General features: G+C 41.1%; 5 protein-coding genes across 15 annotated transcripts in view; 3 read left to right on the forward strand and 2 right to left on the reverse strand.

The window, feature by feature from the left end:
• The window catches only part of LOC136838096 (uncharacterized), a 33477-nt gene extending 31036 nt beyond the window's left edge, over window positions 1-2441 (forward strand). For all 7 annotated transcript variants that reach the window (XM_067102940.1, XM_067102936.1, XM_067102941.1 and 4 more), the window contains 2 exons: window positions 1-50; window positions 1307-2441. The exon at window positions 1-50 is cut by the window's left edge and continues 114 nt beyond it. In XM_067102940.1, coding sequence (XP_066959041.1) covers window positions 1-50; window positions 1307-1448 — 192 coding nt within the window. In that variant the 3' untranslated portion in view covers window positions 1449-2441. The remainder of the gene's footprint in view (window positions 51-1306) is intronic.
• Window positions 2442-6274: 3833 nt separating this feature from the next.
• On the forward strand, window positions 6275-28091 carry DCTN4-p62 (dynactin subunit 4). 2 transcript variants are annotated; one of them, XM_067102977.1, is made up of 9 exons: window positions 6275-6485; window positions 16018-16088; window positions 17690-17868; window positions 18944-19167; window positions 19587-19689; window positions 20072-20255; window positions 23658-23815; window positions 24972-25176; window positions 26294-28091. In XM_067102977.1, the coding sequence occupies exons 1-9, from the start codon at window positions 6357-6359 to the stop codon at window positions 26487-26489; spliced, it is 1449 nt and encodes a 482-aa protein (XP_066959078.1). In that variant the 5' UTR covers window positions 6275-6356; the 3' UTR covers window positions 26490-28091. The 2 variants fall into 2 exon arrangements, with proteins under 2 accessions (XP_066959078.1, XP_066959079.1); XM_067102978.1 differs by having other exon boundaries at window positions 6441-6605.
• Window positions 28092-38714: 10623 nt separating this feature from the next.
• ssh (Protein phosphatase Slingshot) lies at window positions 38715-91759 on the reverse strand. 2 transcript variants are annotated; one of them, XM_067102975.1, is made up of 12 exons: window positions 91579-91759; window positions 84908-84960; window positions 84565-84593; window positions 81237-81370; window positions 79234-79418; window positions 65943-66008; window positions 48442-48636; window positions 47491-47748; window positions 44610-44756; window positions 43865-44048; window positions 42817-43168; window positions 38715-41451 (listed from the first exon to the last, which is right to left on the reverse strand). In XM_067102975.1, the coding sequence occupies exons 1-12, from the start codon at window positions 91633-91635 to the stop codon at window positions 38855-38857; spliced, it is 4257 nt and encodes a 1418-aa protein (XP_066959076.1). In that variant the 5' UTR covers window positions 91636-91759; the 3' UTR covers window positions 38715-38854. The 2 variants fall into 2 exon arrangements, with proteins under 2 accessions (XP_066959076.1, XP_066959077.1); XM_067102976.1 differs by lacking the exons at window positions 65943-66008; window positions 79234-79418; window positions 81237-81370; ... (1 more) ...; window positions 84908-84960; window positions 91579-91759 and adding an exon at window positions 52251-53559.
• A 2085-nt stretch (window positions 91760-93844) lies between these two features.
• Window positions 93845-121597, forward strand: Tmx3 (Thioredoxin-related transmembrane protein 3). 3 transcript variants are annotated; one of them, XM_067102932.1, is made up of 14 exons: window positions 93845-93923; window positions 97039-97127; window positions 97830-97993; window positions 98416-98599; window positions 99537-99614; window positions 100213-100294; window positions 104585-104712; window positions 106655-106725; window positions 106847-106870; window positions 108388-108417; window positions 108868-108921; window positions 115124-115316; window positions 116879-117068; window positions 118486-121597. In XM_067102932.1, exons 1-14 carry the CDS (start codon window positions 93887-93889, stop codon window positions 118512-118514), a joined length of 1353 nt encoding a protein of 450 aa, XP_066959033.1. In that variant the 5' UTR covers window positions 93845-93886; the 3' UTR covers window positions 118515-121597. The 3 variants fall into 3 exon arrangements, with proteins under 3 accessions (XP_066959033.1, XP_066959034.1, XP_066959035.1); XM_067102933.1 differs by lacking the exon at window positions 108388-108417; XM_067102934.1 differs by lacking the exons at window positions 106847-106870; window positions 108388-108417 and having other exon boundaries at window positions 93846-93923.
• A 5343-nt stretch (window positions 121598-126940) lies between these two features.
• Window positions 126941-129901, reverse strand: part of Dbp80 (putative ATP-dependent RNA helicase Dbp80) — a 39374-nt gene continuing 36413 nt past the window's right edge. Inside the window, exon 12 of the mRNA XM_067102985.1 lies at window positions 126941-129165. Coding sequence (XP_066959086.1) covers window positions 129101-129165 — 65 coding nt within the window. The 3' untranslated portion in view covers window positions 126941-129100. The remainder of the gene's footprint in view (window positions 129166-129901) is intronic.

The raw sequence follows: 129901 nt of genomic DNA on the forward strand, positions 1-129901 counted from the left end.
AGCCATCCGCCAGAAGAACTCCTTTGGCGCACCATGACCGCCCTCTGTAGGTACGTAACAATGTATGTGTGCTTTTTCGTTGGTGGGAAGCTAGGCTTTGTTTGTACGTAATGTCTTACCGACCTTGTCGGTAGGCTTTTCAGTCAAGTAACAACGTACAGGGTTTGTCATAGGTGGGTAGATAGGCTTTGTTTGTACGTAACGTCTTACCGACCTTGTCGATAGGCTTTTCATTCACGTAACGACGTATGCGTGCCTTTTCGTAGGTGGGTAGCTAGGCTTTGTTTGTACGTAACGTCTTACTGACCTTGTCGATAGGCGTTTTAGTGACGTAACAATGTGCAGACCATACTGATACGCTTTGTGGTTAGCTACAAAAACAGTGGGAGAAGGTAGGCCATCCCAAGTCACACGTGATCGTAGGCCTGGTGGCGATAGGATTTTGTTTTCTCAGGATGAATCAGACAGCCAACGAAAGCTGTGCAAACAAAGACTCCATATATGAAAGCGTGGGTTCGTATGTTAGGAAAAGTACGAAGTTCTTTCCGATGCCTTATTGTCTTATTTTTATTGATAGGCTTCATAGGTATGTAACTGTGTACAGAATTATATTGGTAGTCTTTGTTGGTACACAGCAGTGTACAGACTTTTATTAAAAGGCTCTGTAGGTATATAATGACGCACAGACTTTCTTGATAAGCCTTGTAGGTGCTTATGTATGACATCACAGGCCTTTGTTTACCCCTGACCATATTTATCTCCTTTTGTTCATGTTACTTAGTAAGAACTTCTATTACATGGCCCCAAGTACCTGTCTCTGAGGGATTGTAAGATTCTCAGTGATTACTTGAATCTACCATGCCAAATTTACACGCTTTTCTTTATATTACCGTATGATCTTTCATTCAGTTTAAGTTCTCTGGTTTTAAAGGGTTAAAAACAAATTATGGTTGAAGTACAGACCCCACCATACTTACAAACAATCAACTTACGAACATTCAGAGATACAAATTTTGTTCTGCATGCCTATTCTGCTTAGTTACAGTGCTGTATGTACAGTACAGTGTATTGTGTTCTAGGATGAGAAAATGTACAGTACTGTATTGATTTTATAACTGACTGTCCTTAAATAGGCATGAAGAGTACAGTAAGTGACTTACGAACAATTCAACGTACGAATGGCCATCCAGAACGTAACTCATTTGTAAGTAGGGTGGTGTCTTGTATGATAATTATCAGCTAGGAAGCTGTATTTATACTTGAAACAACTTTATTATTTTTTAAGAATTCCACACATCACTTTCAGATTCTGCTACTCGTCCACCGAGGTGCCGGCGCTCATCAAGATGATCGGCCCTGAGCCCTCGGTCTTCAAGGGCGTGAGCGAGCGCATTGACAACGTCATCGAGGAAATCGACGCCAAGCTCAGCCGCGTTCGACTCTTCTGATTCTCTCTCTCGGACCCCCGGAATCAATCCTTTTTTTTTCTTACTGTATATATAACAAGTGTAGAAGAAGTTTTATATATGTTCTGTTGTATTCAGATGTTAATGTTGAAATGTTAAAAAATTCTGTTACGGTGTTTGTCGAGAGGGTTTTCGAGTCAAGCGAGGCCGAAACTTGCCCGTGGAGGAATGCGAAGGTGAATTAGATGCTTAATCCTAACAGAGATTTGTATAGACTTTTTACGACTAATACAGTAGGTACAGGGAGAAGCTTGAGAGGCTACAACAGCGGCAACAGTGGCTTCGGATCGTAACCGACTAACGTCCCGGAGATTTCAGGGTTTGCGTTGCCGTGATCCGAGAGAGGGAGGAGGTTCGTCGCTGCTGTCTGCTGACGCCGTTCATGGGCGAAGAGAGATCTGTCTAGTGCTTATTTTTCCTGCTATTTTGTGATATTCGAAGGTGCCCGAGTCGTCGTTCATAACAAATGCGTAGGTTTAATTCTTCCCGATAACAGCTTATAACGTAGCGGGCTCGTCTGGGCGCTGCTACGAGATGAGGAGTAGTGTGCCTTTATCGCGAGTGCCTGCTCAGTAACTTTTAAGTTTTTTATACTTTCCTTTTTACGCAGAAGAGGTTTTTCCTGGCGAGTGGTGTACGTGTGCTCTTTCGCGCTTTGTGTACCGCAAGAGTCAATCCAGGTGCGTTTGCGAGTGACTGAGTGAATGAAGAAGTGCATTTTTATATGAGTGAAAATCAGTAGATAATTTTTATAACAAACTTGAATCTTTGGTCTTCGTGTCTGTGTGCGCGAACGAGACGGGTGGATGTTGTGCGTGTGCATGCGTACGTGTGTGTGTGTGTGTGTGTGCGGCACATATGTGGGTATACTGGTTGGGTAATATAGTTTATATATTTGGTTTTGTATTTTTAGCTTAGCTCATGGAAATTTTTTGTATACATTCTGTATGGATAGACATTAAATTGAATACATTGTTTGTTGTCGTCACTGCCCTTCGAAGATGCATCTCTGAGAGATTTTTTGCATAGACATGGATTTTTTTAAATGTTCCAGAACAGTGGTTCTTAACCAGGGGTGCTTATATTCCTAGGGAGTGCAAAGCCGGTTCCTAAAGGGTGCGAGGATGCCTATGAATAATTAAAGCAAAATATATTTTTATATACATGTTATCTTTCTCTGCAAAAAGGGAATATAAAATAAAAGATAATATAAATAATACGTATTAATTATTATTATTGTTATTACTATTATTATTATTATTATTATTATTATTATTATTATTATTATTATTATTATTATTATTTCAGCAATTCAGGTATTTGAAAGGGATACATACATTGAAAAAGGTTAAGAACCACTGATCCAGAAACTTTACCCATGGCCTGGTGGTGGCCTATCCTATACCGTTGCCAGAAGCATGATTATGGCTAACCTTAGCCTTAAATAAAATAAAAACTACTGAGGCTACATGGCTCCAATTGGTATGTTTGATGACTGGAGGGTGGATGATCAACATACCAGTTTGCAGCCCTCTAGCTGCTAAAACCCCTTCCATTCCTTTGACTGTACCTCCGCTGATATTCTCTCTCTTCCATCAACCCTCTCCTGACAGTTTCACATTGCTTCACCCGCAAAAGGTTTTTCTGTTACGCCTTTCAAACACTTCTCTTCCTCCTGTTATGCCTTTCAAACCTTTCTATTCCTCCTGTTACACCTTCCAAGCCTTTCAGTTCCTCCTGTTACACCTTTCTATTCCTCCCATTATGCCTTTCAAACCTTTCTATTCCTCCTGTTATGCCTTTCAAACCTTTCTATTCCTCCTGTTACACCTTTCAAACCTTTCTGTTCCTCCTGTTACACCTTTCAACCCTTTCTCTTCCTCCTGTTATGCCTTTCAAACCTTTCTCTTCCTCCTGTTATGCCTTTCAAACCTTTCTATTCCTCCTGTTACACCTTCCAAGCCTTTCAGTTCGTCCTGTTACACTTTTCAACCCTTTCTATTCCTCCCGTTATGCCTTTCAAACCTTTCTATTCCTCCTGTTATGCCTTTCAAACCTTTCTGTTCCTCCTGTTACACCTTTCTATTCCTCCTGTTACACCTTTCAAACCTTTCTGTTCCTCCTGTTATGCCTTTCAAACCTTTCTATTGATCCTGTTATGCCTTTCAAACCTTTCCATTCCTCCTGTTATGCCTTTCAAACCTTTCTATTCCTTCTGTTACACCTTCCAAGCCTTTCAGTTCCTCCTGTTACACCTTTCAACCCTTTCTATTCCTCCCGTTATGCCTTTCAAACCTTTCTATTCCTCCTGTTATGCCTTTCAAACCTTTCTGTTCCTCCTGTTACACCTTTCTATTCCTCCTGTTACACCTTTCAAACCTTTCTGTTCCTCCTGTTATGCCTTTCAAACCTTTCTATTGATCCTGTTACGCCTTTCAAACCTTTCCATTCCTCCTGTTATGCCTTTCAAACCTTTCTATTCCTACTGTTACACCTTTCAGACCATTCTATTCCTCCTGTTACGCCTTTCAAACCTTTCTATTCCTCCACTTACGCCTTTCAAACCTTTCTATTCCTCTTGTTATGCCATTCAAACCTTTCTGTTCCTCCTGTTATGCCTTTCAGACCTTTCTATTCTTCCAGTTATGCCTTTCAAACCTTTCTATTACTCCTGTTACACCTTTCAAACCTTTCTCTTCCTCCTGTTATGCCTTGCAAACCTTTCTATTCATTCTGTTACACCTTTCAACCCTTTCTATTCCTCCCGGGTACACCTTTCAATCCTTTCAGTTCCTCCTGTTACGCCTTTCAAACCTTTCTTTTCCTCCTGTTACACCTTTCAAACCTTTCTATTCCTCCTGTTACACCTTTCAAACCCTTTTAGTCCTCCTGTTACACCTTTCAAGCCCCTCTATTCCTCCTGTTACACCTTTCAAACCCTTCTAGTTCTCCTGTTGCGCCTTTAAAACCTTTCTATTCCTCCAGTTACGCCTTTCAAACCTTTCTATTCATCCTGTTACACCTTTCAAACCTTTCTATTCCTCCTGTTACACCTTTCAGTTCCTCCTGTTACACCTTTCAAACCTTTCTATTCCTCCTGTTACACCTTTCAGTTCCTCCTGTTACACCTTTCAAACCTTTCTTTTCCTCCTGTTACACCTTTCAAACCTTTCTATTCCTCCTGTTACACCTTTCAGTTCCTCCTGTTACACCTTTCAAACCTTTCTTTTCCTCCTGTTACACCTTTCAAACCTTTCTGTTCCTCCTGTTACACCTTGGTGATGAAGCGAATCTTATTACTGATCATTTGATCATTACCGATGATCTATTACTGATCACTTGATTGACAATGAATGATCAATTATCACTTAATATAAAAATATTTATATACAAAGTTTTCTCGTTTTTTTAAAACTGACGGTTAATATCCGCAGCTGACATTGCTAAAAACCCAATCAACCAATCAGAAGACAGATACAGAGGCTTTGAATCTCTAACCACGGCCCACTGGTGGCCTGGCCTATATTGCTTCTAGAAGCACAATTATGACTAACTTTAACCTTAAATTAAATCAAAATTACCGAGGAGGAGGCTAGAAGGCTGCAATTTGGTATGTCTGATGATTGGAGGGTGGATGATCAACATACCAATTTACAGCCCTCTAGCCTCAATGGTTTTCAAGATCTGAGGGTGGACAGAAACAGTGCAGACAGAATAAAGTGTGGACAGAAAAAGTGCAGACAGAATAAAGTGTGGACAGAAAAAGTGCGGACAGGGTAAAAAAAAAAACTGATTTTAGTAGAACAATATACTGTCGAGGATTACCCTTCCAAGGAGTGACCAGAGTACATGGTTATAATATTTAAGCAGTTAAAAGGAAATAACCAGAAAGGAAATAATGGTAATTATGGCATTGAATCGTTAATAGTTCTAAGAATAAGAAAAAACTTCATATTATATAACTGTTAGACTTTTGATATTCTCCATTATTTAATCTGTTTATTGTAATATATAAATTATTATTTTTGAGACGTCAATCCACAAATAAGTCTAGAGGTCCCACGTGAATGTACAAAATTCTTTTACTTGTTGATTTATTGGATATGATTAAGACTTTTCATTTTAAATTCAAATTCAAATTTTAATACGTAAATGAATACATAAATAAATAAAAAATTAAATGTTCAAGAAATGAGTCATATTGAATCACCGTCTTATCTAAGTAGAAGAAGAAGAATACTTTACGTACCAAATACTTCTGCTTGCCGATTCATTGTTTATTTTATTACTCAACGAACATTTCAATAATTATATAAATTAATTTAATAAGTAAAGTCAATAAATCAATAAAAAATGGAAGAAATGAGTCGAAATGAGTCACTCAGACTCACCGTCTCCTATCAAAACAAGAAGAAGGGTCCCCCCTCATGACGTCATAACTTAAACATACTTGCTGATTTGTTGTTTATTTTATCATCAAACGTTTGAATTTTAATTTAGATTAAAATTTTAATACGTAAATTAATAAACAGATAAATTAAAAGGTTAGAATATGGAAGAAGAGAGTGAAAATGAGTCCATTTGACTCACCGTCTTCTTTTCGTCGAAGAGAGAGAGAAGAAGAAGCTCATCCTCCCTCCACCCCGATGATGACGTCACAACGTAAACATACTTGCTGATTTGTTGTTTATTTTATCATCAAACGTTTGAATATTAATGTAAATTAACAGTTAAATATATAAATTAATAAAAAAGTAAAAAGGGTAAATATGGAAGAAGTGGGTCAAAATGAGTCCATTTGACTCACCGTCTTGTTCTCGAAGAGAGAGAAGAAGAAGCTCTTCCTCCCCCTCCCCCCCCGACGATGACGTCACCACGTAAACAACAAAGATGGCGCACCTCTTCCAGGTTGACCGCGTCCGCCTCCTGTGTTCGTGCGGCCTTTTGAAGCCCATCACCGCCATCTACTTCTGCAGGCACTGCCTCAAATTGAGGTGCGGCAACTGCGTGTCCCATGAGGTGAGGAGCGGGCCAGATTTTCGGGGGTTTAGGGGGTCAAATGGGGTCTTCTTGAGTTGTGGGTCGCCGCCGTAGGCAGCCTACGGTATGCTATTGGACGGGAGGAGACGCCCACGTCAGGTATGAGTTATTTATCCTATCTTTAATATTTATGTGGATATAAGACATCCAATATGGCCGTAATTAATCGTATTTACCCATAATTAATATTCTGGTAATTAAATGTTTATGGGGCACATTGCCCCAGGAGAGGGTACGAAGGTGAGAAGGCCTGTTTAGGGCATGACATGACATACTACGTTTGCCCATTTTTATATGTTTATTGAATTCCTGAATATATATGATTTATTACGAGGTGGTTTGGACATGCGGTCAAACTGGGAGATCCTCTGGGTTGGCTGGGCATTTGGATGGGGGCCATGGGGATACTGAAGATGGTGTAGAGGAATGGAAGTCTGACTGTGAAGACAGGCCAAACCTTTCTTAGAATGCTGTTCCCTGACCTAGCCAGGGGACTTTGCCCCCCCCCTCCCCCGGATCCCCCTGTATAACACTTAACATGAAGCTGTTGTTACTTAGTAAAGGTTACTTTTCTTGGAACACTTGTCGGAAATTAATGAGGCTAGTTACTTAGCGGCTAGTACCTTTTATATTATTCCATCATTTATGTCGTTTAAGTAGTTGCTGTTAAACCTTGTGACTGCTACCCACCCTACCCATGGGTAGCGTAGGCTGTACCCTAAGGTAGGCCATGCTAGAACCTATGTTCTAACCTTCACTACATTTCAGGACGTCCAGGTCGAGACTTTTACTCGAGAGGGGGAAAATATATTTAATGAGTGATCGTCATTTTAGAGCCAATACATCCTAACCTGGCCTGCCTTTACCTAACTTACCTCGGATGCCCTGCCCTTACCTAGTCGAGGGGTAAAATCCTCCCAAGCAAGTCGTAACTGGAGCACATACATACGACTGTAGGCTACAATATAGAAACTTCCTTTACAGAATCCCAGACAAGGTTAGGTAAAGATAGGCCTGGTTAGGTCATATTCCCCCAGAAAATGCTTAGTATGGTTAGGGGTGGCCTAGACCGGAACACTTGACCCCTTTCCTCACGTTGATCCCAATAGATTTTATAAACGTCGATATTTATGCTCTGATGCCACGAATAGAGCAGGCTTCTGCTTCTCAGCGCAGTCCCATTCCTACATGGTGTCGCTGTTTTGGATGGGCCACTTCCATCTACCACTGTGGTGCTCTTCTGCTTTGTCCAGTGCCCCTTCTCTCACAAGTCTTCCCTCACACATCTCTCCATCTCTTTCGTGGCCCTCCTTATCTTCTCTCTTGCACTTCCACCTCCATAGCATTGCTGTGTGCCTTCCCCTTCCAGTATGTCAGCGATCGCCAAGAATTGAGTCGTCCATTGAAATACCACAGTGAAAACTGATGTAGAGCTTGCTGGAAATTTTGAGATTCGACAAAAGCCTGCTGGAGATCCAGTTTCAGTCACAGTGTTCAATTGTGGGTTTGGTAGGACACAGCCCCCCAGGAGGAGTTAGGCTAGGCTGGGATTGGATTAGTTACCTAGTGGGCAGGGTTTGAGTTAAGCTGCGCCATAAGTGATTGACGAAATGAGTTGAGGTCTCGTCAGCTTAAAAAAATATTTAGTCGAGTCTTCGTTGTTCTTGCAATAAGTGGAGAGGACCCATTTCACATCTAACCAGTTAGAGAGAAAATCCACGGTAAAACGTTAACGATAAAGTGATTCTTCATTTTAAAAGGGGAAAGGAAGTTTTGCCATTGGAAACCTTTTAATACAGGATAAGGTACAGCAAAAACAAATGGTTTTACATTGGCTCTTCCCTTTTCATATGTGAAAAAAGGTTCTCTCTATTCTCTCTCTCTCCTCAGTGTTGTTCTCTTTCTGCCTGAACTCTCACAAACTCTTGTCCTTTGCCATGATTTTGTGGCTTACTTAAGGTTCTTTTATTCCTTTTACTGCACCTCCTCCTCCTCCTCCTCCTCCTCCTCCTCCTCCTCCTCTGTTCCTATCCTCTCTTTTCCATCATACTTTCCTCAACCCTCTCCTGGCAAATGTTGCAAAGTGTAACTGCAAAGTTTCCTCTTCTTACACCTTAAAAAACATTTTTATGGTCAATTTCCTTTTCAGCGCTGAATAACCACATAGATCCCAGCGCTTGGCCTTTGGCTTAAATTTTACATTCCTTTCCATGATTTGGTGGCGTTAAAAAACACTTGCTCATGATTTAGGTGGTTTAAGGATAACCTCCTCTACACTTATTTTGGCCATGATGCTTTTTCTCATGACTGCTTAAATTGGCTTTTACAAATTATAAGTGTTATGCAGATTGAATTTGCATCAAACAAACTCTACTGTAGGAACTGTGTGTCTACTCTGCAGTGGGGGGCAAGTGCCATTGATGCACCTCATGCGGTGCACTGTCAGCATTACTTTAGGTTCTTTGCAGCATCCATTCCATGGCCCCTAGCTGCAACCCCTTTCATTCCTTTTATTGTACCTCCTTTCATATTCGCTTTCTTCCACCTCACTTTCCACCCTCTCCTAACAGTTGATTCATAGTGCTTCAACTGCTTTGAGGTTTTTCTCCTGTTATGCCTTTCAAGCCTTTTGCTGTCAATTTCCGTTTTAGCGCTGAATGGCCTCATAGGTCCCAGTGCTTGGCCTTTGGCCTAAATTCTATATTTAGTTCAGTTTGGAACTGTTTCTAGAATTAAAAGATCGTTTGTTCCAACACGATATGCAAACCCTCAGTCCTTTACATTAGGGAATTACTCTCAGCGTAGGCTGGAAATGGCCGTTAAACTCTTGAGCAAGGTGGTTAGGCAGTAAATTCCGCCAGGTAGGCGGGAATACCCGCCTGCCCGGATGTAAACATTCCAGTTTGCTTCGGCCGTCGTGCGTTGCAGAATGTATTTTTCTGTATATATTATGTGTGTTTGATGGTTATTATTACAAACCCACGATTTGTGATAACCTTGCATAGCCGTCGTTCCCCTGCACTGTGTCTTGGGTTGACGGCCAAGGCGTATTGAAAGGAGCGTAACCGAGTGGCAGTGCTTCTCTCCAGTAGGCCTTCATTTAGATACTGAAGGCGTTCTCCCGTACAATCAGAAATATTAGATTGGGACGTAATATCTTCGCTCCCCTACATTGATCGGGACGTAAGAGTTCGCTTCCCCTCTTGGGCTTCCGCCCTCCGTGTACAAGGGCATGACTACTTCCTTCCTGCATGTGCTGAGTGTTGTTTTCGCCACCTGTGCTTAGAGAGTTGCGGGGCAGATGGGAGGTTGCGGGCGTCGTCTGTAAGTTACGCTTCTACGGCTCCCTTGGTGGCCTCCCCTCTGTCCTTTTCTCTCCCCTCCGTCCTTTTCTCCCCCCCTGTAGGTTCTTCCTTTCTCTCCTTCAGTAGAGATCTCTCTCCTTCTCCTTCTTCGCTCACTCGTCGGGTGAAGACCACGAAGGGGGAGGTGAGCGTCGGGCGACCTCTTCTTGGGTACCTGCTCTTGCTGCATAGGGCAATTCCCTTCATAGCGAGAGGAGTTTCCCTCTCTAATCATCTTTGCTTTTTCTTTCAGGTTGACAGTGAGCATCACAGACACAGCAGTAATTGGCTGGATATCTCAGGGGATATCTCGCACGAAGGAGTCCCGACGTTCATTAGTGTTGCTTCGGGATCGACCACAATACCTGGCTGATGACATGATTCCATGTTGGGATCGTTCCGACTCTGTTCCCGCTGATGTGGATCAATCGCTGTCATTGCTGGGCTTAATGTATGCTGTGGCAATGTCTCTGGCATATCTGTGGTCCATCTGCTCCTGCTGTTCCCTGTGTTATGCTCCTGTTAACTCGACGACAGTCTGTGGGTGGCCCTTCCTGGTCTCCTGCTGCAGCCGTCCTGATTTATCCTGTCGCTGCTGGTGACTTTCATGTGACGTTCCTGGCCATTGCAGTAGCTCCTGCCTTCCAAACCACTTCCGTAGCTCCTGCATTGGCTGTCCTGATCATGCCTGCTGCTTCTCCTGGTGGTCGTGCCCGGGGCCGCTTCCATTGTGTTCCTGCCAGCTGCCCTGGAGGTTACGATGTCCGCCATCCTGTAGAAGATGTCGGCGTAAAGGTGAAGGAAGTCGCCTTGTGGAAGTGACGTTCCTGGCTGTTGCAGTAGCTCCTGCCTTCCAAACCGCTGCCGTAGCTCCTGCATCTGTCCAAACCTGCCGCGTCTCCTGGTGGTCTTCCTGCCAGCTGCCCTGGGTGTATGTCTGCTATCCTGCATCCTGAAGATGTCCGTGAAGGTGAAACATCGCCCTGTGGAAAGTGACGTTCCTGGCTGTTGCAGTAGCTCCTGCCTTCCAAACCGCTGCCGTAGCTCCTGCATCGGGTGTCCTGATCATGCCTGCTGCGTCTCCTGGTGGTCGTGCCCGGGGCCACTTCTGTTGTGTTCCTGCCAGCTGCCCTGGAGTGTACGATGTCTGCTATCCTGTAGAAGATGTCGGCGTGAAGGTGAACGAAGTCGCCCTGTGGAAAGTGACGTTCCTGGCCATTGCAGTAGCTCCTGCCTTCCGAACCGCTGCTAGTAGCTCTTGCATCAGCTGTCCTGATCATGCCTGCTGGTTCTTCTGGTGGTGGTTTCCTGGGCCGCTTCTGTTGTGTTCCTACCTGACTGCCCTGGAGGTTACCATGTTTCGTGTCCACCATCCTGTAGGTGATGTCGGGAGTGGAGGTGAAGGAAGCTGGCCTGTGGAAGTAGCCGCCGTTGTCTTCATCTTATCTTTGATTTCGACTTCTGCTATGTCTTCCCTTCCTCTCCCAAGGTCCAAGGGGGTCCCGGATATCATACATACCCCTGTCGGCCGAAGGAGAGGAAGGCTGCTTCTTCCCCTTAGTGCCCTTGGACGTGTAGGGGCTGCCTCCTTCCGAGGAGGCAGTGGGTCTCTTGTTGGTTCTTCCTGACCTTCGGGTTAGGAACAGATTCGCATAGCCCTGGGTTTTGTGTTTCGGGAGCCGCGGGCACGCAGACCTCGGTCGCGATCCTGTTCCCAGTTCTAGAGGTTCCGCCTCTAAGACGGGGGCTGCTTCGGGGACTCGTTCGTGAACCACTCCGAGTGCTCGAGATTCTATGGAATATCGAGTATCCTGATCTGGTCTGGAGAATATTTCCTGGGCCCAGTTCGGGAGCAGTGCGAGAGAAAGGGCCAAGGCACCCAGGTGTCTCAGCCCTTCCCGCCAGCACCACAAGCACTCTGAGTGCTTGCCAGTGCTCGGTTGGGTTCCCAGCCTGGTGTCTCAATCCTGTCGGTTTGAACACCAGAAGAAGCAGGGAAGAGATTCCCTTCTGGAGTCCTGCAGGACTTCTAAGGGACTGACTCTCTTTCGGGAGACAAGTTTCACTCGTTGGCTCTTGAGCCGATTCGCATTCTCCAGTGGGGTCTGGCGTTTCGTGGGTTGTGAGAGCACGGCCTCTTGAGGCCGCGCCGTCGTTGCCAGTCTTGGAAGTCTGCGTCTAAGACTGGTTCTGTGCCTGGCTCTTTCGATCTCTTAGGAAACTGAAAGCAGCTGCTCCCGATTTTTGGGAGTCTCGTGGGTAGCTCGAATTCTATGAATCACGCGTGCTCTCCTGACGAGAGGCACATGACGAGAGAAAGTGCCAAGACACCCAGGTGTCTGGGTGCCAAAACGCCAGATGTCTGGAAGCTGAGACGCCAGGTGTCTCGATACTGCCCGCCAGCTACTTCGGTTGCTTGGCCGGTTTCATTCTTGTGTCTTGAACCTTAGGGTTCGAGCATGCAGGGTAGCAGACACAGAATTCCCCTTTGAACCTTCTTCTCGAGGGGCCTCAGCCTCGGAGTTTAGAGTACGGGAAACTAGCAATAGTTCACGGCAGACGAGTTCTGCCCTGTCCAGTTCCGATTGTGTTCGTTCGATCGGCTCGGCTTGGCCCCTGGTCGCACTTACGAGACTGGCTCGGCTTGCTTGCCCCGCCCAGCCCTTGGTCGTGCTTGCGAGACTGGCCCAGCTCAGCTTGGCTCGCCCTGCCTGCCTCCCGATCCACCGCATACCTCCCAGTCTGAATCGCGTTCGTGCGATTGACTCAGCTCGGCCCCATATGTTTTTTCCGAATCAGGTTCTCAGCTCTGTTTGAATGAACTTTCTTGCTCTTCCCAGGAAAGTGCTTTGCCACGGCACAAGCGCTCTTCTTCCCTCGTGTAGCAGTAATCTCCGGTTGATTATCGTTCATGGTCCGCCTCTCCTGCTGGTTTTACTGGCAGGACAGGTAGGGGTACTCTTTCTCCTCACCTGTTCTCTTTTCCTCTCGGTTGTTCCGAGAGGCATGAGACGGACAGAGAGCTCTTCAGAGTTCGGCTTCATAGTGTGCTTTGGGTGTCGGTCCCCCGATTGTCTCGTAGTACAACCAGGTAGCCGAGGAGGGTTTCATGGGATGTGTCAAGGCTCCCTCCAAGGGCAGAGGCACAAGTTTCATGCTTCGGAAGCAGCGAGGGTCTTTCAAGTTGCAATGGCCCTCGGTTTTCGGAGAACTTCGCTCCGGTTCGTCAGCGCAAGGATCCCTGGGACAAGACTGCGACTCCCCCAATGAATAATTGTCATCACTCACAACCATTGCAGTTCCTGAGGGGCCAAGAGTGTCGGTGGCCGCCACGGTCCTTGCTTCCAAGAGTGTTCTCGACCGGATGAACTCTCTTCTTGGGAGAAGGAGTTCATTCAGGTCGAGACACCAAGCTTCTCCCCTACCTTGACAGAATACGAATTCTTCTCTTATCTTGCTCCGGCCTTGGCGTAGAAGATGGAAGAATAGGTGAAGGGGAGCAATACCTCGACTCCTCGGATGTTGTAGGTGGACTCCGAATCCTTCGGCATCTATTGTCGTGTTCGAGTTGTCCTTGTTTCCCTCCTCCTTGGACTTTGTATCGATGATCCAGATCATTCATTACTTTGTCCTTTTGGCAGCTGTGGTACTTTCCGAAAAGGCTCGACACTCCTAACCTGCATGTCGTCGACATCTTCGTTAGTACTCTCTCTCCCAAGGATGAAATGCCTAAGGACACATCTTCCTCCTGACTTCGTGAAGTGATCGAAGGAGGTACTCGGCAGCTGACGATGACGATACTGGTACCTTCCACCCAAGAGCTCACGAAGCCGATGGCGTGGTCCATCCCTCGCATTCCGGAAGTTTCTGTCGGGCTGGAAGCAAGACGTGGTCTCATAGACCACACACTTGTCTTCCTAAGGTCTTGCCCACAGGCCCTTGGAACCTTTTTTCCTTGGCCCTGTGGTGGCTGCTGAACAAGTGTTGCCTTACCCAGCTCCTTCATGAGGATGAGTAGCATCTCGCATAAGGTGTTGGTTCTGGAAGTGAGAAGGATACTGAGAGTGACTGGCCTCTCCTCCTCCTTCCCCGTCATTTCTACTTCTCCTCCTTCGGGATGAGAATAGGACTCGAACCAACACGTGCTGGACCTGGCGCTGATGCGGTAAGATTACACATTGAGCACCCATTCTATTTTTCTCCTAGAATCACAGAAGCAATTCCGTTCCTTCCTCTAGCAAGGGGAGGAAGGAGAGCCTGGCAATAAGGGAAACCCTATCTCAGCTTTTCCTTACTGCCTCCGACTCTAAGATTCTTCCAGCCTTTTTCGTATAAGTCACGTTTCCTCACTCATGCAAAAAGGTCCAGTATCTGACGTTTAATCTTGCAGTTCCTACACTCCGATCAACATGTCTGAGGCTCGGGTACTCCTCCTTGCTCTTTCGACCAGGAGGAGTAACCCAGGTGTGTAGAACTCCAGTCAGTTCAGGAGACTCACTCAGATTCCTCCCTCCAACCAGTGAGTCTTCCTAATGTAAAGGACCGATGGTTTGTATATCGTGTTGGAACAAATCACAGTTTTTGAAAGTAAGTTGTGTTTTTCCTAACTATACAAACCTGATGTCCTTTACATTACATATTATGCCCACCTCATGCCACCCCTCAATCTGAACCTGGACCGAAAGGCAAACTGGAATGTTTACATGCGGGCAGGCAGGTATTCTCGCCTACCTGGCGGTAGTTAACACCTGACCACCTTGCTCAAGAGTTTTAACGGTCGTTTCCAGCCTACGCTGAAAGTAATTCCTAATGTAAAGGACCCCAGGTTTGCATGGTTAGGAAAAATACAATTTACTTTCAAAAATTGTGATTTCAATTCCATGATTTGGTGGCGTTAAAAAACGCTTGCTCATGATTTAGGTGGTTTAAGGATAACCTCCACTACCCTTATTTTGGCCATGATGCTTTTTCTCATGACTGCTTAAATTGGCTTTTACAAATTATGTGTTATGCAAATTGAATTTGCATAACACAAACTCTCTTCCATCTTACTTTCCTCAGCCTGCTCTGCGACTGCGAGGTTTTACTCCTGTTACGTGTCTGTAACCTTTTACTCTCAGTTGTCCTTTCGGAACTTAGTGACCTGATAGGTCCCAGCACTTGGCCTTTGGCACAAATCCTATTGTATTATTATTATTATATTCCTCCTGTAGCAGTGTGCTGCTTAATTCTAGGTCGTTGAGTTTGTTCAGAGGATTCTGCCCTAAGGGAATTGATGTTGCTTTCTCGCCAAACGCCTGTCGAACGATGTTCGTGAGTGCCTGCGTTTTAAGGTGTCCCTAAAATGAGAGGTAGCTTTGTCATTTAGCAGGTACATTACACAGTCTGTTACATACTAATGAACTTGGGACGTTTTGGTGCCCTTTTTGTGTCCCGCAGTTGGAACTTCTTCTTCAGAAGTTCAAGCGAAGGCACAGTGCATTACTACCCTGATACTATTCTTCTTGCATTTTATTATGTTTTTATCTATTTATTGATTTATTTCTTTTTTTTTTAATAAGTGGTATATATATATCTCCTCTTTCTGTACTTCCCCTCACTTCTTCCTCGTGAGCACCTCAATAATATTCTTTGGAAGCTTCAGTTTCAAGTCAGTGGCTCCTTTGGTGGGATTCTTCTTGTTCCATATTGATAGGATTCAGCGACTGAATAATAATAATAATAATATAGAAATACTGCGCAGCATTTGTGCAGCAATGTAGAAACACTGCGCAGCATTTGTGCAGCAATGTAGAAATACTGCGCAGCATTTGTGCAGCAATATAGAAATACTGCGCAGCATTTGCAGCAATGTAGAAATTCTGCACAGCATTTGTATGTAGAAATTCAGTGCAGCATTTGTGCAGCAATGTAGAAATACTGCAGCATTTATGTAGTAATGTAGAAATTCTGCACAGCATTTGTACAGTGATGTAGAAATTCAGTGCAGCATGCAGAAATTCAATGCAGCTTTTATGCAGCAATGTAGAAATACTGTTCAGTATTTATGCAGCGATGTAGAAATACTGTGCAGCATTTATACAGTGATGTAGAAATTCAGTGCAGCATTCATGCAGCGACACGGAAATACTGCACAGCATTTATACATTTATCGTTTTCAATTCCAGGTCGATACCCTCTTCTGCCCCAACTGCCTGGAGAACATGCCCTCGACTGAGGCTCGCCTGAAGAAAAATAGGTGGGTACTTTGACTGTACCTCCTTTCATATTCTCTCTCTCTCTCTCTCTCTCTCTCTCTCTCTCTCTCTCTCTCTCTCTCTCTCTCTCTCTCTCTCTCTCTCTCTCTCTCTCTCTCTCTTCCATCTCAACTTCCTGGGTTGTTTTGTAGTGCGTCAACTTCTAAAGGCTCTCCTCATCCTCTTACTTACGCCTTTCGAACCTTTCTGTTCCTCCTGTTAACCTTTCAGACTTTTCTGTTCCTCCTTGTATGCCTTTCAAACCTTTCTCTTCCTCCTTTAATGCCCTTCAAACCTTTTTCTTCCTCCTTTTATGCCCTTCAAACCTTTCTGTTCCTCCTTTTACACCTTTCCAACCTTTCTATTCCTCCTTTTACACCTTTCAAACCTTTCTGTTCCTCCTTTTATGCCTTTCAAACCTTTCTATTCCTCTGAGTTTTCCCTTTTGCCGTGAATGACCTTTTGTTAAACATTTTGCCTTGGCTGCAAAATCCAGATCACAAGATTGCGGGAAAACGGAAGCAGTGGAGAGAATTGCAAAGCTAGCAAGGTAGACGAGTTTTCTGTACAGCTTATAATCAAGGCCACCAAAAATACATCTGCCTTTCAGTGGTCTCGGTATGCTGCTGTATGAGCCACGGCCCAGTGGTGGCCTGGCCTATATCTTTGCCAGACATACTGAGGAGGCGGAGGAGGCTAGAGGGCTGCAATTTGGTATGTTTGATGACTGGAGGGTGGATGATCAACATACCAATTTGCAGCCCTCTAGCCTCTGTAGTTTTCATTTTATTTAAGGTTAAAGTTAGCCATAATTGTGCGTCTGGCAATGATACAAGGCAGACCACCACCGGGCCGTGGTTAAATGTTTCTAGACCACCAAAAGATATTTACTCATTTATTTTATATTCTTTTTAATCTATATTTACTAAATATTCTTCTTTCTTTAAAGCATTATAATGAACATTACTTTCAATAATTCAGTTTATCTTAATTGCAAAATCATTGAAACTATTTTTTACCCTAATTGCAAAATCTTAAGCTGTTTTTGTCATGGCTGAAAAATCGTATAAACTGTTTTTGGCAGAATTGCAGTTCCCCAAGCTGTTTTTAGCCTTACAGATTCATCATAATTGCAATTTCTTTCTTAAGCTGTTTTCATCATACAGTAATTGTAACTTCTTGCACTTTTTTTTTTTTATCGTACAATAATTGTAATTCCTTAAGCTGTTTTTACCATAATTGCAATTGTTTTCATCATACAGCAATTGCAGTTCCTTAAGCTGTTTTTATCGCACAACAGTTGCAGTCTCTTGAGCTGTTTTTACCATAATTACAATTTCTTTCTTAAGCTGTTTTCATCATGCGATAATTGCAATTTCTTATGCTGTTTTTGTCGTAATTGCAGTTTCTTGAGCTGTTTTTATCGTACAATAATTGCAATCTCTTGAGCTGTTTTTACCATAATTGCAATTTCTTTCTTAAGCTGTTTTCATCATACAATAACTGCAATTCCTTAAGCCGTTTCTATCGTACAATAATTGCGATTTTTTTAGCTGTTTTTACCATAATTGCAATTTTCCTTAATCTGTTTTCAACCTCACAGATGCGCCAACTGCTTCGACTGCCCGAGCTGCGGCCACACCCTCTCCACTCGGGCCACGAGCATCCAGGCGCCCAATCCAGACGACTCGAGCAAGACCGTGGCGAGGAAGGTGTATTACCTGGCTTGCACAGGCTGCCGATGGACCTCGAGGGACGTCGGTCTCAACGACCAGACCGTCGGTAAGTTTGGGGAGGAGGAGGCCTCAGATCCGACTTCTTAGTTTACGCTTAATTTACTGGAAAATCATTTTATGCCGCAGAGGTACCCAGGAGAACACTGCCCTAAAATGCAAAAATGCAAAACTGAGAAGAATGGTATTTACTCCCTTACCTTACTACTGATTTTGCAGACACTGCAGATGGGACCCCCTGAATACTCGTTGAAAGCTTTGAAGAGTCATTCTGTAACTGCAATAAGTTTTGTATTAGTGTTTCACGAGCCCAGTGGGTGGCATATCTCAATTTCGACAATTTTGCAGATTCTGCAGTTTTCCATTTTAAGGCAAAATTAAAGCATAGGGACCATTTTCTTCTAGATATCAAAACTTTTCTGTGTTAAAGTCAGTTTCAGAACTCTCCAGAATTTCAGGTGCTTGGGCATCCTTGTAATACCATTACATTACTCCTGTCCAGTAAATCTCGTGTGTGCTCATGATAAAATCATAAATATTATTTTATCGAGCTGGAATCTTTGTGGAATCTGCTGAGACATTACTTTTGAACTGTTTACATTGATCAAGGCCTGTGTAACGCATTCATAATGTAATGTATACATTTGTATAAGTGTAGCTCTTTTAGTCAGATGTATTTTTAATTTTAAGATGTCTTTCTTGAGTAAGAAAAATCACTGGAGAATATTTTTATAAAATAGCTGAACAAAGCTATTTTTTTTTAATGTTCAGAAGCCGAGAGAACAGACGACCTTGTGCGCCATGGTCTAGTCTAGGCCCAGAGAAAGTAAGAAAAAGGGAGAGAGTGAGAGATATTTTATAGAATTATACATTTATGGAGTGTCTGAAACTTTATGCTGAGATAGAGAGAGAGAGATTCTTTGTGGACTAATGCATTTATGGAGTGTATGACAGGAGAGAGAGAGAGTATGGCGATAAAAATCAAAAGCAATCAACTCTGGGGTCATTTGCTAGGCCAGATAGTAGTCGATTTCTGCATAGGCGTCAACTTTTAGAGGTTTGTGGCACTGTCATGGACTTATTGTGCCATTACGGCGATAATTGACATCGTCTCTCTCTTCCAGCCACCGGAGGCTGGGCCGAACAGGACAACGAACACTACAAGTACCTCCAGAGCCTCCTCGAACACTATCGCTCGGTCGCGCAGCGCGAGAAGGTGGAGAGGGAGAGAAAGCGGTCCTCCTACCGCAAGTCTTCGTACCTGAGCCTGTCTGAGAAGTACAGCCTGTCTCCCTCTTCGATGATTGGTCGAAAGTCTCTCTCGTCATTCTCGTCCCTGTCGTCGAAGGTGAGAAACAGTCTCTCTCTCTCTCTCTCTCTCTCTCTCTCTCTCTCTCTCTCTCTCTCTCTCTCTCTCTCTCTCTCTCTCTCTCTCTCTCTCTCTCGTAGTTCCTAACCTTTTGCCTCTATGAAAATGGAAGGCATATTAGAAATATTCATTAATATCCTTTGCCTCAAATTGTGTAAAAGGTACTAAAGATTACTTCTCTTCCGGGTTAGCTGTCTAGCTCCTCAAACTTAGCCTCACCACAGTTTTCACGATGTCATATCGGCCCTGAGAATCTAGAAAAGTAACTGCTTGGTCAGTCAGAGTTAGCTCTCATGCAACAGAGAAGTAACTGCTTGGTCTGAGTTAACTTTCGTGACAACAGAACAGCCATAAATTCATAAATTTCGGTAACTAAGACGCGTCTTTCATATCTGCAGGGTGACCCCGGGCTCACGTCTGAGCTGACGCCCTGTGAAGCTGAGGAAGAAGTGGACGGCCTCCCTGACAACATATTCACGGAGGACATCATCCTCTCGGCAGGTTAGTTGGCCCATTATTGCAGTTAGCGGGCTCGATTCCCTGCAACACATTAACGTGACTTCAGGAATCCAAGACTCTAAAACAAACGTTTAATCTACAAAAAATCTCAGGAATGCAAGATTCTAAAATATAAAGGTTTAATCTACAGACACAAACAGGTTTAATCTCTGTCGACTCGATGTAGAAAGAGTTTCGCCTCAATTTGAGAAACATTTGGTCCCTTTTGCATGACTCTGACAAGTGAAGAGGCTCAGTGTATGTCAGAGGATGTGATTAGGTCAGGAGAGGTCAGGATTAGATCAGGATAAGTAACTTTGGGGCTTGACGACTCCCCGGACAAGCTGCTGGTCCGCGTGATGTTTTAATATCTTCCGATTTTCAGTGACGACGATGGATCAGCGCATGGCATCTCCCGAGTGGCAGCCCGAAGAGACGAAGGCCCTGTATCCCCTTCACAAGCACATCCTGGTCAAGCGTTCGCTGAGATGCCGCTACTGCGAGCACAACCTGTCGAAGCCGGAGTATAATCCGTCCTCCGTGAAGTTTAAGATCCAGCTCAGTGCATTGTAAGGATGTTTTTACGTTTGTTGATGTTTCTTGCTATATAAAAATTATGGAGGAGTTTAATACGCCTGAAGGAAGTTCTTGAAATGCTAGGAATGTTTCCATCAGTGCATCTCATGCAGTGCACCGTGGACATGGCTCGAGGTTCTTTGCACACTGTCCCTTCCATGGTCCCCGGCTGCTGCAACCCCTTCCATTCCTTTGGCTGTACCTCCTCCTCTCCTAACAATTGTTTCATTGTGCTTCAACTGCAGAAGGTTGTCCTCCCCGTTTGCCTTTCAAACCTTTCTATTCCCCCTCGGTTTCCCTTTCAGCTCTGAACAACCTCATTATTATTATTATTCTAGCTCCTAGCTCTTCAGCCTTTTTGTAGCCAAACTTTTTCTATATTCCTCTCCCTCTTGCTATGTCAGCAGGAAAGGACAAGTTGGTCATACATTTCTCAATGAAATTCCCATTCTTGTGTAGAGATGACTTTGTCTTTGCTAGAAAAAAAGTGGGATGACGTTGCAGGAAAAACATTATTATTATTATTATTATTATTATTATTATTATTATTATTATTATTATTGAGAAGATGAAGAAGAACCCTGTTCATACAGAACAAGAAGCCCACAAAAGGGGCCATTGCCTTAAAATTCGAGAACCTTCCACAGAATATTACAGCATTCATTTGAAAGAAGTGACAGAAGGTAACAGAAAATGCAGAACGACGAGATATCAGTTATTCGAAAATAAAAAGATAAATTAACAAATGAATAATTAAAAAGATAAAGATGGAAGTAAATGATTAAAAATACAGAAAGGTGTTTGAAGTAATGCCAAATTGGTATTTGGTACCCAACTTGGGCACATATCAGTGAGAATTACATGGATTGTCATTCATTTAATGCACTGTATGCATTACTAAAGGTTCTTTGCAGCGTCCCTTCGGCCCCTAGTTGCAACCCATCACTCCTTTTACTATACCTTCATTCATAGTTTTATCTTTTACCATCTTGCTATCCTTAACCCTCTCCTAACAGTTATTTCATATTGCAATTGCAAGGGTTTCCTCCTGTTACACCTTTCGAACCTACCTTCTCACAATATCCTTTCCAGCGCTGAATAACCTCATAGGTCCCAGTGCTTGGCCTTTGGCCTAAACTCGATGATCCATTCCAAACTATTTAACAGATTTTATTTGTAGCCAGAATAAAACTCCAAGCAAACTGAGTATAGTATTAAACCTGATGTTAGAAAAAGACACACTACTTGCAAAATCAGCTACATAGGTCAGGTAAAGAAGACCGCTGAGGATGTTTGTTGCCGTATTTTTATGCAGTGAGCATAATAAACTCGCATTTCACCTGCGCCAAAAATTATTGAAATGCGGAAGGCTGACCAGCAATTACTTGACACAGTCCAGACTTTGTACCATTCTCATTTTCATACTTGCAAGCCCTACAAGTTGCCAAAGCAACAAAAATATCCTACTTTTCACTGCAATATTATCCTATGCCACCTGTCCTTCCATTGCTCTCCTTATGCATCCAGAGTATCAGACATCCTCATCTAATACAGGCAGTCCCTGGATTACGAAGGGCTTGGTTTACGACGTTCTTCAAATACATTCATCAGCAAAATTTGAAGTTTTTTTGTTATGAAAAACTCAATAAAATGCAGGTTACATCGTTTTCAAGACACCCTAAGGCTTACGACGCAGTGTCGGAACAGAACCCCTGTCTTAACCGAGGACTGCCTGTATTCTCGTGCGACACCGACCATTATATTCGACACATAGTCCTGCATTTTCATGCACAACAGCTCCCGAACCACTGCGTTCCCGGCTGGACCTTCTGTTAAGCTTCCTTTCTTCGTAGACTTCCAAGTGATGCTAGAGATTAATAGCTCTTTGCAGCATCCCAGCTACATTGATACCTTATTCAACTGTTCCTTCTCTCTCTTCCTCCTCATCTGTTGAACTTCTGTAACGTTGCTTGCGGGCGGACCATATGAAACCAGACATGATAATTGGTCGACACATTCAACTACTTTTTAATAACTAAGACTTCCTTTCACCCAGTCATTAAACCATGCATCATGAGTTTGGGAGATATCTTGAACCCTACCACTGCCAGGGCATGGAAGAAAGATGAGAAGTAATGGAGAGCGATTAGGGTCAGCAAGGTTAGAAGCGCTTGCTCGACACAGACATCAGGAAGACCCCATCTTTGTCAAATGGTTCCTAGGAAGAAGGGAATCTTAGCTTTTCAGACCTTTATGCAGTCAAAGATTATTATTATTATTATTATTATTATTATTATTATTATTATTATTATTATTATTGTTATTATTATTATTATTATTATTATTATTATTATTATTTCTGTATTATTATTATTCATAAGATGAAACCTATTCATGTGGAACAAGCTCACAGGGGCCACTGACTTGAAATTGGAGCTTCAAAGAATATGGTGCTCTTGAGGAAGGACATAGTAAGAGCAGGTAAAGGGAACTACATAAAGAAGAGATCCCACTCGTTAAAGAGACAAAATAAATCCTCCGGGAGTCTCTTCCACAGTCCAATGGTGCGAGGAACGAAGGACCTGTGGAACTGAGAAGTTTGACATTTACTGCGTACTGGTGCTTTTGCTGTTCAGCGAATCTCGTTGCTTATTTCCGCAAGAAGTTTATTGGCAAAGCCGTCGTTTTGGGAAAATATATTTGCGGATTAGGTAAACCCATTTCACTGTTCTCCTTGCATTTGAATACATTTTTAGCCATTTATTAATTAAATTTTATAATTGAGAGCTCTTTCTTTCTTTCTGTATTTCATTTTACCTCCTCTTACTTCTGAAAATAGAAATAAGGGGGATATGGAATATGCCAGTGGAAATTGTACCCATAATCTTTGGAACACTAGGCACTATCCCAAGAGCCTGAGAAGGAATCTGGAAAAACTAGGTGCCGAAGTAGCTCCAGGACTCTTGCAGAAGAGTGCGCTACTAGAAACAGTGCACGTAGTGAGAAAAGTGATGGACTCCTAAGGAGGCAGGATGCAACCCAGAACCCCACTATAAATACCACCCAGTCGAATAGGATGACTGAAATAGAAAAAAAAATAGAAATGATAATAATAAAAATCACTTGGTTCAGCAGACAAAATGAATTATGTGATGCTCTGTGGCCCCTACCTGCAACCTCTTCCATTCCTTTTACTGTACCTCAGTTCATATTCTCGTCTTCCATCTTGCTATCCACCCTTTCCTAAAAATTATTTCATAGTGTTACTGCTTTGAGGTTTTCTTCCTGTTACTCCTTTCATCCCTCGCTTTCAGTCCCCCTTCCAGCGCCGAATGACCTCGTCATGGGTCCCAGCACTTGGTCTTTGGCCTAAATTTTACATTGTTCAATTCCAGCTATCACGTGCCGGAAGTTCGCATGGTCAGGCAGGTTGAGCTGAAGATTGAAAAGGAGACCAACGTCCAAATCTCGCTCTGCAATCCCACGCCCCACGACATGACCGTCGCTCTACTGCCTTTCGTCCCGGAGGCTTACATTGCCGCTCTGCAGAAAGGTAATATATTTGTGTTCTTAGGTGAATTTGAAAGCTTCATTAATGTGAATTTGAAAGCTTAATCGAGGTGCATTTCACAGCTTAATCAATGTAAATTTCAAAGCTTAATCAAGGTGAATTTGAAAGCTTAATCAAAGTGCATTTCAAAGCTTATTCAAGGTGAATTTTAAAGCTTAGAGAGCAGATGCAGGGTAGGAAGACGGGTAGGTTTGAGAAATCCTAACCCAACTTAGGACACCCCCCAAGGAGACACACACATTACCCAAGCTTAGTAACGTACGCTAACTTTGTACTTCAATAACTTTTTTTCTTACATCTGTGATCTACGTTTCAGCTTTTTATTATTTGCAGATTCTTGTACCTTCCAGAAACTGATTAGGCAAACTGATAAGCTCTCTCTTATTGTCTGTTAGTGTATCGGATTTTTGGAGCACGTGGCCTTCAGATCAGCAACAGATTCTATGAGTACAGTTGAATATATCTGCCTATTTTGATAATTCAAACAACAAGAATCCCCTCTAAAAATGCCTGTACCTGAGTATTGTAATAGTTTTATCACAAGAGTCACAAAAATATGAAAATACGGTAATTAGTGAATATTTCTCAGTGAAAAATACCACGAATAGGCGAATCGTGTGGTTGTAGTTTATTTAGAAATAAGTGCAGGCTGTAATGTATAGTCTTTGTTGCATCAGGTAACAATGACTAATCATTTGCCACTTATCAGAGAGCCAGACCCTGTAAGTATCTCTTAAATCGAGGTGCTACTCATAGTCTAAACTCTTAGGTACAAGGTATTCCATATAGTTTTTAGCCTTCAGTCCCAAGTTGCAACCCCTTTCTGTACCACCTCTGTTTATATTCTCTTTCTTCCATCTTACTTTCCTTAACCCTCTCCTGACAATTGTTTCGTAGCGCAACTGTGAGGTTTTCCTCCTGTTACACTTTTCAAACCTCCTTTACTCTCAATTTCCCTTGCAGCGCTGAATGGCCTCAGAGGCCCCAGTGTTTGTCCTTTTTGGACAAAATTTTATAGTCCAATACCAATCAGCCCTGTGAGACTTACGAACGTCAGATTACTGGTCTAGTCAAACTATTTATTTGTGATAATAGTAATAATAATAATGATAATAATAATGATAATGAATATTTACAGGCGAAGAGCAGGCAGCGGAAGCGGCAGCAAGCAGCCTGAACACGAGCAGTCTGGTCCGAGTCGTGGAGATTCCCAGGGAGGAGGACGACCTGGTCCTCACCGCGGACGTTGCCTTACCCCAGGGCCAGTTCGTCCTGTCGGCCCGAGACGATACGGCCGAATACGACGACCAGGACTCGAATTCTAACTACAAGGACGACCCCCAGTGAGTCTGCGAGTAAAAAAAGAACAACAGGTCTCGGAAGGGGCGGAGAGGTCCTGTTTCCTTTTGGGAAGGGATTGGTAGGCCACTGGTATACAAAACTACCCTGACAGTAAGACGAAGCATAGTTATGATATGTACGGTGGAGAGATCATATGAAGTTTTCACTAAAACAGCCCCGTAAGGGGATAGTGCCACCAGTGCACGTCTCGTGGTGCACTGTAGGCATTACTAAAGGTCCTTTGCAGCGTCCCTTCCTCGGCGTGTAGTTGCTATAATATTCTCTTCCATCTTATTTTCCTCAATCCTCTCCTCCTGACAGTTGATTCATAGTACTGTCAGTTTCACTTTCCTGTTTCTGTGCAGATATGCTGTTGTTGTAGTGTAGGCCTCTTATTCTGAATGGGGATTGGCAAGGACATCTTTCTTTACATATTTTGTCTGGTTTATTGATTGATTTACGGTGACTGAAACTGGCGTCACAACTGGAAGATAGGCTGGTGTCTTAGAGATTAAAAGATTTTTTAGATATTTTACGAGACAGATTCAGGAAATCATGAAAAATGTCTATAGGTGGGACTTGGACATGTTGAGAGAGGGAGAGAAACTCATTTCACCTTAAATGTCTTTTAAGTTAGATCATTATATAGAAATTTTCTGACAACAATGACCTCTTTACAATTTTTCGAATGTCCTACATTAAAATAAACCTGTCCATCCTCAAGATGGAGCTAAAACTAACGTAATACCACGAAACGTAAATTCACATTGAACGATGCAGGAAAATCATTGCTCTATTTATTAATTTATTTTCTCTTTTTAATGAGTGAGATCTCTTCTTTCAGTGTTTCTCTTTACCTCTTCTTACTTCCTCCTAATGAACACCATAATATTCTTTGGAAGCTTGAATTTCAAGTCAATGGCCCCTTTAGTGGGCTTGTTCCATATGGATAGGATTCTTCATCATCTGAATAATAATAATAATGATAATAATAGATACGACTCCAAAACTCTCAGACGGTTAAGGAAACGAAAGAGTTTTGGGGTATTTTGATTAATCGTAAGGAAACAAATGACTGTGGATTGTTTTAACTCAGAAATATTTCTCGTATCTTTCCAGAGTGGTGGCGTGGCGCAGAGCGAACAAAGTCGGCGTCAACCTCCTAGTGACGCCGAAGAAGGACACCGAGCGAGCGGTCGTGGGATTCATCCTGCGATACGACTACACAAACACCGTGGCAACGGCCACGGAGTCGCGAACGGTCACCCTGAATATGCCTGTCGTTGTAGATGTGGGTCCTGTGGACAAGGAGTAGTTCGTAGACCGTAATTTATCTCGTTTCATCATTGATAATTGTTTCCAGTTCGTTAACATGGAGATTTAGCTCACGAAAGGCGTAACTTTGCACTTGTCTTTTGGACGTGAGAGGCGAGCTTCTGGGTAATGCTCGTGGAATAGGTGCTTCTGGATTTGCTGTTACGGAGACGGATTGTCTTTGCCTTAGTGAATATCCACTTCTCATGTTTCTTTACGATAGAATCACAGGTCTGTTTGCAATCTTATTCCTGTAGGAATTATCAACGCACACTCGGAAGTGGCTCTCCTTACGAATACCCAGGTCTGCTTACGCGTTACAGACTTCTAGAAGAATTTTTAAACAGAGAAGACTTCTAGAATGTTATCTAGCACATTATATGTCTTCTTAGTTTACTTGTAATACTGTGAATACATTTTTACATTTTCATTAACTGTGGATGTTGTTTGAGCTGCACACACTTCATTTCGTAATGTTGCCTCTTCAAATATAATTTAAGGGACTCGTAGCTTTTAGAAATTGCCGTATGTGATATTTAGACGTAAAAACTTCTATTTAATCAGTGTGCGAGCTTTGAATGTGGGCATATTTTCCAGGTAACTTACTGAACTTGAGAAATTCAGTAAAAATTTTGGGATTGTAAGCTTTTATATGAGATGTGGTACAGCATTTTAAAGCCTTTTGAATTGTGTCCCTCACATAGTCTTGATTAGGACTTTGCTTTTTCAGTCTCGTCAAAAACAGATTCGGTCGTAGATTTTCCAGTCGTCACCTTCGTCCGACTTCAGTTTTAAACTTGTTCACAGCCTCATTCTCAACCAGTGAGACATATTTCTTGATACGTCCTGCTCGTTCTTAGCCTTTGATCTTAAATCATAGCCGGGGAAAAGTTGTAGGAACTTGGTCAGGTAGAGGAAGGATCCATAATGTACTATCTGTCGTTATATCCATCTCCTTTTGATTAAATTTTTGAAGTTGGGCAGATTAGTCTAATTGTCATTTTGCGCAAACTTAACATTATTACCAATTTCGGTCAAAATACGTTTTACCTGTTATTGAGATATTATGTTAGCAGACAGAGTCAAGTTGAAAAAATGATCTCCTGCGTCATTGAGAGATACAGGGAGACAGAAAAGCTAAAGTAAGTCGGTGTTTCGCCGTTATCGGCGCTCACAGCACTGTAGCTTGATGTTGCATCAACTTACAGATCCATTACCGTGATGCCTATTCTTGCCGTTAGTGCCGTCAGCGGTGCTTATGGCACTGTAGCTTAATGCAACATCAAGTTAACGTGCTGGAAAAGTGCCGTGAGATCGAATCCACCCAAGTCGGTGACGCACTGCATATGTTGACTGCTCTTGCGATGTTGTGGAGTAAGGTATCGAAATGAGTCTAGCCTCATACTGCCTGTCTTTGAATGCAGCTTCAAAATTTGTGCAACTTTTAGGGAAATATTGGTATTCTACCTTAAGTAACTTACAAATTACTTCCTGCTGTGTAATTGACAGTTGTTTCAGAGCTAGATGCTTGACTTAATATAAGGGATTCATATCAAATTATAAAGTTATATATCTATATATATATATAAATATGGAATCTTAATGCAAAGGTTTTTCATTCTCCCACAATATTAAACGGACAGATGACGTCGTCGTGATGTTTGCAACAAACATCTTCCAATGTGAGGGTGTTTTAAATCCTCCCATTGCCAAACGTTACAGACACCACCCTACTTTCCAACACTGAACTTACAAACATTCAGAGATACAAACAAACAGGATTGCTAATTAAAATTGTGTCCAGAGCGCTCCCCTTTGCCACCCGTAAGTTCAGATTTTGTTTTGTGCACCTATCCTGTACATCAGTTGCTGTGCGTACGGTGTATTGTTTAAGGATGAAAAAACGTACGGTACTGCATTGATTTTATATCATACTGTACTTAAATAGGCATGAAGAGTACAGTAACCAGTTTACAAACAATGCAACATACAAACGGCCGTCTGAAACGTAACTCTTCTTTTAAGTAGGGTGGTGTCTATGTAGTTTACTGCCCCAGGTTTTAGTACAAAACACCTACACCCTTTGATTATCGTAGTTCGCCCTCATCTTTAACACTTGTATGTCTGTCCCTCGCCTTTGTGAAGATGCAAATGGCTGTCCATCAAATCCTTTTAGTTAAAATGTTAATCGATACGAACTAGAGCCATACACCTATACTAATGGATGGGTGCTGCGGTGTGAATATAATAAAAAACTGATTATTTGCAGGTTGCAGATTACTTTGTAGCACTAATAATCCAGCTTCTGGAACTGTCATGGTTTGAGTTATATTTATTGTATGGAAAAAGCTCATGGAAATTATAGGACTAAGTACGCTTAGTCCTACGTATACTGTTGGAATACTCGTATGGTTTGTGTGAAAATCTTATTTTCTGTTGTCAGATTTTATCTATAATTTGTCTTTTTTTATTATTATTAATAATGTTTTCATTATGTCAGCTCGAGTCAATATGTGACGCAGGGTTGCATTTTACTCTCGGCACATTGCAAGATGCTAATGTCAAGTTCTTTATGTCCAAAATCTTATTTATTTATTTCCGCAGTCAATGGTCTCCGGTTAGCCATCTTCGCTTACGGAGTCCGAAAGACGACAGGTACCTTTATCGGAGTAGTCTTACAGTTCCCTGGTGAATCTATCAATTGTCTGGTGTCCCTTAAGATTCTCAACAGAGAAGGACACTGCCCTGCATCCATGCTGGCTGTGGGAGACGCACGGGGGGTGATAAGTAAACGAGTGTGTCTGGAAGGCGTTACTATACTGTATAAGGTTCTTCACAGCGTCCCTTCCATGGCTTCTAGCTGCCGCAACACCTTCCATTCCTTCAAACCTTTCTATTCCTGTTATGTCTTTAAAAGCTTTCTATTCCTCCTGTTTCACCCTTCTAACCTTTCTATGCCTCCTGTTACAACTTTCGACCTTTCTGTTCCTGTTACACCTTTCAAACCTTTCTATTCCTCATGTTACACCTTTCAAACGTTTCTGTTCCTCCTGTTACACCTTTCTAACCTTTCCATCCCTCCTGTTGTGCCTTTCAAACCTTGCTGTTCCTCCTGTTACACCTGTCAAACCTTTCTGTTCCTGTTATGTCTTTAAAACCTTTCTGTTCCTGTTTCACCTTTCTAACCTTTCTATTCCTCCTGTTACACCTTTCAAACCTTTCTGTTCCTGTTACGTCTTTAAAACCTTTCTATTCCTCCTGTTATGTCTTTCAAACCTTTCTATCCCTCCTGTTACACCTTTCAAACCTTTCTATCCCACCTGTTACACCTTTCAAACCTTTCTGTTCCTCACAGTATCCTTTTCAAACCTTTCTATTCCTCTTGTTTTCCTTTCAGCACCGAACAACCTCATCTTAGGTCCTACCATGATTTCTTTGTGTCACACTTAAGTTAATTCTAGTTTGTTCTGGTTTCTTAACTGTCACTGTTAGCCATGATCATTAGAGGAAGAGAGAATGTCCTGTCCTCATGAGTTAAATGTCATCAGTTGTAGTTGAAAGAGATTCTAATTTGCAGTAATATATTCCTGAATTTGTTTAAAAATGATTAATGAAGTTAACTGAATGGTTTACTTACTGGCAAATCAGTTGTGTCGAGCACTTTTATTTTTTAAGTAAACATCAGCTAATGGGCTAACGTTTACGGTTAACTTTGACTCCTGTGGTGTTCATTATTATTATTATTATTGTTATTATTATTAAATTTGTTGGGTATCGAAGACTGTACAAAACCGATCTAATTTCTTGTTGTGCAAACAACATTCGATAGGAGTTTTATCTTGGCTACGACTAAAATGTAGAATACTCTTCCTAGTGCAGTTGTGGAGTCTTCTGATCTCCAAATGTTTAAGCTAGGAGCACATTCTTTCCTGCTCTCTCTCTCTCTCTCTCTCTCTTCTGTTAATTTTACTCTTCTTTCTGTATTTCCCTTTACCTCCTCTTACTTCTTCCTCTTAATGAACACCGTATTCTTTGGAAGCCTGAATTTCAAGTCGATGACCCTTTGGAGGGCTTGTTCCATATGAATGGGGTTCTTCATCTTCTGAATAATGAATAATAATAATAATAATAATAGTTCTCCTGTTCACAACAGATCCTGTGTTTGGGTTTACTGACGTCATGTAGGCAGCTTGTGGAATCTACCGCAAGAGCTATATTCTGCAAATCTTTTATATATTTTTCTTGACGCTTAAGGAACTTAGTCTTCTAAGCTCTCAGTATTTTGCATACGTCTTGTTGATGTTTGTAAGCAAATATTTCAGCGTGAAGCCAGGAAAGAGAATATATCTTTCGCCGTGTACACGTGAAGGCGGCCTTGCGGTTCCTTAACATGAAAATGAGGCAGAACGTTAGCGTTTCAAAATGATTTTCACTTGTAAATTCAGTGAAAGGTATAAGCCTGTCGTAGGCCTGGGTGGCTGAACCATCTTGAATGAGTTTAGACTCGTAGCCTGGCAATTATAATGCAGGATTTCTTTATTGTAAATTGCTGTTTTAAAACTTTTTTACAGAATTTATTTTGACCTGATGTTGATGAGGTATGCAAAGACAATTCTATGATTTTACAATCATAAATTGTTTTACATTCTGTGTTAATTTTATGCACAAAACTTATGTTGTTATGTTTACACTTCACTGAACTGAGGAGTGTATTGTCTAGACTAGTTATGAAATGTTATGAATTTCTATGTAGTTTAAGTGTAGTTTACAAAAGTGAAGTGTTTATTATTAAAATAACATCAAATCCAGTATTTTGTTTCGACTTGTAACGTAAGAGGCCAGCCTAAGCTTGCTTATCCAAATTTTCCAGGTATGAGACACTCAGCTCTTAACCCTGAGGCATTTGGTGAAAAGGGATTTGAATTCACCCCACGGGGTGAGCAGATTTTGTACGAAGGCAACTGCTATTATTATTATTATTATTATTATTCATAAGATGAACCCTATTCATATGGAACAAGCTCATTAAAAGGGTCTTTGGCTTGAAATTCAAGCTTCCAAAGAATATGTACTCATATAGTGGCCACTTATGTGTATGAAAATTGAGTCTTAGGTTATTTCAAGTTTGCCTTTGTTCCATAACATCTACAGGTGTGTTTCCTCGTCTGTCGAGAGCCATTTCACTGGCTTAATGCCGAGAGACTGAAAAAAAGGAATCTGTTGCTCTTACATAAGTCATTTGAAAACCTGTAATTGGTTGGAATCGTTTGCGTAAGTCATTTGAAAACCTGTTATTGGTGTTATGTTACCAGCCATTGCCCGAAAAAATTAAGTTAATAAATAGCATTTGGGAATCAACAGTTTTTCCCGACAGCGTATAAAAGATAACTTTTAAAATCTTAGCGTTTTTATTGCCTGTGGTTTATTTAGACTTGTAAATTTTTATTGCTTGCAGTATATGAGTAGTTTTTAGTGACAGTTAAATCATTTTTCCGCACACCTGTGTGACTTTTTTGTGTAAAAAAATAAAATTTACAGTTTGAGCAGAAATATTTTTATGCGACTCCAAACTTCCCAGTACCAGAAGTTTTGATAGAGGTAACTGTTTATGTTTGACTATATTTATCTTTTATACATTTTGTAACTTTTGCTTTTTATCCTGAAGTAGTTTATGAACTATTTGGCGTGTTCTCACAAACTCCTGTTCTTATCAAATAACAACATTGACTTGAAAATGTTTCACGTTTTATCGATATTTCTGAACAAACTCTACTCTTGAATTTTTACCCAGAATTTTCTCAAACAATGGAAAGCATGATTGGGGCTTATTGTCAGATAATTCTAAGTATTATTTAGTATTTTGTCAGCAAATAGGAAAAAATGCTCTCCAATTTAATTCTTCAGTAAGAGGAAGTGTTGCAAAGATTAAGGAGAAATATATTGTATGCATGTATCCCTTATCTCCTCCCATTTTGAGAGGAATGGTTTTGGCATTTGTAATTTTACCTTTCTCCTTCGAAGAATCAAGGGCTGAAGAGACTTTATTACGTAAACGAAATCTAGAAAATATTCAAGCGCAGGCTGCAACAGAGGATCTTCGTTACTTATCAGAAAGCCAGACCCCAAAGGTATCGGTTAATTTGAGGTATTCAAGCAGTGTGTCAGGTCTGCATCCTCCGCATAATTGCTAACCGTCCTCTTAGTGGAAGTAACAGCGGATTGATTTGCGGATGAGGACTGGTCATAGTTGTGAAGGATCCTTTTTGAACCTAGTTTCCCGAAGGGGTGACAAGAGCATGCAGTTTTCATAGTAGAGACAAATGCTGTAGGCTCCCCTTTGATTTGTTTTATTCCTAGTTGATAGCCAGGTCTCGTAGGGCAGGATTCTAGTGTGTTTTCAGCATAGCCGTGACTCAAACTGAACTTTAAGTTCCTGCCAGTTGTTCCTTTGTTACTGATATGCTATTGTTAGTCATTTAACCCCTTACTGGCCAGTGCATGTTGAAAATATTGAAACATTTCTTTCATTTTTCTGAGCCGAGTTTGAACTCCATTATGTTATTCTTATAAACACCAGTCGTTGTTTTATAAGCAGTTCCTTTCCAAAATACACTGTATATGGGTAAAGTTTACCGATTCAGAACTGCCACTGATCTAAAAATTAACGTCGTCAATATATTTCCTCATTCTATGCTGGCTTTAAGGCCTCCTTGTGACTTGTTGCCTCTTACGCCAAGATGTTAAACTCTGTAACGAGATTCGGTAGACAGTTTCTTATTTCAGTGAGACGGGCATTAGTCCAACTCTCTGGCCTCAGGACTCCAATTCTACGACTGGTGTTATTCAGAAGATGAAGAACCCTATTCATGTGGAACAAGCCCACAGGGACCATTGGCTTGAAGTTCAAGATCCGAATTGTAGGCCTGGTATGGGGGCCTGACTCCAATTCTTGTCCCCTGACAGACTAATCTTCTTGACGTTAGATTTTCTGGCCAAAGGAGGACTTAAATTGACATCGTCCGCAGCAGACGAATGTGCGAGATGCTTAATATCCTGATTATTTTTAGTCTCCTCTTTTAAAATCTTCAAATCTTCGGGTATCTGTGTCATTGTTTGCCGTCGGGTGGAGAAATGGTGCAAAACATTTCAAGAACAGCTCTTCATCACCTGTTTCTGTCCAACAGGTGCTTCCATTGCAGTCTCCGTGACTTTGGCAATCACTGTCCTGTTATTTCCATCTCTAGGACTTTCCTGAATGTCCTTTTTTTGTGAGGTATGTCCTATTATGTCTGGAAAATTTTTTTGGAATTTTTAAAACTTTTTTCCAGTTCAGACAAGAACCCTTCCACTTCCTCTTCTTTACAGATGAAACTTTGGAGTCATCCCTACTAATCCTCACCATCTTTGCTGTTTTGAGAAGACTTTGCCACCTTGACATTACGGAAAGAGGTCAAGGAAAAAGGAAATAAAAAAAGACGTTGGGTAATATGTGTGATCGCGTCAAAAATTCAATGCAACACTCATCAATCAGTCTTAGTTTTGACTCCAGTTTTCACCAAATTATGTCCATTCTGTCAAAATTTTCTTTATCTGGTTATTAAAAAAAAGTGTTGCAATATATCAAGATTAGATGTAGTTAGGAATGTTAAGTCACTGGTCTGATTAATAATAATACTTCAGTTTAACCAGACCAGCGACTTAACATTCTTAACTATATCTAATCTTGATATATTGCAACACTTTTTTTTTAATAATTGCATAAAAAAGAAAATTTTGACAGAATGGACATAATTTGGTGAAAACTTGAGTTCACAAAAACTACGACCAATTGAGAGAGTTGCTCGGAATTTTCGACACGCTCATGCATATTACCCGTCTTTTCTCCTTCACCTCTTTCTGCAACGTCAAGGTGGCAAAGTCTTCCCAAAACAGCAAAGATAGTAAGGATTAGTAGGCATGACTCTGAAGTTTCATCTGTAAACAAGAGGACGTGGAAGGGTTCTCGTCTGAATTGGAAACAAGTAGTCATAAAGAGTCCATAAAAAATTGTCATTTACAATGTATGTCCTCACAAAAAAGGACGTCCAGGAAAGTCTTAGACGTGGAAATAGCGGGACAATAATAAACAGGTTTTGACGTAGGAAAAACCTGTTTTTGGTAGTCGCTGTCGAGTCCTCGAGGTGCTACCTTGCATGGTGACCAAACTAATACCAAAGAATTCTCCTCTAGTTGGTCTTTTGGCCAGGTATTGTGTCGTAATGATTAACATTATAACACGTGATGGAGTACATAATGGACTCGAAGATAAGAGGGCACTTTCCCTCTCCTTCAGCGAAGCTGAACCCAGTTTCTCCAACGTCAAAAGAACCTGCTAGAAAGAGAAGTGACTATTGCGCATGCGCATCCGCCCTACAGAGGTGATTTGGCACGTGCCAGAGATATACTTTGACGTTTAACTTCTTTTCTGTATTTTCAAACTCATGGTAGGAGCAGAATTTAAATATTTATGTTGCTTTAGGATTCTCTGTATCATTCTCAAGGCTTCCTAAAGGGAATAGAGGAAGTTCCTGTAAGAAAAGAATTCAAGAAATTTGCCCGTGATGAGAGTATGTCTTTATTATTTTTATCCCTTCAATTATTATGCTTTTCTCTCTTAATGAACTTGTTTGGTGTTCGGAAGAAGTCTAACGTGTGATGAGTTCTTGTGAATGTCTCTTAAGTTCTTCTTTACTCATTCTGTTGTATTTTCAACAGTTTGTCCCAAGTTCGAACATGAAGATGTCGCCTGGATTTGGCAATGACAAATATAAAACCTTGATAACAATTTTGATCGTAATCCAGACCAGGAATGACCTAAATTCTTTGCTGCGGGAATTAAACGAAGGATAAAAAGGTCGCAGTTATAGGAAGAAGACCTATAGGATGATGTCCATAATCTTTTAGGGGTTTGAAGAACTTCAGCATTTACTGTATAGGATTCAGATTAGCTGTGGAAACTGTGATCGTTTCTGTCGAAATAAAATCTAGGGTTTACAGGCTATGAATTCTACAGTTTACAGGTTACCGACCTGTAACCAGGACGATGTAGTGGTAAGTGATATGTGTCTGAAGTCTGAATATTTAAATGGCATTCCTTCAGGAGCTTACAGTTAACAGATTACTGGTTTCAGGTCATGAATTCTACAGTTTACAGGTTATACCGATCTGTAACCAGGACGACATAATGGTAAGTAATGGTCGTTTGAAGTCTGACCATTCCATGGTTCCAACGTCATTCCTTCATGAGTTCAGATTCAATTGTGCAACAATTGACGAGATCGAATCTCGCAAAGCCTTTGTGATCTGGTAGGGACCATTACAGTGGAGGGTAACACCACAACCGAACACTGCCCTAAAATAGGAAACTGCAGCATCTGCAAAATTTTTGAAATTGAGATATGCCACCTACTGGGCTCGTGAAAACATGACTACACAAGTTACTACAGTTACAGAATGATTCTTCAATGTTTTCCACGAGTATTCAGGGGTCACATTTGCAGTATCTGCAGAATCCGTGGTAAGGCAAGGGACTATCTACCATTTTTCTCAGTTTTGTATTTTTGCTGACACTGCAGTCTTCCAGTTTAGGGCAGAACAGACTTCTGTACTTATCCGATACACTACTGTGATTGTTTTCTGCTGTGCTGCTGTTTTCGACGTGACAATTGTAATGTGGGGTCTCTTTTGCTGGACAGACTTCCGAATGAAACCCAGACGAACGTCATTTCAATTTTATTATCATAAATTAGATTCTTGTACAAATTATATACAAAATATAGCACACCAGTATCACTGTGACGAGGAGAATAACTGGAAAGTAAATCACGCCATTAGACTAAGAGACAAAAAAGAAGAATTGAATGCGTAACTCTAATACCGTCACGTGCGCACACACACACACACACATCCACAAGGCAGTATATGATGAATATGACTAACATGGCTTTCCTAAGCTCTTTTTTGAGAAGTCGCGCAACGCGGAGAGTCGATCGATCGCTCCCTCGAACATCACAGAGAGACGGGGCGCACTCTGGCGCAGACAGGCTCACGTTAAGCCTGGGTCTCTTGCTGTCCAAAACCCAGTCGCTCCGTCTATACGCGTAGACTCGCACCAATAAGATTTATCTATTTACAGATTGCTTTCCCTTTACACAGACTCGGAAACGTCGCACAAATATATTACTTTTTTTTTTTTTTTTTTTTTTTGAGAATATGAATCGCGAAGAGCAGTCTGCCTGTCTGTCTGTCGCTTCAAATTCCTTTGAAGAAGACACACTGGTCATGTATACATTCACAAACGGAACGACGAGCAAGAGAGAGAGAGAGAGAGAGAGAGAAAGGTGTGTGTGACAAATCATTCAATCAAAAGTCATCGTCAGAATTGAGCAAAAAAGGAGGAATGTTTACAGACAGAAGCTAAAATAATATTAACGAAAAACGGACTGGTTTAGCAGATTTTCTTGTGTGTCGAAATGGGTACCAGTTCGTCAGTCGTCTGAGGTTCTGGGGATGTTCAATGTCGTTCTATTTCGAATTATTTGGATTTTGATGATGTCATACATATAAAATCTTTGGCTTACTTCGTTTAAAACTGTCATTTAAAACTTTTACTGCATTCTTGTTTTTAACATTTTTAAATATAGTTTAATGTTTTAATATAATAAATTACAAGTATTCAGCATCAAATTAACGCCAAAGGAGTCTTTTAAATAATAGAAAATTAATTCACAGCGAGCAACCACACAAAAACATTGCCACGTTCGTTATAGTTCTCAGCGCATTCAGTCACACGTGAATTCTGAAACTCCCCAGGGTCTCAGAGGGCTAAAGAACCAACCTCACACCGTACTCGCATTACGTCGCGATCGGCCGATTTGATTTCCATATCTAGGAGCCGGAGAATGAGTCTAGATGTCCCCAATCGCATATCTATGACACTAGATACAGGAGGAACGAATTTCGACGAAACCGCTTAGAATTTTCCCTTTCCAAATGCACGTCTGCTTTACGCACGAGACGCACGCACAGAACTGTCTACACGTACCGTATGTATAATAATGAAGTGTATGTATAATACAGTAATATATGTGTGTGTGAGGATTGTACATATATACAGTATACACAAATTGTATATGTGTGTGAGGATTGTTTTTTTTTATCAATATATATATATATATACATACACAAATTGTATGTCTGCCTGTGTTGCAATGTTGCAAATTTTTTTTTTAATCTGGAATATATATCATATATATATATATATCCTGTCTACCTTTTGTCATGGAATACAGAAGGGGCTTACAGATTGGGGGGAGGGGGCTAAAGGACTAGAAAAGACAGAAGCTGGGACTAGCACACGGGTAAGATGATGTAATGTACCCTCGGAAGTTGCAAGGAAAAATTAATAAAAAAAAAAAAAGAAAGAAATTAAACGCTACAGTTACAATCCTAAGAGTATATATATATAATATTCTCTCTGTGTGTGTTTTTTAAACAACTAGGTTTCATAAATAGTTTTCTTCTGAAGAATTCGAAATGTTCTCGCGCCACTTTTACTATACAGTTTCCTCGGCTTCTTCTTCATCGATCGACAACAGCTCTCTCTACATTCTGACGACTAGTGATAAGGATGGGGAGGAAGAACCATGTGGTTTAGTAGTAGCTGCAGTTCACATTGAAAAAAAAAAAAAAAAAAGGGTTAACACTTCACTAAGGAGGAGTTTTTATGAGGAGTTTCGTAGACTCAAGAGACCTCAAAGTCCGCAGACTCTTTCAATTTCCGACACTTCTCCGGTCTCTGTTAAGAGTCTGTTCAAATTCCCGACACTTCTCCAGTCTCTTTTAAGAGTTTGTTCAAATTCCCGACACTTCTCCGGTCTCTTTTAAGTCTGTTCAAATTCCCGACACTTCTCTGGTCTCTTGTAAGAGTCTGTTCAAATTTCCGACACCACTCTGGTCTCTTTTTTTAAAAGTACGACCTAGCTGAGTTCTATTCGATAGGCACAGTAGTAGTAATTGTTTTATTCTTTCCTGGAAGAAGCATAAAAAATCCACTGACAGAGATAAAAAAAAAAGTAGTCTGTTTGTCTGTCTGTGACAATTTTCTGAGATTCTATGAGAAAATTCGTCTCTCGCACGATACCCCCCTCTCCGAAAGTGGCGGCGAGTTTGGTCCTTAAACTACATATCACAAGGTGGTTTTTTATTTTATTTTATCTTTCACACTGCTCATGGAAGTCTTCTTCTTCTTCTTCTTCTTCAAGTTCGCTACAACAATGTATTACCGAGAGATTATACATAAATTTATACAAACGACTTTAAACAACTTCACATCGTGTGGTAGTTTTCCCTGTTGGTCTTCGTCAACTTGGTCAACGGGTGGGTCTTCCCCTGCTGCTTCTTCTGGCGGACTTCCACCCCACACGTCTGACCTCTCCCCCCCGGGGGAGGCTTGTGGGAGGGCGCCTTCCCCGGAGAGGGCAACCTCTCGGTTGGCGACACAGCAGCACCCGGCAGAGGAGGAAGAAGAGGCTGAGGCTGTGTCTGCTTGACTGAAGAAGTGAGTGGAGGGGGCTGCGACTGCGCTCTGAGATTTGGCGGCTTGAAGTTGTAGTCCAGGCTCGACTTGCGCTGGGGAACGGGAGGCAGGAACCTGTCCGGCGTGGAGCTGTCGCTCTTCGCCCTCACGTTCCTCGTCTGGACCCTGGGGGGACCCTGGGCTCTCGGGTCCTCAAACTTCCCCACGAGACTCTTGACGCAGATCTCCTCCGCAGAAGACTCCTTCTCGAGGTCTCTCATGTCCGCCTCCGTCTGGACCAAGATTTCGTCGAGCAGGTGGCTGGAGTAGGTCGGGGAGATTGGGGAAGTGTTCAGGATTTCCAGGCTGTGAGATCTCTTGCGTATGCCCTTCATCCTCAGGGCTCTCAGCTTCTCTTCGTTCTTCTGCTGCTCCAACGCCTGAGTCAGCTTCTTCACTTTGCCCCCTTCTGTGGCGTCCGCTTCACTAGGCCCTTCGAACTTCGCTCGCTTTTCCGAAAAGCTCCGTCCGAGAGAACACTTTGTCGTCGTTGAACTCGCCAAACTCGAGTCCATTTTTGTGAAGCCCGGTTCGCAGTAGCTCTGAGAACGCAAACACGTCGGCGAGAGAGTCGGCTTCTCGTAACTCTTCCGCTGCTCCGCGCCGGAAGTCTCCTGTGTCTTGCTTTCCAGTAGTTCCTTCTGCTGCTTCACAGTCCCTGGAATGAGGACTTCCATTTCCGCTATGGGACTTCCTCCTCCTCCTCCTCCCTTCCCGTGGGTGCTCTCACTCTCAGACGACTCCCCCTCGGAAATTTGTGTGCTGGAACCGGTGGGCTTCTGCTGGGTCGGTATGGTTGTGCAGGAGGAGGAGATATTGGGCTGGGATCTGGTCAACACCGACGTATTTGTACTATCTGGAATGCAAACTGGTAATGTGGGGGTGCTGTGGTGGTGGTCAAAAGATTTCTCCGGGCTGTCGGCCATCATCACGTCATCGCTCAGCTCCATCGGAGCCACTCGTTCAACGGGGCTCTTATAGGGAGCCGGACCGTAGGCCTTGACATTGGCCACAGGTTTAGACTGCACGGAATCATCGGGCGCGCTCTCGCCAAAGTCCATCTCGGTCGCGTCCAACTTGACGTTTTCAGCGTTGTCGTATTTCACTTCGGAAGTCCTGCCCTTGTTTCTCCTGATGGTTCCGGGGGAAAACATCCCAGTGTCCCTCTCGAAATACGTCCCGCTAATGTTGCTCCTCAAAGATCTAGTTTTGTCTGCAGATTCCTTGAGAGGAGGAGGAGGAGGCTGCTGCTGCTTGATATCGAAAGGTCCAAATGAACTGTTCCTCGACGGCACCGTCGTCCTGGTGTCGCAGGACCCCCAGGAGCTCTGTCTGGAGGGGAACTCTCGGTCCGGCAACACCACGGCGCTGTCGAACGAGCCCCAGGAGCTGTTTCGGGAGGGAGTCTCCTTTATTTCGCCCACCTGAGGATTGACTGCACTCAGCCTCTGCTGCTTCCTCTCCTCCCTGTCGAACACCTTGTCCAGCTTGACAGAAAAAGGGTCGTCTCTCTTCACGACATCCGAGCCCCCGGAATCCTGCCGGCCGTAACTGGGAGACCGGACGACCTCCACCTTGGGAAACTGGCCGCTCAGGGAGCCGGACGAACTCTGCCTCGAAAGGGGCGAGTCGCCGTCTTTGGAGTTCCCGTGCTTCGAGTCGCCGCTCATCTTCACCTTCTCCTCGAAGTCCTGCTTCTGCCTCTTCACGATGCCAGCAGGCAAGACGACCGGGTCCTTCGGCAAGACCTGCTGAGTCTGAGCGTCAAGGATGATGTCCATGGTCTCCTCTTCGTCCACCTCCGCTGCCTTCTCCTCCTGCCATATCTGTGAGGGGACCAGAACTGCCTGGTGCCTCTGAGCCGCCGGTTTGGTCTGGGAGACGACTGGCTCACTGCCCTGCAGCAGCTCCTCCTCGCTCGGACTGAGCAGAGTCTCGATGACCTTGTCCAGTTCTGCAGTGCTCGAGGAGCAGTGGCTGAAGTCGTCGCTCGAGGAGGTGGTGACGTTCTGCAGCTGTACGACAACATCTCCCTTCTTCGGGTTGTTCTGGCCTTTGGCGTTGGCCCCCGGCTGAGTCGTCGTCTGGACGCTCTCAAACTCGTTGATGCGCTCCTTCACGGAGGACGAGAGCTGGAGCGAGGAGACTTCGTTTATGGTGCTCCCGGAAGGGATGTCTGTGTAAAGGGGGTTCAGAGCCTCAACGACTGGGGACTCCAAGGGCTGCGCGTTCGAGCCCTCTATACTGAAGTCCCTCAAATCTCTCTGCTGCAGAGTCACGTGTGCTCGCCAAGACTGCACATTCAGGGACTGGGAGAGTCGCCAAGATTCTCCGAAGTCACTCCCGCCTGAAAAAAAAGACAAGAACGATTAATTTTAAACCTCTGACTAAAAGGATTTCTTTCTAAGTCTACGTTTATACGCTTACATATCTAAGGTTGAGCCTACTGATTTTCTCAGCTCCAAACATCATGACTGCCATTTCTTAGGTCTGAAATGAATAAAAGCAACCATTAAAAGCTTATTAGGTTATTTTGTACATTTATATGCTTACATATATATGTGTAAAGTTGAGCCTACATATCTGCTGTTACTTAAAGTAAGGACACTTGAAAGACTGGCATATTATCATTTTTATTATTATCATTATCACTACTATTCAAGATGAAGAACATTAATCATTATTATTATTATTATTACAGTCGACCCCCACCTATTTGTGGTTCCGGATCTGCGGACTCGCCGATTCGCAGATTTCTCTGTGGAACGTACATACACATTACTCATGGAATATTTGCCCATTCACAGTATTTTTCACTGAGAAATATTCACTAATTACTGTATTTTCACATCATTTTCATGACTAAATGCAGTTTTTGAGATAAAACTATTCAAATACTCAGGTATAAGTATTTTTAGAGGGTTTTTTTGGTGTCTGAACTCTCAAAATAGGCAGTTCTAAGTGTTTTTGGAGGGGTTTTAAGTATTTGCGGATTTTAGCTATTAGCGGGGGCTGGTGGCACGCATCCCCCGTGAATATGGGTGTTTACTGTACTGTAATTTGGTTGGATATATAGTACAGGCCTCACTTGACCTAAGTCTATCAACGGGACTTGTAGAAAACTTGTCTGGGACTTTTGAAGTTATCAACATGTCATAAACAGTTTTATTCGATTTACAGAACACAAAGAATACCGTGTAAATAAACCTATTTAATTTCACCTCTCGGAAATACATTATCCCGACATTCTCGAAGTCACGCCTTTTCCGTTCGTAATTTTTTTTTTTGATTTATCGAACTTTTTTCAATAAAAAAGACAATGAGACAAATGTTATTGAAAATTTTTCTCTGACTTGTGTGCTGTTGTACAGTATGGCGAAGGTCTTCATATTACGATGATGTTGTGATTACAATAATTATTATTACTGGAGAATTGTCTTGCGGTCACAATTCTGAGTGGAATATCTGCACTGTATATTTAATGTAAGTGTGAGGTTGTCAAATAAACAATTAACAGTACTTACGTTAATTGTAAATTGACATTTAACATAAGTGTGAGGTTGTCATTTTTCAATTAACAATTAACACGAGTATGAGGTCACCAAACAGACAGGGAACTCAACTCCGACGTCGTCAATCAGTCCCGGTAATCTGTCTATTCTTATAAATGATCATTACTTAAAGTCCTTTAAAAAAACCCTTCCAACCTCACCTTCTCCGGGACTCTTGGGAAAGAGCATCCCGGCCGTGTGGTCATCCGGGGACCACGACTTGGGACGCCGGCCTTGGTCGCCTCCCTGGAAATCGCAGCAGGAGCCGGGAACGCGCACGGACAGCGTGGCGTCGAAGGCCTGGTGGTCGTACTTGGCGAGTTCCTCCGTGCTCTTGTGGAGGAGGCTTTTTTCCCGGTTGCCGCCGCCTTTGGTGCAGTCGCTCATGTTCGGAGGCCTGTTCCTCAGGGCCGCTGACCTGCCCAGGGGCTGCTGAGCGGCTGACTTCAGGTTGGTCTCGGATTTGCTGCGCCAAAGGATGTTGTGGCGCTGTCTGCTCGCGTCCAGGATTCCCTGCGGAGGAGGAGAGAGAGAGAGAGAGCGTGAGGCGATCGTTAGTACAAGGGCCAAGCCAAGCTTAATCTAGACTCGTCTAGACTCCCAACCGTGTTGCCCACATGTCAAAAACTCAACCAAACAAGACCTAAACAAGACCTTAACCCTATAGGAATGGAATATAGAGTTTACGCCAAAGGCCAAGCGCCGGGACCTATGAGGTCATTTGGCGCTGGAAGGAAATTGAGAGTAGGTAGATTTGAAAGGTGTAACACTATAAAATAGTTGTTAGGAGTGTGGATAGCAGGTTGGAAGAAAGATACTATGTGAAAGGAATGAGAGGGGTTACAGCTGGGGGCCGAAGGGACGCTGCAAAGAACCTTTTGCAATGTCTAAGGTGCACCCCGTGAGGTACACTGATGGCACTACCCATCTACGAGGATTAACTCTATAGCCATCGGTAAAGATCTCCAAAGTAATCGCTTGACGAGTTAACAGATTAATAAACGAATAAACCAACCCTGTACATCTTGAGCTGGTTGCAAAATACTCACTCAAGACCCCCAACCACGTTGCATACATGTCAAAAAATCTCAACCACTCTAAACAAACAAAACAAATCTGACCTAAACCTTATAACCTTCTGTAAAGATTACATAGACTGCCTAAGCAACAAGTTAACAAATAAATGAACTACAAATTGATGTCACCAACCTCGTACGTCTTGAGCTGGTTGCAGAACGCCTGGTTAGGCTTAATGCAAGTCCTCTTCTTCTTGACGAGGTTTAGCGCCTCTTCCAGACTCATGTTGAAGGCCTTCATGGCGTAGGCTATGACGACGGAGGCCGAGCGGCTGATGCCCATCTTGCAGTGGACAAGAACCTTCGACCCTCGGGCTCTGCGGAAGACAAGACGCTGTTAAAAGATTCAGTTGTTGTTGCATTTCTACATTTCTCAACCTTTTAATCTGTCTCACTTTGCATTTTATACCAGTATCTTCGATCTTTCATCTGTCATTCAAAATTCACGCTTCACTGCCGTAAAGGAGAGTTGGTTTGCACCTCCTTCATCCATTCCAAGACAGCTTTAAGAAGTCCCACAGACATTCCTGCTACTGTCATCCATTCCAAAAAATCTTTAAGAAGTCCCACTAACATTCCCGCTACCTTCATCCATTCCAAAAAATCTTTAAGAAGTCCCGCTAACATTCCCGCTACCTTTAACCATTCTAAGACATCTTCAATAAGTCCGTTCACAATCCGTGATCGTTACAGGACCTGTAACTACCATAGAGGAAAGTTGGTTCACAACCACACTTCACTTCCATATAGGAGAGAAGGTTTAACGGTCACTTTCTACGCTCGACCAATGGCCTCCGCAAACATTCTATTGTCTCCCAGATCTTCCGCACTTCACCTATGCCAAGACACCTCTCAGGAACGGTAACCACGACACTTACTTGACTTGTGCAATGTACTTGAAGGTGCTGTCCCAGTGCTTCAGGAGCTCCGTCTTCTCGTCGTCATACACCCGGATGTTCAGGTAATCGAAGGTCCCAGGGTAGAAGTTGTCGATCTCCTTGGTCACGTTCAGGATGTAGCCGACCCTGTGGGAACGAAGTAAGTCTTTGAATGTTTACTCAAGGAATCTGATGACAAGTTCTTTCCGTAATCTTTTATCTTGGCGGAGTTTCTTCCCGGATTATATCTCTACTCTGGCAGTGCGCTGTAGGCATTACTTGATAAGGTTCTTTGTGGTGTCCTTTCCATTCCTTTGACTGTACCTCCTCTCCAACCCCCACCCCCTCCTGACAGTTGTTTCATAGTGGTTCGGCTGCAAAAAGGTTTTCCTCCTCCTGTTACTTACGCCTTTCAAACCTTTCTATTCCTCTCAGTTTCCCTTTCAAACCTTTCTGTTCCTCCTGTTACACCTTTCAAACCTTTCTAGTCCTCCTGTTACACCTTTCAAACCTTTCTAGTCCTCCTGTTACACCTTTCAAACCTTTCTAGTCCTCCTGGTACACCTTTCAGCCCTGACTGACCTCATAATGACCTCATCATAACCACCTTTGGCATAAATTTTATATATTCCATTCTATTCCATCTACCCCTGGTCCTGAACTATGCTACTTAGCATGCGATATGCTAGGCATATGCCCACTGTCCTGTGAGACTCTTAAATCTTGCCTAATCTCTCGAGCTATAGTAATTGCAGTATTTTGTAATCACCTTTTCAGCATGTAATCTCATTTAACAGACCCTAAAACAAGTGATTATGAATCTCACTGTGGTTTCGAGAAAAAAAGAACCTTCAATTGTGATTTACGTTGACGAGAATGCTGTCGGTGTGTACGCTGGAATGCATAAGCGGCACTTCAAACTTAACTGGTGCTTTGGGGGGCATGCTTCCTCATAAGTAACAGTTTGTCATGTAACAAAGACACTACATTACTTGAATATTTTATATATATCTTAGAGCTAACAGTAATTCCACATAGCTCCTAACCTAAGCTAACCTGTCCCTCACACTTAGAGCATTTAAGAGGCATCTTGAACATTCAATACCACATGAGAATGGGCATATTCCAAAGAATAGTTGATTATGAAAATATAGTTTAAATTGTAAGCCTACAAGAACAAGATACAGTAGACTTCAGGATTTTAGTATTGAATAAATTACAAGACGAGAATTGTCACTCACACATTTTACTGTTCAGAGTTCTACTTAACTGTCTATGGGCAGGAGCAGACATAGATTATTTGGGGTAGACATATGGTACCTAATTTTTAGAAGGGTGTGTCTAAATCTTAGACTACCACAATGCTATCAAGGTTTTTTATTATTATTATTATTATTATTATTATTACTGTAAAACTAGGAAAAAGACCTTCTTTAATACATGGTTGCAAGCAATTGACCGATATTCATTTCTGGTGGTTTAGTGATGTGTAGGAGGTAGTTCTCGTGGGGTGTTGACACCCCACGAGAACTACCTCCTACACATCACTAAACAACCGGAAATGAATATCGGTCAATTGCTTGCAACCATTCCAGCGCAAGAAAAGCAATTGATAAGACGAACTGAGCATTTACTATATAAAATAAATGCTGTTGAAACTGCCATTTTGTTTAACAAAACCTGTATTATTATTATTATTATTATTATTATTCAGAAGATATATCCCTATCATATGGAACAAGAACCCCACAAAAGGAACCACTGACTCAAAGTTGAAGCTTCCGAAGCATATTACATTATTCATCTGAAAGGAGTTACAGAAGATAATAAGAAATACAGAAAGTTGAAATCCATTATTAGAAAAAAAAAGTAAATTAAAGAAAAATATGGATAAAAATATAAATAAATGACTAAAGTACAAGGTGCATTGTTTAAGGGAAGTAATGCACTGCATTTTCGCTTGAACTTGTGAAGTTCCAACTGCACGACATCCTCAGGAAGGCTGTTCCACAGCCTAACGGTGTGGGGAATGCAGGACCTCTGGAACTTTGGAGAAGTTCGACAGCGAGGCAAGTTTACAATCTACCCTCTATCTGAGAATCGTCCCTCGGTTACCATATTCGCTGGAAGCTTGAATTTCAAGTCAATGGCCCCTGTCGTGGGCTTCTTGTTCGACATGAACAGGGTTCATCTTCTGAATAATAATAATAATAATAATAATAATAATAATAATAATAATAATACGTGGTGTTGAAGGTGATAGTTGCATTCAGTTTATACAGAGTTTTCTCTATTTTTCTGATAATTGATTTTTCTAGGGTACTGCGTTCTGCCAGGACACGCCGACCCTTTATATCAGTTACAGAATGCAAAAACTGAAATCTGGATATACAGTGGACTCCCGCCTATTCGCAGATTTTTCTGTGGAATGTACTTACACATTATTTGCAGAAAATTCGCCTCTTTGTGGTATTTTTCACTGAGAAATACTCACTAATTATGGTATTTTCATATTTTCATGACTATGTGCACTTTTTGTGACAAAACTATTAAAATACTCAGGTATACGTGTTTTTCGAGGGCTTTTTGATGTTTAAACTATCAAAATAGTGGTTATGAATATTTTTAGAGGGGTGTCAAGTATTCGCTGATTTTAGCTATTCATGGGGGAGTTGTGGTATGCATCCCCGCGACTACTGGGGGTTGACTGTAGTGTACTCATTCGAAATAAAACTACAATTTTGCAACCTGCTTTCCCCTCCAAGTACGACGAACATGTTTAAAAGAGGGTCTACCACCTACTTATAATATCAATATAATAATAATAAATACCCATTTCCTGAAAACATTTGTCAGTCCTTCACGCCTTTCCTTTGCTTACCCATTCTTCTGAAGCTCCTCCAAGTTCGAAGCGTTCCACTCCGACCCCAAGTAGACGTGAGGGAAGATCTCGGTCGCCGCATCCATCTGACCCAGTATCACGAGCATTTCCTGGTCGATGTACGACTTGAATTTGAACAGGTCCATGGCCAGCTCCTCCTCCAGCCTCTGTCGGATGTACTTGGAGGTCACCTCGTCTATGTCCACCTGCGTCATGATGGCCTTGAGTTTGCTGCGGATGAGGTATTCCGTCTCCTCCCTGAAACACCGATGGATTGCGTTAGAGATTTTGCAAGTTAGGTCTCTCTCGACTTACCGTACTTCCATCCTTATCAGCTGCAATGTTACGATTACTTTTTACTAGGCTACCGTTTTAGATGAGAAGTTAGGCCTCGACTTGATGTACTTCCGTACTTATCGGCTGCATTATTACCATTACTTTTTGCTATGCTAACATTTTAGATGTGGTATCTTTTAATATACAGTATCTCTTAGAACGAATGTAAACACTGGTTAGTTTAGGTCAGGGACTATGAGGAACTGACATCAGCTGTGAGATATCTAGAAAATATTCACGTGCAGGCTGTAATATGGAGTCTTTACACTTAACAGACAACCACACCCCCAAAGTGTCTTTTAAATACTACTGTATTTATTCCTCGAAGAATTAGCAACGCTTACTCTACATATAAATAAGTCAAATATAAAATTTAGTTGTAAGTTGAACTGAAATCCATCCACCCGGGTGTGCGACTGTTTGTGCAAATGTTCGAGCAACTGTTTGTACAATTTACAATTGTTTGTGCAATTGTCTGTACAATTTACAATTGTTTGTGCAATTGTCTGTACAATTTACAATTGTTTGTGCAACTGTTCAACCAATAATTTGTGCAACTGTTCATCCCTCTGCCCTTCGCAACTTCGCAAGGTTAAACGACAACAAACGACTCACTTGTTGGTGAGGGAATCCGGCGAAGGTGGTCTCCTGGACTCCAAGCTATCCATAGCATTCCACTCATTGATGCAGGACTGATCCGAGGTGACGCCCCTCTCGTAGTACCCAACCCAGTCATGGTTCAGGCCGCCCAGGAAGTAGTGAGCGCCCTGAGCTCTAGAACTGGACTTGTGCAGCGTCTGGAGGGCCGACCTGAAAGAGGAAGGGCACGAGTTAGATGTGGTTTGTCGAGCGAGAGGACGGAGTTCTTGTGGGGAAGGGAATGACGTCTTCTGTTTGCGAATTATTATTATTCAAGGCGAAGAACCCTATTCATATGGAACAAGAAGCCCACAAAAGGGGCCACTGACTCGAAATTCAAGAAGCTCCCGAGGAATATTACAGCGTTCATTTGGTAGAAGTAACGGAAGGTAAAGGGAAACGCAGAAAGAAGAGATCACTCGTTAAAATAAAAAATGATAAATGAATATCTAAAAATGTAAGTCAATAAATGAATCACATAAAGGAGAATTGCTTTAGGGTAGGACTCCACTGAATCTTCGCTTGGATTTTTGAGGTCCCAACTGCACCACGACACCTGCAGTAGGGAGACTGTTCCCCAGTCCAATGGTGTGAGGAAAACTGAGAAATGGCCTTGAAATGGAGCTATGGTGTTGCGTTCTGAAGGAAATGAGTGCAGAGGACTCGACCAATGACCACTGCACATTAAACCCCCCTAGGTAATACTCAAGACCTATGCCTCACCATCCCTTCCACAGCCCCGTAGCTGCTTTCATTCCTTTTACTGTACCTCTGTTCATATTCTCATTCTTTCTCCTTGCTTTCCTCAACCCTCTCCTAACAACTGATTCACAGCGCTTCAAGTGTGAGGTTTTAATAATCCTTTTTACTATCAACTTCAGCTGACTTGGGGGTTTGCAATTGCAGGAAACTTACTGATTACGGATCTGCAAACGATACAAAGAGAGAGGATACGATACTAACCTAACCTGACCTGACCTAACCTACCCTAACCTATATCACACGACTGTGGGCCGTAATCACCAAAGGGTAAGCAAAAGAAAGCGGGAACTCCATTAAAGAATATTGGATAACCATTTCACAGTAGCTGATTAAAACATAGGCTCACAGGATCATGGACGTAGCATTAATTGAAACACGTACAGGACAAAAAGTACGTAAGATTGACTGGCGAATTCCAAAGCTTTGTAGGAAGAGGAAAGAAACTATTACAGGTATACATTAATTTCTCAAAAGGTTATCTGTTTTCTGCCTCAAAATTGAACTCATATGACAACGCTCTCTCTCTCTCTCAATATATAACTAGACATTATCCTTGGGTTACAGATAAGAGAGAGAGAGAGAGAGTTTTATATCCATATATTTTCATATAATACAATCAATTCATTATAAAAAGCCATATACTATAATATATCTCATTAATCATATATAAAAATCATCAATAATTCAAACTTAGTCTTAGGCAGTCATCGTACATCTCGCATCTTCGCGCAAATGTAAACAAAGAATTCAAACATTTCTCTTTCTTATATTTTGATAAATAAACGAATGAATAACGAATAAATGAATAAGTAATGAGTAAATAAGTAAAAGTATATTATATTTCGTAAGATATTAACGGAAGTTTTACCCAAACATCGGGAAATACGTCTTTGTACCTGAAACCGGATATGACGTCACACAAAAACACGCCTCGAGAACTCCGCTGCAAAAGGAGATGCGATAAACAACATAAAAAAAAACAACGGTAAACAACAAGAGACAAATGAAGTAAACAAGAAAACAACTGCAATATGGACCTGTCGTTGTTTCTCTTCCAAATACGCAGGAGAAGCCTGAAAGCGACAATATATGGCGACACATTTAACGGCTCCAAGTTCGTAGTTCAGACATATGACGACTCTAGGCTTATACGGGGAGAGAGAGAGAGAGAGAGAGAGAGAGAGAGAGAGAGAGAGAGAGAGAGAGAGAGAGAGAGAGAGAGAGAGAGAGAGAGAGAGATCTTTTTGCAGACTCATACATTTATGGAGTGCTTGACGAGAGTGCGAGAGAGAGAGAGAGAGCTTCTTTGCGGGCATACATTTATGGAGTGCTTGGAGAGAGAGAGAGATTCTTCGTAGACTTATATACATTTATGGAGTGCTTGACGAGAGAGAGAGAGAGAGAGAGAGAGAGAGAGAGAGAGAGAGAGAGAGAGAGAGAGAGAGAGAAATTATTCCCAGACTAATACATTCATGGAGTGCTTGACGAGAGTGAGAGAGAGAGTTCAAAAATGACGACTCTACACAGAGAGAGAGAGGGTAGTTCAAACATGACGACTTTAGACCTATGTGCGATCTGAGAGAGAGAGAGAGAGAGAGAAGGTGAAGGTGAAACTAAATATATAATGGAATCAATACAGCATCCACAGACTCTCTCTCTCTCTCTCTCTCTCTCTCTCTCTCGACCTTTGGAAATGGCTGCAACTTTCATGGTTCCCCAAAAGGTGAATTTGAACCAGATTGGTCTGACCTGATTAAATGTCACTCTAAATATATATATACAGAGAGAGAGAGAGAGAGAGAGAGAGAGAGAGAGAGAGAGAGAGAGAGAGAGAGAGAGAATCATTTTATTGTAATTTTGTCTAGAAGTGAAAATTTTCTAATCTTGTTGACATAACAGATAATAACCCGAGAGAGAGAGAGAGAGAGAGAGAGCCAATGACCACATATGGTCATGGCATGAGAGAGAGAGAGAGAGAGAGATTGCCATGGGGCACGGTCCAACACACTTGGCACAATGCCTGTACCCATATTACCGTGAAAAAAAAAAATATATATATATATAGAGAGAGAGAGAGAGAGAGTACAAATTAGTCAAAAAATGAGAGAGAGAGAGAGAGAGAGAGAGAGAGAGAGAGAGAGAGAGAGAGAGAGAGAGAGAGAGAGAGAGAGAGAGAGAGAGAGAGAGAGAGAGAGAGAGAGAGAGAGAGAGAGCTTGGCAAGGGATAGAAGGTTTTCCAAAATTAACTTCTGGCTTTATATATAAGAAAAAAGGAATTTCCCCTGGGGCAAACATACCCAGTTGCCGAGAGAGAGAGAGAGAGAGAGAGAGAGAGAGAGAGAGAGAGAGAGAGAGAGAGAGAGAGAGAGAGAGACGTCATACACTAAGAAATGGAGAATTGTTTTCTTTCTAAATAAGCAAAGGATTAATGTACTCTCTCTCTCTCTCTCTCTCTCTCTTAAGGAGGAAGAAGTAAGGTGAGAAAGAGGAAGTGAAAGAGAGAAGGATGAGGAGAGAGAGAGAGAGAGAGAGAGAGAGAGAGAGAGAGAGAGAGAGAGAGAGAGAGAGAGGGGGGGGGAGGGAGTGTGTCAAGTGGCCTCTGATTCTCATGTTCCATGTGTGTCCTTCAAAAGACGTTTCAATGTCTGTGTGTGTGTGTGTCCGTCTGTCACGCTTCATGAGAGAGAGAGAGAGAGAGAGAGAGAGAGAGAGAGAGAGAGTCTTGGCAAAGGCGTAGATCAAATGCTTTTGGAAGCTGCTTCTTTCTTCCTCGGGACAGAAATAAAACAGTTGCCAGCAATTCCTTTGTATTATTCAAAGCTAGTTAGCTCTCTCTCTCTCTCTCTCTCTCTCTCTCTCTCTCTCTCTCTCTCTCATTGGTGATTCCCATTTTTGCCATTTGTCTATATCTCAGTAATAATAATAATAATAATAATAATAATAATAATAATAATAAATGAATAAATAAATAAATAAATAAATAACTACAGGTATGGCCGTAATCAATGACCGGGCTCAATCACCTGGCGGGGTAGTGGATGACCACGGGCTCCTGCCGGGCGTTCCTGTCGTTCTTCCTCCTCCAGAGGTTCTCCTTCTCCCGCCTCTTCCTCCTGTGCCTCTCCCTCTGGAGGGCTTTGGCCACCCCCCCGACTTCCTCCTCCCTGGCCTTCCTGTTGTGGTTCTTGTCCCCACATAACCTCAGGATGATTATGGGCATCATGTTGTTCTCAGGGCTCTGGGGGCATTCCTTCAAGGGCACCAAGGGACCTCTAAGGCCCCCCGGTCCTATTCCCAATCCTTCTACTCCTTCGGGAGGGTCCTTGTAGTACTTCATGGCGAGCGAGGCCACAAAGGGATTCCTCTCGCTCCGCCTACTCGGATTCCAGTTTGGGCCCGAGGAAGGAAGGAAGGAAGGAAGGAATGAAAACGAGGTTGAACCAAGGTCAGGTTGGGTCGCGACCCTCACGAAGATCCGGAGAGGCTTCGAGGTAGACTGTGGAGCCTCAGGAATCTAGACAGACACCAGGGGTTCCCAGGAGGCTCTCAAAGATGAACGCAAGGCTCTGGAAGCCCCAGAAATTCTTGAAGACACACACACGAGGTTCAGTATTATATACATGAGGCTCCGAAGGATCTATTCCGAGTGTCTGAAGGAAATATTCACATGAGGCTTCAGAATATACTCACGAGGCTCCGAGATGCCTAATCGAAGCCCAGAAATCTACACATGAGCTCAGAAATATACACAAAATGCTCCAAGATTCAATCAAGGCTCAGAAATATTCACTGGAGGCTTCAAAAATTTAAGCTGAGGCTCATAAATATACACAGAAGTCTCTGAAATATATATCCAGGACTCGAATGATCCAGACAAGGGTCAGAAATATTCACAAGAGACTCCGAAACTTCTAATCAATGCTCATAAATATTCACAAGAGTCTTCAAAATATACACTTGAGGCTCTGAAGGTTTCAATCAAGGCTCAGAAATATTCACACGAGGCTTCAAAATACACAAATGAGGCTCCAAAGGAAATATTCACACGAGGCTTCAAAATATACACTTGAGGCTCCAAAGGATCCAGATTCCCAGATAATCAGACACGATTCACAAAACACAACAAAGACTCAAATCCTTCTCCAAAGGATTCACAATGAGTCTCACTGAGGAGGAGGAATCTCTCGAGACTCAGTCCTCCTCCCCTTCCTCCTCTTTCTCCTCAGAATGAGAGTGAGAGTGAGAGAGAAAGAGAGAGAGAGAGAGAGAGAGAGGGAGAGAGAAAGACTCTCAGTGGGAAGGTCCACTAGCCACGGCTTCCAAATCTCAACTGAAGTCTTCCGCTGAAGATTGCACTTGCAGTCCCTCTCCCTCTCTCTCTCTCCCTCCCTTGAGGAGGATGAGGGGGAGGGGGGACACAGTGGGAAGCCTGCCAAGGTATTATAGATCACCCCACAGTCCCTCCGTCACCCCACAGACCCACAGTCCCACACCCCACGCAATCATCTTCATCTTCTCCTTCTTCCATATAAACACAGACGGTTCCCAAAGACACCTTGTTTGGGTAAGGGAGAGGAACCAGTGACTGATTATTATTATTATTATTATTATTATTATTATTATTATTATTATTATTATTATTATTATTATTATTATATTATTATTATTATTGTGGTTATGACCTTGATAATAATCGTCTTATTATTATTATTATTATTATTATATATAAGTAATATTTGAAAGATATTTTGTAGCAGAGATCTTGATAAGATATTCTCTCTCTCTCTCTCTCTCTCTCTCTGTTTTGATTCTGAATGAATGAGAGAGAGAGAGAGAGAGAGAGAGAGAGAGAGAGAGAGAGAGAGAGAGAGAAACAGGCAGGACGGCTATGATGCAATAGCGAGCGTGGAAATGGCAAGGTCGCCATATGGCAACACTGGAGAGTGGCGGCGTTGCCATAAATGGGCCGCTGAGAATCTACCGACTGGGAGAGAGAGAGAGAGAGAGAGAGAGAGAGAGAGAGAGAGATATTAACCGACCTTGACCTCTCTCTCTCTCTCCATTCATTCAAAATCAAAACAGAGAGAGAGAGAGAGAATCTTAATCACTTACTGGGGCATCTGCCTAGGCCAAATGCCCCCCCCCCGCCTCGTACCCCCAAAACAATGCGACCGGAAACTCGCAGCGAGACCTTGGGGCATTTTAATGTGGGGCATTAAAATGATACCCAAAGATACCCAGATTGAAAATAATAATAATAAAGAAAAATTAAGCCATAATGGCGTCTCAACAATGTCTTTCTCTCACCCCACACCCAAATGGCCGTAATCACCCCACACTGTAGTCACCAAGCCAAATCACCCCACAGGACAGGAATCACCCCAGGATGTAGCCATTGAACCTCTCACCCCACAGAATAATAATCACTCCAAGGTGTAGTCATCACCCACTCACCCCACAGGATAATCACCCCAGTGTAGGCATCACCCACCCCACAGGATAATAATCACCCCAACTCACCTCCCAGTATAGTCATCACCCTACTCACCCCACATGCTAATAATCACCCTGCAGTATAGTCATCACACCACTCACTGCACAGGCTAATATCACCCCACAGAGTAGTTATCACCCCCACTCACCCACAGACTAATAATCACCCCACAGGTTAATAAACACCCCAAAGGATATTAATTCCCCCCACTCACACCACAGACTAATAATCACTCCACAATATAGCCATAAGCCCCACAAGGTAATTGTCACCTCACAGTTTAGTCATCACTCCCAAACTCTAATTATCACCCCCACAGGATAGTAATCACTCCATAATGTAGTCATCACCCCCACTCACCCCACAGGTTAGTAATCACCCCAAAGGCTAATAATCACCCCATAGTGTAGTCATCACTCCCACAGGATAGAAGTTACTCCAAATAATAGTAATCACCCCACAAGGTAATCATCATCAGAAATCACCCCACACAGTGTGTTAGGGCAAAAAACAAAGGAAAGTAATAGAGAAGTTCAAAAGGGATTAAGGATTACCTAGACACAAGTGCTGACGTCAGCAATCACCCCACAAGTTACTGGTCATTTCACAATATAGTTCTCACACCACATCAGTAATTACCCCCACAAGAAAGTCATCACCCCATAATTCAGTAATCATCACCCCACAAGTCACTAATCATCGCACAAAGGTATTTGTAACCATGAAATTCAGTAATCACCCCACAATTCAATAATCACCCCACGAGGCAGTCATCACCCCACAAGGTAGTTCTCACACCACAAGTTAGTAATCACCCCACAAGGTTGTCACCACCCCAAAATTCAGTAATCACCCCACAAGGTAGTTCTCACACCACAAGTTAGTAATCACCCCACAAGGTTGTCACCACCCCAAAATTCAGTAATCACCCCACAAGGTAGTTCTCACACCACAAGTTAGTAATCACCCCACAAGGTTGTCACCACCCCAAATTTCAGTAATCACCCCACAAGGTAGTCATCACCCACAGGATAATAATCACCCTACAATTCAGTGATCACCCCACGAGGTAGCCATGGCCCCACAACTCAGTAATCACTCCATGAGATAGTCATCACCCCACAAGGTAGTTCTCACACCACAAGTTAGTAATCACCCCACAAGGAAGTATCACTAACAAGTCACTGATCACCCCACAAGAGTAGAATCAACCCAAAAGGTAATCATCGTCAGAAATCACCCCATGTACGAAAATAATAGAGAGAGAGAGAGACCTGGATCTCTCTCTCACACATTTATATGTACACATTCTTACATCGTACTGATGTACTTACGTAATAATAATAATAATAATAATAATAATAATAATAATAATAATAATAATAATAATAAAATAATAATAAAAATAACAAAAATATTATAATAAAAACAAAATGAATAAAAATAATATAAAAATAAAAATATTAATCAAAATTATAATATTAATGAAAATAAAAATAATAATAATAATAATAATAATAATAATAATAATAATAATAATAATAATAATAATAATAAACCGGAGACCTTCCAAAGAGAGGCAGACAACAACTAAATAAGACAAAAAAACAACAATAAATTACTGGAGAGAGAGAGAGAGAGAGAGAGAGAGAGAGAGAGAGAGAGAGAGAGAGAGAGAGAGAGAGAGAGAGAGTCCCATAATGGAATTAATGCAGCATCCAGAAGCTGACTCATCCCCTGAACAGCAGCTCTGCAGATGCTGTGCGGCTGCCACATTTTCTCTCTCTCTCTCTCTCTCTCTCTCTCTCTCTTTTATATGACAATTGCTTCGACTGAGAGAGAGAGAGAGAGAGAGAGAGAGAGAGAGAGAGAGAGTCAAGTGGTTCCTCTTATCCGTTAACCGTTTCGCGGGAGTTCGTTACCTGTCTATTTACGTATCTATTATTCTTTTACTCTATTCACTTATGAATGTGTCTGTTAATGTTTGTCTATTGATCTATTTATCTATTATTCTATCTGTTAATATATTAATCTATCTATCTATATATTTATTCGTCTTTTTATCTGTCTATTGAAGTATTTGTCAATCTATCTATCAATCTATATATTAATATATTTATGTATTAATCTAGCTATCTATAAATTTATTCATCTTTTTATCTATCAAAGTATTTATCAATATACCTATTAATCTATCTGTTTACTAATCTATATATATATATATATATATATATATATATTAATATACTAATCTATCTATTTATTAATCTATATATATTAACATATTAATCTATATATTAATATATATTAATCTATTTATTAATCTATGTCTTTTTTGATCTGTATATTAATATATTGATCTATTTATTAATCTACCTATTAATTTATCTACTAATAACTAATCTGTCTATTAATATATTAATCTATCTATTTATCTATCTATTAATCTATATAACTTTACCCCGGAAGAGAAGAGAGCCCGTGTCATGCCCACATTAGGGCACGCTACAACACGCTTGGCACAGAGCCTACTGTGCCCAAATGACGTCACTCCGCAGGGAAGTAATCACCCCACAGGGTAGCAAGCAGTCACCCCTCACCACACAGGGTGGGTAACTGCCCTCTCACCCTACAGGGTTGCAATCACCCCAAAATGTAGTCATCGCCACCACTCACCCCACAGGGTAGTAATCACTCCATATTATATTAATCAACCCACACACTGATAATCACCCTCCCAAGATAGTTATCACCCCACAGTATAGTCATCACCACCACTCACCCCACAGGGTAGTAATCACTCCATATTATATTAATCACCCCACACACTGATAATCACCCTCCCAAGGTAGTAACCACCACACTGTGTAGTCATCACCACCACTCACCCCACAGGGTAGTGATCAATCTAAATTATAATACTCACCCCAACTCACCCCACAAACTAATAACCACCACCACAGAACAGTAATCAAAATCACAGTGTAGTCATCACCCCTACTCACCCTATAGGGTAGTAATTGCTCTAAATTATAGTATCACCCCAACTCACCCCACTGACTGATAATCACCCCCACAGGATATTGATCAACCCCAAAGTGTAGTCATCACCCCAATCACTGCAGTGTAGTAATCACTCGAAATTATTGCAATCACCCCACAGTGTGGTCATCACCCCACAGGATAGTAATCACTCCAAATTAAAGCAATCACCCCTACTCCATCACCTCCACTCACCCTACAAAGCAGTAATCACTCCAAATTATAGTAATCACCCCAACTCAGACTAATAATCACCCCCAAAGGATAGTAATCAACCTCATAGTGTAGTCATCACCCCACAACATAGTATAATCACTCCATATTAGAATCATCCCACAAACTAAAAATCACCCACAAGATAGTAATCACCCCACAGTGTAGTCATCACCCTTCTCACCCTACAACTTAATAATCACCCCACATGACAGTCATCACCCCACAGAGTAGTCATCACCCTCACTCACCCTACAGGCTAATAATCACCCCAATGTGTGGTCACAACTCTCACTCACCCCACACGGTAGTAATCACTCTAGGAGTCTAGAGGAGAGCAATCACCCTACAAGGAGGTAATCACCCCACAAGGCAGTCCTCACCAGAAATCACCCCACAGGATTGCAAAGGAAAGTATTAGATAATAATAATAATAATAATAATAATAATAATAATAATAATAATAATAATAATAATAATCCTTAAATGGCAACACTACCGATGAAGCCACAGCTGATAGTCTTAACTCGTCCGAATGCTCTAAACAGACTTTGGCTTCCTTACGAAGCAACAATTATTCATATAAATATTACAGATAAAATTATTAATAAACAACGCAAAAATATACATTATAAATATTCATAATTAATATTTCAATACCGGTTTTTATAACAAAATAATAAATTAAAAAACCTTTATACAACAACTTGAGTCATCACCTAGCAAAGGTTCGAGACGAGTTCTCTGAAGAAAAAATCCGTTGAGAGTGTTCATACTGTTTGAGCTCGTTCATACCGACGCATGACGCGACACATTTCAGTTTCTTTTCATTTCCTGAACGAGACGTTTCGTCAGGCGTCGTTTTTCTTTCCGAAACTTTACGTTATAACGATCAGAGTCTCTATAACGTCACCTGCATAATCAATAACCTTCGTTATGTCGTTTATTTAACGAAATGACGTCACGAGATTAGAGAAAATTCCGAGGATGTTCTTTTCGACTCCTTTCATGAACGAAGCCTCGGTTTGTTTACACTGATGCGAAGAGCCCGTGGCTATATTACGTCAATACACAGGGTAGCAGTCACCCCACGGGATAGTAATTGTCCTTTCACCCCACATGTTAATAGTCACCATTCACCCCACAGGGTAGTATTTGTCCTATCACCCCACAAGCTTGCAGTCACCCCTCAGGGTGGTAGCTGTTCTCTCATCCCATAGGTTAGTGCTTGTGTTATCACCCCACAAGTATTCATTTCCCTCTCACCCCATGCGGTGGTAATTATCCTCTCACCCTACAAGATAGGAACTGTCCTCTTACCCCACAAGTAGTAACTCCTCTCACCCCACAAAATAGTAACTGTCCTCTCACCACATATAGATAGTACTAATTGTCATCTCACCCCACACGATAGTACTAATTGTCATCTCACCCCACACGATTGTAATCACCCCTCAGGATGGTAAATGCACTCCATAATGGTCACCGTTCACCCCACAGGGAGTCACCATTCACCCCACAGGGTAATAGTCACAATTCACCCCACACGGTAACAGTAAACACCCATCCTACAGGGTAGTATTTGTCCTTTCACCCCACAGGATAACAGTCACCCTTACCCATGGGGTAGTAATTTTTATATCACCCCACAAGGTTGCAATCACCCATCAGTGTGGTGGCTGTTCTCTCGCCCCACATATTAGTGATTGTTCTCTCACCCCACGGGATAGTAACTGTCGCATTACTCCACAGGGTAGTCACTGTCATATCACCCCACATGGTAGTGATTGTCCAGTCACCCAACAAAGTATTAATTGTTCTCTCACCCCACAAGGAAAGTAATTGTCCTCTCACCCCACAAGGAAAGTAATTGTCCTCTCACCCAAGAAGGGTACTAATCATTCTCTCACCCCTAAAGGTTGTAATCACCCCTCAGGATGGTAGCTGTACTCTCATCCCACAGGATAGTGATTTCATCTCACCCCACTAAGTATCAATTCCATCTCACCTCACAAAGGATTCATTCCCTCTCACCCCACAAAGGTTTCATTCCCACTCACCCCACAAAGCATTCATTCCCTCCCAATCCACAAAATATTCAATCACTCACCTCCCGAAGGATTCATTACCTCTCACCCCACAAAGGATTCATTCCCCCCACCCACAAAGCATTCACTCCCTCTCAATCCACAAAATATTCACTCCCTCTCAATCCACAAAATATTCAATCATTCACCCCACAAAGGATTCATTTCCTCTTCCCCACGAAGCATTCATTCCATCTCACCCCACAAAGCATTCATTCCCTCTCAATCCATAAAATATTCAATCACTCATCCCACAAAGGATTCATTCCCTCTCACCCCCTTACAGATATCAAGCATTATATAACTTTATGCAAACACTGAGAGAGAGAGAGAGAGAGAGAGAGAGAGAGAGAGAGAGAGAGAGCAACGAAGCCCATGCCATGCCCACATAAGGACACGGCACTAATGCTGGGCACAGTGCCCACTTTATATATTTATGTATGTTTATTGAATTTTTCATAAATAATTATATTAATAATTATAAACATACCCAGAACAGATACTGTGACCTTCGGGGGCATCTGCCAGGGCCAACTGCACCCCCTTCCCCTGCAAAAATACCCAGCCCCACCTACTTCAGGAACCAGGTGCCCGGGACCTCACAGTGACCTTCGGGCATTAAATTGTGCATTGTCCCTCTAGACGTGCCACAGAGAGAGAGAGAGAGAGAGAGAGAGAGAGAGAGAGAGAGAGAGAGAGCAATGCCCAAGGTCGGACCCAGGGTATAATGCCCTTGTATCTATATATATATATAGAGAGAGAGAGAGAGAGAGAGAGAGAGAGAGAGAGAGAGAGAGAGAGAGAGAGAGAGAGTTATACATTGGCAAGGTTCAGAGAGAGACAGAAATAAACAGTTGCCAACAATTCCTTTTGTATTATTCAGCCCCGATTCTCTCTCTCTCTCTCTCTCTCTCTCTCTCTCTCTCTCTCTCTCTCTCCTTGAAATGACGAAACGACAAAGTAGGCAACGACGAGAACCCTCTGGGGTTTCGGTAGAAGGGGCCAAATGACACTACTTTCACTTTGAAGGAATGACATCATACGGGAAGCTGTGACGTCATCATTGAGAGCTTTCCTCATACGTGAGTCTCTCTCTCTCTCTCTCTCTCTCTCTCTCTCTCTCTTCTCTCTCTCTCTCTCTTCATTATTATTAATTATTATTATTATTATTATTATTATTCACCTGACTAAATGTCATAATAATAATAATAATAATAATAATAATAATAATCATCATCATCATCATCATCATCTTTGCTATTTAAATAGGACTCGGGTACCCCCTCCCCATTTAAGGGGGCTCTGGTACCCCCTCCCCCATTTAAAGAGACTCTGGTACTCCTTCCCATATAAAGGGGACTCTGGTACCCCCTCTCATTTAAAGGGGGCTGTTACCCCCTCCCATATAAAGGGGACTCTGGTAACCCGTTCCCATTTAGAGGAGACTCTGGTACCCCCTCCCATTTAAAGGGGGTTCTGGTTCCCCCTCCCATTTAAAGGGGACTCTGGTACCCCCTTCCCATTTAGAGGAGACTCTGGTACCCCATTCTCATTTAAAGGGGACTCTGGTACCTCTTCCCACTTAAAGGGGGCTCTGGTACCCCTTCCCATTTAAAGGGGGCTCTGGTGCCCCTTCCCATTTAAAGAGAACAAGAGATTATGCTGAATAATAATAATTACACTTAAGACCTCAACTAAAACCCGGGTTCAATCACCTGGCGGGGTAGTGGATGACCACGGGCTCCTGCCGGGCGTTCCTGTCGTTCTTCCTCCTCCAGAGGTTCTCCTTCTCCCGCCTCTTCCTCCTGTGCCTCTCCCTCTGGAGGGCTTTGGCCACCCCCCCGACTTCCTCCTCCCTGGCCTTCCTGTTGTGGTTCTTGTCCCCACATAACCTCAGGATGATTATGGGCATCATGTTGTTCTCAGGGCTCTGGGGGCATTCCTTCAAGGGCACCAGGGGGCCCCTAAGACCCCCCAGTCCTCCTACTGCCACTCCTTCAGGAGGAATCTGCTCTTTGCCGTACTTCATGGCGGACGATGTCGCAAGATTCCCGCCTTCAGTTTGGCCAGAACAAAGGATTGGCGAGGTCAAACCAAGGTCAAAATGAGGTCAGGTCAGGTCGCGACCCTCACAAAGACCCAGGGAGGCTTCAAGGCTTCTGCAGGAGTCTCTTGAGTATATTTCCAGGCTCCCAGAGATCTCAACAAGGCTCCAGAAGGCTCACAAATATATAGAAGAGGCTTTGGGATGCTCTTATCGAAGCTCAACTATATTCACACAAGGTTTCGAAAGTTCAAATTAAAGCTGAGAAATATACACTTGAGGCTCATAAATATATACACACAAGGCTCAAATATACAAATGAGGCTTCAAAATATTCAATCAAGGATCAGAAACATCCACACAAGGCTTCGGGAGGATCTCATCGAAGCTCAATTACATTATTATGAGGCTTCAAGGGTTCCAATTGAAGCTGAGAATTATACACTTGAGGCTAAAAATATACACTTGAGGCTCATAAATATACACATGAGGCTCGGAAATATAAATTCGAGACTCATATAATAGACACTTGAGGCTTTAGAAGATGAGAAATATTCACTCGAGACTCAGAAATATACACTTGAGGTTTTGAATGATCCAGATGCGGCTCAGAAATATTCACACAAGGCTTCATATATTTCCACTTGAGGCTCATTAACATACACTTGAGGCCACGAAACATACAGCTGAGACTCCAAAAGATCCAGTCAGGACTCAGAAATATTCACACGAGGGTTCATAAATTTCAGCTGAGGCTTATAAATATACACAGAAGCCTCTGAAATAATCACTTGACTAAAATAGACGAGGGTAAGAATATTCAGGAATATAAACTTGAGGCTCAAAGATACGCAACTGAGGCTTTGAAATATTCACTTGAGGCTCATAAATATACACAAAGGCCTCTGAAATAATCACTTCAGGACTTGAATAGACGAGGGTAAGAAATATTCACACGAAGCTCTGGAATATGCACTTGAGGTTCACAAATATTCAACTGAGGCTTTGAAATATTCAACTGAGGCTTTGAAATATTCACTTGAGGCTCATAAATATACAATTGAGGCTCAAAAATATTCAACTGATGCTCATAAATATACACCTGAGACGCCAAAATATTCAACTGAGGCTCATAAATATACAGTTGAGGCTCATAAATATTCACTTCAGGCTCTACAATATTCAACTGGACTCTGAAATATTCAATTAGAGGCTCATAAATATACTGTACACTTGTCTCTAAAATATTTAACTGAGGCTTTGAAATATTTGAAGCTCGCAAATATTCAACTGAGATTGAAATATTCACTTGAGGCTCATAAATATTCACCTGAGGCTCACAAATATTCAATTGAGACTGAAATATTCACTTGAGGCTCGTAAATATACACTTGAGGCTCATAAATTTTCAACTGAGGCTCTGAAATATTCACATGAGACTCACAAATATTCAACTGAGACTGAAATATTCGCGAATCTAAATATATTAATTTGAAACTCGAAATATTCACTTGAGACTCATACATATACACAAAGACTCATAAATATACACACACAAGAGACTCTGACACAGACTCCTCTCTTCCTCCTCCTCTTCTTCAGAGAGAAAGAGAGAGAGGAGAGAAAGAGAGAGAGAGAGAGAGAAAGAGAGAGAAAGAGACGTCCACTAGCCTAGACGTCCAAATCTCTACTGAGGCTCCCATGAATTCTCTCTCTCTCTCTCTCTCTCTCTCTCTCCCTGAGGAGGAAGGACACAGTGGGAAGCCTGCCAAGGCATTATAGATACACACCCCCTCTCTCTCTCTCTCTCTCTCTCACCCCACAGTCCTCCGCCGTCACCCCACGCTCTGCTTACGTATTAGAGCGAAGACCGTTTTTGGTATTAAAATAAGGCTGCCATGTGCTCTCTCTCTCTCTCTCTTTCTGTGTTTTTATCTGTTTCTCTCTTCCTATACCTTTCTCTCTCTCTCTCTCTCTCTTTCTGTGTTTTTATCTGTTTCTCTCTTCCTATACCTTTCTCTCTCTCTCTCTCTCTCTGTTCTAAAGTCTCTCTCCCTCTGTGTTCTAAAGTCTCTCTGTTTTAAAGTCTCTCTCTCTCTCTGTTCTAAAGTCTCTCTCTCTCTCTCTTTCACCTCTCTCTCTCTCTGTCTCTCTCTCTCTAAGCTCCATTACACCTTCTTCCCTGAGAGAGAGAGAGAGAGAGAGAGAGAGAGAGAGAGAGAGAGAGAGAGAGAGAGAGAGAGAGAGCAACAGCGTCATTACACTAACGGGAACAGAAGTCGAATGATGACGCAATAATGAGGAAAGGCGAAAATGAGAAGGTCGCCATATGGCAACACTCTCCGCTACATAATATACATGGCGAAACAAACAATTGTTTTTTGCTTGCTTGTTTGTTTGCTCGCTCACCCCGTGGGGTGAATATTACACTGTGGGGTGAGTCACCTGTGAGGTGAGGGTGATTAACCTATGGGGTGAAAATTACAGTGGGGTGATTAACCTATGGGGTGAATATTACAGTGGGGTGATTAACCTATGGGGTGAATATTACAGTGGGGTGATTAACCTTTGGGTGAATATTACCAAGTGGATTGAATATTACCCTGTGGGGTGAATGTTACACTGTAGGGTGATTAGCCTGTGAGTTATATATTACAGAGTGGGGTGAATATTACCAAGTGGGCTGAGTATTACTCTGTGGTGTGGGGTGACTAACCTGTAGGGTGAATGTTACACTTTGGGTTGATTAACCTGTGGGGTGAATATTACAGTGGGGTGATTAACCTGTGGGGTGAATATTACCAAGTGGATTGAATATATTAAGCTGTGGGGTGATTAACCTGTGGGGTGAATATTACATGGTGGGGTGACTGAAATATAGGATGAATATTACATTGTGAGGTGCGGGGTGAATCTTACACTGTGGAATTAATTTAACCTGTGGGCAAATATTAGCTCTCTCTCTCTCTCTCTCTCTCTCTCTCTCAATCATAGTAATGGATGCAGCATCCAGACTGACTCATCTGAACGGGTCTGCAATGCGACCATTGAGAGAGAGAGAGAGAGAGAGAGAGAGAGAGAATCTTTCCTCATGTTGCCACCAACGAGGAACGATTTGCCTGACGTCAGCAAAACGGTCGTAAGGATTCTCTGTTTGTTTATTGTTTTAAAAAAGGAGAGAGAGAGAGAATAAAAAGAAAGGGATGAAAAAAGAGAAAACGAGAGAGAAAGAGAGAGAAAAGAGAGAAAGAGAGAGATAATAAAGGAAAAAGATGAAAAGAGAGAGAGAGAGAGAGAGAGAGAGAGAGAAAGAGAAAAAACGACAGAGAGAGAGAGAGAAAGAGAGAGAGAGAGAGAGAGAGAGAGAGAGAGAGAGAGAGAGAGAGAGAGAGAGAGAGAAAACGAGAGAGAGAGAGAGAGAGAGAGAGAGAGAGAGAGAGAGAAACAAGAGAGAGAGAGAGAGAGAGAGAGAGAGAGAGAGAGAGAGAGAGAGAGAGAGAGAGAAACGAGAAAACGATAAAAAGAGAATGAGAAAAAACGAGAGACAGAAAAAGAGAGAGAAAGAGAGATAAAAAAAAAAGAGAAAGAAAAAACGAGAGATAAAAAGTGAAAGAGAAAAAACGAGAGAGAGAGACTAAAAAAATGAGAGAGAGAGAGAGAGAAAAAAAAAAACCGGTCCGGCAAGAAGAAATTCAAGCACCGGCGGCCGGAAGTAAGTAAGTAGCCATCGCGACCGGCCGATACGGTCTGGTAGGTTGCCACGCCCCGACGAATCCACAACAATAATAATAATAAAAAAAATAATAATAAAAATAATAATAATAAGAGGACTCACCACATGGCCTGAACTGAGACTGGCTTGAAGATGTGCTTCCGGCCGCCCGTCGAGACGCTGAAGCCCCTGCAAGAATGGGCGAGACAAGATGGCGTCAGCAGATACCCAAAAATGCCCCAGATACTCCAAAATACTCCAAATACCCTCCAAAATACTCCAAATACCCCCAAATGACTCCTGATGCTCCAAAATTTTACCCACAAAATACTACGACCCAAAATACCCACATACTCTAAAAATACCCATAAAATACTCCAGATACCCCACCAAATTACTCCTGATTCTCCAATATACTCCAAAATACCCCCAAAAATACTCCAAAATTCCCCCATTTTTTTTTTAGATACTACAATTATCCCAAAATGGCCCGAAATACTCCAGACACACCAAAATATTCCAGATACTCCAAAATACCCACAAAATACTTCAGACGCCCCAAATACCCCCAAATTACTCCAGATACTCCAAATACCCCAAAACACTCCAAATACTCAAAAATACCCACAAAATACTCCAGATACCCATAATTACTCCAGATACTAAAAAATGCTCTAACATACTCCAAATTACCCACAAAATACTCCAAATTACTCCAGATACTCCAAAATGTCCCTAAATACTCTGGATACTCCATATACCCCAAAATACTCCAGACCCTCCAGTATGTCCCAAATACACTCAAATACCCCAAAATACCCAGATACTCCAAAATGTTCCAAAATAACTTGCAATGCTCCAGTATACTCTAAAATACTCCAAATACTCCAAAGTACCTCAAAATACTCCAATATACTCCATGGTATTCCAAATTGAACCAAATACTCCAAAATACTCCATATTGTCCCAAATTACTCAACAATACTCCAGATACTAAAAAATTTTCCAAAATATCCAGTTACTTCATAATACCCCCAAAATACTCCAAAATGTATCATATACACTCAAATACCCCAAAATACCCAGATGCTCCAAAATACCCCAGATATGCCAAAATGTTCCAAAATACCTTTAAATGTTCCAGTATACTCTAAAATACCCCCAAAATACTCCAGATACTCCAAAGTACATTGAAATGCTCCAATATACTTCATGATACTCCAGATTGTCCCAAAATTTTTGGAGTACTCCAAATATCCTGAAATACTAAAAACCCAAAAATACTCCAAAATGCTCCAGATATTCCAAAGCACCTTCAATGCTCCAATATACTATATAATACTCAATGATACTCCATAATGCCCCAAATACTTTAAAAACATCCAAATTCCCCCCCCCCCCCAACTCTTTATAAGATACTCCATAATACTCTAAAAATACCTTGAAATGCTCCAACATACTCTAAAATACTCCAACATGCCCCAAATACTCTAAATCACTAAAATGCCCAAATACTCCAAAATGTCCCAAAATCCAAAATATCCTAAAATATTCCAATATTTCCTGAAACACCCCAAATTTCAATGAAATACTCCAAAATGCACACAATTTTTTTTAAATACTCCAAATATCCCCAATACCCTGGAATACTCCAAACACCTCCATAATACTCCAAAATGTTCCAAAATACCCCAAATTATACTACAATACTCCATATACGCCCCCAAATTACTCCAAAGTATCCTGAAATACACCAAATACCCAAAATTTTCCAAAATACCTCAAAATGCTCCAATATACTCTAAAATACTCCATGATATTCCAGAATGCCCCCAAATACCCTAAATTCATATAAAATGCCCCCCAAATACTCTAAAATACCTTGAAATGTTCCAATAAATAAAATACTATGTACTACTCCACAATGACCCCAAATACTTTTAAAAATACTCCAAAATGTTCCAAATACCCTTAAATACTCCAAACTACTCGAATTATACAGCAATACTCCAAATAGTTCCAAAAATATGCAAAATACTCAAATTGCCTTAATTCAAATGTGTCCCCAAATAATCCTAAAAACATCCATAATACTCCAAGATACCATGAAGTACCCCAAAATCATCGAAAATGTCCCAAAATACTCCAAATTACCCTAAAATACTCCAGATACCCTGAAATAACCCAAAATACAACAAAATGCCCCAAAATACTCCAAAATACCCTGACATGCCCCAACATACTCCAATACCCTGAAATGCTCTAACATACTCCAAATTACCCACAAAATACTCCAAATTATTCCAGATACTCCAAAATGTCCCTAAATACTCTTGATACTCCATATACCCCAAAATACTCCAGATCCTCTGGTATGTCCCAAATACACTCAAATACCCAGATACTCCAAAATGTTCCAAAATAACTTGAAATGCTCCAGTATACTCTAAAAACTCCAGATACTCCAAAGTACCTCAAAATACTCCATGGTACTCCAAATTGAACCAAATACTCCAAAATATTCCATGTTGTCCCAAATTACTCAACAATACATACTAAAAATGTTCCAAAATACCCAGTTACTTCATAATACACCCAAAATACTCCAAAATGTATTGTATACACTCCAAAATACCCAGATACTCCAAAATACCCCAGATATGCCAAAATGTTCCAAAATACCTTTAAATTTCCAGTATACTCCTAAAATATCCCAAAATACTCCAGATACTCCCAAGTACATTGAAATGCTCCAATATACTTCATGATACCCCAGAATGTCCTAAAAATTTTTGGAGTACTGAAATACTAAAAATCAAAAATACTCCAAAATGCTCCAGATAATCCAAAGAAATGCTCCAATATACTCTATAATACTCAATGATACTCCATAATGCCCCAAATACTCTAAAACATCCAAATTCCCCCTCTAAAATACTCCACAATACTCTAAAATACCTTGAAATGCTCCAACATACTCAAAATACTCCAACATGCCCCCAAATACTCTAAATCACTCCAAAATGCCCAAATACTCCAAAAATGCTCCAGATAAAAATGTCCCAAAAAAATATCCTGAACTACAAAATGCCTGAAATACCAATGAAATACTCCAAATCTTTTTTAAATACTCCAAATATCCCCAATACCCTGGAATACTCCAAACACCCAATGCAAAATACTCCAAACAAAATGTCCAAAATACCCCAAATTATACTGCAATACTCATATATACGCCCCAAATTACTTTGAAATACACCAAATCCAAAATACCTCAAAATGCTCCAATATACTCTAAAATACTATATGATATTCCAGAATGCCCCCAAATACCCTAAATTCATATAAAATGCCCCCCAAATACTCTAAAATACCTTGAAATGTTCCAATATACTATAAAATACTATGTACTACTCCACAATGACCCCAAATACTTTTAAAAATACTCCAAAATGTTCCAAATACCCTTAAATACTCCAAACTACTCGTAATTATACAGCAATACTCCAAATAGTTCCAAAAATATGCAAAATACTCAAATTGCCTTAATTCAAATGTGTCCCCAAATAATCCTAAAAACATCCATAATACTCCAAGATACCATGAAGTACCCCAAAATCATCGAAAATGTCCCAAAATACTCCAAATTACCCTAAAATACTCCAGATACCCTGAAATAACCCAAAATACAACAAAATGCCCCAAAATACTCCAAAATACCCTGACATGCCCCAACATACTCCAATACCCTGAAATGCTCTAACATACTCCAAATTACCCACAAAATACTCCAAATTATTCCAGATACTCCAAAATGTCCCTAAATACTCTTGATACTCCAATAATTACCCAGATCCTCTGGTATGTCCCAAATACACTCAAATACCCAGATACTCCAAAATGTTCCAAAATAACTTGAAATGCTCCAGTATACTCTAAAAACTCCAGATACTCCAAAGTACCTCAAAATACTCCATGGTACTCCAAATTGAACCAAATACTCCAAAATATTCCATGTTGTCCCAAATTACTCAACAATACTCCATACTAAAAAATGTTCCAAAATACCCAGTTACTTCATAATACACCCAAAATACTCCAAAATGTATTGTATACACTCAAATACCCCAAAATACCCAGATACTCCAAAATACCCCAGATATGCCAAAATGTTCCAAAATACCTTTAAATTTCCAGTATACTCTAAAATATCCCAAAATACTCCAGATACTCCCAAGTACATTGAAATGCTCCAATATACTTCATGATACCCCAGAATGTCCCAAAATTTTTGGAGTACTCCAAATATCCTGAAATACTAAAAAATCAAAAATACTCCAAAATGCTCCAGATAATCCAAAGTACCTTCAATGCTCCAATATACTCTATAATACTCCATAATGCCCCAAATACTCTAAAAACATCCAAATTCCCCCCCCACTCTAAAATACTCCACAATACTCTAAAATACCTTGAAATGCTCCAACATACTCAAAATACTCCAACATGCCCCCAAATACTCTAAATCACTCCAAAATGCCCAAATACTCCAAAAATGCTCCAGATACTCCAAAATGTCCCAAATTCCAAAATATCCTGAACTACTCCAAAATACCCCGAAATATTCCAATATTTCCTGAAATACCCCAAATTTCAATGAAATACTCCAAATCTTTTTTAAATACTCCAAATATCCCCAATACCCTGGAATACTCCAAACACCCCAAAATACTCCAAAATGTCCAAAATACCCCAAATTATACTACAATACTCATATATACGCCCCCAAATTACTCCAAAGTATCCTGAAATACACCAAATACCCGAAATTTTCAAAAATACCTTGAAATGCTCCAATATACTCTAAAATACTCCATGATATTCCAGAATGCCCCCAAATACCCTAAATTCATAAAATGCCCCCAAATACTCCTTGAAATGTTCCAATATACTATAAAATACTATGTACTACCCACAATGACCCCAAATACTTTAAAAATACTCCAAAATGTTCCAAATACCCTTAAATACTCCAAACTACTCGTAATTATACAGCAATACTCCAAATAGTTCCAAAAATATGCAAAATACTCAAATTGCCTTAATTCAAATGTGTCCCCAAATAATCCTAAAAACATCCATAATACTCCAAGATACCATGAAGTACCCCAAAATCATCGAAAATGTCCCAAAATACTCCAAATTACCCTAAAATACTCCAGATACCCTGAAATAACCCAAAATACAACAAATGCCCCAAAATACTCCAAAATACCTGACATGCCCCAACATACTCCAATACCCTGAAATGCTCTAACATACTCCAAATTACCCAAAATACTCCAAATTATTCCAGATACTCCAAAATGTCCCTAAATACTCTTGATACTCCATAAATACCCCAAAAACTCCAGATCCTCTGGTATGTCCCAAATACACTCAAATACCCAGATACTCCAAAATGTTCCAAAATAACTTGAAATGCTCCAGTATACTCTAAAAACTCCAGATACTCCAAAGTACCTCAAAATACTCCATGGTACTCCAAATTGAACCAAATACTCCAAAATATTCCATGTTGTCCCAAATTACTCAACAATACTCCATACTAAAAAATGTTCCAAAATACCCAGTTACTTCATAATACACCCAAAAATACTCCAAAATGTATTGTATACACTCAAATACCCCAAAATACCCAGATACCAAAATACCCCAGATACCAAAATGTTCCAAAATACCTTTAAATTTCCAGTATACTCTAAAATATCCCAAAATACTCCAGATACCCATTGAAATGCTCCAATATACTTCATGATACCCCAATGTCCCAAAATTTTTGGAGTACTCCAAATATCCTGAAATACTAAAAAATCAAAAATACTCCAAAATGCTCCAGATAATCCAAAGTACCTTCAATGCTCCAATATACTCTATAATACTCAATGATACTCCATAATGCCCCAAATACTCTAAAAACATCCAAATTCCCCCCCCCCACTCTAAAATACTCCACAATACTCTAAAATACCTTGAAATGCTCCAACATACTCAAAATACTCCAACATGCCCCCAAATACTCACAAAATGCCCAAATACTCCAAAAATGATACTCCAAAATGTCCCAAATTCAAAATATCCTGAACTACTCCAAAATACCCCCGAAATATTCCAATATTTCCTGAAATACCCAAATTTCAATGAAATACTCCAAATTTTTTTAAATACTCCAAATATCCCCAATACCCTGAATACTCCAAACACCCCAAAATACTCCAAAATGTCCAAAATACCCCAAATTATACTACAATACTCATATATACGCCCCCAAATTACTCCAAAGTATCCTGAAATACACCAAATACCCGAAATTTTCAAAAATACCTTGAAATGCTCCAATATACTCTAAAATACTCCATGATATTCCAGAATGCCCCCAAATACCCTAAATTCATATAAAATGCCCCCCAAATACTCTAAAATACCTTGAAATGTTCCAATATACTATAAAATACTATGTACTACTCCACAATGACCCCAAATACTTTTAAAAATACTCCAAAATGTTCCAAATACCCAAATACTCCAAACTACTGTAATTATACAGCAAAAAATAGTTCCAAAATATGCAAAATACTCAAATTGCCTTAATTCAAATGTGTCCCCAAATAATCCTAAAAACATCCATAATACTAAGATACCATGAAGTACCCAAAATCATCGAAAATGTCCCAAAATACTCCAAATTACCCTAAAATACTCCAGATACCCTAAATAACCCAAAATACAACAAATGCCCAAAATACTCCAAAATACCCTGACATAACATACCAATACCCTGAAATGCTCTAACATACTCCAAATTACCCACAAAATACTCCAAATTATTCCAGATACTCCAAAATGTCCAAATACTCTTGATACTCCATAACCCCAAAATACTTCTGGTATGTCCCAAATACACCTGAAATACTCCAAAATGTTCCAAAATAACTAAATGCTCCAGTATACTCTAAAACTCCAGATACTCCAAAGTACCTCAAAATACTCCATGGTAAAATTGAACCAAATACTCCAAAATATTCCATGTTGTCCCAAATTACTGTTCCAAAATACCCAGTTACTTCATAATACACCCAAAATACTCCAAAATGTATTGTATACACTCAAATACCCCAAAATACCCAGATACTGATATGCCAAAATGTTCCAAAATACCTTTAAATTTCCAGTATACTCTAAAATATCCCAAAATACTCCAGATACTCCCAAGTACATTGAAATGCTCCAATATACTCCCCAGAATGTCCCAAAATTTTTGGAGTACTCCAAATATCCTGAAATACTAAAAAATCAAAAATACTCCAAAATGCTCCAGATAATCCAAAGTACCTTCAATGCTCCAATATACTCTATAATACTCAATGATACTCCATAATGCCCCAAATACTCTAAAAACATCCAAATTCCCCACTCTAAAATACTCCACAATACTCTAAAATACTTGAAATGCTCCAACATACTCAAAATACTCCAACATGCCCCAAATACTCTAAATCACTCCAAAATGCCCAAACTAAAAATGCTCCAGATACTCCAAAATGTCCCAAATTCCAAAATATCCTGAACTACTCCAAAATACCCTGAATATTCCAATATTTCCTGAAATACCCCAAATTTCAAAATACTCCTCCAAATATCCCCAATACCCTGAATACTAAACACCCCAAAATACTCCAAAATGTCCAAAATACCCCAAATTATACTACAATACTCATATATACGCCCCCAAATTACTCCAAAGTATCCTGAAATACACCAAATAATTGAAATTTTCAAAAATACCTTGAAATGCTCCAATCCAAAATACTCCATGATATTCCAGAATGCCCCAAATACCCTAAATTCATATAAAATGCCCCAAATACTCTAAAAATACCTTGAAATGTTCCAATATACTATAAAATACTATGAACTACTCCACAATGACCCCAAATACTTTTAAAAATACTCCAAAATGTTCCAAATACCCTTAAATACTCCTACTCGTAATTATACAGCAATACTCCAAATAGTTCCAAAAATATGCAAAATACTCAAATTGCCTTAATTCAAATGTGTCCCCAAATAATCCTAAAAACATCCATAATACCCCAAAGTACCCCAAAATCATCGAAAATGTCCCAAAATACTCCAAATTACCCTAAAATACTCCAGAAAAATAACCCAAAATACAACAAATGCCCCAAAATACTCCAAATTACCCTGACATGCCCCAACATACTCCAATACCCTGAAATGCTCTAACATACTCCAAATTACCCACAAAATACTCCAAATTATTCCAGATACTCCAAAATGTCCCTAAATACTCTTGATACTCCATATACCCCAAAATACTCCAGATCCTCTGGTATGTCCCAAATACAAATACTCAAATACCCAGATACACTCAAAAATGTTCCAAAAAAATAACTTGAAATGCTCCAGTATACTCTAAAACTCCAGATACTCCACCTCAAAATACTCCATGGTACTCCAAATTGAACCAAATACTCAAAATATTCCATGTTGTCCCAAATTACTCAACAATACTCCATACTAAAAAAATGTTCCAAAATACCCAGTTACTTCATAATACCCCAAAATACTCCAAAATGTATTGTATACACTCAAATACCCCAAAATACCCAGATACTCCAAAATACCCCAGATATGCCAAAATGTTCCAAAATACCTTTAAATTTCCAGTATACTCTAAAATATCCCAAAATACTCCAGATACTCCCAAGTACATTGAAATGCTCCAATATACTTCATGATACCCCAGAATGTCCCAAAATTTTTGGAGTACTCCAAATATCCTGAAATACTAAAAATCAAAAATACTCCAAAATGCTCCAGATAATCCAAAGTACCTTCAATGCTCCAATATACTCTATAATATTCAATGATACTCCATAATGCCCCAAATACTTTAAAACATCCAAATTCCCCCACAAAAATACTCCACAATACTCTAAAATACCTTGAAATGCTCCAACATACTCAAAATACTCCAACATGCCCCCAAATACTTCACTCCAAAATGCCCAAATACTCCAAAATGCTCCAGAATCCAAAATGTCCCAAAATAAAATATCCTGAACTCCTGAAATACCCCAAATTTCAATTACCCCAAATAAAAAATCTTTTTAAATACTCCAAATATCCCCAATACCCTGAACTCCAAACACCCCAAAATACTCCAAAATGTCCAAAATACCCCAAATTATACTACAATTATATACGCCCCCAAATTACTCCAAAGTGTCCTGAAATACACCAAATACCCGAAATTTTCAAAAATACCTTGAAATGCTCCAATATACTCTAAAATACTCCATGATATTCCAGAATGCCCCCAAATACCCTAAATTCATATAAAATGCCCCCCAAATACTCTAAAATACCTTGAAATGTTCCAATATACTATAAAATACTATGTACTACCCACAATGACCCCAAATACTTTTAAAAATACTCCAAAATGTTCCAAATACCCTAAATACTCCAAACTACTAATTATACAGCAATACTCAAATAGTTCCAAAAATATGCAAAATACTCAAATTGCCTTAATTCAAATGTGTCCCCAAATAATCCTAAAATCCATAATACTCTATCATGAAGTAACCCAAAATCATCGAAAATGTCCCAAAATACTCCAAAATACCCTAAAATACTCCAGATACCTGAAATAACCCAAAATACCACAAAATGCCCCAAAATACCCCCTGACATGCCCCAACATACTCCAATACCCTGAAATGCTCTAACATACTCCAAATTACCTGAAAATACCCAAATTATTCCAGATACTCCAAAATGTCCCTAAATACTCTTGATACTCCATATACCCCAAAATACTCCAGATCCTCTGGTAATGTCCCAAATACAAAATACTCCAAAATGTTCCAAAATAACTTGAAATGCTCCAGTATACTCTAAAACTCCAGATACTCCAAAGTACCCAAAATACTCCATGGTACTCCAAATTGAACCAAATACTCCAAAATATTCCAAAATTACTCAACAATACCCAACTAAAAATGTTCCAAAATACCCAGTTACTTCATAATACACCCAAAAATACTCCAAAATGTATTGTATACACTAAAATACCCCAAAATACCCAGATACTCCAAATACCCCAGATATGCAAAATGTTCCAAAATACCTTTAAATTTCCAGTATACTGAAAATATCCCAAAATACTCCAGATACTCCAAAGTACATTGAAATGCTCCACCCCAGAATGTCCCAAAATTTTTGGAGTACCCTGAAATACTAAAAATCAAAAATACTCCAAAATGCTCCAGATAATCCAAAGTACCTTCAATGCTCTAATATACTCTATAATATACTCCAAATGCCCCAAATACTCTAAAACATCCAAATTCCCCCCCCTCTCTAAAATACTCCACAATACTCTAAAATACCTTGAAATGCTCCAACATACTCAAAATAAAACATGCCCCAAATACTCTAAATCCTCCAAAATGCCCAAATACCAAAAATGCAGATACTCCAAAATGTCCCAAAATCCAAAATATCCTGAACTACTTCAAAATACAATATTCCAATATTTCCTGAAATACCCCAAATTTCAAATGAAATACTCCAAATCTTTTTAAATACTCCAAATATCCCCAATACCCTGGAATACTCCAAACACCCCAAAATACTCCAAAATGTCCAAAATACCCTAAATTATACTAAATACTCATATATACGCCCCCAAATTACTCCAAAGTAACCTGAAATACACCAAATACCCAAAATTTTCAAAAATACCTTGAAATGCTCCAAATACTCTAAAATACTAATGATACTCCAGAATGCCCCCAAATACCCTAAATTCATATAAAATGCCCCCAAATACTCTAAAATACCTGAAATGTTCCAATATACTATAAAATACTATGTACTAACAATGACCCCAAATACTTTTAAAAATACTCCAAAATGTTCCAAATACCCTTAAATACTCCAAACTACTCGTAATTATACAGCAATACTCCAAATAGTTCCAAAAACATGCAAAATACTCAAATTGCCTTAATTCAAATGTGTCCCCAAATAATCCTAAAAACATCCATAATACTCAAGATACCATGAAGTACCCCAAAATCATCAAAATGTCCCAAAATACTCCAAATACCCTAAAATACTCCAGATACCCTGAAATAACCAAAATGCCCCAAAATACTCCAAAATACCCTGACATGCCCCAACATACTCCAATACCCTGAAATACCCAAAATACTCCAAATATCCCAAAATACTACATTATACCTGGGAATGCCCAAAAATACTCCAAATACCCCAAATATCCAAAATACCCCGAAATGTCCCAAAAATCTCCAAATACCCCAAAATTGCCCCCAAACCCCTCCCAAATACCATGAAATACTAAAAAAAACTGAAATGCCCCAAAATACTCCAAGTATCCCAAAATACTCTAAAATGCCCCAAAATACTCCAAAATACACTAAAATATTCCAACATACACCAAACTACTACTATGCACCACAAAAAACCTAAATACTCCAAAATATCCATCAATACTCCAAAATGCCCAAAATAGCCAGAAATTCCTTTACATACTCCAAAATACTCCAAATACCCATAAACAATCCCAAACTTCTCCATTTATTCCAAAATACTCCATACACCCCAAAAATACTCCAAATACCTTAAAAACTCCAGAATGCCCCCATATACTCCTGAAATGCCCAAAACACATCAAACTACTCCAAACACACCAAGACAATCCAAAATACCCTGAAATGCCCCAAATTACTCCAAGTACCCTGAAATACTCCAAAATACCTTGAAATACATTACACAATACCCCAAAATAACTTGAAATACCTGAAAATATCTAAAGTACCCTGAAATACTCCAAAATGCCCCAAATTATCACAAAATAACCCTCAGAATACTCCAAACTTCTTCAAATTACTCTAAGATACCCTAAACTTACTCCAAATACCCCAAAATACTCCAAATACCTAGATATACACCAAAATACCCTAAACCACTAATATGTACCACAAAAACCCTAAAATACTCATAACATGACTCATACAACGACTCACAACTTGCATGACAACTCACAGCATTACTCATACAATGACTTGTAACTTGTATGACAACTCATAGAATGACTCACAACATGTATGACAACTCATACAATGACTCACAGATTATGAGACAGCCCATGCAATGACTCATACATTGACTCTAACTCACATCACACTCCATACAATGAGTCATAACTTTTTCAACTCCTCATACAATGACTTACCCAACTCCTCATCCAAACACTTGAGCACCGACTCACTCCGCCCATCTCCTCATACAATGATGACAGAGTCACCCAACTCCTCATACAGTGACAATGACTCACCCTACTCCTCATCCAATGACTCACTCACCTAACTCCTTATACAATGATGACTCACCCAGCTCCTCACACAATGACAACTCACCCAACTCCTAATACAATTCCTCACCCAATGACTCACTCACCCATCTCCGCATGCAACAATGAAGGACTCACCCAACTCCTCATACAATGACAACAACTCACCCAACTCCTCATACAATGACAACAACTCACCCTACGCCTCATCCAATTCCTCAAACAATGACCTGCACACCAACCTTTGCAATCACCCATCTCTGCACACAATGACAGACTCACCCAACTCATACAATGACAACTCCTCACCTACTCCTCATACAATGACGATGACTCATCCAACTCCTCATACAATGACATCAACTCACCCTACTCCTCATCCAACTCATACAATGACAACAAAAAGTAAGTATACCTTAGCTTTACCAGACCACTGAGCTGATTAACAGCTCTCCTAGGGCTGGCCCGAAGGATTAGACTTATTTTACGTGGCTAAGAACCATTTGGTTACTTAGCAACGGGACCTACAGCTTATTGTGGAATCCGAACCACATTATAGCGAGAAATTAATTTCTATCACCAGAAATAAATTCCTCTAACTCTTCATCAGCCGGCCGCGGGAATTGAACTCCGGCCCATCGAATGAGAGTCTAAAGCTCTACTGAGTCGGCCAACAAAGGGCTTAGACAACTCACCCTACTCCTCAACCAATGACTCAAGCACCAACTCACTCACCCACCTCCTCATACAATGACGAGTCATCCAACTCCTGTTATGCTGACAATAACTCACGCTACTCCTCATACAATGACGAGGAGTCACCAAATTCCTGATACGCTGACAATGACTCACCCTACTCCTCACACGATGACGACTCACCAAACTCCTCATACAATGACAACACCTCACCCTACTCCTCATCCAATGACAGCCGGAGCAACTCACCCATCTCCGTCGAGGTTGATCCTGGTGTCGGCCAGGAGGGGGACGACCAGCCCCATGGAGGCCTTGTTGTCCTTGCTGAAGTCCACCCCCAACAGGCAGTCCTCCTCCAGGTCCTGCCTCCCCAAACGCCCCACCACCGCCAGGTACCTCACCCGCCCTATGTGCTGCGACTCCAGCCGCACGGCCTGCGATTGAGAGAGGGAGAGGGTTCGTTAGGGACTCTCGGGTCACACGAGTGTAATTGAGAAACAGGGTCGTTCGACCTGTAATTAAGAACTCGGGTCATATCAGCTGTAGGACCTGTGGTTAAGAAATAGGGGCATGTGACCTGTAATTGAGGACTCGGGTCGTATGACTTGTAATTAAGAACTCAGGTCATATGACCTGTAATTAAGAACTCAGGTCATATGACCTGAAATTAAGACCTCAGGTCATATGATCTGTAATTAAGAGCTCAGGTCATATAACCTGTAATTAAGAAAGGTCACAGGACTTTAATTAAGAACTCAGGTCATATGACCTGTAATTAAGAATTCAGGTCATATGACCTGTAATTATGAAGGGTCATATGACCTGAATTAAGAACTCAGGTCATATGTCCTGTAATTAAGAATGCAGGTCATATGACCTGTAATTAAGAACTCAGGTCAGAGGACCTGTAATTATGAACTCAGGTAATATGACCTGTAATTAAGAGCTTGGGTCATATGACCTGTAATTAAGATATTTTAATTAATAATTCAGGTCTTACAGCCTGCATTGGGAGAGTGAGATTAGGGACTCGGGTCGTATGTACGAACTGTGATTAGGAACTCAGGTCGTACGACCTGTAATTAAGAACTCAGGTCATATGACCTGTAATAGATATATTCCATTAAGAACTTGGGTTGTACGACTTGTAATTAAGACCTCGGGTCATAAAGTTTGCAATAAAGAGGTTTCATTAGGCCAATCAGGTCATGCAGCCTGCAATAAGGGGATGGGATTAAGGACTTGGGTCATACGACCTGTAATTGAAATACCTAATTAAGAGCTCAGGTCATATGACTTGCCATTAAGAGAATCAATTCAGAAGTCAGGTCATATGACCTGCAATTAAGAAATGGCTTTAAGACCTCAGGTCATATGACCTGTAATTAAGTAACAAATTGATTACTCAGGTCATACGACCTGTAATTAAGATTTTCAATTCAGAAGTCAAATCATATGACCTGCAATTTAGAAACGGCTCTAAGAACTCGGGTCTTACAACCTGTAATTAAAGACTGAATCAAGAACTTGGGTCATATGACCTGTAATTAAACACTGAATCAAGAACTTGGGTTGTACGACCTGTAGTTACGTACCAAATTGATAACTCAGGTCATACGACCTGTAATTAAACACTGAATGAAGAACTCAGGTCGTATGACCTGTAATTAAACACTGAATTAAGAACTCGGGTCATACGACCTGTAATTAAGTACCAAATTGACTATTCGGGTCATACGACCTGTAATTGCATACAGAATTAATTACTCAGGTCATACAACCTGTAAATAAATACCAAATTGATTATTCGGGTCATACGACCTGTAATTAAATGCCATGTACAGGTCATACAACCTGTAATTAAGTACAGAATTCATTATTCAGGCTGTACAACCTGTAATCCACATGATATACATATGAATATATGAACTGACGTGACCTGTATCAATTTACGACCTGTAATTGAGTACCAAATTGAATACTCGGGTCATATGACCTGTAATTAAACACTGAATCAAGAACTTGGGTCGTATGACCTGTAATTAAGTACCAAATTGATTACTCGGGTTGTACGACCTGTAATTAAATGCCATATACAGGTCATACGACCTGTAATTAAGTACAGAATTAATTATGCAGGCCATACGACCTGTAATCAACAAAGATCAACATATGTATGAACATATGAACGTTACGTGACCTGTGTCAATTTACGACCCGTAAGTTTTTTCGACCTGTAAAATCCGACCTACCATGTGCATGGTGTCTCCTTGGCAGAGCAGGTGTAGCATTCCCTGCAGATGCATCTGTATGTCAGGGGGCGCAGTCGCTGTCCTTCGCCCCCTGCCCAGCTGGCACTCATTTTTCGGCAGTAGGACGGCGAAACCTGTATGGGGGATTAATGGCTCAATTTGAAATTTGGTTGCGAATCAATTTGGAATTTGGTCGTGACTCAATTTGAAATTTGGCTGAGACTCAATTTGGAATTTGGTTGTGACTCAATTTGGAATTTTGGAATTTGGTTGTGACTCAATTTGGAAAATTTTGGAATTTGGTTGTGACTCAATTTGGAATTTGGTTGCGATTCAACTTGAAATTTGGCTATGACTCAATTTGAAATTTGGTTATGACTCAATTTGGAATCTGGTTACAACTCAATTTGGAATTTGGTTATGACTCAATCTGAAATTTTGGCTACCACTCGATTTGAAATTTGGCTGCGACTCAATTTGAAATTTGGTTATGACTCAATTTAAAATTTAGTTACGACTCAATCTGAAATTTTTACTATTACACACATTTAAAAAATCGAAATCATAAACATAAAAATCTTAACTGAGCAACGACGGCAACAGGACAAAAGGCCCTTTGCCTAACCTAAACCCAGGTGTCCTCCGTACTCCCAAAAGTCAGCGAATCCCTAAGCGGCTTTCGATAGGGGTACAAAGGAAGGGTGTAAGATTGCCGTGCCCTTCCTCAACCAACTTCTTCAGGTTGAAAGCCACAGCGGTCCTGACATTTATGGACGCCAGGTCTCCCGGGGTTTTCTGAAGGACGAGGAAGAGCTCGAGACTCGAAATGGGTACATTTCTTTCACTTAGCATCTTTCTCGGACCCCCAAAAGGGCTGCTTCGAGCCTTAGGCCCTGAACGAATTCTCAGGGCCTTGGGCAAAGAGACGAGGGGGTTGCTGACCACTAATTGTCTGAGGATGCCGTAGCAAAGACCTGGTTTCTGACTTCTCTGCTGAAGAATCCTATCACAGCAGATGAGGCTTTCCGAGCCGCGGGAACCAAAGGCGTTCGAAGGAATCAAGTCCTCCCTGCCGTTATGCTATTTAATTACTGAAAGAGCGGATTGCCTCTCCAAAGGCGTAGGCTACAAAGCCTTGCCCACACTCCCCAAAACACCCTATGAGGCTATTACCCAAATGATGTCCTCCTACAGGAAACAGCCCTCCTCTTCTTGGGGTCGAGGAGCGAGAGAGAGACAGTACGTCAATTGCTTCGCCTTCTGGTAAAGATCTGAAGAGAGGGTGAGATGGACTTAATAATCACCGAACTGGCTACTTCAGGAGATGACAGGGTCCGGCCCTTGGCTCTAACCTGGCTGCCCTGGTGACCTAGAGTCCATGACCGATTGATTTATGGCAACTAAAACTGGCGTCACAATCGTAAGAGTCCAACTCGGGAACCTGGGGGCCTCCTGAAGTAATTGCAGCCTTGCCCTTGAAGGCGTGCTTCTGAATGGGGGACTCAGGAGGCGACAATGCTGAGAATACTGGTTACCTGACGAAGGAAAACTTGGAAGGCCCCAGAACCTGTGCGACTGGGATCAAATCCTGACGGGGACAGGCAACTGTCCAACCTCTCTGGCAATGATGTCAAACGCTGGGCTAAAATCAGGGGCTGAGAATGCCTCAAAAGAGGGCCTGGAGCTCCTGAAGGTGAATAAGACCCCTACAGCTGCCCTGAGTGCCCACCAGATGGCCTGAGGGTAGCAGACAGGGACTGAAGTGGAATGTAGCGTTTTGGCCAAAAGGCCAAGCGCTGGGACCTATGAGGTCATGCAGTTTGAAAGGTGTAACAGGAGGAAAACCTCAACGCATCTGCACTATGAAACAACTGTGGGCACGACTGCGGTCATAACTACGATCCCCAGTACCCGAAGAAACCTCCCGAAGGTCAGAAAACTGGCCCGAAGAGGAACAGTCGATGCACCACAAAAGGGTTGAAATTTTTGCGTTGTTAAATTTTTTCTTGTTTTCTAGAGGAATTTTCAGTCACGAAAATTCTCACGAATCAGGAATTTTTAAAATGACAAAATTCAAATTCAATTTTCAATGAAAAAATTACAAATAAGATCCTAAAAATCATTAAAATGACTATTCCGAGGATGAACGACTTTCGCCCAAAAATAGATATACAGTATGGCCAATCCCTTTAAATTTGGTTATTACAAATCACTGTACCAATTTTGTACAATTTTCTTACAAATAAACAACAAAGTGGGCATTTGCACCTGGAGATAAAAATAACAGTGTGGTATTTGCACCTGGAGGTAAAATAACATGGCGTCATTTGCACCCGACAGTTGAGATAGAAGTTACCGAAGGGAATGGTCTCTCGTTATTTGCACCCGACAGTTGAGAAAAAAGTCATCAATTCCTCAGCAAATGTACAGTAACTAAAGAGGAATCAGACTGCGCTGGTACGTGTACTTTCCATTCCCAATATCGACTGCCTTGTCGTCACACTGTGGCTTTGGTTCGCTGCCGGAATGAAGACATCAAAAGACTTGCATCAAACTCCCGCTGGCAAAAATGTAACTCTGCTGTCCCACACCAAAACCTCGGAGCCAGAGCGAGCTTTTAACGTCCGCAGAGAAATGTAAGAATTCTCAAGACGCCCTTCGGCGCTTGACATCCGTCTGAACGATTAGAAACGCAGAAACTCATGGTTAGTTCCTGGGAAAAGAACGAAAAATCTGAAGTATGTTTCCCCCTATCAAAAGGTTTCAAGTAAATCTGTAACACAATTAGCAGCAGAGTTTGCAGCTAGGATTCCGGAGCCCCCTTCGTCACCAAATAATTCCAGTGACCCCCTTTCATCAGTATTTGGCACAAGATCATCAGAAAAGCACTGCCTGTCCAAGAAATCAGCAAGGATTCAGCCAAACACGCGATAAAAGTGAATAAGAGACGTGGGTACGTCTCTTTTATTGTAAATGGAATACAGGCATTCCACGGTTATTGGGGATCCGGTTTTACGCCGCTTGTCTAGCAACGAGGATGACTGGATTTTCGGCGCCGACATGCGCCTGATCCTTGGTTATCGACGCTATTATAATAAAATAAGATCTTTTTAATGAGTTTCATTAACGACTCTAATATGTGTAAACAGCCCAGACGTACTGAATTTACGAACGACCACGAGTCGAGACGTGGTTCAGATCTCCTGGTGCAAATACCATTGCGTTATTTTTACCTCCAAGGGAAAATACCAACGTCCATTAAACAAACCCCAATAAGAGACCCGTCATTTGTACGAACGAACTACAATTCACGAATTTGTAAACTCACCTTTCACGGCGAAGTAGTATTCACTCAGGCTGGAAAGAGAGAGAGAGCGAGAGAGAGAGAATAATTAATACAATATTATATAAAAAACCGAATAAAATAATTTCATAATTATAATTTTTCAAATAGCAATGATTTTCATAAAATCAAAATAATTTTTAAAAAATTAATTTTTATATGTATTTCCTAAACCTTTTGCATTTACAATTTGGTCTCAATGAGGTCAATGATACCTTGGACAGGAATGGAACTTCCGGCTCGCCACGGGATCGAACCCGTGCTGGCAACCAGGCAACAGGCATCCGGAGTTCGATCCCAGTAGCGGCCAGGGGGAGGATGAACTCACCTACTGATTCTGTGGTCCTCCTCCTCGGACGAATGACACGAACTTCCGTATTCCTGGAAGAGTGAAGACGAATTAGAGGCGAATATTATGAATTAAGCCACGAAATCGTCCGAGATGGTTTGGATCTGTGGGGAGAACCATGCCCTTACCTAACCACATCTTACCTTCCTAATGTTAGGGTGCTGTGACCCGACCTGATTGAGGGGCCTTTGTGACCTGACCTGCAATACGGGGCTTCGCCCCCCCCCATTGACTTCCCCTCCACCAAGTAACGCTGAATATCGGAAATAGATCCTAGGGCGCCATGCCAGGGCCACCAAGAAAGAGAGAGAGAGACACTGGTTACAAGAGAACCAGAGAGAGAGAGAGAGAGAGAGAGAGAGAAATTCAATGAATTCTGTCGCAGAACTTTCTATGAATAAATCTGATTGTTCTTCGAACTGGCGATACCTCCTTCTTTGTTATTATATAAATGTTCTGCCCCAAAGTTATAAGCTCCCGAGCGATGAGAACAAAACGACTCAAATTTTCCGATATATATTAATTATGTATTAACTAACGGCGTTTTACAGCGCTGTAACTTGATGCTGCACGAAGTTACGGAGCCATAAGCGCCACTGGCGCTTCTGCTGCTCAGCGAATCCTGTCGCTCTCGAAAGACACGGCTCCGAAAAGGGGGACTGCCTTGCTTTGCAAAAACTTCACAGAAGACGGTTTCAACTTCGAAACAATCGTAAAAACTGTCACCAGGTACTCTAGGGCCAAGGTTTGGTCAGTACAATAATCTTTTTGCATTTTCATGCATTTCTATCTATTAATTAATTTATTTTCTCTTTTTTAATAAGTGAGATCTCTACTTTCTGTATTTCTCTTTAAACGCCCTCTTACTCTTTCCTCATACTGAACACCATAATATTCTTGGGAAGCTTGACTTTCAAGTCAACAGCCCCTTTGGTGGGCTTCTTGTTCCATGTGAAAAGGATTCATCTTCTGAATAATAATAATATTAATAATAATAATAATGATAATAATAATAATAATAAAATAATAATATTTCCGTACATCAAGCGTTTAAATGTGAAAAGGAGCTTAGGATGATGTCTGCCGTAACGCCACACTTCCTTTTCCGCCACTAAAATGTTACGTGAGGCTGAGAAGGTTTGATTCCGCAAGCACCCAGTTACGGACAGGAGTTTTATGTACAGACACCACCCTGCTTGAGTGCATTCAACTTACAAACATCCAGCGGTCGCAAATGAAAACTGTGCTCAGAGCGCACCCCTTCGCCACCTGCAAGTTCAAATTTTGTTCCGAGCGCCGGCAGCAACCAGCTTCCCTGAACGTGCCTCGCTGAGAGGCTGTTGTACAATTGGAACTTCGGAAGTCGGAGCAAAAATGCCGTGCATTGCTGCCCTGATACTGTTCTCCTTGCATTTCAATGCATTTTTATCTATTTATCGATTTATTTTTTCTTTTCTAATAAGTGGTACTTCGATTTGCCTCCTCTTAACATTCTGTGAAGTTAGAATTTCAAGTCAATGGCCCCTTTGGTGGGCTTGTTCCATATGAATAGGATTCTTCAACTGCTGATTAATAATAATAATAATAATAATAATAATAATAATAATAATAATAATAATAATAATAATAATAATAATAATAATAATATGAGGGGCACAGACCCTCTTTCAGGCAGGTCCTATTGAAAAGGATGGCTGCACTGTGCGAATTTATCTTATACAGGACGATTTCTATTCTCCTTATAAGGTGCTTTTCAGGCTCAGCGATGCTGGTCAGCAACTGGCCAACGTTCATGCCGGAAAGGGACAGCGTGAGATGAGTGAAGTATTTCTCTTCTTACTTCAGGTTGTGGTACCATACATCGAGCGTTTGAATGCGAAAAGGATGTTAGGATGATGCCTGCCTTAACGCAACACTTCCTTCCCCCCCATTAAAATGTTATGTGCGGCGGAGAAGATTTGATTCCGAGAGCACCAGTTACGGACAGGAGGAGTTTCACGTACAGACACCACTCTGCTTGCGTCCACTCAGAGATACAGGAGTTTCAATTTAGACACCACTCTGCTTAAGTCCCATTCAGACAGACACCACCACTGCTTGCGTCCACTCAGAGATACAGGAGTTTCACGTGACAGACACCACTCTGCTTGCGTCCATTCAGAGATACAGGAGTTTCACGTACAGACACCCTCTGCTTGCTGCTTTCCGCAGGACACCACTCTGCTTGCCCATTCAGAGATGCAGGAGTTTCACAGACACCACTCTGCTTGCGTCCATTCAGACACGTGCAGACACCACTGCTTGCTTCAGAGATGCTTTGCGTCCATTCAGAGATGCACAGACACCACTCTGCTTGCCCATTCAGAGATACAGGAGTTTCATGTACAGACACCACTCTGCTTGCGTCCATTCAGAGATGCAGGAGTTTCACGTACAGACACCACTCTGCTTGCGTCCATTCAGAGATGCAGGAGTTTCACGTACAGACACCACTCTGCTTGCGTCCATTCAGAGATGCAGGAGTTTCACGTACAGACACCACTCTGCTTGCGTCCATTCAGAGATGCAGGAGTTTCATTCAGAGATACAGAGTTTCATGCGTGCAGACACCACTCTGCTTGCGTCCATTCAGAGATGCAGGAGTTTCACGTACCAGAGATACAGAGTTTCACCAGACACTGCTTGCGTCCATTCAGAGATACAGGAGTTTCAGAGATGCAGGAGTTTCACAGACACCACTGCTTGCGTCATTCAGAGACACCACTCTGCTTTCAGAGATACAGGAGTTTCCCATTCAGAGATGCAGGAGTTTCACGTACAGACACCACTGCTACAGACACCACTCTGCTTCAGAGATACAGGTCCATTCAGAGATGCAGGAGTTTCACGTACAGACACCACTCTGCTTGCGTCCATTCAGAGATGCAGGAGTTTCACGTACAGACACCACTCTGCTTGCGTCCATTCAGAGATGCAGGAGTTTCGCGTACAGACACCACTCTGCTTGCGTCCATTCAGAGATGCAGGAGTTTCACGTACAGACACCACTCTGCTTCAGCGTCCATTCAGAGATGCAGGAGTTTCACGTGCAGACACCACTCTGCTTGCGTCCATTCAGAGATGCAGGAGTTTTCACGTACAGACACCACTCTGCTTGCGTCCATTCAGAGATGCAGGAGTTTCACAGGAGTTTCATGACAGACACCACTCTGCTTCAGCGTCCATTCAGAGATGCAGGAGTTTCACACCGCTCTGTTCACAGACACCACTCTGCTTGCTGCCCATTCAGAGATGCAGGAGTTTCACGTACAGACACCACTCTGCTTTCGTCCATTCAGAGATGCAGGAGTTTCACGTGAAGACCACTCTGCTTGCGCCCATTCAGACACCACTCTGCTTGCTTCCCATTCAGAGATGCAGGAGTTTCACGTATTACAGACACCACTCTGCTTCAGAGATACAGGAGTTTCCCATTCAGAGATGCAGGAGTTTCACGCACAGACACCACTCTGCTTACAGACACCACTCTGCTTGTCAGGAGTTTCATTCAGAGATGCAGGAGTTTCACGTACAGACACCACTCTGCTTGCGTCCATTCAGAGATACAGGAGTTTCACGCAGACACCACTGCTTGATTCAGACACCACTCTGCTTGCGTCCATTCAGAGATACAGGAGTTTCACGTCTTGCGTCCATTCAGAGTGCAGGAGTTTCAGACACCACTCTGCTTGCGTCCATTCAGAGATGCAGGAGTTTCGCGTACAGACACCACTGCTTGCGTCCATTCAGAGATGCAGGAGTTTCACGTACAGACACCACTGCTTGCGTCCATTCAGAGATGCAGGAGTTTCACGTACAGACACCACTCTGCTTGCGTCCATTCAGAGATGCAGGAGTTTCGCGTACAGACACCACTGCTTGCGTCCATTCAGAGATGCAGGAGTTTCGCGTACAGACACCACTGCTTGCGTCCATTCAGACACCACTCTGCTTGCGTCCATTCAGAGATGCAGGAGTTTCACAGACACCACTGCGCGCAGACACCACTGCTGCTTGTCCATTCAGAGATGCAGGAGTTTCACGTGACAGACACCACTGCTTGCATCCATTCAGAGATGCAGGAGTTTCGTCCATTCAGAGATACAGGAGTTTCAGACACCACTGCTTGCGTCCATTCAGAGATACAGAGATGACACCACTCTGCTTGCGTCCATTCAGAGATACAGGAGTTTCTTGCATCCATTCAGAGATACAGACACCCACTGCTTGCGTCCATTCAGAGATGCAGGAGTTTCACGTACAGACACCACTCTGCTTGCTCCATTCAGAGATGCAGGAGCTTTCCATTCAGAGATACAGTACAGACACCACTGCTTGCGTCCATTCAGAGATGCAGGAGTTTCTTGCGTCCATTCAGAGAGATACACACCACCACTGCTTGGCTGCAGGAGTTTTCGCGTCCATTCAGAGATGCAGGAGTTTCACGTACAGACACCACTGCTTGCGTCCATTCAGAGATGCAGGAGTTTCACAGACACCACTGCAGAGACCAGGAGTTTCACGTCACCACTGCTTACATTCAGAGATACAGGAGTTTCACGTACAGACACCACTGCTTGCGGCCATTCAGAGATACAGGAGTTTCAGACACACCACTGCTTGCGAGATACAGGAGTTTCCATTCAGAGATGCAGGAGTTTCACGTACAGACACCACTGCTTAAGTGCTTCAGAGATACGTCCATTCAGAGATGCAGGAGTTTCAGAGATACAGGAGTTTCACAGACACCACTGCTTGCGCGTCCATTCAGAGATGCAGGAGTTTCATGTACAGACACCACTGCTTGCGTCAGGAGTTTCATGTGCAGACACCACTGCTTGCATCCATTCAGAGATGCAGGAGTTTCATGTACAGACAGACACCATTCTGCTTGCGTCCACTTCAGAGATGCAGGAGTTCCATTCAGAGATACAGGAGTTTCATGTACAGACACCACTGCTTGCATCCATTCAGAGATACAGGAGTTTCACGCCCATTCAGAGATGCAGGAGTTTGCGTCCATTCAGACAGACACCACTCTGCTTGCGAGATCCATTCAGAGATGCAGGAGTTTCACGACAAGACACCACTCTGCTTTCGCATTGCACCACTCCATTCAGAGATACAGACACCACTGCTTGCGTCCATTCAGAGATACAGGAGTTTCACGTACAGACACCACTGCTTGCGTCCATTCAGAGATACAGGAGTTTCACGTACAGACACCACTGCTTGCGTCCATTCAGAGATACAGGAGTTTCACGTACAGACACCACTGCTTGCGTCCATTCAGAGATGCAAACAAACCCGTAAGTTCAAATTTTGCTCTGCGCCTCTGTTCTGCTTGGTTACAATTAATCAAGCACGGTGCTCTATAAAATACAGTACTGTATGTACAGTGCACTGTACTGTATTGTGTTTTAGGATGAAAAAACGTAATGTATCGACCTTAAATTGGCATGAAGACCGACTTACGAACAACTCAACATACAAATGGCGTTGATAACTCAAAGGCAGCTTTTCCTATAATCATATATTTGTATGGCACTTGTTATCAACTTTTTTCCAAAAAAAAAAAAAAAAAAAAAAAAAAAAAAAAAAAAAAAAAGGAAAATACAGTGCTCATAACCCGTGTTTCGAGTTAATGCCATTTGGCGTATGCAAATCAGTGCAGACGAGAATAAATGTGAAAAATGAAAGAAAAAGCAAGATAAATTTGTGCGAGAAACGCAATGCAGCCAATTGCTCTATGTCACTGATCCATCAAACTGGCCTACTCTCTCTCTCTCTCTCTCTCTCTCTCTGTGGTCTTGGTCATGCCCTGACCTGACCAGACCTTCCTAACCTGACTTAAGGTGCCCTGACCTGGCTTGGGGGGGACAAAGCCCCCCACCCCGACGCCCCCAAGTAACTCTGAATATCAAAAACCAATCAACTGGGCAACACAACCTTACCCTAATCTTCCCTAGGGCATCGTGCCCTGACCTGACCTTGCCATCATGACCTGACTTGGGGTGCCCAGACCTCACCTGGCCAGGGGGGCTTTGCCCCTCCTGGATCCCCCTAAGGAACAATGAACAGGCCTACTGGAAACAGATCAGCATGACTAAACAACCTTACCCAAACCTTTCCAAGGGCATCATGCCCTGACCTGACTAGTTCTTACCTTCCTAACCTGACTTAGGGCGCCCTGACCTAACCTTGGCAGAGGGGGCTTTGCCCCTGCTCGACCCCCCAAAGTAACACTTAACATCAGACACACTGACTGGCCTAGGCTAGCCCATTGCAATGGGAAGCCTATCCACGACTCCCTACTGTGACTGAACGACCTTCCTTTCCTCTGAGCCTCCTTCAGTATCCCCACGCCCCTCCCTTGCCCATCCTAGCCTGAGGATCTCCAAGTTTCACCGTATTTCCAAACCACCTCATAATAATCTATGTATAAACACAAAACTAAATCAATAAACAGGACCAAAACGGAGGAGCCCTGAGGTACCTCCCTGCGGCAGCCCGCTCCTGAAGGAGATACGGAGACGGAGAGAAAGAGAACCTCCTCCTTCTGCTCCTCCTCCGGCGGGAGGGGAAACGGCAGGAGGAGGAAGGGCACTCACCGACGACGGCGGGGAGCTGCTGACACTAGGGGACCTTTGGACGGTCACCAGAGCCATATTAGGATCAGGCCTCCGTCGGTTACTCCGTCGGGTTTTATCTGAAGGAGTTCATCGCGAGGCCTCTTCTTGTTCTTCTTCCTCACAAGGTCGTACCCTCATATTTACAATAACAAATTCCAACAATGTGAGTCATGCAGGTTTCGCCTCGAAATTCGATCAAATTTCCCCAAAAACGAATTAAAATTAATATTAAACAAACTTAAAATTTATTTTAATTCGTTTTTATTTATTTAATTGCATAAAAAACTCTTTAACTTGAAATAAAACCGATACTTAAAGTCGTTTGGAGACTTTGCGAATCGTCGGAGAGCAAAAAACATAGAGAGTGCTGGGCAAAAATAATTGAAATCTTGTTAAAACCAAACTACTTTCAAAGATATTATGTAAAATATTAATATTAAATACTTAATAATTATATAATATCAAATTAACTTTAATTAGATAATTAAAAAAGACATTTAAAATCGTTATAATCCTCTGTCATCAGTCAGCGAACGCAAATATAGAGACCGCAAGGTTACGATGATTTTAAAATTACCACTAAAATCTTTGTACAAATATGGTAATATTTCCAGAACTTCACATAAAAACCCCATAAACATATCTAATAAACTATATTTAACTCTGATGCAATTAAAATGATTTGTTGATTAGGAATCCCGGAAAAAAATACGGCAATCGAGGGAATATTCATTTTATTTGTGGATAATTCCCATGAGTCATACATTTTTCCCCTTACGGAAAGCGATCCATAATTTTTACTGATTTATTTTATATCCGTTTTACGTTATTTGTTTGTTTACAAGTGTTATTTCTTCCGTTATTTGTAATATTACGCATGCAGGAGCGTAATTATTATACGTGAATGATTCTTAATGAGCGTCAAGTTTCTACTGTAATTAGCGATAAAATTTAATGTTTTAAATAGGTCTATGTGTAATTTGCAGTCTGCCGATACAATATTACTATGGAGGTAAATATATTTGAAAATATGTCAATATATTACCTTTTAATTATAAATATTCAACATTTTCGAAGTATATCCAAATTCCAAGGCCATGCTTTATGATCAAGGATCAAATATGAATTTATAGCCATTAAAATATATTTTGATTTGCTCAGAAATATTAAAGATAATAAATCTCAGGTTAATTTAAAGCCTAAAAAATGACTGCATATTGATTATCAGTAATTAATATCAAGATAAAAATGTATTCACAATAAATTCTAGGTGTAATTCATATTACATTACAAAGGGAAATGTATTATACATCATATATAACATATTTTTTTAAATGTGGGCGTCCTTGAGTTCAATAAAAAAATTCTTCGTACCACAACGTATCATGGAGTATACTGAGACAATAAAAAGACGTAAATGACAAAATAACGCAAATTAAAGGATCTATATATTTATATATTTACTATATATTATATATAGTTATAAGAACAATATATTTAACTGAATATGTTACGAAATACTTATGATATCCGCAAAACGTTAAAAAAATAAACAAATGTCTTATTGCTCTTGAGGCGTTCATCTATACGAAGTAGGTCTAGACATATAGTTAAGAGAGATAAATAACAAAATTAGGCAATATGAAGTGTTTTAATATTTATTTTATATAGATAAATATATAATAATAATATATTACTGTATAAATTACGAAATAATTACAATATTATCAAAAAACGTCAAAAATAATTTTTAAAAACGCATCCAACGTTCGTGGCGGTGTCAGCCAATCACCTGCCGGAACGTCATTCGTCTTATGAGTCGTTCTTCCGTAGGTAGACGTAAAATGAAGAGATAGATAACTAAATGAGGCAAATAAAAAGGATTTATGTATTATCTTAATACTAAAATGGAATATAACAATAGTATATTACGTTATATATTACGAAACATATACAATATTATCCAAAAACGTTGAAAATCAAAGGGTGTCTACAATTCGCTAGTGTGGCGTTCATCCATACATAGTAGGTATAGACGTATAATTACGAGGAACATATAACAAAATTTTTAGAATAAAAGGATTTAAATAACAATTTTATATAACTACCATTTATAATAACAATATATTAATATATATATTACGAAATATATGCCAAATTATTCATAAATAATAAAAATAACTTAAAAAACCGCACCCAACGTCTTTGTCGGCTTTAGCCAATCATCTATCAGAACGTCCGTCCCAATCAGCCAATCAGCGACCGCCTAGCAGAAGACAACACCAACATGGCGGCCTTCAAAACACTCCTCGTCCTTTTATCTGGTAAAGAACCCTCATTTTAATCCGTCTAAACCCATTTTTCCGCGCGGAATTTGTATCCGAAAGATTCCGCGGACGTGCGGTCGTATTTCGCGCGGAATTCCCGGCGGAAATAGCGGCGGGGAGCGAGAGAATCGGCGAAAAATATCGATCGGCTGGAGCTGTCATTTGTCGAAGAAGCCTGCCAAGTGGTCGAATGTAAACAATGGAGTCTTGAATGAATGACGTAAATGATTAACGTAAATCGTGTCTAATTACACGTAAATTCAACTTGTAATTACGTCTAAGGACCCCTGAGGGGGTCAGCTGTCATTAGGGTAACCGTGTAAACACTTATAGTGAAGGTAAATTCAGGCATATTTAGGTAAATAGGCAACACATTAACGTTAACATAACATTGAAAATGAATTGTAAAGGGATTGGCTATCATTGGGGTAAACTGGTAAACAATTATAATTAAGGTAAATTTAGATATATTTAGGTAAATAGGCAACAAATTTACCTTAAAATTACCTTGAAAATCAATTATAACCGACCATAAAGGGATTAGCCATCATTAGGGTAAAAGAGCAGGCTAAACAATTATAATCAAGGTAAATTTATACATATTTAGGTAATTTGCCTTAAAATTACCTCAAAAATCAATTATAACCTATCTAAAGGAATTGGCCATCATTAGGGTAAGTGGATAAGATGATATGAAGGTAAATGTAGATATATTTAGGTAAATAGGCAACAAATTCACCTAAAAATTACCTTGAAAATGAATTATAACTGACCCTAAAGGGATTAGCCATCATCAAGGAAGCAATTATGAAGGTAAATTTTAAAATATTTAGGTAAATAGGTAAAAAATTTACCTTAAAATTTCCTTGAAAATGAATTATAACCGACCATAAAGGGATTGGCTGTCATTAGGGTTAATATGTAAACACTTATAATTAAGGTAAATAGGCAATAAATTTACCTTATAATTACCTTAAAAATCAATTATAATTGACCCTGAATGGATTGGCCATCATTAGAGGAAACAGGGAAGTAATTATAAAGGTAAATTTAGATATATCTAGGTAAATAGGCAACAAATTTCCCTTAAAATTACCTTGAAAATTAAGTATAACTGACCTTAAAGGGATTGGCCATCATTTGGGTAAACTGGCAAGCAATTATAATTAAGGTAAATTCAGGCAGATTTAGGTAAATGGGCAACAAATTTACCTTAAAATTGGCTTAAAAATCAATTATAACCTACCCATAAGGGATTGGCTATCCTTAGGGTAAATGGAAAAGGAATTATGAAGGTAAATTTAGACATAGGTAAATAGGCAATAAATTTACCTTGAAGAACATGTATAATCAGTTATGACTTACCCTAGGCCGCAGCGAATCAGACGAGGCGTTGAAGGTGTCATGATAGGATGTTTGTCCTAAATGGCGACCCCGACTAGGGAGTAAGCCGAGAAAGCGACCCGACTAGGAGTAAGCGGCGACCCGACTAGGAGTAAGCTGAGAAAGCGACCCGACTAGGGAGTAAGCGGCGACCCGACGAGGAGTAAGCCGAGAAGGCGACCCCGACTAGGGAGTAAGCCGAGAAGGCGACCCCGACTAGGGAGTAAGCCGAGAAGGCGACCCCGACGAGGGAGTAAGCCGAGAAAGCGACCCCAACAAGGGAGTAAGCCGAGAAGGCGACCCCGACTAGGGAGTAAGCTGATGGGAATCAAAGGTGATTTTAGGCCGCAATGATTAGCATGGGAGGCCAATACCGTAACCCGATTTATATTAGCTTTGAAATGGCCGCTAAACCTCCACCAAATAACTTACACAAGTCGAACTACTTATATAATTGTTTCCCATACAGTATAAGTATCCATTAAGTACATAAGTAATGTCTCGGCTTAATGGACTTCTATACTCTTCTTAACCTACACAATTCTTCTTAATTTGACCTGCTATAACCTAACTTGCCCTGACCAGGCCTGACCCTACGGTCAAGTAACTGGTGGCCTTGTGCCGTCGGCTGGCGGCGAGTGATGTCGTCACCTCCGGTCGCTAAAATGATTTTGGGTTCCCTCGTAAATTCGAAATGAGACTGGCGGCCGATTCCACCCGTGATTGCTCTTCAACCGTTCCGTGCGGTCTCGTTACACTAAGGTTGATCTCGTTAAACTTGAGGATGGTCTTGTCAAACTAAGAGCAGTCTCGTTAACCTGAGGGGGATCTCGTCAACCTTGTAGATGCATTTTGAAGTCCCAGATCCTATGCAATAGAGCTTTGCTCCCACAGGAATACAAATCATCGCCCTTAAGGCTTAGGTATTCCGTAACGGTATCCAGATTTGGCCGTTGAGGCTTAGTCGTCGGGGGAATCCCCCGTTCACCTGCCGTCATCAAGCACTCGTTCTGACAGTTGGTTGCTTCATAGCGCAACTGCAGAAGGTTTCCCTTTGGCCTCAATTGTGTACGTCCCGTTCCGTCCCATTCCGACCTGCTGGCTCAGACGTTTCAGGACCCCAGAGAATGCTTTTTGGTCCCCTTGGAGGACTGGACCGTCTTCCCCGATTGATGTGTCGGATGGGGTCTCCTTAAGCCTCGCAGACTCTTGACGAGTTGCACGGCCTTTCGTGTCTTGCCTGGTTCCCGAGGGGTTGGGGATCTGTCTCGTTCGTAGTCACGAATTTGTGAAAGCTCGGAACCTGTCGGTTTCTGACGAGAATCGAGGATTTTGTGGTGATGCCACCAAACGAGAACAGGACACTTTTTAGGCTAGAATGCTGTTCTCTTTGTAGTACTGTACCATCAAACATAAGATGTGCTCTCTCTCTCTCTCTCTCTCTCTCTCTCTCTCTCTCTCTCTCTCTCTCTCTCTCTCTCTCTCTCTCTCTCTCTCTCTCCAAAAGCTTTGGCTCATAAAATACAGAGAATTTTGACATTTTACGATAAATTTGATGACTGTAAGTTAGGGATATACAGAAACTCTCGTTATAAAATGAAGCAATCATTTTTAAACTAAACTAAACAATCATTAGTCCAGTTGCAATCAGACTTCTATTTCCAGATTAAATATTCACTATTAAACTCAATAATTGTTTGTGTGATTCATTTCAAACTTCTATTTCCAGTCTGCAGCTTTGGGAGCGCAACAAACAGAGTCCTTGAATTGAGCGACAGGTTCCTGGAGCTACGAGGAGATAGCCCATGGCTTATTATGGTGAGCTGGCATCTGCAGTTAATTCCGTTTTTGAGTGCAAATGAGCTCGTGCTCTTGTACGAATGTGTGCGTTTTTGGTACAGGAATGATACGCTTTCATACGAGTATTGGTACACGTGTTTATACTTGAGGTTATGTTTGTGAGAGAACTGTCTGATGTTTGTGCAAGAGAGTGAAAGTGCATTTGTCCTCAGCTTGCACTCGTCCAAATGCGTGCGTTTTGGTACGAGAATGATACAAGTTCGTACGAGTATTTGTATTCGAGTACGTGGTTGTACTTGTGGATGCATTTGTGAAAGAACTTTCAGTCCATGTTTGTGCGAGAGAGTTTGATTGTGCAAATTTGTACTCCTCCTCAGCTCATACTCTTGTACAAACATGTGTGTTCTTGTGACAGGAATTATACTTGTTCATGCAAGTGTTTGTATGCTAGTGCGTGTTTGTAAGAGAGCTTTCAACTCATGTTTGTGTGAGTGTTTGTAAGAGAATTTTCAAAGCATGTCTGTGCGAGAGTGCGTAAGCGACGGTATTGTCACGTTGTACAAGAGTATGAATGTGCGTGAGTTCATGCGAAAGCTCATTCGTGTTCCCATTTCAGAAACCAAGGATAGAAAAGAACTGGTTTACAACGTACGAAAATCTAAACGAACTAGAATTGAATCGTCGAAGCGACTTGTCTAATATCTTGTCTCGCTCTTTCAGTTCTACGCCCCTTGGTGCGGACATTGCAAGAAGCTGGAGCCCGTGTGGAACCACGTGGCCCATGCCCTCTACGGGACGGACATCAGAGTAGGCCGCGTCGATTGCACTCGTTTTACGGCTGTGGCCACAGAATTTGTCGTCAAGGGCTTCCCCACCATCATGTTGTAAGTTCCTCGGACCATTTGGCATCAGACGCTGCATTGCCGTCCATATTTATCATTTCCTCGTAGTTGACGATCACGAAAGTTGTTGGGTAGTTCTGGAATATCTCGCTGATTAAGATATCATTCATCCTGCCAAATTTGTTCCACATTCGCTGCGTTTTCATAAGGTTGATTTGGAATATCTGTCAGCTGTTTCTGATTAATCTATTTTATTAAGGCTGTGATTGGTCCTGCCACATGATTGTCTTTCATTTTGTCATAAGAAAGATTTGGTTGTTTGTGTTAACATTTAGTTAATAGAATGTTGTACGTGCTACGTTTTAACCCTTTTGATCTTTAGTGGAAGAAGACCCTTTTATGGAGAGAGAGAGAGAGAGAGAGAGAGAATAAAATGTCTAACTTTCCCTCGACATCTTTTGCAGCGTGAAAGGCGACGAACGCCATTCGTACAAGGGGGACAGAGTGAAGGAGGAGATTGTAGGCTACGCCATTCGTATGTCCAGTCCCCCAGTCCAGTTGATCGCGTCTCCCCAACACCTGAGAGACACGATATCCCACGGGGACCTCTTCTTCACTTTTGTGGGCAATAAGGAGGGACATCTGTGGGTAGGTCTTGCTCAGCTTTCGCTTCCGTAGGGGGTTAGTGCCGTCAGTGCTCCTGGCGCAGTGCACTGTAGGCATTACTTGATGAGGTTCTTTGAAACTGCAACTACTCCTGTTCTTTTGACTGTTCCTCCTCCTCCTCCTTCATTTATCATATTCTCTCTCTTCTTTCTTATTATCCTTGACCCCCCTCCTTTCAAACCTTTGCGTTTCTCTCAGTCTCCCTTTCAGACCTTTCTGTTCCTCCTGCTATGCCTTTCAGACCTTTCTTTTGCTCCTGCTATGCCTTTCAGACCTTTCTATTCCTCCTGTTATGCCTTTCAGACCTTTCTGTTCCTCCTGCTATGCCTTTCAGACCTTTCTGTTCCTCCTGCTATGCCTTTCAGACCTTTCTGTTCCTCTTGTTATGCCTTTCAGACCTTTCTGTTCCTCCTGTTATGCCTTTCAGACCTTTCTGTTCCTCCTGCTATGCCTTTCAGACCTTTCTGTTCCTCCTGTTATGCCTTTCAGACCTTTCTTTTACTCCTGTTATGCCTTTTCAACCTTTCTGTTCCTCCTGTTATGCCTTTTCAACCTTTCTGTTCCTCCTGTTATGCCTTTCAGACCTTTCTGTTCCTCCTGTTATGCCTTTCAGACCTTTCTGTTCCTCCTGTTATGCCTTTCAGACCTTTCTGTTCCTCCCTTTCTGTTCCTATGCCTTTCAGACCTTTCTGTTCCTCTCAGCTTCCCTTTCAGCTCTGGATGACTTCATCAGAGGTGCCACCCCTTGCTTGGCCTGTGGCCTAAATTCCATACTGTATTCCTATTCCAGTTTCAGCTTGTCTGCGATAAATGAGAATCAGTTGAAATACTGTATACTTTGTAGAGGAAATGACCAATTCCTGTAAGTACTAATCTCTCTCTCTCTCTCTCTCTCTCTCTCTCTCTCTCTCTCTCTCAGGAGGTGTACAAGGAGATAGCGGAAGAATACCGCCCATACCACTTCTTCTATTCCATAGAGGCCTCTTGCATGCAAGACGTAAGTGCCCTGTCTCTTCGTTACCCATCTGTAATTTGTTACTTTTGCAATTATTATTATTATTATTATTATTATTATTATTATTATTATTATTATTATTTATTATTATTATTATATTATTATTATTATTATTATTATTATTATTATTATTATTGAGGAAACAAACCCCTGTTCATATGGAACAAGAAGCCCACAAAGGGCCACTGACTTGAAATTCAAGGGTCTTCCTGAATAGTAAGGTGTTCATTTGGCAGAAGCAGCAGAAGGTTAACAGAAAGAGTAAATCAGTGATCTGAGAATGAAAAGGAGAAACATTAACAAATTAAATGTTATAAAGATACAATAAATTAAGTAAGAAATAGATAAAAATATATGTGATGAGGATGCAATTTGAATTGTTTGGTGGTAGCAAAGTCTTGTAAGTAACAAAGACCTTATGTGACAGGTACAGCCTGCACTAGAAGCTTTCCCGTCTTTCAGATAAGTCCAGAAGTCCAGTAAAGTTTAGGTGCTAAGTTTGATAAGCAACATTTCATCGACTTCATCAGGTTTTGAAATAAAATGTCATCAGTTTGATCTGTTGTTTTTCTCATTCCAGCACACTTTCAAACCTTTCTGTCCTCCTGTCACAACCCTTTCTGTCATGGTGTTCAAAGACGACAAGCACTTCTTCTATCCAGGTAGCGGTCAAACCTTTCCCTGTCATCCTTTCTGTCCCTCATCGCCAAACCTCTCCTTCACTTGTTGTCAGACCTCTGATGATTTCTCTCGGCCTCCGGCAGGTACAGCAGACGCCTCCCCACTTACGAACATCCGACTTACGAACATTCAGAGATGTGAACAAGCGGGATCGCGGGTTAAAATTGTGTCCAGGGCACTCTCCCTTTGCCACCCACGAGTTCAGATTTTGTTTTGCGCGTCCGTTCTGCACATAAAGCACTGTATGTGCCGTGTATTGTGCTTTAGGATGAAAAAACATACTGTACTGCACTGTATTGATTTTATATCATCCCGTATTTAAATACACAAATGGCCGTCCGGAAAAGGACTTGTTCGTAAGTAGGGCGGTGTCTGTATGCGTCCTCGTCCGTCCAATCTTTGCACAGGTCATCTTAGTGATGCTACTTCTGTGTCGACTGCTTTCCTCAAGTAACCGTTCCTTATCCCTTCTTGTTATGTTCCCGAACAATCTCTGGGGGTTCCTTCTTTGTAAAAGTGCAAAAAAAAAAAAACTTAATCATGATAAGAATTACGTCAGTGTTTTTCAAACCTTTCTGTTCCTCATGTTATGTCTTCCAAACTTTTCTATTCCTCCTGTTAAACCTTTCAAACTTTCTATTCTTCCTGTTAAAAATTTCGAACCTTTCTGTTCTTCCCGGTATAGCTTTCAAACCTCTCTGTTCTCAGTTTCTCTTTCAAACCTTTCTATTCCTCCTGTTGTGGCTTTCAAACCTTTCTATTCCTCCTGTTAAACCTTTCAAACCTTTCTGTTCCTCCTGTTATGCCTTTCTAACCTTTCTGTTCTTCCTAGGTTTCCTTTCAAACCTTTTCTGTTCCTCAGTTTCCCTTTCAAACCTTTCTATTCCTCCTGTTGTGCCTTTCAAACCTTTCTGTTCCTCCTGTCAAACCTTTCAAACCTTTCTGTTCTTCCTGCCTGTCATGCCTTTCAAACCTTTCTGTTGCCTGTCATGCCTTTCAAACCTTTCTTTTCTTCCTTCTCCTGCCTTGCTTTCAAACCTTTCTCTTTCTTCCTGCCATGCCTTTCAAACATTTGTTCTTCCTGTCATGCCTTTCAAACCTTTCTATTCTTCCTGTCATGCTTTCAAACCTTTGTTCTTCCTGTCATGCCTTTCAAACCTTTCTATTTGTCCTGTCATGCCTTTCAAACCTTTCTCTTCATCCTGTCATGCCTTTCAAACCTTTCTCTTCTTCCTGTCATGCCTTTCAAACCTTTCTATTCTTCCTGTCATGCCTTTCAAACCTTTCTCTTCTTCCTGTCATGCCTTTCAAACCTTTCTATTCTTCCTGTCATGCCTTTCAAACCTTTCTCTTCTTCCTGTCATGCCTTTCAAACCTTTCTCTTCTTCCTGCCTTGCCTTTCAAACCTTTCTGTTCTTCCTGTCATGCCTTTCAAACCTTTCTATTTGTCCTGTCATGCCTTTGAAACCTTTCTGTTCTTCCTGTCATGCCTTTCAAACCTTTCTGTTTGTCCTGTCATGCCTTTCAAACCTTTCTATTCTTCCTGTCATGCCTTTCAAACCTTTCTATTCATCCTGTCATGCCTTTCAAACCTCTTCTTCCTGCCATGCCTTTCAAACCTTTCTATTCTTCCTGTTGTGCCTTTCAAACCTTTCTATTTGTCCTGTCATGCCTTTCAAACCTTTCTGTTCTTCCTGTCATGCCTTTCAAACCTTTCTGTTCTTCCTGTCATGCCTTTCAAACCTTTCTATTCTTCCTGTCATGCCTTTCAAACCTTTCTGTTCTTCCCTGTCATGCCTTTCAAACCTTTCTGTTCCTCCTGTCATGCCTTTCAAACCTTTCTTGTCACGTCAAACTTTCTGTTCTCCTGTCACTTTCAAACCTTTCTGTTCCTCCTGTCATGCCTTTCAAACCTTTCTGTTTGTCCTGTCATGCCTTTCAAACCTTTCCTGTTTCTTCCTGTCATGCCTTTCAAACCTTTCTGTTCTTCCTGTCATGCCTTTCAAACCTTTCTATTCCTCCTGTCATGCCTTTCAAACCTTTCTGTTCTTCCTTCCTGTCATGCCTTTCAAACCTTTCTGTTCTTCCTGTCATGCCTTTCAAACCTTTCTGTTCTTCCTGTCATGCCTTTCAAACCTTTCTGTTCTCCTGTCAAACCTTTCTATTCTCCTGTCATGCCTTTCAAACCTTTCTGTTCTTCCTGTCATGCCTTTCAAACCTTTCTATTCATCCTGTCATGCCTTTCAAACCTTTCTGTTCTTCCTGTCATGCCTTTCAAACCTTTCTATTCTTCCTGTCATGCCTTTCAAACCTTTCTGTTCTTCTTTCATGCCTTTCAAACCTTTCTATTAATCCTGTCATGCCTTTCAAACCTTTCTATTCATCCTGTCATGCCTTTCAAACCTTTCTATTCATCCTGTCATGCCTTTCAAACCTTTCTCTTCTTCCTGTCATGCTTTTCAAACCCTTCTGTTCTTCCTGACATGCCTTTCAAACCTTTCTGTTCTTCCTGTCATGCCTTTCAAACCTTTCTCTTCTTCCTGTCATGCCTTTCAGACCTTTCTGTTCATCCTGTCATGCCTTTCAAACCTTTCTGTTCTTCCTGTCATGCCTTTCAAACCTTTCTGTTCTTCCTGTCATGCCTTTCAAACCTTTCTATTTGTCCTGTCATGCCTTTCAAACCTTTCTGTTCATCCTGTCATGCCTTTCAAACCTTTCTATTCATCCTGTCATGCCTTTCAAACCTTTCTCTCCTTGCTGTCATGCCTTTCAAACCTTTCTCTTCATCCTGTCATGCCTTTCAACCCTTTCTGTTCTTCCTGTCATGCCTTTCAAACCTTTCTCTTCTTCCTGTCATGCCTTTCAAACCTTTCTATTCATCCTGTCATGCCTTTCAAACCTTTCTGTTCTTCCTGTCATGCCTTTTCAAACCTTTCTCTTCATCCTGTCATGCCTTTCAAACCCTTTCTGTTCTTCCTGTCATGCCTTTCAAACCTTTCTCTTCGTCCTGTCATGCCTTTCAAACTTTTCTGTTCTTCCTGTCATGCCTTTCAAACCTTTCTCTTTGTCCTGTCATGCCTTTCAAACCTTTCTCTTCTTCCTGTCATGCCTTTCAAACCTTTCTGTTCTTCCTGTCATGCCTTTCAAACCTTTCTATTCATCCTGTCATGCCTTTCAAACCTTTCTGTTCTTCCTGTCATGCCTTTCAAACCTTTCTCTTCATCCTGTCATGCCTTTCAACCCTTTCTGTTCTTCCTGTCATGCCTTTCAAACCTTTCTCTTCGTCCTGTCATGCCTTTCAAACCTTTCTGTTCTTCCTGTCATGCCTTTCAAACCTTTCTCTTCGTCCTGTCATGCCTTTCAAACTTTTCTGTTCTTCCTGTCATGCCTTTCAAACCTTTCTCTCCTTGCTGTCATGCCTTTCAAACCTTTCTGTTCTTCCTGTCATGCCTTTCAAACCTTTCTCTCCTTCCTGTCATGCCTTTCAAACCTTTCTCTTCGTCCTGTCATGCCTTTCAACCCTTTCTGTTCTTCCTGTCATGCCTTTCAAACCTTTCTCTTTGTCCTGTCATGCCTTTCAAACCTTTCTCTTCTTCCTGTCATGCCTTTCAAACCTTTCTCTTCCTTCCTTCTGTTCTCATGCCTTTCAAACCTTTCTCTTTGTGTCATGCCTTTCAAACCTTTCTATTCATCCTGTCATGCCTTTCAAACCTTTCTGTTCTTCCTGTCATGCCTTTCAAACCTTTCTCTTCATCCTGTCATGCCTTTCAACCCTTTCTGTTCTTCCTGTCATGCCTTTCAAACCTTTCTCTTCGTCCTGTCATGCCTTTCAAACCTTTCTGTTCTTCCTGTCATGCCTTTCAAACCTTTCTCTTCTTCCTGTCATGCCTTTCAAACCTTTCTCTTCTTCCTGTCATGCCTTTCAAACCTTTCTATTCATCCTGTCATGCCTTTCAAACCTTTCTCTTCTTCCTGTTATGCCTTTCAAACATTTCTCTTCGTCCTGTCATGCCTTTCAAACCTTTCTCTTGATGCCTTTCAAACCTTTCTGTTCCTCTCATTTTCCAGCCCCTTTCATTCCTTTCACTGTACCTCCGTTCATATTCCAATCTTTCATAGCGCAACAGCTTTGAGGTTCAGTCATGCCTTTCAAACCTTTTTACTGTCAGTTTCTGTTTCAGCGCCGAATGACCTCTCAGGTCCCAGCACTTGGCCTGTGGCCCGAGTTCTGCATTACGTTCTGTTCACGACGATTTCCACCTCTTCCGCAGTTCCGGACGAGCAGGCGCTCGTGGAGAACGAGTCGGTGGTGAACACGACGCTGAACGAGTGGATCAACCACGAGAGGTTCCCGCTCTTCACGAAGTTCACGCACGGGAATTTGCACCAGCTGTGGAAGGTCGGTGGACACGAAAGCCGTCGCAGGCTTTCATTCGTGTTTGTTGTCGCTGATTTGGCCATTTCATTATTATTATTGTTATTGTTATTAGGAAGAAGACCTTCTTTAATGCTGGTTTTTGTTAAACAAAATGGCAGTTTCAACAGCATTTATTTTATGTAGTGGACGCTCAGTTCGTCTTCTCAGTTGCTTTTCTTGCGCTGGAATGGTTGCAAGCAATTGACAGATATTCGTATCCGGTGGTTTAGTGATGCGTAGGAGGTAGTTCCCGTGGAGTGTCGACTACTTTCGCCCTCCTCGCTTGGGCATCATTCAGGACAGGATCGCATTCCACGAGAACTACCTCCTACGCATCACTAAGCCACCGGAAATGAATACCGGTCAATTGCTTGCAACCATTCCAGCGCAAGAAAAGCAATTGATAAGACGAACTGAGCGTTCACTACATAAAATAAATGCTGTTGAAACTGCCATTTTGTTTAACAAAACCTGTATTAAAGAAGATCTTTTTCCTAACATTATTATTATTATTATTATTTAGAAATATTGATTTGCAACGGAGATACTTTCTTACCTGAGTTACGGTTGCACGCAACATTGGGTCAGTATTCCTGTAAAAAGGAAGTGATACCCAGTTAGCTTAATTGAGGCTTTAAGGGAAAATCAATGTTTAACTTAATTAGTCATAATCACATTCAATCAGAATAGCAGCCACAAACATCCAGATTATACTCTGAGTCTCTCAGATTATGTTGCAATAACTGAGACAGTGCCACAATTATACAGTTTATAGCTTGAGGAAATCTTCTCAACATTGATTGATGGAATGGGTGGCGCCATGGGATGGCAGAGAGTCATAGCAGTCTGCGTTTGATAAAGGTCTGTCCACTTCTGCCTTGCTTGACCTCTGACCTCTTCCATATACAGGCAGTCCCCGGTTATTGGCGGGGGTTCCGTTCTGAGGGTGTGATGATGACCGAAAATCGGCAATTTCTGCGATTTTCAGGGCTCATCGGCGCCGAAAAGCGCCAGTTTCCGGTTATTGGCGCCTACGTTAGCTATGTGTCGGCGCCAGTACTCAGTTATTGGCGCCGTTAAGCGGAAATCAGCGATTCTCGTCGCCAAAAATTGCCGATTCTCGTTGTTAGACAAGCGCCGTAAAACCGGATCACCATTAACCAAGCCCGCCGTTAACCGGGGACTGCCTGTATGCCTTCGTTCCTGCGCTTTTTTGTCTCGGGTCTGAGGGGGGCGGTCCCCGTTACACGGGCCCTCTGGCGGCTCACGTGTTCTGCCCCTGCTTTCCGGTTTGCCCGGAAGATGGAGAGCATTTTGGCAGAAGGGGGAGTCAGCAGGAAATGGGACAATTGAGAGGTCGTTGAGAGGGAGAGAGGTCTACGATGGACAACAGCCATAGCAAATCGGTAATTGCACTAGGTGTGGCCCAAAGGAGGCCTACTTGCTCCTTGTGTGGGCTACTTGATATGTATTTGGTGGGAAGTAAAAATGTTAAAAGTAGAGAGGTCAGTAAGAGTGTTAATTATTCATAAACACTCTTAGCAATTATTATTATTATTATTTATTATATTATTATTATTATTATTATTATTATTATTCACAAGTTAACTCTGTTCGTATGAAACAATCCCACAGGGGCCACTGACTTGAAACTCAAAGAAGCTTCCAAAGAATATAAAGATATTCGTTTGAAAGAAGTTACAGAAGACGATAATAGGAAATACTGGAAGGAGAACAGATCGATCATTAGAAAAGAAAGAGGATTAATGAAAGTGACAAATTGAATTTTAAAAATTTGAGTAGATTTGTAAGAGAATTTTTCTTATTCTCAAGTGATTATGATTTAGTCTCTGACCAAAGTACGAACATTTTACCTATATGTCAGTACTTATCTTCATTATTAACTGTTTTCTTTATCTTACAGATAAAGAAGTACCTGGCCATCACCGTCGTCAAGGAGAGCAAGACAGGACGCATCACCACAGACGAAGATGCGTAAGTCACACGTCTGTTCGTCTCGTCGTTGTCTGTGCGAAATTGTTCTGAATATACTTCATGTTATATGTATACTAAACTGTCTTCTCTCTCTCTCTCTCTCCATGTCTTGCCCTTGCAGCGAGGAATATGTCGACGGGTACAAGTAAGTCGATGCCGCGAGCATGACCTAGACGTTGCAACGCCATTTTTAGTAACCGTAAATCAATCGATCGTATAAGTCTAGAAGTTCGTATCCTTACTCTGCTTTGTAATGGTACCATGTAATTATGACTTAAAGCATTCTTTGAACAGTATACAACGTCCTTTTTGCTTTTCTGTCTTTGCATTATTTGACCGACTGACTCACCGTAGACTTAGACGGGTAGATTTAGGCTTGAAAGACTAAGGAATAGGCTAAAATATAGTGGTATTTCAGACCCAGCGGGAGACATTGTCGTTCTGGACAGCAAGACTTAGAGCAAAGAGTATCGTTGGATTTCAGCGTTGTGAGCGACACGTTTGACGCACGGTCCGTTTGTCTGCGTAACTGACGAAGCCCGGCGTAGTTTTGTGACCCTTTCTGGGATGTCATTCAGATGTCTCTGATGTAGGCTAATATAATCACCAAACATTTTATTCATATTTGTTCCTGCGGCAATACAGATCGTTGCGTTTTTGTACAGGAGTATCCAGTTGTTTCAGTGTGCTGCAAAAGGTTTTACTCCCCTAGTTATGCCTTTCAAATCTGTTCACTCTCAATATGCAGTCAGTTTGCCTCGCTGCAGAACTTCTCAGTTCCAGAGGACCTTTATTCCATGCACCGTTGGTCTGTGGAGGATGTCGTGCAATTGGAAGCTTCTTGAATTTCAAGTCAGTGGCCCCTGTGGTGGGCTTCTTGTTCCATACGAATAGGGTTCTTTTTCTGAAAGGGAAACGGATGAATAGAGAGGTTTGAAAGGCGTAAGTAACAGGAGGAAGAAAACCTTTTGCATTCGAGCCTGTCGGCCGAGAAAAACATGCCAGGCGCCGTCCTGGGTCAAAGTATATTTTGATTTAATTTATTATATTTTAAAAATGGCACTTGGCATGGTTGCGAGATGGAAGAAGGAGAATGTGAATGGGGGAGGAGGTACAGTCATAGGAATGGAAGGGGTTGCCGAAAATAGAAAATAAAAATAAATAAATAAAGATAAATAAATAAAATTCAAAAAAAACAGGCAAATATATACTAATAAATATACAAACACTAAAAAATAAACGATATAAAAATAAAAACAAGAATAAATAAATATAAATGAAATAAGTAAAAATAAAAAACTAAAATTAAAATAAATAAATGAAAATAAACAAAATAAATAAAAATAACAAGTAAAAATAAATAAATGAAATTTAATAAAAGGTCCCTGAGGTCGAAGGAAAAAATGGCTGCAACCTCGTTAACCCATTTCAGTAACCGTCTCCAACTTCCGCTGAAGGATACTCCGCGTACCAAAGGTTCCGGTTTGCATTCCCAGGAAAACCACAAATTCAAAATCTTGTGTTATTTTTTGGTGTGAAATTGTTCAGAATGTAATTCATATTAGACAGGAATCTGTCATTTCGTGTAGAGATGACCTTGTGAACAGACTGATGAATCAGAACGGTAATTATTTTTATACTCTCCTTCTTCATGTCTCTCAGTTACGGCGAAGAATTGATGGATGGGGAAGAGTAAGTGGATGCCACGGGCGTTTACGAGATGCCCTCCCGTAGAGTTCTGTATCCCTAACCTAGTTTGCAATGGTACTGTATAATTATGATGTATAGCAGTATTTTGTACACGGTTGACTGTAAGTGATGCCATTTTTGCTCGTCTGCGTTGGTTGACTGACAGACTCCCTGTAAGCTTAGACTCGTGACGGGTAGATGTAGACTTGATTTTAAAGGAATGTATGGAAATATGGAAGCGTTTTAGACGTACTGGACGACATCACCTAGAGCTAAGAGTACACAGTATATTGCTGCAAGTGGTACGTTTGATGTGTGGCCTGTTTATCGACATAACCGACAAAGCTTGTTTTAGTTTTTTCGACCGCGACTGCCTGGGATTTCATATAAGTGTCCCTGATTTAACTGATTTAAGCGACTATAATTGCAGACGCTTCATCCGTATTTTCACAGGTTTCGTGACATGGTGGAATCGGTGATCAGGAATAATCGAGATAAATATCACCAGTGAGTATCTCCAGCACTTAATACCCCAGTGCTATTCTCCTTTGCATTTTCATACATTTCTATTCATTTATTAATTTATTGTTTCTTTTTAATTGCGAGATCTCTCTCTCTAGTTCCCTTTACCTTCTCTTCTTCCCGATGAACACCTTAATATTCTTTGGAAGCTTCTGGAATTTCAAGTCAGTGGCCCCTGTGGTGGGCTTCTTGTTCCATATTGATAGGGGTTCATCTTCTGAGTAATAGTAATGATTATTTGGAATGAATCTTACTTACTGTTAAAGTTAACTTTTATCTTCGCAACGTTTACCGTGACCAGCATTTTAAAAAGGATCAGAATACGCTTGGCTAACCCACGAGGACTGTCACTGTAGTCGTCTGTTTTCCCACCAGGTGGTGCTGGAATGTTTACGTTCTTGCCGTGTTTCTTCAGGCCGACCTGTTATACAGACGGTGGGGTCGATGTTTGTAATATTGCGTTGATTTCGGGCCAGTTTTCTCCTGTACTGTGCTTGTTTCTGATTTTGCTTGTTGCCGTTTACAACAAGCAGAGATGAAGGCATTAGGGCAGTGGTTCTTTTAACCTTTTTCAGTGCCCGTACCCCTTGATATGTCAGAAAATGTTTCCGTACCCCCATCGAATACAAATACAATACAATCATATGAAAAGGATTAGTGGTACAAACCTTGCTGAGGAATTGGTAGATGTATTCAGTTACTGAACAAAAATACTTTTTTATTTCAAATGAAGTGTCAAGTAGTAGGATACAATGAATGCACATTATAACAGCAATAAGTATTGTTGTTTCTCATTGATGGTGATGTTCAAACGAGGTTCTTTCCTTGAAAGTGCCAGACGCACGTCATCACTTGCATCCAAACGTTTTCCTGCTTTTGTCTTGATGTGTAGGAGCATTGAAAAACCTGCCTCGCAGAAGTATGTGGTTTTGCAAATGATTTTTCTCGATATGTAGATTTTGAGCGATCTGAGGAGAGGACGTAGATTTTGTGTGGTATCGGAAGATGTTGGAGGCCGATAGTTTATGTAAACAGTTCTCCTTTGTTAACTTACCCGGTAGCCCAGGTTAATTCCTCTCTCTCATTCTGTTCCGCCTTCTTTTGCTCCCTATGTGGTTCAGGAGAAAAATATTATTGAGATATATTTTATTAGTTAGAATTTCGATCGAAAATATTAGGGCTAAGGTCCCCCCCAGCTTTTGTCCCTTTTCGGTTTCCCCCGCGAGAGAGAAGGTGTCGGAGCCTGGTGACAGTTGTTCCTTGTTGTACAGCGGCTCTTCCACTTCCGCCGCGTATTTAACTAGAGTGAGTTACGACAGCTTCTCGATAATCACCTCTCAAATGTTGTGCAGTCTCTCCGACTGTCATCACCGTTATGTGATGACGTCAATCCGTGCAGAGGACACTTGACTGTCGTCGAGGTTACTTGGTGATGTCACGCAAGAATCCTCTCCCTTCTCCACCTGGTATTTTCACCCGGCATTCCGTGTCATCATTACTCATGTTCAAGCCATATTTCACCTCTTCCACCTTAGTTTCTCCGTTTGGACTTAAGGAGTTTTAACATTGTTCTGCATTCTCTTCCTTTTGCCATGAAGTAGAGCCTTTGGGAAATGGATGAACAGTCGTAAGAGAATTACTATATCTTACTATATTTTTAAAGAAACATGAAGCTAGGTAACTTACTATATTTTTAATCTGTTCTTGAGAGGCGACCTTGGAAGTGTCCCCTTTATGCTGGTTCTCGGATGCTACGGCATGTTTTCCAGTTTTGAAGCTGTTTAGAGCTGGGTTAGGACTTGCTTACAATATACGTTTTTTTTTTTTCACCTTCCTCTGTCCAACTTGCAGGTTTCTAGTTCTTGGACCAAGGAAGAGAAGTCTCCTCAATAGGTAAGGTAATTGAGCCTAATTGTGAGGCGAAGGTACCTTCAATTTTCGTATTTACGTTCCAGCACTACAGCTAGATTACGGCAACTGTAATGCATGTGATTATGTTATTTTACGTATTTTGCATGTATGCATGTATATATAAGCATATACATGTGTAATATTTTTGCATGCATGTGCAGACATGTATGCACATGAATGTACGTATGGAGATACGTATAAGATGATTATAAATATTAATCATGAAGAGATTTTTTTTTATGATGCGTCAGAGTCATGACCTCTCCTTATAGACCTACTTCCGAGGCTATGGGAAGAATGTCATGTTCCTTTTACAACTCAGTTTTTGGTAACAGAAACAGTTGTGTAAATTATATTAGGTATCCCTGCTCAACCTTTAGTAGCTGTTTTTGACAGTGGCCCTTCGTGTCTACTCAACCCGTTAGTATTTGAGGCCATCACCTAAGATGTCTCGAATCAGGAGGTTAGAAATTCTTAGCACCACCTTTGATGTCTTCCCTTTAGGGTCTTGCTTGAAAGTTCCTTCTAGAATTTCCCAATTCACCTCTCCAGTTCTGCTTCGGTAGAGTTCTGGCTCACGTTCCAAGTGGGAAAGTCTCGATTCTTACGTAAGATGATAAGGACACACACGTGTTCAGACCAGCAAGAACTACCTTATCCTTTGGACAGAGTCCAGCAAAGTCATTCCATTACCTCGTTTTGTCTTAATAACAACTTGGAAGACCATCCCAGCAGAAAAGGGGCAAGGTCTCCAGTCAGATACAGTAGTTTCCTCGTCCTCAGGTTTGCCGGAAGTTTTGGAACCTTTAGGGAGACCCAAACACCCGTCTGTTTATGACTGCCCAAGACTCTACACAAGGATGATTTTGATAGTGCAATTGTGGCCCCAAGGGAATGTTTCCTCGATCTTTCTTTCCTGGTGGTAGATGCTCCTCGTCGTCTTCCGTTCAGGGAGGATCTTTTCAGACAGTCTTATTTGAGAAGATTCCAACAAGCGTCCACATCTTCATCTCACTGTGTGGAGATTATCTAGTGTCTGTTATGAACTGTGGCATTTCTAGATGGCCAAGGAAGCAATCCTTAAATCTAGAAGGCTCGCCACTGTTAGACTTGTGTATCAATAACAGTGGGTAGTTTTTTGATCTTGGTGCTTTTCCTGAGTGATATCCAACACCTGTTCCACTAGGTATCCTATTTTAAGCTCTGCCAGTATCTCGGGTACACAGAGCAGTTTTCTGTCACAGCTATCAAGGACCCCACTTTATGTTGCTTTCAGTTCTGCATCATGCTGACTGGAGTGTAACTCACGATATAAAGTTTGAAGAGGTTTTCAATCTTTTGCGCTGGAAGTCTCATCTTCCAGCCATGTTTTACGAGGAAATTTGGACGTAATCCTTCAGATGTTAACCGCAGTTAAGCCCTCTGATAAGGCATCACTTGAGAACTTTGAAGGCACTTTTCTTTCAGCTGTTGATGTGGCAAAGTGTATTAGTGAGCCTCCAGCCCTTTCTTGTTTGGGTGCTCTGTCCTAGTGACAACCTCTCTCTTTTCTTTCATTGCTTAGAGGAAAGATGTATAAGTGGAAGCCCTTCCCAGATTTGTGACAGCACCTAATCAAACTAATTAGGTAGCAATGGAATAATGGCTGTCTTCTGTCCAGTTAGAACTCTTAAGGGTTCACCTGGACGGACATAACCTGTAAGAGGAGAAATTAAGAATTGATCTGTGGTGTTAGAAGGCCAAACACTCTGTGTCTGAGATGGGTAACATTTATGCACACAGAGTTGATTCCTGAGTTTTACCCATTTTGAAAATAATCCGTAAACATGTTATAACTGTTTTTGCCTTGTTATTTGCAAATGTTCAATTTTAGGGACTTTTTCTTCCTAACCAAATATAATAGTATTCTTGCATTCCGTCTAGTTAGTTGTTAGAAATCACGCTTTTGAATATTGGGAGCACGAAGGTACACTGTCAGGTCCTGAAGCTCACCTTCTTATCTGTTATGGGCTTTCGACCTAGGCAGAGGAGTCGCTAGTACTCTTCAAGATAGAGTCCTTTTTTCCCTGTAAGGATCCTCTGACGAGTCTCACTACGAGAACCTTACACCCCGTCGCAGTTCCACCGTCTGGTGACAGCACTTACCAGTAAGGATTACCAGTAAGGATCACACATCAGGCAGGAATGTTTAGAAGCTCTTAGTTCGCTTGGCTGAACTCTGTTTCTCTGGCCGTACTAACCCACCATCCTCATTCAGTGTGGTAGTCAGCTAAAGAACCTTAAACATTCCAGCACCACCTGGTGGGAAAACGGATGACTACGTGACAGTCCTCGCGGGTTAGCCAGGGGTATTCTGATTTTTTTTAAAATGCTGATCACACCAGATGGCACAAAGATAAAGCTAACTTTAACAGTACGTAAGTATCCAAATAATTAATTTTGTGAAAATTATAATCATAATAATAATAATAATTTATGCCTGAAGTTGTTTGCCTTCCTGAGTCCACTACTTGAATTCATTAAGTGTAGAATTTGGCCCTAAGTTTATCCATCCCAAAACCCTTAAAGTTTAATGCTGAAGGTAAGGTATTTGTAGAATCTACTGGTCAGATTTTACCAGATACTTACGTAATTGTAATAACCACATACCGAACGGAATGCTGATTCCGTACTAAATGTAACGTTTTCATGTTACGTGAAACACTTAATAATAATATTTGGGATGTACTTTACCTGATGCATTCAATAGCCCCGTAGGAGGGTAGTGTCGTCAGTGCACCTCGCGCTGTGCACCGTAGGCAGTACTACTCGAGTAGGTTCTTTGCCGAGTCCCTCCTGATGCCCCTAGTTCCTGGAACCCCTTCCCATTCCCTTGACTGTACTTCCTTCCATATTCTCTCTCTTCCATCTTACTTTCCTCAACCCTCTCCTGATGATTGTTTCGCAGTGTAACTGTAAATGGTTTTCCTCCTGTTGTTACTGTATGCCTCTGAAACCTTTGTATTTCTCTCACTTGTAAATATTCCGTTCCGTTCCCGTACTCGGTAGCAAAACTTACAGCATCCAGAGAATGTGGCATTTTCCTTTTTTTGTGAAGACGAAGGCTTTCAAAACTCTTTGTCATTAAAATGCAGATTGCTTTAGACTTTCCTATTTTTCCTTTCTTGTGAAAACAAGGCTGAATTTTTCGCTCTGCTCCCGAAAGCAACGTCGTCGAACCTCAGTTCCAGAGGTCCTTTATTCCTCACACCGCTGGACGGTGGAATGGCCTCCCTACTGAGGATGTCGTGCAATTGGAACTTCAAAAAGTTTAAGCGAAGATGCAATGCATTGCTACCCTAATGCTATTCTCCTTCCTTGCATTTTAATACATTTTCTCTTCTTTCTGTATTTCCTTTTACTTCCTCTTACTTCCTTCCAATGAGCACCTTAATATTCTTTGCAATGTTCTTTAATTTCAAGTCAGGGGCTCCTGTGGGCTGGTTTTATAATAATAATAATAATAATAATTGAATTTCAAGTCAGTGGCCCCTTTGGTGGGCTTGTTCCGTATGCATAGGGTTCTTCTTCATCTTCAGCATAATAATAATAATAATAATAATAATAATAATAAATAAAAAATAGTAGCACAAGTCTTGAAACGGTGAAACAAATCCACAGTCGTCACGTATGGGTACAAATATATTTAAAGACAAATCTCTGCAGAGAGCTTTCAGGAATCTGCTCAGTTCCCCTTTGAGATTGGAAGGGGGAATCGAACAGATTCCCGAAAGCTCTCTGCAGAGCTCTCCGTATATAACGTACAGCAACATAAAGTTGCAAATGGAGGACTTTCTCCCCTAGTTACCAAAATATGGCTTGGGACTTTGCAAAAGCAAGGGGACATTGGTATACGAGTATTTTTCAAATGCCAAAGAGCCAAGTGAAAGAGGAATCGTGACTTCTGATCAAGTCGTACACATATGTACATTAGTGAACATGTCCAGGAATGGGAATTGGTAAAAGGATATAAAACGCCAAAGGGGAATAGTGCCATCAGTGCGTCTCACACGGCGCACTGTAGGGATTGCTTGAGGTTCTTTGCAGCGTCCCTTTAGCCCCTGGTTGCAACCCCTTTTCGTTCCTTTTGCCGCACCTCCATTCGTAATCTCTTTCGTCGTACTTTCCTCACAATTGTTTCACAGTGGAACTGCTTTGAGGTTTTCCTCCTGTTACACCTTTCAAACCTTTCTGGTCTCAGTTTCTCCAATAATAACATCATCCTCGTATTTCGCAGGCACTTCCAGTTCGGTTGGACGGGAACCCCAGACCTGGCAAACAGCATCGCGATGGAACGCCTCCCCCTTCCGTCGCTCCTGGTCGTCAATGCCTCCACAATGCACCACCACTTGCCCGAAGACCCCGCCCACCACCTCACAACGGACGCGATCGAAGTCTTTTTGGACACCGTGATAGCCCAGTCGGCTCCGGTAAGGCTCCTCGGAGGATTGGTTGGTTGGGTTACGGTTGACAAATCTGGCGTCACAGTCCCTGGAGGAAGTTTTGCGGGAACTAGAAGAAGTCAGGCGAGGTTTATTTAGTTGGGGCCTTCGTGTTTTAGTGGGGTTTGTTTTTAGAGTAATGCATGCATAGGTCTCTCTCTCTCTCTCTCTCTCACACACAGCAATGAATGCTTAGGTCTAGTGTTTCTCTCTCTCCAATTGCGAAATATATAACTTTTTCAGAGGTGACGACCATCACAGTTTTGTAGCTCTTTTTCTCTCTCACATACAACAGTTTACCAACAACTAGTTACATCAGTATTATTATTATTACAGGTCAAGCTTCAAAAAACTTAGGAAAATTAAATAACAAGAAAAAGAAATAAATAGATTAAATAAATAACAAACTTCTTCTATCATCGTTGCCCAGTTGAGATTTCTTCTGCTTAATTGTTGAAGTCATTTTAATTCTCTGTCCTTCCACCCTTATAATTCTGTACCTTATTTGTTATTATTATTATTATTATTATTAAGAAGACAAACCCCAATTCATATGGAAAAAGCCCACCACCAAAGGGACCATTGACTTGCAATTGAAGCTTCCAAAGAATTTTGTGGCGTTCGTTTGAAAGTAGCTACAGAAGGTTGCAAGAAATACAGAAAGAAATAATCACTTATTAGAAAAGAAACAAAGACAAATCGATAAATTAAGAGATAAATAGAAAAAACATAAATAAATTACTGACTTGGAAGACGTAACTGAAAGCATTAGGAAATACGGAAAGATCTTTGGAGGTTTCTTGAATTTTAAGTCAGTGGGCCTGTTTCATATGAAGAGAGTTTATCTTTTTGAAAAATAATAATAATAATATAAGCAAGTGTTCTCATAAAATAAGGTCCAGAGGCCAAGGATGAGGATTTGTACTCGCAGACTTCTGTGTTCCCGAAAGTTCCGTTTGTATCTCTCGCATAATTTGATCACTTACAGCCGGTTGTAAGGTTCACCTTCGGTAAAGTTCTCTTCAAAGTCCGCCCGTAAGTTTTTGTGTTATCACACTAAAGAATTTATCCAATACTCTATTGAAATCATTAAGTTCAAGAACAACTCCTTCCAGCTGCAACCCCTTTCATTCCTTTTACTGTAACTCCTACTCATTTTTATCGTATTCCCTCTCCTCCTGACAATTGTTTCATCGTGCTTCAACTGCACAAGGTTCAGTTCCTCCTTTTTATGCCTTTCAAACCTTTCTGTTCATCCTCTCTGCCTTTCAAACCTTTCTATTCCTCCTGTTACACCTTTCAATAAACCTTTCCATTCCTGTTATGCCTTTCAGACCTCCTCTCCATTCCTGTTATGCCTTTCAAACCTTTCTGATAATCTCAGTTTCGCATTCAGGGCTGAGTGACCTTGTAATGACCTCGTAAGTCCCAGCACTTGCTTGGCCTGTGGCCTAACTCTATTCATAAGAATAAATCCTTTGGATGAGCGATCCTGTAGCCCATAAGCATAAGTACGTCTCGATAATTCTTCTTTTTTTTTTCCCCCGCAGAGCTTCGGAGGCGATTCGTGGCCCATAAGAATTTACCGAGTGTACTACAACGCAAAGACGTCTCTGGAAGACATGTGGCAGGGAAATCCCGTGCTGACGGCACTTCTCTTCGGCCTGCCCCTCGGATTCCTCTCTCTCATCTGCTACTCGATCTGGTGTTCGGACATACTGGACGCAGACGAAGAAGAAGGTATTATTGTTATTATTATTATTATTATTATTATTATTATAGAGAAGAGGAGAACTATTCATATAGAACAAGCCCACCAAAGGGGCCACTGACTTGAAATTCAAGAAGCTTCCAGAGAATATGAAGGTGTTCGTGAGGAAGAAGTAAGAGGTGGTAAAAGGAAATATGTAAAGAGATCCCACTTATTAAGAAAAGGGAAAATAAATTAATGAATTAATAAATAGGTAAAAATGTATTAAAATGCAAGGAGAGAATAGTATCAGGGTAGCAGTGCATTGTTTAATTGCACGACATCAGTTACGTTGCCGGAGTTCTTCCCCGACTTATAATCCAACTACAGTTAACCTGCATCCCTCAATTCATTGTCCTTTAATCTGGTCATAAAATCGTGCTTATCCCTCCCAAGGGCTTTCCAGAAGAGAGAGATCATTCTGGGACAAGGCCAACTTGATTTTCAACCTGCCATCACTTGAGGACCCAATAACTATTTTTTTTTTTTATCAGTTATTTTCATTAAAGAGAGTGGGCTTCATATTTGGCATTTGTACAATTCATTTAGATGACTAGAAATTAAACTGTCCGTATCCTACCCTGTTATGAAAATAGTTTAATGTAGTTTTTCCAATTCTTCCGTGGAATTGGAACTTAGAAGTTCAAGCGAAGGCGCAATGCTTTACTACCCTAATACCACTCTTGCATTTTAATACATATTTATCTATTTATTGATTTATTTCTTCTTTTTTAATGGGTGGGATCTCTTCTTTTTGTATTTCCCTTTTCACCTCCTCTTACCTCTTCCTAACGAGCACCTTAATATTCTTTGGGAGCTTCTGGAATTTCAAGTCAATGGCCCCTTTGGTGGGATTGCTCCACGTGAATAGGGTTCTTCATCTTCTGAATAATAATACTAGAAATCTTTACGTCTTTGGTGTTAGAAGACAATAGCATCGACTGTTTACCCTTTCCGACCCGGGTTGAGGAAGATCTTAGGTCAGAGTTTTATGAATCAAATCTGGGAAAGGGCTTTTGCGCAACAACATCATACTGTACTCACTTACCATTGTAGTCTTATTCATGTTAGTTTCGGGGAAGCTTGGTCCGTCTTGGGTAACAATCTCATCTTGAATGAGTTGCGTAATGCGGAAAGAAAAAATCCCACTTATTAAAAAAGAAAAAGTAAATTAATTAATTAATGAGTAGATAAAAAAAGAGTATTAAAATGCAAGGATAATAGGATAGTAATCCATTGCACCTTCACCTCAGAAGTTCCAGTCGCACGACATTACCATGAATTACCTCTGTGATGTGGTTTCACTAAGCTGGAACAAAAAATAATTTCAGAAACGTGTTACATAAATACGTGTTACGTAAATTTCAATTCCTAACAGTATGTTTCTTTTGCATTTCTACCTTGCAGAAGTAAATCAGCACGAAAAGAAGGAATAGTGGAGATTTCGTGGGACGCACTTCAGGCTCCTGACGTTCGTGTGAAGGAAGAGGAGGGGGTGGAGTAAAGGTGTCCTCAGGCGCAGGAGAAATCGCTAAATCACGAAGTCTTGAAGTCTACGTAGAGTCGCAAACTGCTAATGATGTTGATGACATATTAGTGACTTCGTACATAGAAGTCGTTTGTTCAGAGTGAAATAAGATACTACTTCATGTTGATGTTTTAAATACTCTTCTCCGTTTGTTTCCAGACGAGATCAGTCAGTTCACAGACCGTTGCGAGGAGACGAGACTCGCTCTTCGCCTGTCGTTCTGCGGACGGCGGCAGTTTCTAGTCAAGATGATGTTTTAATGATTAAAGAAATTATATTCTTTTTATGTTGACATTCCAGTGTATATAGTTACAATATATAAATGATTTTTTTTCTCTGCTCTAAGTGGGTCATTTTTAGCGTTTAGTTTTGGCAGTATTACGAACCAGTACCAACAGTAGGCAGGATTGTTGCTCATATGTTTCTGTCTCTGTTCGGGACCACGGTATTTGACTGAAGAATATGTCTTTAAAGTGCTTAAGTGTCTGTTCGTGCTTGGTTTAAACCTAAGCCTAATCAAGAGCTGTGGATTTTGGAAGAAATCTAAATGTAATTAATATGTGCAATTATTTCTAAGTTGTTCTGTTCAAGAGCTGTTGTTTTTGACAAAATTGTGATGTAATTAATATGTTTTGACAGAAATTGACATTCGTTTCTGATATCTGAATGTGATTAATGTTTTTTGACAGCAGGAATCGACAACTGTTTCCGTGGTGGCACAGGTCTGACCCTCGGGTAGACGGAAAACTCCACCAGTATGTTAGAAGTGAAATTATACCCCCGTGACTGATACTTTGCTTGTGTTCGTACTTCTTTGACAGAATTATATGATTTTTAAATTGTACATTGCAGAAAATATCAATTGAAAGCAGAAATTTGCTTTTTTGTTATGTTTCGAGGTATATTAGAATTATTTGCTTTTTAAATGGAGTACATTGCAGAAAATTACAGAAAGCAGACTTCTGCTTTCGTTTTAAGTTGTACTTTGAGGTGAAGTCATGTGTGCCAAATTGCATTGTAAAAAAATTGTAGAATCATTCAATTCAAAAGAAGTTACAGAAAGGATTGTAGATAATTATAGATATGTCTGAGGTTATAATTATTTTTATGTACATTATTATTATTGTTGCTGTTATTATTAGTTATAGGAAGAGTATATTTGGACTTCTGCAATTAGCAAATATTCCACCGTAACGTAACAGAATGCAGTATTCAAGGTCCGACAAAGTCTCTGAAAATTTAAGAGGACACAGTACCTCGGTTTTTGATGATGCCATTACTCCTCAGTTGAAGTCATTTCCAGCTTGGTGTGTTGAATTTTGGTCTTGTCTTTTCTTTCTGTGAACGTACCATCATAAAGTAGAGGTTCTCTGCTTCAAACTGGCTTGAGAATGATTATTGTAGCTCCAGTTTTAACTTTGTGTAAGGCGTGCAAAGTCAGATGTTGTTTGTTGCAGTGGCCAAGTGACTGGAGAGATAAACTGAATGTTAGTGATGGACTTAATCTCTCTCTCTCTCTTCATCTCTCATCTGTAGTCATCATTTCTCCCAATTTTCTTTCATGGTTTGATCAAGGAATCGTATTGGACAAATCAGGCTTCTAAGGTTCCTGCGTCTGTCAGAAGTATATTGATTTTAATGTCATTCTCTGGAAGGATTTTGACAAATGAAGTATCTTTAATCCTTCTCTCTCTCTCTCTCTCTCTCTGCTGTCTATGTTGTCATTTCTCCCAATGTTCAGTTCTTCATTGGATGGGTCGATATCGTACTCGCCTAGCACTCTCCTGGGCCCGCGTTCAATTCTTTGGCCGGCCAATGAAGAATTAGAGGAATTTATTTCTGGTGTTAGAAATTCATTTCTCGGTATAATGTGGTTCAGATTCCACAGTAAGCTGTAGGTCCCGTTGCTAGGTAACCAATTGGTTCTCAGCCATGTAAAATAAGCCTAATCCTTGGGGCCAGCCCTCTCCAGGAGAGCTGTTAATCAGCTCTTCAGTGGTCTGGTTAAACTAAGGTATACTTATTTAACTTATTCTCCCAATTTTCTTTCATTGTTTGATCAAGAAATCGTATTGGACAAATCAGGCTTCTAAGGTTCCTGCGTCTGTCAGAAGTATATAGATTTTAATGTCATTCTCTGGAAGGATTTTGACAAATGAAGCATCCTATTCGAAGGTGCCGTAAGCAATGTCACCGGACGTCTCGGAAGGCGGTCGTCTCTTAATTACTTTAGGTATAGAGGCGAAGGTGACACCACAACTGGCCTGTAAGGGGTTGTTGATTGCATGGGGTAGCCCTGGTATCTATTTACTTCATAGTGCAACTGCGAGGTTTTCCTCCTTTGTGTCACCTTTCAGACCTTGCTGTCAGCTCCAAATGACCTTATAGGTCCCAGCACTTGACCTAACTCCTATATTCTATTCTGTCCCAGTTCTTGGACGTTCCAATTTCAGTCCTTGCCCGAGGGGGTGATCCTTGAACGAGCCTTTGGAGAGCGTTTGCGGCTTTGTAATAATAATAATAATAATAATAGACTGGTTTTGTTCATGAATAACAAACAGTAAATCTGTCTCACTAGAATCTGCTTTTGTGGGGGTGTTTGTTTCTGTTTATATAAAAAATGAATACATATTTTGTATCGGACAATGCAGTAGAAAAAAGCCAATGGAGGAGACAGGACTCGAATGCATTTCAGATTTAATTTTAAATAAATTTCTGTATTTTATTTCAAAGTTTAAATTTATTTCTGTGGTTCTGATTTGCAATGTGAAAAATGTTTTACTTAAATACTCTTTTATCTTATTGCCATGAGAATTCCACTTATATTTAAGGATATTTTTTAGTATTATAATTTTAAAATGTCTGTTTTCCATTGTCTAGTATTGATGTATGTTTTGTTTCAATGCTTATTTATAATAGGTCAGATATTAATGATGTACAGAAGTGATGGCTTGTAGCCAACAACTTCGTTTTATTAAATTGTTGAAGGACCTGTTCATTTCCCTTCACGCCACTTTTAGTTTTCTGTAAAAGAAAACTATTGGTTTTCTGTAAAAGAAATATTGTGCCGGCTTTGTCTGTCCGTCTGCCCTCAGATCTTAAAAACTACTGTGGCTAGAGGGCTGCAAATTGGCATGTTGATCATCCACCCTCCAGTCATCATACATACCAAATTGCAGCCCTCGAGCCACAGTAGTTTGTTTTTATTTAAGGTTAAAGTTAGCCATAATTGTGCTTCTGGCAACGATATAGGATGGGCCACCACCAGACTGTGATTAAAGTTTCACGGACCGCGGCTCATACTGCATTATACCGTGACCACCGAAAGATAGGTCTGTTTTCGGTGGCCTTGATTATTATACACTGTACAGAAAACTCGATTAAAATTACATTCTGTTTTTTCACTTTGTGATGACGTCAAGTGTTTCGTCTGTACGGCTTCCTAATGGTGGTGTACGTTAATTTAAGTGACAAGGTCTGTTGTGTAAGGAAGACTATTTTACAGCCCACACTCCGATATTTTCAGGATTTGAGTAAGAAGGTCTGCTAAGTAACAAGGACCCTATAATATAGCCTGCACTTAAATACTTTCTATATATCGTACAGCTAACAAATTCCACACAGTTCCTAAACTCAAGTGCCCTTTACTTTACACTAAACATTACTATCCTAGTATTATTCTCCTTTAATCTTAATGCATTGTTATGAGTTCAGGTCGTTTCGGCCGTAAGCACGTTTACGTGCAAAATGGGCGCCGTGTTTAGTACCAGCCCCTTGGGGATGTATGTAAAACATGAAATAATAATGGTAAATACCATAAACATAACGTCTTGCATTGTTTTGGATGTTACGGCCTAAGTGACTTACGGCCAAAACGACCAGGACCAATTTTTGTCTGTTTATTAATTAATTTTTTCTTTTTTGATAAGTGGGATCTCTTCTTCTTTCTGTATTTCACTTTCACTTCCGATTAAATCTTCCTATTGAACACCCTAATATTCTTTGGAAGCTTCTGGAACTTCAAGTCAATGCCCCCATTTCTTTGTGGGCTTGTTCCATATGCATAGGGTTCATCTAATGAATAATAATAATAATAATAATAATAATAATAATAATAATAATAATAATAATACAGGCAGTCAGTCCCCAGGGTTACAATGGGCTCAGCGCATGACGTTCCAAGGTCACGACGCTCTTCAAATATATTCATCGAAAATTATTTCCCAGGTTACAACGCAGTGTTCTGGGTTGACGGCACCGACCTGACGGAAGAAATACGGCTCCAAATGGGCAAGAATGGTCAAAATTTGGAGGCCTTTGATGAAAAACTCGAGAAAAATGCAGTTGACGTCATTTACCATTTACAAGATACCCAGATGATTAAAAGTAAGGTCTTCTTATGATTTTCGGCGATATTTCGGATTACGACGATCTTCAGCTTACAACGCAGCCTCAGAACGGAACCCCCATCATAAACCTGGGACTGCCTGTAGTTCGATTTGAGAGATTTAGCTAAAAATGTATCACATTAAAATTGCAGCATAGAAAAAATATTCATAATTATACAACTGGTATAGCTGTAAGTACACAAGTCTGCAAGTTGCTGTCACTGTATTTCAACAAATACCTGCACAGTACAGTGAATTCAATAGTACAGGGTGTTTGTGGCTTGCCAGCTGATATATTATATACATAAGCATATGTGTGAATTCTACAAACTACTGATTTCTCGAATATACTGAAATAGATTATAACTAAATAAAATAATTTTGTAAAATCGTCACAACCTGAAATATCATCGAAAATCGTAAGAAAACCTTTCTTTTAATCCTTCGGGTGTCTTGAAAACGACGTAAGCGGCTTTCTTATTGGGTTTTTCATCAAAAAACCTCCAAATTTTGACCATTCTGCCATTTTGGAGCCACATTTCTTCCGTCCGATCGGTGTCGTAACCTGGGAATTAATTTTTGATGAATATATTTGAAGAGCGTCGTAAGGCGAGCCCATCGTAACCCAGGGACTGCCTGCATTAGCATAAGTTTTGAATTACTTTCGTAAGTTACAAGTATGTCTTCACATATTTCAGTCTTAATGAAGATGATTATAAACGAAACAATTACGTAAATTACTTTCTTGAGAGTGTGACTGTGTGGACATTTCAATTTTTCTTCAGCTGGAGAACTCTTCTGGGCTCTAAAGGGAAATCAGCCTATTGGGAGAGAGAGAGAGAGTGTGACTCTGCTATTGGTTATGCTATGCCTGTATACAGGCTCTCTCTCTCTTGCTCTCTCCTGTGGGAGATTAGCCTACGGAGGAGAACATCCTCTGCAATTAAATAATGGGTAATGGCAATCTTGGCCATCATGACACCCATAGCAATCCAAACCAACCTTTGGAAACTACGCAACGCTGAGCCGATGGGTCACACATTTCGCCGCTAGAGTTAGATTGTGAAGCTGTGCTCTTGCTGGGATAAATGGGGTGCCAAGCCTAGGCAGTGTCCTGCAGAAAGCCCAATTTTAAAGATGCAATTTGAAGCAGAATAACGGGTTGTTTTCCCTGGCTGAGAGATCACAGGAATCCATCTGAGATGCCCGTCATAACGCACAGCGACTCGTTCCGCTGGATTGCACGTCGGCCGTCCTTGGGCGAGCCGTGCATACGTACCGAGGGACGAGTTTTAAATTTCGAGGAGCCCCGTCGTGTTTGTAAACACTTAGGTAAGGGCCTTGGGCGAGATTACACCTTTGCCCAATTGTATCACCTTCGTAAGGTCTGCAATTTAAGAATTGCAGACCAAATGAACAATAACCTTTTCGTCATCTGAAAAACAGAAGAGCATCATCACGTAAACCTAAATAAATAAAACCTTCACGATAATATATCGGAAGGTGAAGTATTTTACAAAAATATGTAAAATATAGCAACAATTATCTGGGGAAAATCTTTATTACTTTTCAAAAGCGAACTTCCTAATTGTAAAGCGCTTTTGATGACACTACGGTAGATTAAAATCATACTCGAATTATACAGTAATGTTTATGGAGTTCAAAATACTGTGTCGGTATCACCAAATGATAATATTACCCAGATTTATCATCTCTTGCAGGAATGACTGTAGCTAATTGTACCATTCAATTCTTTGACTTTATGTTGAAAATGAAGAGGACCATGCAAGATTAAGTCATAATCATAATTTAAAATAACTTTACTTTTTATTAAAAGGTTTGGCTTTTATTGAACACATTAACGTAAGTCTTTTAATCAGAGAGTAATCAGTTTCTGTTGTCAATTTCATCAGTGGTAACATTACAACAGTTGAAAATACAATTTCTCGTTATATAATTTAGATACGTACCCGTTTCTCCCACCAAATTCGGCTATTTCCCTGCCTCCAGTCCTCTGCTAATTGGATGTTTGACTCCTCGAACACTTCATTGCCTCGTTTTCATTCTTAATTCGCTCGCGACCAAATCTGGATAATCGTCGCTTGGAAATCTCTCTTGTTAAGCCTAATTTCGTAATAATACTCCAACCTATTGGACCGGAGTTGGAATATAAGATTTAGGCCAGAGGCCAAGCGCTGGGACCCGTGAGGTCATTCAGCGCTGAAAGGGAATCTGAGTAAAGGAGGCTTGAAAGGCGTGACAGGAGGAAAACCTTTTGCAGTTGCACTGCGAAACAATTGTCAGAAGGCGGACAGACAGTACAAACGGAGGTACAGCAAAAGGAACCATGTTAGTCAAGGAACCTGGGAGTATCTCGACCACCGAACATCACGAAAACCACGGGGCCAACTGTCGTCAATTTCCGACGACCCGAGGGCACCTGCTTTCTCAAAATGAACTTGAAGTTTTGAAGTTTCTGATTAAGTAAGGAGTGTTTTAAGTTGACTTGCTGCTTAATTATTTTTTGATGTGCCGCAATTTCAATCGATACATTTTTAGATCAATTTGTTAGGTTACAAGTTTAGAGTATGGGTTAGTTTAGGTTAGGAATTATGTGGAATTGATGTCAGCTATGAGATGTTCTAGAAAATATTCAACTTGGGGATGTAAGATAGTCTTTGTTACTTAATGGACTCTGTTACTTATCAGGAAGCCTGACCCGCAAAGCTTACGTTGAACTGAGGTGCTGCCGTTCTAAAAATACCTTTTGGTATTTACTAAAAAGAAGTTAAAACCTATTAGCTATAAAGTACCTAGCTTACAACAGTAAAAATTGTATGTGCTTTAATGCTTTACATTTATCAAACTGTCCGTTGCTAGAAAATAAGATAACGGTTCCACAAAGATTTCAATGTCTCTCTCTCAATTACAAAATTCCTTAATTGCATTTTAAAATTACATCGTACTGCGTTACCGTCATGTCATTAATGTTAACCGTGTTATCGTCGTCATTAATTTTCAGCTTAACCAGACCATTCACAGTTTCAACATTATATTTTGTAGGATAAACGAGATCTATAAACATAAGCCTCTGTATGTCTGTGCACCTCTCGAACCTACAGCTCGGTCCGAACATTAGTTGTACACTTGTCACTGAACACCTGCAATATTATTGCACGTCTCAGAATGGCTGACTAGCTAAGAAGTAACAGAGACCTTAAAGTACAGCCTCCTCTTGAACACTTACTGGATATCGCTGAGATAACGTGAATTCCACGTGGGTTCTCTACCATAAATTGTCTCGACAATTCAGTCAGTTGGAGAGATTCATCTGAAAGTACATTTTTAAAAAGGTTTTGCCAAGTGAAAGGAAGATTTAACTCATCTAAAGAGGTTTTGCTCTGTGAAAGGAAGATTTAACTCATCGAAAAAGGTGTTGCTTAGTGAAAGGAAGATTTACCTCATCGAAAAAGGCTTTGCCAAGTGAAAGGAAGATTTAACTCATCTAAAAAGGTTTTGCTTAGTGAAAGGAAGATTTTACTCATCTAAAAAGGTTTTGCTTAGTGAAAGGAAGATTAACTCATCTAAAAAAGGTTTTGCTTAGTGAAAAGAAGATTTTACTCATCTAAAAAGGTTTTGCTTAGTGAAAGGAAGACTTAACTCATCTAAAAAGGTTTTGCTTAGTGAAAGGAAGACTTAACTCATCTAAAAAAGGTTTTGCTTAGTGAAAGGAAGACTTAACTCATCTAAAAAGGTTTTGCTTAGTGAAAGGAAGACTTAACTCATCTAAAAAGGTTTTGCTTAGTGAAAGGAAGACTTAACTCATCTAAAAAGGTTTTGCTTAGTGAAAGGAAGACTTAACTCATCTAAAAAAGGTTTTGCCAAGTGAGGGGGCATTCTCACTTGACACTTTAAGAGCACAGTACATTGGGAAACTAAACTACAATGTCTTTCCGTTGTTTATTTTTTCCAGTATACTCCATGAAACTCAATTTCTCCAAAGGCTTCAGTAACACTATACAAATCTCTCTGAGGATTTTGCATATTCTCCAATGTACTACCAGATTCATTTACTTCGTTTGTGCACGTTACCTTTAGGTCCATGGGAATTTCTAAAGTTCTTTAAAGTCTCCATTACTCAGACTTTCCTCTTCTGTTCCTCCCTGCTACGCTATTTTTAAATTCAACTGCACTGGCACTGAGCACTCTTCTTTTAATTTGAAATCTGACTCTTCTGCAAACTACCAAGTTCAACCTGTTTTAACTCTGACAATAAATATCACAGTGGGTTTCTTTATTGTACAAAACGGCAATCACCCCTAATAACGAACAAGTGGAAGGACTCGTGTCACAATAACCCCCTAAACGCCTCGCGCTCCCCACGTTAATAATACTTCTGGTCCTGCGGTGAGAACGGATTTGGTCTCGCGATACAAAAGTTCAAAACGTGGATAAAAAAATAGGAAGTCTACGACGAAACTGCTGTCGAGGCCACAACGAGAGAAAGTACGGAGTCGTCGGTTTTTTTTGAGAGACGTCGCGAATTCAAAGCAGAGGTGCAGTTGCGTCCGTTCCAGTGTCTGCGGCCTGAGGTTGAGGCAGTCTTGCGAAAGAGCACTTGCTTCATCATCATCATCATTATCATCATCATGTCAGCAATGTCACAACTGTATATTTGTATATCGTCATCTGGGCATTATTGCTCTGTGTGATTGCGGCTTACACAAAGGCAGAACGTAAAACAAAAGGACTGTGTGTGTATGTAAGCACGTCCCGAATTCTCTCTTTTCAGGTTTTCCCTGCAAGACACTCGTACTTCTCAATACATCACCACTCGAGGTGCGACAGTAATTCATAATATTCATATCTAAATATTACACAAGTAACCCTTACTATTATTATCTCCTCTGCCTCACGTACAGACGTACGGCTAAGACGGTTAAGATGTAATTTTCAGTCTGAATGTCCGCTTCCTTTTCTATAAACCGACCGTACTTAAATATCCACTAGACCTAATCACACGTCTTAGAATATCGATCATTGACTGAAAAAATCTATGTGATTTTCTTACTAACCTCTATATTTTAAATATTCAGTGATTAAACTGTTCCTTCCCTTATGATTAAAAATTCTGCACCATTTCAACAAGGCCGTCAATTCATTTTCCACACAATCACTCATTCGTAGTACAAGAAATACTGCCCTAAATATATATACAGCTGTGTAACTTGACTTTATACAATTTATACAAAGAGATTTTGTTGTCATGAAACACTACTGTAGGGAAACTAATCGACTTACAAACTACATCAGTACGTCAGGAACAACCGTGACTTTTCAAATATTATTATTATTATTATTATGATTGTGGAAGGAGTCTGTCAATTATTTACAAATGTTTTCAGAACCTTAAATACAATTTGGACTTTAAGTCTATGGCTCAGCATCAACGCAATACATAACCAACAACGGCTTGTTACGTACAACAGGAAACATCCAACGTCATTTCATTTCAACACCGACAACATTCGAATGTTTAAAGTACTGTGCACAAATTTCAAAATGCTTTTCCTGAATATTCAGACATTTTTTAATCTATCTCCTAAAATATCACTTTAACATATTCCCTTTCCATAAGTATTTAATAACCTTTAACTTACGTAATCTTAATCTCGTTCCTTGTAATAACATTATTATGTTTTCATCACAGAAAAATTCATTGTTTAGTACTTGTAACTTCTTCCAAGTTCCTATTTTCTTTATTTATCTTAAACACTTTATTTCCATGTATCATAAGTGACTTAGAAAAGAAATATACTACACAACACTTCAACACAGTCCGCTACATTTCTCCGCACCGTAAAAAAATTCTCCAAAGTGCACCGCTCACTTTACTGTCCTTCCTCCGCGGAACTAAAATAAACACGTTCCGTGTCCTCCCCGTGACTGGAAAACAACTATAATAAAAAGTCACGAAACGTAAAATAAGCGTCACTCCGTCTCGAAATCGTGTTTTATATCTTCTGGTTCTGTGCAAAGCATGTAATGCCCACCTCACTCACGAGAGCAAACAAGCAAACCGCTGCCGACGAATTCCCAGGTCCTCCTAGTCTTCCCCCAGCTTCTCAATCTCGTCCATGTTGTTGTAATCTAGTTTGGGGATCTTGATTCCTGAAAGGAGAGAGAGAGAGAGAGAGAGTAAAAAAAACAGCACGTTGAAGAGCGGAACGGAATACAGACACAACCCTAATTACGAACGTTCACAGATACAAACAAATGGGATCGCAGATTAAAATTGCGTTCAGAGAGCTTCCCCTTGACACCCGTGCCAAGTTCAAATTTGGTACAAACGTGTATTGTGCTTCAAGATAAAAAAAGATACAGCACTGTGCTGACTTTTATGTCTTTTTTTATATCTCCCGTAGGGGGGGTAGTGACATCAGTGCACCTCACGTGGTGCACTATAGGCATTGCTTAGGGTCTGTGCAGTGTCCCTTCAGCCTCTAGCTGCAACCTCTTCTTCCAACTGCCTTTCCACAATCTTCAACAACTGCTTTGAGGTTTTCCTCCTGTTACACCTTTCAAACCTTTCTACTCTCAATTTCCCTTCCAGCGCTGAATGACCTCGTAGTTCCTAGCGCTTGGCCTTTGGCCTGAATTTTATATAGTCCATTCCATTCCAATGACACTGTACTTGAACAGGCATAAAAAAAATTCATGTAAATTTCACGTCAGAAGTTTGAAAGGCAAAACACGAGGGAAAAGACCTCTTGCAGTCGAACCACTACGAAACGACTGTCAAGAGAGGGTTGAGGAAAGTAAGATGGAAGAGAGAGAATATGATAAACGGAGGAGGAGGAGGTACAGTCAAAGGAATGGAAGGGGTTGCAGCAGAAGAAGACATTGC

This window comes from Macrobrachium rosenbergii, unplaced genomic scaffold (genome assembly GCF_040412425.1).
Source record: "Macrobrachium rosenbergii isolate ZJJX-2024 unplaced genomic scaffold, ASM4041242v1 171, whole genome shotgun sequence".
NCBI classification, from domain to species: domain Eukaryota; kingdom Metazoa; phylum Arthropoda; class Malacostraca; order Decapoda; family Palaemonidae; genus Macrobrachium; species Macrobrachium rosenbergii.

Bases quoted from the DNA above. Each gene is read 5' to 3' on its own strand.
- DCTN4-p62 (XM_067102977.1), top strand. From the start codon at position 6,357: ATGGCGCACCTCTTCCAGGTTGACCGCGTCCGCCTCCTGTGTTCGTGC. The intron at 17,869-18,943 runs GTAAGTTTGGGG...TCTCTCTTCCAG, and splicing joins TCTCAACGACCAGACCGTCG to CCACCGGAGGCTGGGCCGAA. The intron at 19,690-20,071 runs GTTAGTTGGCCC...TCCGATTTTCAG, and splicing joins GGACATCATCCTCTCGGCAG to TGACGACGATGGATCAGCGC.
- ssh (XM_067102975.1), bottom strand. From the start codon at position 91,635: ATGGCTCTGGTGACCGTCCAAAGGTCCCCTAGTGTCAGCAGCTCCCCG. The intron at 84,961-91,578 runs GTGAGTGCCCTT...TCACTCTTCCAG, and splicing joins GCAGCTCCCCGCCGTCGTCG to GAATACGGAAGTTCGTGTCA. The intron at 44,049-44,609 runs GTAAGTGTCGTG...TGTCTTCCGCAG, and splicing joins AAGTACATTGCACAAGTCAA to AGCCCGAGGGTCGAAGGTTC.
- Tmx3 (XM_067102932.1), top strand. From the start codon at position 93,887: ATGGCGGCCTTCAAAACACTCCTCGTCCTTTTATCTG. The intron at 98,600-99,536 runs GTAGGTCTTGCT...TCTCTCTCTCAG, and splicing joins ATAAGGAGGGACATCTGTGG to GAGGTGTACAAGGAGATAGC. The intron at 108,922-115,123 runs GTGAGTATCTCC...CGTATTTCGCAG, and splicing joins AATCGAGATAAATATCACCA to GCACTTCCAGTTCGGTTGGA.